The sequence below is a fragment of the Musa acuminata genome, chromosome BXJ1-11 (genome assembly GCF_036884655.1).
Source record: "Musa acuminata AAA Group cultivar baxijiao chromosome BXJ1-11, Cavendish_Baxijiao_AAA, whole genome shotgun sequence".
NCBI classification, from domain to species: Eukaryota; Viridiplantae; Streptophyta; class Magnoliopsida; order Zingiberales; family Musaceae; genus Musa; species Musa acuminata.
Genome location: NC_088337.1, coordinates 29,014,354 through 29,147,957, shown reverse-complemented (window position 1 = coordinate 29,147,957; position 133,604 = coordinate 29,014,354). Strand labels below are relative to the sequence as shown.

Sequence of the window (133,604 nt, the reverse complement as noted above, 5' to 3'; positions counted from 1 at the left end):
ATAAACTAATTCCAGTTCGACGAATTGTTTAGAGAGAAGAATCCCAACCAAGCAAATGAACGTACTGAAAAGTTGCTTTACTTTTTGACCATCAGGTCCACCGGCTTATTTTATACGTGATTAAAATGCAAATTTGACTTGTATTTAATCCCACCAATCGCACTTCGGAGGCAAACTTAGTAAAAGCGTACTGAGCCGATGGCAAATTTGACTTCACCCTTACACACACACACAAACACACCTTTCAATAAATCTAATATAGATTTCTTCCTCCAAATCCAACTCTCACAAGACACAGATAGCAATCGATAACCTTTTCATTGGAAGCTAAAAGTAATCCGATCCCCAATGATGCATCAGCTCTCTTCCCCATGGATCACTCCCAGCTTCCCTGCTGGCCCACGTTTATTTATTACCCCCCCTCCCTCATCAGCCCTCACCGCCCCAAGTCAAACGCAAAAGACTCCCATGTAAACCACTCACCAACTCCTCCATCCCCCCCAAGTAAAAAGGCACTCGAAAGGGGGCCATTTTCCTCGAACCTCACGGAGAGAGAGAGAGAGAGATCTTTTGGTGTGTTATGGAGAAGAGCGACCACAGAATCGAATCCAAGCGCCGATGTCCGAACTCCCCCGCCGTTATCTCCTTGTAGCAACCCTGTGTTTGAACAGAGCCCAAGGAGGTGCCCCGCAGGCTCTCCTCCTTCCCACCCATCTACTGCTATAATTACTGCTGGGGTTATTTCCATGCTTGCTGAACTCTTTCTCCTACTACTACTGCTGCTGCAGCAGCAGCTGCTACTCCTTCCCCGAGTCACTCCAGTGGCATGCCGAGAGCTGCTTCCCCTTGTTTTTTCTGATGGCCTCCACCTCTTTCCTCCTCTTCCCTCCCCCAGTTCATGACTCTTCCGCATCCTCCTCCGCTGATCATCCCAACTCCAACTCCAACTCCTCCTCCTCCTCCACCACATCATCATCGTCATCACTTATTTATACCAACTCCACCACGCTTCCTCCACCCCAACCACTACTGTTTTTGCCTCCCCAGTCGATTTATTATCAGCATCAGCAGGAGGAAGAGCTTCTGCAACTCATCTATCTCCACCAGCAGGAGGAACAAGATAAGATGGTGAAGAAGAGGCTGGCGTCGGAGCTCGACCTCCAGTCCGGTCCTTCTTCTTACAGCGCAGCTCGTCTACCTCGCCGCGGTGTTTCCACCGGCTCTTCCGCGACTCCTGCGTTCCCAGGGGACCTCTCCGGCCAGCCCTCTCTACTGTTCAATCCGTCTTCGACGCCGTCCGTTGACGTCGGTCAACACAACGCTGCGGCTTCGGTTTTGTTGCCTGTTACAACTAGTAGTACTCCGCCCGTTCCTCTGCCATCTTTGCCTGCTCCTCCGCTTCCCGCTCTTCCCTCTCCGGCTGTCTGTGGTTTCTCCGGCTTGCCGCCGTTTCCGCCCGAGTTTGATCGGATTGTTTTGCCCGCTTCGAGCGCGGAGGGCCTTCAGCTGGTTTCTTCCTCTGCCGGCGGCGTTGGTGGTGGTGGCTCCGATGATGATGGGGCGGGCACCGCTTGGGTGGACGGGATTATCCGCGATATAATTAGTAGTTCGGCCGGTGGCGAGGTTTCCATACCTCAGATAGTCAATAGTGTCCGCGAGATCGTCCACCCTTGCAACCCAGGCTTGGCGGCCCTCCTTGAGCTGCGACTCCGGTCGCTTATATCCGACCCGTCGCCGGTTCCAGTGGTGCCCTCCCTCCCCGGGAGCGCTGCATCGGATCTCTCCGACAAGCGGCGGAGAGACACCAGGATGGCCCCGCCGCTTCCGGAAGTAGGCCCGGCGCCCAAACGGGCGAATCCGCCGCCGCCATTCCCTTCCGCAGCGGTAGCTACTTGCGGTCGATGGGAAGAGCCGACGAGTCGCCTCCAGAGTGCGCAGCAGAGGCCGCAGCCACCATTGCAACCTCAAACTCATCCACAACGGAGCTCCAACTCCGTTTCCTCCGAGGAGGCAACTGCTGCGACTTCGGCTGCCGCAGCGGCAGCGGCAGCGAAGGAGAAGAGGGACGAACTGCAACTGAGGAAGCGGGACGAGGAGGGCCTCCACCTGCTGACGCTCCTGCTCCATTGCGCGGAAGCGGTAGCCGCGGACAACCTGGAGGAGGCTAACCGGCTGCTACTGGAGATATCGGAGTTGTCGACCCCCTTCGGCACGTCGGCCCAGCGCGTGGCGGCCTATTTCTCGGAGGCCATGTCGGCTCGTCTGGTGAGCTCGTGCCTGGGCCTCTACGCTCCGCTTCCGACGGTGCCCCACCGCCACCGTCTGGCCTCCGCCTTCCAGGTCTTCAACGGCATCAGCCCCTTCGTCAAGTTCTCCCACTTCACGGCCAACCAGGCCATCCAGGAGGCGTTCGAGCGCGAGGACCGTGTGCACATCATCGACTTCGACATCATGCAGGGCCTCCAGTGGCCGGGTCTCTTCCACATCCTGGCCTCCCGTCCCGGCGGCCCGCCACGGGTGCGCCTCACAGGCCTCGGATACTCGATGGAGGCACTCGAGGCTACCGGCAAGCGCCTCTCCGACTTCGCCGAAACGCTCGGCCTCCCCTTTGAGTTCATCCCCATTGCCGAGAAGGTCGGCAATCTGGACCCCGAGCGCCTTGGTGTCTCCCGCCGCGAGGCCCTCGCCGTTCACTGGCTGCAGCATTCTCTCTACGACGTTACCGGTTCCGATACCAACACTCTGTGGCTTCTCCAGAGGTACACCAGCTGCTCTTATCTTCCTCTTCTTCGGGTTTGCTTCTTTTCTTCGTCCATTCTGTGTTCTTTAGTGGAATAGTTACTACTAATCGTAGAACGAATTTGCCGAGGCATCTCTTCCAGTGCTCTTCCTCGCACTCCACATGGTATGGTTCTGCTTCTTCCCCACCCGTAAGAATTGGAGGTGCTTTTGATGGACTGATTGTTATTACTTTCTAGTCTTTTACTTCTATCATATTAGCTTCTCGACTTGATCCAAATTTCCCATTTGTGATATCCTCGTGTCCTCTTGTCTCACAAGGTTTGAAGGTTCTGTGTGAACACTGTTTGATGTTTCTAGCTTTGGCTTGCCTTAGAACATGTAAAGCAATAATTAGTGCACCCATACGCTTGGGAAGTGTGTCAAAAGAGATCGCTTTGGAGGCCGGATCATTGAGATTGCTCGAAGAAGATTCTTTTCTCCTCTTCATCTGGTTCCGCTAATAATTGATGTTGATGAAGACAGTCCAACCTTCATTAATCTGCAAGTGTTGGTGCTTGTGTAGGTTGGCACCCAAGGTGGTGACAATGGTGGAGCAGGACCTCAGCCAAGCAGGTTCCTTCTTGGCCCGGTTCGTGGAGGCAATCCACTACTACTCAGCCCTGTTCGACTCGCTCGGCGCCAGCTACAGCGAGGACAGCCAGGAGCGGCACATCGTGGAGCAGCAGCTGCTGTCTCGCGAGATCCGCAACGTGCTCGCGGTGGGCGGACCGGCGCGCACTGGCGAGGTCAAGTTCAGCAACTGGAGGGAGAAGCTCGGCCAGTCCGGGTTCCGCGGGGTCTCGCTCGCCGGCAATGCAGCGGCCCAGGCCACCCTCCTCCTCGGCATGTTCCCCTCCGACGGCTACACTTTGGTGGAGGAGAACGGCACTCTTAAGCTGGGATGGAAGGATCTTTGCTTGCTCACCGCTTCCGCTTGGAGGCCAATCAGCCACTCCCGGCCGCCGCCACCTCCACTCTAGTTTCTTCTAATGCTCCTCGTTACTTGTTAGTCACTGTTCCGTAGTCTCTCAAGAGTTACAAAAATCTCTCCTTTTTTTCCTGTCTTCCCTGTGTGCATGTCATAGATCCGTCTTTGCCATGAATGCGTTGAACGAGGTGAGTTAGCGTCGACACTGCTTTTTCTTGGATGGTCATTTCCAACGAGAGGTCCTTTTCCCTCTTACAGACTGACCGTACCATCCCAGAGACCGAGATAGGGAGCGGCAGTGTGGTCTCACTCGCGATCTCGAGAAAGAGAGGAAAGACACGGTGAGTTGGCCGTGGCCGTGGCCGTGGCCGTGTCCTTGTCCTCTCTCCCGGCTGACAGGCGCAGTCAGTGTGCAGTCAGTGTTTGGAGGAAGCCCAAGCATGGGAGAGATGTTTAGGATTTCTAATGGTGCTATGGTAACAGTTGATCTTTAGGGTTCGGCGCCACGGGGAATGCCAGAGTGTGGCAGACACCGCAGCTCGAAGTGTCATGTCAAAGATATGAGGAAATTTCTCCAGGCAGCAGTAAGATGGCGATGGAGTCGGAGATTGGTCGATGCGTTGGTTTGGTGGAGAGAAGCCATCCTCTTTCGGGTCCGTTCTATCAATGACGAGGCCTACTGTTGCCATAGATCAATCATTCATATGTTTTAATTAGTCACACGCCTACAGGATGGAGTCCATTGCAGAAGTATCAAGAGAAAAAGGACGTTCGTATTCCCTGTTCTCGGAAGCAACCTCTTCTCTACAAGCTACAGTGAAAAGGACTGCTAATTGCAGAATTATTGGTCTGTTGCAGTGGAGGAGATGTACGCGGACGCATTATTAGGCATCTTAGATCGAATCCGTGACTTGGATCGAGTGGAAGAGGCGGATCTGGGATGGAGTCGCGGGGGCATAATTGGAAATGCCTCTTCGGTGGCGTCCGAGGCTAATGAATTGGCATTTATCGCTGTACTCGATGCAAACGTTGCATGCAATGAGGCTAATAATGCATTGCATGGCTCGTTGATGCCGTGCCCACGTAATCCTCACTAATATCTTGCAGCTCTATGTAAAATATCATTAGGAAATTTAGAGGTACCTTTTGAGATTTAATCTAATAGTCTAATTAAATAGAATTTGTTTCTTTCTGAGTATTTGTTGATGGTGCTCAACTGATGCAACGCAAACGACTATTTTTTCTTATCCTGTCATCAACATTTTAAAAATATAAAAAAAATACTGATTGAAAAAAAAAAACCATTTTGGAAAAAAACAAACAAAATGAAAGGGTTTTCTAATAATTTTATCAATTTATTTATGACAAATGACAAAGTGATAATATCTTAAAATTAGAAATTTTTTCTGTCAATTCACCTTATATATAATCAATTATATTAGTTATTCTTTAATTTCGAGGGATATAAATATAAATGTAAATTTAGGTGCGGTGGAACACGTGCTGAGGGATACGTATGCAAATCTCAGTCGAGGTTCGTACGGTCCGTCACGTGCTACCAAATTCAAACCCAAGTCTATCCGTTACGGTGACATCCGACGGCTCTGGTGTCATCCTTCCCTCTCTCTCTCCTCATCTCGCACCGCAAGATCTCTGATCCGCTCCGCCGCATCATTCGCTTTCGCCGTCTTTAAAGTATGATATGTCCCACGAGAGACACCACGGCAGATATAAGGTCGATCGATTAGAAAACAGCGTGCGCCACGAGATCCGCCGTCCCCAACAAAGCTTCATCGTCGGTCTTCGCTCCCCTCCGCAAGTTCGGATCTCCCTTCTTCCATATCCTGTCTGTTCCATTCGCAATTCATCCACTTCTCAGTACTTGTTGCTCGATTTAATCCTCAAGAGATGAGCTCCGCCGTCCCCAACAAAGCTTCTTTGTCGGTCTTCGCTCCCCTCCGCAAGTTCGGCTCTCCCTTCTTCCATACCCTGCCTGTTCTCAGTACTTCTTTCTCGAATAATCCTCAAGAGCTGAGGCCTTCCTATTTGCCAGTCCGATCTTTCTTTCGTCAAACTATTGGTTTTCCTCTGATAAGTTCTTGATTCTAGAATGACCAAGTGTTGGGTATAGTTTGGTACTGCTGGATACTGGGTCGAATTTGCAGTTCGCGTGCAGGTTTTCGGAGTGATCGAAGGGGGAGGCAGTGATGGAGGGACATTGTGGTCGGACCGAGCAAGTTCTTTGGCTCATTTCAGTTTTCTCCGGCATCATTACGTGTAAATTTGTACGTAGAGATTAAATCCCCAGTTTGATTTCTTTTCCATTTAGAAGATTATGCTGTATGTAAGAAATTTTGATGAAGCCAACTTGCGTTTCTAAATCATTGTAATAGAAACACAATAAACTAATGCGGAAACGAAATAGCATACCTCCGGCCATTATCGTCAAGAATTTCTGCAGAGGTTTCTTCTTGAACTTTGGTTCTTCTCGGCTCAGAACTCTCACTTTAGATGGTGTAGGAAAGCCTTTCGCTTCAAAGAGATGATTGAGCCAAGGGACCAAAATCCTCATGTATATATAGATGTTCTCCCATCAAGAACATTTATCATCACCAACTCATAACGTTCAAGAATTAATTCAAATTTGTAACGTTTGGACCATAATGAAGAACTTAATGATATTAAATATTTAATTTAATAATAACGGTTTCATGCATAAAGAATAAGAAACTGAAATCATTTAAACCATAATAAATGAAGAAATTCATGATAATGAATTATGAATCTTAATAAGAACGGTTACGTTATTATTAAATAAGATATTTAATAATAACCGTTACACTGTATTCTCGCATCAACTTGCAAATTTACTCGTGGCGCCAACTTGCGAGCAGTTTCTTTTACGGGCTTATATTTTTAAGTGGTGTGAAGTAGATTTCTGATGCAATTGGGTTATAGATAGATTCCCAGGACTTGGCGGAGTCTTGAGATGGCTGATGCTCTGTGCCAATTATTCGAAAGCCTCCGATAACATTTGCTGGCGTTATAGATGGAGAAAATCTTTCCTTTGTTATATTGAATGTAAAAGTGAAAAGGAGTAAGGACTGGACTAAATAATCATAAGTTGCATGTCATTTAGGTGAGGTTCTTCTTTTCGGCAAGTCGCTTGGATTTGGTCATTTCTATGTTCTTTGACACCTAGTCATTGTATGATATGTTGGTCATTCATCAGTTTCTTACTTCTTTTGGATAGCCCATTTTGTTTACTTCTACAAAGTACCTAGCCTTGATGCTTTATTGTGGACCAGTTTTCATTTATTTTCTTCAAATAATAGTCATCAAATCCTGACTGTGGTGCACAACATAATTCTCCGTTGATGCATAGCTAGTTGCTGCTTATCGTATACTTTTTGACAGAGGAAGCACAACTCCACCCGCATATATTCTTAGTTAAGCCTCTTTATCTGGTTCGGTCAAAACATAACATGTTAACTAGTGTCCTAAGTTTTATGACCTCATTGATGTGCTTATTCACAATCCTACTTGTATATGCATTGTCGGAATGCCAAAAATATAAAAGGGTAACATACCAAACCACATAATGCTCTTTTCATAATTATCTCCTTCTGAGTTGTTATTACTATTTTAGCTACTTTTTTATCTATTTAGGAGCCTCGCCAATCTAAACTTAACTTTTCAGCTTATTTCCACAGATTGAGAAAAATCTTACACGGGATGAAATGTTTATTTACTATGAAACTGCTCATGGTTTATACAGAACTGCCATGTAACTTTTAATTAATGGAGATTTTTCTTGGTGTTAGATAAATTATCTTAGTGATGATTGCTTTTTGTAAGAATGACTTTAAGCAATAAATTTCTGTAATGCAATACAAAAAGGCGAAAGAGATCCTTTTGGCATCTTGCTTTTTATCTATTCTAATTGAAATTATTTTTTTTTAATCATGCAGGTATATGAAGTTACACATAAAATCAGCTTGGTGTACATTAACGGATACAGCAAGCTAAGCAAATTAGAAAAGATTGTGTGGAACAATCCGTAAATGTGCAGCATTAATGCTTGTTGGGTTCCTGTTGGACAAGTCATCATCTTTAATGCACATGTGCAGGCATTAATGCTTGTTAGATTCCTAGTGGACAATTCATCAGCTTTAATCAGTTCAGGATTCCTTACCAACTTTTGCATTCAGGGGTTTCTCTACTTTCCATGCACTGGTAGCTGCAGCACTTTCATTTTATTTCATAGTGGTATCAGACCTTTTTAAAAATGGTACACAAGAAGAGATTTAGTAAATAGAAAATCACTTCTATCAGATCTTATTTTTGGGGTAGGTTGCTGGCTCATCTGATTTATCAGTTTTGTTTGAACAATCTATAATATGCCAACAGGAGGGTTTTTCCTTTTTCTTTTTCAAATGCTTATTTAACTAAAGAAATCCATTACTTCTGTTCGTTGGGTTAGCATTTTAATCCTTTACCAATATCCTACAGGTAATATTGAAAGAAAACGAACCATTCTGATTTGACAATCCACTCAAATTTATTCATTTGAATATAATGTTAATATGAAATTAGAAATCAGTATGTTTAAGAATGATCTTGGTTGGAGATTATGTGATCGTCAGTTTGTCTTGGATTATCTGTTCTCCTCTGTGAAATCTACTTGATTTTCCATGGGGGTGGATACAATTAAGTGAGCTGCAATATATCATCTTCCACTGACATACACAATTTGTCCAAAATCAATTTTTTTGCACATGACATCTGAACTAAAAGGAATATATTTTCAGTATTTATACTCTCCATCTTGTCATTAGCTTATGTTCAATGTCTTTTTTTGTACAGATATCACTTGGTTATTTTCTTTCAGACTTGGCAATGATTTTATGGCTTTTTCCGTCGTTAGGTGGCAAAGAATATGTAAGTTCTATTTGAATTATTTGGACTGAATGTAGGTTTCTTTAAGATGTTTTTGTGTACGCTAGAGATCGAGTGCATCATTTCAGGTCTCGCATCATGGACTATCCATGTGTTCAATTTTTCTCTGCCTGATTAGTGGTAAAGCACATCTATACATACTCATGGTTTTGTTTACTGAAGCCACAACTCCATTTGTGAACCTCAGATGGTATACTTTGGGGGAAAAAAAAAAGTCTTTTCAGCCTTCGATCTAAATTAGATGTTATCTCTAAGACAAGAATTTCTGCAGGTATTTGGACCTTTCTGGACAGAAGAGTTCAAATACGTGCATTTACAATGGTGTGGCTTTATTCCTTGGATGGCTGGTAGGACAACTCCTCTTTACATTCCATTTAATAGGATTAAGGAATTGGCAAAGTTCAAGCAATAGAAGTGTGAGGTTACAGCAATGGAACTTGTTACTAATGTATGGTTGCACATGTGTGTCTCCTTTTTTTACTTGGGTGCAGATTTCTTGTAGGTCAGTTGTAGTGTTAAGTGAAATAGACTGACCCATCACTCATTTGACCTTAAAACTAGCTATATTGCACCAAAAAAGAAAAAAATTTCCAAGTCTGTTATGCATCCACAACGGTGTAGTGTATGTCTTGAGCGTCGTTACTAAACATAACTGCAGTAATTGATCTCCTGGCTGAATCAAGTATTCTAACACTGTTAGGAGCAGATAAATTAATTATTAAGTTGATCCATGTTAAAATGAGCTAAGCCAGTTATAGCATGTGTCACTAGCATGACTTCTTTCTTCATTTACTCTTTTCTTTCTTTGACATGTTGAATAACTCTTCTTGCAGGTTGCGAGGATCCTTTTGTTCATCTATTTCTTCACCCACATGTATCTTCATTTTTACCAGGTATGCAGTAGGCAGCATAAACATGGAGACCTAGAAATATCACTTTCAAAATTTTGTTTGAAAATGGAGCTTGTGGAAATTTATACATTTATCACTTCTTTTTTGCCTAAATATAGGATATAAATGATGCAGGAACTTTGTTGATGCAACATATTTGACTGAAAATTAATTGTACAAACAATATTGAGCTGTCCATGCATCTCAGGACAGAAAAAGTAAAAGATTTAATATCTAAAGTGCATCAATATTATCGTCAGAAAATGATACAGTTTTCAGACAATATTTTGACTGTTAAAATTATAGATGAGTTTATTTATCCTCGCTCAGGGTAACAAGATGAATAGTTTCGTGGGACTAACACAGTTGTCACTATTGATCTTTTTGTTTTCAAGCCTTCATTTATCAAAAGGATTTTGTATGTATATACTTTCCATGATTTTCGAATGTTGTGATTTGATTGAAAATTTGCACAATTTTTCTTGATCTCTTAGTTTCATCAGACATTGTTTAACGATTGAAAGTATTCATTGTCAACCGATATGTGCTTCGAGATCATGAACGGTTTGAAGATTTCATGGGTCGAATGATTTTTTGCTCCTCGAAACAAAACAAGATGATCATATGACAACTTAACCTTCTCATCCTTTTGTCTTTAGGTGAAAACAATATTTCCCCTGAGGTTCTACAGTCTGCCGATGGTACCTCGGATGATGGCGGTGATGAATGTATTATGGTTTTGGAAAATATTCAAGGGCATGGTAAAGACTCTTTCCCAAAGACACATCAATGAAGCATTGCCTTGTGATCCTACTTGAATCTTGGTCTCTGTTCATTCTGCAATTTTCTTTTTTTTCTTTTTATTGTTGGAAGTATTATTATCTTCTCTGTTGGTTTGATGCTCCGGAAAATGTACGAAATTTGTCTTACAGTTTTCAATATGTGACTGATATATTATTTCAAGTTGTGAGACATCCTACTGCGTAAAAGGTTACTGTAGTTGGAACCTCTCATAATATATAAGAACATTTTTTTTTACAGAAAAAAATATGAACAGGTAAAAAATAATAATTAGTTACAATGATAAAAAAAAGATTATTGATGTTTCGTGTCACTACTTCCGTAATTAGATTTTAATATTCTAGTTAATAGTAACAGACGACGGTATCGTTGGGGTCGTGGGTGGGTGTTGTGGATGTGGAGAATGATGACGAGAGGTGAAAATCACTTTACATCTACGTCGATACCAACACAGATAGAGTATATTAATGATTCAATAACTATATTAGTTGTCTCTTTGGATAACGCTAGTCCTACTATCCAAAATCTTGTACAACTTAAATGTCTGAAATATTGGGTAAAAGCTAAATGTGATTGGATTAATGAGGTTAATGCTTTCATAATTTAAAAGCTTATAAAATAAGATGAAATTTCATTAGAGGCATCACTACCCGATCGCCATGCATACCAAAGATATTCTATTAACCCTTAATAATTACTAGATAATCTCTGGAGCTATCATTCTCCATATAGCAATACAACTTTTCTTGGCCTTCTTTTAATTATCTAGATTCAAGTATGCATTCTAGCCTGATTCCACCTTGTTTTAGTTATGTCTACGGGGTTGGGTAAGAGTCCATGAAGTTATGGATTTACTAAGGAGTTTTATAGACATTATTGAGATGTCAATCAATTCCATTTTGAATATTTATCCCTAACATTTATCAATAAATTCCATCCTATTATGTTATCAATAAATTCCATCCTATTCTTACAAATCAACTTAAACTATTCCTTAACCACCCTATTAGTGGTTATCAATCGATTTTTATTTTACGATAATATTTCATTTTATGTGTCTTAGAAAGATAAGAATGAATCCCTTGGTTATTATTAAAATTGATTTTAAAAAAAAAACTTTTGATGGACTTTCTTAAGCTACCATGTCATTAGTAAAGTGCTTCCTCTAATGAATTTCCCATCCCAATTTATAGAATGGATTTTTGCTTACATATACTTTTCAATGCCTTATAAATGGTATCTTTCTTCACATTTCAAAAGCTAATGCAATTATTATCTCCTTATCTATTTATATCCTAGTAGCTCAAACATCAACCCACCTTCTCAATAAAGCCACATCTCAATGGAAATTAACACCTTTTGCTTTGATCCTAATTGCCACCTTAGGAGTTGATATTTTAATTTACTTTTATGTAAATAAAATGTCTTGCCAAATTATCAATTACATCTTTTTCATTCATGAGATTTCATCCAAATAAAAAAAATATTTTCCTGAGTCAACTCCTAGGCATATCAATCTCTTCTAAACTTCAAGTTTCTCTTTAAATTTTATTGCTTCTTTAGATACTAATCATTTAGATTGTAATGATATATGGTGTAATATTTCAATTAGTTTCATGTCGAATAAGATTAAAATTAATTTATGAGAATCTACTTAATGTATTATTATTAATCTCAACTTAATTATTTTGATCAGTGATTTTAATTAAACAAAGTTAATAGGTCAACTAACCTATTAGATCTATATTTGATATCAAAGCCAATATTTAAGCATGACAAGAATGCTCGAGTAAGAAAAAACTGTGTATAGATGGAGTGAGGACTCATCACCACTGGCCTATGCCTTGGGTTAAATATCCCGATTGAAACTAATGCTTCCACTCTGACATCTTCACCGAGAAAGCCGACCCACAATGGAGATTGTCCAACAAATCAAAACGATCCTCCGCAGACTTACATTATTCACTTTCCGTATAGAGAATGTAATCAGATATTTGGGAGGGTAATTATCCTCCTGACTTTGTTTTTGTACCTATCAAATAATCAGATTAGTTATAAATTATTCTATGTAGTTAGTTATTTTTAGTATCCGGTCCTACACTTTTAAGAAATTATATTGATATTTCTATAATCATAAAAGTAAAATATTTATGTTTATTTATCCTAACGTCGTCAATTTTATCAGTCGAAACACAAAAACAAAAGGTAAATTATATTGACATCCATATAGTCATAAAAGAAAAATATCTATATCAATTTTATTAACAGAAACACGAAAATAAAGGATAAAAAAATAATTTTTACGTTTCAGTGGGTGATGACAAATAACGTTGGTGGTGACGAATGACAACACCGTTTGAGGCTACGAGTGACTGTTGTTCATAAAAAGAACGACGACGAGGGGTGATGATTGCTCTGCATATGCGTTGGCGTCGATGCAGGAACGACCATTACCTTTCATCATCACTCTTCTTATCCACAATAGTTACCCACGATCTTTAGTGGCACTATCGTCCGTCACCATTAATATCGTCTATCACCACTAATGAAATATTAAAAATTATTTTTTTTTTATTTTATATTTTTATTGATAAAATCGACGACGTTAAGATAAATAACTACATGGATATTAGTATAACTTTTAAAATATAAAGCCCGAACGTTATTTAAGTTCCTTTTTTTTGAAAAGAAAAAATAAAACCCTGACGTAACTTAGAATAGTATCTAATAGGTGGGAGACACACATCAACTCGGATTACAAACATGTTGGGAATTGTTCTGGCATCCCGGCAAAACCGGACCATACCAGTCCAACCACTTCTGTGGTTTAGCTAACCCATTACGAATTATGCCACCCTGGTCAATGGTACCAAAAAGAGGCTCACCTCCATCTACGGAATCACTCTCACACCACACCACCATCAAATCAAATTAACATAATTTGTATCAAAACAAAAGAATAATCTCTACAACCGTTTGGATCTTTAGATATTTTCTCTGAAGACACACCGTTCTCTCTTGCCATTACAAGGAATTATTCTCCGGACAGGAGTAGAAACAAATTCTTCGTAACTCCATCTAAGGCTTATTCTCACACACTCACTCACTCGGATCACGAAACTCTTTCCATAAAAGGGCACATCTTGACCTCTAATGTTCATTCCCAAAGTCTGCAAAGATGACCTTCAAAAAAAGAACTACGCTCCATTGCCCCATTCATCTAGTAGAAAAAGGAAGTCAAACGCAAGCCAAATATGGAAAATTTTATGAAATCTAGTGGTCTGTACACCTGGAAGATATGTACAGCGGCCACTATTTTCATTCATCCGACCAATTATACCAAATAATAAAAAGAAAGGAAATAGAAAAGGCCTAAGCAAAGATATAGTTATAGCGACAAGCACAATATGGAGGCTCCCTTCATCCACAGCAAAAACCTTGGGCATTAGCAGCATCGTGAAGCAATCCATGCTTTCAGCCTAGTTAGGTCCAATACAACTTTCTTTGTTCACTGGTATTCTTATCATGTCGGAACCCATGCTACCTGCCGCATTGAATATTATCAAAATTAATCTTATATCTCACTTCACAAACTCATAAAAGAACAACTTACTTTCTCGAGCTTGCTGTGAAATATTATGGCCACTTCTCTTCGAAGGTTTTCAATCTCATTAACAAAATCTCTGAGATCCTCTTCCAGCATCAATTTTTCAAGATCTTTCCTCGTGCTTTCTAGTATCCGGTCCAAGCTGCAGAAATCTCTGAGATCTGAAGCATCCGTGGAGGTAAGTTGAAGCAAACTTCTGACAGCCAACAAAGCCTACATAAAACACATCATATACAAGACGGAAAAACAAGTCAGACAAATAAATTGCAGGCAAAATTAGTAATCCAGTCAGATAAAACAACAATGCCAAATTGGTCCCCCTGCTTTCTTATGGCTAATGCAATCCAACATACTTGAACTTAAAATGAGAAGCATTTATCATGGTGCAACCTCGGAAACATTTACTTTAATCAAACCTTATAAAAGATATAAATGAGAGATTCAGATTTCTCTAGGTATGTCAAGTTGATGCTGCCCAACATGGGAGGAATATTCACCAATCAACAGCTATCCAGATCAAACTTCCAACAATAGGTTTTAAAGTTTAAACCAAATGGATAAATATTTTGAACAACGGTACCGGTACCTGTACTGGAATCTTATTAGACCAGTACAAACTAACGGGTCCATTACAATATACCTCTGTACGCCAAAAACAAACATACTAAAGTTTAGCTGGTAATGTGGATATTTATAAACAGTAGTAACAAAAAAATGTTAGGTGTATTAGACCATTATAGTTTATTCAGTATATCCACTATCTAGAACCATGGTCTCGAATCTGGATATCTTTAAGCGGTTAAAATATCAGGGATTAATTATAAGAAAAGATACAAAACATTTAACACATCAACTGCATTTAGACATCTGGCTGTTTCTTCCAAACAAAGAAGCAGTACACCATGACGAGAGTAAATTTAACTATATATTAATTTATTTTACTATTACCATATAGAATATTTCTTCTGATAAAACATTAACTATGAACATTATAGGAACATTTTCTAATCCTAGAAAGGGAAATTCAAAAAAATTTAAGGTGGTCATAAGTATACCTTCTCCTGTAGATCAAGGTCTGGGGTTAATATTAAATCCACCACAGCCTTCAAAAAGAAGCGATCACCTAAGAAATGGAGTTCTGAATTATCTGCATATTGCAATTGATAATCGGCTAAATCTGCTACCAGAAAAGCAGCTTTTTTGCGAAGTCGGATGTCAATACTAGAGTTGCCCATTATGTCCTGAAGAAATGGCATCTCATTAGTCTGACTAGAGGAGGATTGTATATCTTACACATTCGATTACCTACCTGAAGCATTATATATCCTTCCTCTGAATAGAACAACCTCTGACCAATTTCATTGTTACGGATCAAAGCTGAAATTGCATATAATGCCTTTACTGCTTCTTCAGTGAAGCTGGAGTTGACCATCTTCATTAATTTTGTTAGTGCTCCATGAGTAAGGATCTGATACAAAGTTCATAACATAAGAGGATTGCTCATAAGAACTGATAACAAGACAAATGTTTTAAGTTTAGACCTCTAGATCTCATCAGAGAAAAGATAACTCTATGATTTTGTTAACATTTGTTTTGATGATAGTAGCCACCTGCTAAGGTATTGCTTATATAGTGATTAAAAGTCACATATTTACAAGAATTTACTTGTATGTTTGTTATGTATAGATAATATATACATATATATCATGTGCTAACTTCATGTATTTTTATGTGTTTTTGTGTGTTTATGATATATGATTTATAATGTCTTTAAAACATAATATGGTTTATTGTTAAGAGAAAAAAAACAAAAATATGGTTTAATATGCATTTAATGGAATTGGTATCAACCAGTCTGTCCAATATTAGCTAATACAGATTAATACCTAATTGTACCAATGTACAGTAAGGTATTGGAAATGACTGATACCAGGCCATATAGGCACAAAATGTGTGATAGTGGTATCATATACCAGACCAAGATTTTAAACCTTCCAATGAAAATATTTCTTTTTTTGGGGCAAGAAACATCAGAAAAATGTCTAGTTTCTTAACTTAATAGTCTACTAGTGTCATATCCTCTTTATTGACTTATTTTCATTCTTTAATTGTTTTAAGTCATGATGAAGCAGAAACTTTAGACTCTTGCCCCCTCTCAAGTTAAAATACAAAATTTAAGGGCTTTTCCAAATGATGTCATGAGGATGCATGCAACCCAAATCAGACTGTAAATTTGTGCCAGTTCTCATGTGCAGTAATCCTCTGAGGACTTTTTCTAAACCCTTGGAAAGAGAGAAATTACCTGATTCTGAACAAGTGCATTGTTTTGACTGGCTTTCCCCAGAATCCATGCAGAGGTTGTTCGAATGTCTGTCTCAGTGTTATCAAGTTCTCTTATCACCACGACAAGCCCACCAAGTTTGTCAAGATCTAACAAAATATAAAGTTAGCTACCTACAAATTCATATTGAAAAGTACATTTTGCAAAAAGTGGATACACTATATGCTACAGAAATGCACATCAATACTTTTCAACCAAATTAAAGGACACTAAAAAGATAATCTTGTAGATAAATCAGTGCAAAACTTCATATTGCAAAATATTAGGTATTCATATACAAAAATAACACATGTATATAATTTGCAAGGTTTTTACACATAAGTCCCTCAAAAGTGAACATGTTCAAAACTTGTTATTTTGATTAATGTTACGAGGACACAAAAACATAACTTGGAAGTGGTATATACAATAAAAGAAGTGGAAAATTTTGTTTGCTTTCATATTTTCTTGAACCTTATATAATACAGATGAGTCCATTGTCAATATAGTCCATAAGCACATGGATATATCTCCTGGGCATGTATCTAAACTATTATTGTATCAATGAAGCTTTTCTTTCCCACTAATCCCTCTCCCTAATGTCTCGCTTATCTTTAATATTATACTGGGAGCTACTTTCCTCGAAGTAACCAAAATTGATTGGTATCAGAGTCTAGGTAGAATATAATGTTGGACCACCTAATATGAATCTGAATAATTTCTTTCTTTCCTTTATGATAAGATTAAGGACTCGTTGATTGATATTGCGGAGTTCGAAGCTGAAAAGCTTGTTGAATGGACACAGTGGTTTTGTAATCTTGCAGGTAGATTTCTAAGGAAACCACCTTCTTTGGATGTGACGAGATCTTCAGTTTATAAACTTTGGTCTCTTTCCTAGAGTCCTTTGGTTCTCGATATGGCAAGATAATGTCTCATTTTAGTTCAAAGGTGGATGCTATCCAAGTGCTCACTGAAGAACCGTGGATGATCAGAGAGCTCCAATTGATCCCATGACACCTAAATTTCCAGCTATTGTTGGAACACATCCAAACTTCTCCAGCTTGGATTCAAATGCCTGGGTGATCCTTTTGAATACGAACAAATAGATCTTTTAGGATCATGTAGTTGATCGGAAGACCCTTATGTATGGGCAATCGTTCCCTATCCTTTAGTGGGCAGATTCATTTAGTTGTGTGAAAATCAATTTGGATAAAACCCAAAAACATGGATTTGAATTGGTGGTCCTCACATGGGGATTTTCTTCTAGATTATTTCTTACAAGAATCTCCCATCTGTGTGCTTCAAATGGGGCTATTGTAATACTTAGCCTACCACGTGAGCTGATTAAAAACCTTGATGACTTGATGTCACTTGTCAACTGCTACAACTGGGGAATAAAGTGTGATTGAGATGGAGAATTCTTATGATGCAATTATTCTCAAAATCTGGATCATTTTCTTGATGTAATTATTCTCAAACCCTGGGTCATTTACATCAGCACATGGAAGGCCTAGATCAGCCTTGATGGGACTGGTCAAGGGAAGGGCTTGGACAGCGACACCAAAGATCCAAGTGAACCTGCTTCATAGGTTGAGTGAACCTTTGTGATTCAACGGGGTTTGGGGACTTTGGGCAACTAGGAGAAAGTTCGGCTTGCCGTATCATCATCCAAGAATGACTTGGATGCCTCTATGAATACCTACTACAGCTTATACAGGATTTTGAAAAAGTTAACTCAAGATCAACCAACCAATTGAACTGTTTCCAACTTCCATTGGATTTGGAGCTAGTTAGTTGGTCAACAAGCAGTATGAATTTCCCGTTTTGGATCAACAAGAATTCAAATCAAAGACAGCTAAGGAGACCCATTATCATAACATAGAAAATATATATAGAGAGAGATAACATGTGGTTTTGAAACTTCTTTGGTGGAAACTAGGGGTCATCCATCCTTAGTTGAAGTCCGCTAAAGGGATGACCAGCCCTCATTGGGGGCCCAGAGGTAGTCAGTAGCTTAGTCAACACATTGAGAGGTCATCATATTTCCTTGACTCCTAATAATGTTAACAAGTTTAGAGTCAATATAATCCATAAGCACATCGGTGTAGCCCCTTAGGAATGTATATATGTTATTATAACATAAAATTCTTTTGTCTCTAATCCCCCTCACTAATCTCACTTTCTCACCACTAATATTTTCTTAGAGGTTAATTCTTTCTTTTCTAGTAATAAAGTGATGAATCAGTGGCAATCACCCTATCAACAGAGTCGAATTCAACGAAGAACCTTGCACGTTAAAATGCAAACATAAATCTGTAAAAAAGAAAACCAGTTAAAACGAGCATGCTCAATCTATAATTTCTTGGTGAAATATCAGAGGTTTGAGGCAAGAGAAAATATCAGGGAATAATCCATTCAATCTTAGAGATCATATTAGAAATATTACTTAATTCAGAACAACAAAAGCAATGCTATTTTCCTGGTCTAAAGCAAATAGCTTGAGAAGGAAGGATGGCTTGGCTTAGTTGCAATTATGTCAGCTTTAATCTTCTTCGGACATGAATATAGTATCGATTCAAATGTGTTGAAAATTTGTGCAAGTCGAATAATAAGTTTAATAACATCACCTTAAAGACCAAACATAGCTTAGTAGGGCATGTTACAGTGTTTCAATGTAGTATCAGAATATCAGTTTAGTTAGGGATACCATTTGCATCATCAATTGGCTCAACAAGAAACAGGAGGTCATTCAAGGCATGTGACATGAATATAATATCTAGTCATAATTGTCGAAAAATTGTGCAAGTAGAATAATATCGCCACCTAAATAGAGGAAATAGAAGACCAAACATAGCTTATTAAGGCACATTGTTCAGCCTTCAATGTAGTATCAATTAACTAAAATTAGAGTTACCATTTGCATTATCAATTGGCTCAACGAGAAACAGGAGCTCATTCAATGCACGTTGTCGATCTTCCAATGTAATAGAAGAATTGTTCAAGTCAGCAATCGCTATTTTCATCAACTCTGCATCAGATGGCGTTTTAAGTTTCTCCATCAACTCCTATATCATGATAGAACAATCAGGAAGAATGTTAAGTATTAATTACTTTGCTCAAACCAAATATAGGCACGCAACATTCTGGCATTCTGCAATATTTGAGATAAGAAAGGATAATATGCAAAATATAACAATTATGTAAACTAACTGCTACAGCTGATGGGAAAATGCCCTTATTATCCATAAAATGTGACAAGGCACCAAGCAAGGTTCAAACACCGGTCAGATTGATAATGCACTGACCGGTATTTATCAATCCATCCAAGGACCAACAACATATTATACAGATCAATACCAGCTGCTATTTATTTGTTTATTACTTTTTCATTAACAATGGATGGTACAGGTCGGTGTCCTGCCCAATCTATTGCTACCATACTGATTTGACAAGGTATCAATAGGACCAAATTCTAAACCTTGGAACGAATTAAAACTTCAATATTTAAAGCCTTAGACAGTAATAGTCTATGAATACACAACAACAACAAAGCCATAAATCCAGACTATTTGGGGTCAACTACATTGATTTTTTTCGGAAATTGAGATTAATAAGTTAAGATCCAAGTTCATGAGATTTAACGTAGTTTTACACTAATTATCAGTGACCTAACGCAACTCTCTACCGTTTTCATCTGGTCTTGGGACCAACATCGGCGGTGTTAGTAATAGTCTATGAATGTTTACTAAAAAAAGATTCAATCGCTTTAATCTTTTCCACCAAGCAAAGCGATATTAGACTTGATTATGTTATCTATAATAATCTGAATATGCAGCATCTAAAAATTTGGAGTATAGTCTCAAAATTCGATCCTTCTAGAAAAACTAAGTTATTAATAGATTTTAATACCAAGTCAACATTATGATAAGATTTAATCCAATTTTTACATAAGAATTTCTTTTAATTTGTTTCACATTGCACTGCATAATTTTTTTCTAATTTTGGTCAATATGATTATTTGTTATGGAATCTATTTCCAATTTCCACTTTGAATAGTGTTATATTTTTATAATTTCCCATATATATATATATATATATATATATATATATATATATATGTATGTATGTATGTATGTATGTATGTATATATCATTTGAACTAGTTTCCTGTCTTGGCAATTATAGTTCAACTCCCCTCCCTCATCTGCTGACCAATGACCTAAGTCATCGACAAACAATGATTAATTGTAACTTATAGTAAAGCCTACAAGCTCTTCCTACAAGAAACCTTCACCTAAAAATTGAATTTTATGAGTGTTGAACATTTATAAATTTTAAATTGTAATGCATAGATAAAACAATATATAATATTTTAAATTTATAAGTTTCATACGAAAAGGTTGAACATTTATCTATAGTTTAAAATAGATAAATACATATCATGATTTATGATTTAAGTAACATTTAGCACCAGTAACTTATTCCTCATGGGAAATCATATCTGTTGTGACATAGGAGAATGTAGAGAGTCAAACAAGAACCTCTGATAAATGAAAATTAATCTATTGTTTTCAATATTCTTTGATATGCTTTTTGATTTCTTTAAAGCATAGCAGCATTTTATGAAGTTCACACTTGTGCAAAGTTCCAAGTCCTAAAGCAAATATTTGATCCTTAGACAATGCAAACATCAAGAAAAATCAGGATTTAACAAACATTATCCAACAGGAAATGTCGTCCACAATGTTAACAGATCTTTTAAATGAGTCTACAAAGTAGCATCATTGGTGATGGGTTGAAACTCCCCAATAAGATCCGGCAGAGAGATCTAAATAATAGAAACTAATTATGAAAGCAAAAAACATAAAAAAAGGAAAATACTAATAGAAAATTAGAATAGACACTTCCTCAGTTCATTTTCAGAAAATTTATGAAAATAATACATATCAGGATATTCTGACCTTTATTTCTAACCGCCTCCTTTTCAGTTCATCTTCAGATAATCTTTGAACATCCATAGCTTTTTCCTTCAATTTTTCTGGATCAGAATGGCCTGCTTTGTTGATGAATTAGATAAGGATGTAAAGGCCAAACTTTAATCAACCATACTAAAAAAATAATAGATAGTGTAAAATAAGCATATGCATGAGTGTAATAGCCAGAGAAAATGTTCATGCTCTATAACAATCATAAATTCCAGAAAAGGGATTTCTAATTTCTATCACTTTGTTCAATCCGTGTCTTATAGAGAGCTTTGCTTGCAAAGTTTCATTATATGTTAGAATAGTCGAGATACAAGGCACATAATAGCAGAGACCCTCTATAAGCACCATAACAGAGAATTAAACTGGGGCACAATAACTTTGCAGTGTTAACACCAATTTGAACTAGTCACCAAAGAAATAATTGCAAAACAAATGGTAGCATATGCATAAAGCATATTTATCTTGATGCCAACAAAAATTCATGGCTGAAAGTGGAAAAGAAAATAATGTACAAGTTTCCATCTACAGCTCCATTTTACTCTTCTAGGAGCAAAAAGATCATCTTGTTGACAGCAACAGATCCTGTGACCAAGATATCATCATAGTAAACGGATGAACAAACAATGGATTATATAAAAATGTTCAGCCTTTCCATTAAATAATTTTATTAACAAAAAGAAACCAGCACATAAATTAAAAGTTAATATGTCAAACTTTGAAAGACAAGAGTTCATCAATACAACAACAAGCAAATCTGTCCTAACATCATAACAAAATTCAGAGTCCATAACTCCATATCGTTAGAAATTTAGTAATATATTAAAATTAACTTGAGGCTGTGTTACCTCAAGCATTATATATGTATGTGTGTGTGTGTGTTAAAGATATATGACCAGGAAAAATTTTAGACATTTCTTATGCGTAAGCAACAAAAAGTTGATTGCATGCTAAGAACAAGAGCATCTAAATTTGTACAATCATTAGGATGTTTGTGAGTGATGCACCTTTGCAGAAAATGTTGAAGATTTCTCACGTGTGCCTGATATTTAAGTAAGGTGCCTGATGCATAAGATCTTAGTCATGGAACATTAAGGTTTATTATTTGGCAAATCACTCCATAAACAACAAGAAGAGAATGACGTGTATAATTGCAGAAATGAAAACCTTATTGTGTGGAGGTCCTTGATCATCAAATGCCAAATTGACGTTAGTAGTAAATGATGATTAGGTTTCCATGAATACAGTTTCACCAATTCATCTTATAAACAAATTGTGATAAAATTTATGGATACATGGTAAAACAATTGGTCTGGAAAAATTTTTGAAGTATATGTTACAGTCTTCTATTTGAATATTCATACATGTACATATTTTACATATATATTCAAAATTTATGTAGGCAAATTAAAGATTAACATAAGACAATTTTATTATATTATAGTGGTTATCAATGTATATCCTCCATCAAAAGTTCTTAATTAAGTTGAAGATCTTGGTTTTGTGATGCATAGGAGTGGCAAAGCAGATGATGTAACTGCCATAATTACATAATTGATTCTTGCTTACTCAAGTATTAATGTCGAGTTTATGATTTCTTCCGAATTAAGTTGATTAACAAATACTCCAGAGATTTTTAAAAATTCAACTACTCTTAGATTGTAATAATCTATATATAAGGATTTACAAGGCCTTGGACTTCTACCCCAATCAGCTTGCTAAATTGTGTTTGTAAGATGACTGCTAAGGTCTTTGCTTATAGACTCAGCACTTCTTCCTTGAGATAATACTAATCAGCTTTTCTCATTTGTATATTACAATATTGAGTATACTAAAGAAATCATTCACCACAATGAAGAACATCATGAGGATGGACCACTATGAAGAATATCATGAGAGTGGTTTTTTATCAGCTGAATTTCAACTTTGAGATTACAAAGGCTTTTAGAACCACGGTTCGTCGTACCGCGGTATACTGCCTGGTGGTACATACCAATCTATCAATATGTCCAACCGTATCATGTGTCGGTAGATTGGTACAATTTGGTACATACCATACCGACAGTCAATCGGTATACCGATACAGACAGGGAAGGTGAACCATGTTCAGAACAACTACATCTTTATATGAAGGCTTAAATTTTTTCCTCTAAACTTGTGTCCTGCTAAGGTCTAGGAATTGGCATAAACCAAGCGGGGACTTAAGAAAGCTACTTGTCATTTCAGCCTTCTTTTTGTGTTGGCTATAGAGATGTTCTCTTATATGTCTTCATAACCAAAGCCTCTAATCTCATTCTGAGCATTGGACCAGTGAAGTCTCATGCAATCCCCAATCTAAATCCCATCATCTAAAGTTATATCCAACATCTAAACAAATCTTCACTAGAGTATACAATCTTCCTGTCTAAGTACGGACACCGAACACAAACACCACACATACATAGACATGGCAACACATCGTTGTTTTTTTTAAAGGACATGGATACAACGAGGGCACATGCATTTTTTTAATATATATAATATTCAATTAACATAAGTTTTATAGTATTTATACTTAAATTTTATAAACTCAGCAATGTGAACAAATGAATATCATCATATAGGATGAAAAAAATTAAAATCATTAAATAATATTTAACAATCTCCAAATATAGTTGATATATGTTTCCTTGCGACGATCTCTATATTTCTTTTCTTGCGTAGCATATGGCCCTCACGTGAGGACCATATGAGCGCAGCACTGCATGCGAGTGTCCAACACATGTCGGACACAGACACATCCATGAGAAGCACGTGTCCGTGCTTCTTAGCTTCCTATAGATGATGATGACATGTGGTGCACTTAATTCAATTTTACTGTACTAGAAAAGTGATAGTGGAGATTGTTTGATGACATTAGGCTGAAGGATATTTTGTGGAATAGGCAACTAGTGTTCTCATACAGTTCCAACTCTGCAGGGAAACTCCTACTAAAAGAGTCACTCTTGGCATTTCAAAGTGGAAGGATTTCATTCGATTCTGGGTGCATTAGGCCCAACTAATGGACTAGCTTCCTAGACTCCACAACTTCACATCAAAACATAAGACCACAACCACCAAGTTCTAGAATGTGTGTCAGTAACACCAAAGGCTCCTAACAAAGAGATGGTATTAGTAGAATCCTTGGTCATAAATTATATCATGCAAACTTAACAACTGCTTCACCCCAATACTTCCCCAGTGACAAAAAATGTTAAGCATGCAGCCCAATAGGATCTTAGCATTACTTCCTACAATTTTTGGAACATTGTACGTTCCAATATCCTTCCACTCCCACCATACGGAAATTCCCTGCCTAATGAAAATTAAGATATTTATGTCTTCAAACCTAAATTACATTTCATAAAGAAGATTCTTATTGACAAGAGTAGCCAAAAACACCAACTGTATTTATACTCTAACATGTAGATCTTGACCATCTGCTTCTTTCCTGCTCCCTTATCCCCCCATTTGTGAGTTTTCACTTCAAAGTTACAATCAACAAAAAGAGGCCCGAACAACTTATGAACCATAGAACAAAGAAGAGGCTAAAATCTGGTGCTGTTATCATCTCCTTGTGTGTTTGGAAAAAGAAAAATATTAAAATCTTCCAATCTGTGACCCTATGAGTGCTCTCAAACCTTTTATTACTATGAAATCATAGGTCTCCTTATAGGCGTATATAAAACAAAGTTGTCTATTGTTCACATAGGATTAGCCTAGCCTTGTCTTACCTTCTTGTACTTGTCTCCTAATTTCTATTTATTACTTTCAACATTCCATGTTGAAATTTTTATTTCACTTTACAATTAACTCAAAGATGAATGACTTTTTCTCGTTTCTATTCTGAAATAGATAAAAGAAGGCTTGAAAGCTTAAAAAGACCTAATCGTGTGTTTTTCCAAGTGAGGGCTCAAAAAATAAGAACTATGTCAAGGAGAGTAAATCATCAAGCATCACGGGCTCGTAATCTGAACAAACAAGAACGAACGAACCTAACCAGATTCAAATTTAAATAATAATAATAAAGATGGAAGTGGCAGCTTTACCGATGGCCCACTGCAACATGCCGTCCAAGGAGGAGAAGCCTCCGGCGAACCCATCGATCTCGTCCTCCCGCGCAGATGGTTCCTCCTTGGACTCCACCATAGCCAGAAGTTCGCTCTCGTCCTTGCCGGTAGCCCAGAAGAGGCCTTCGAGGGACGACGACTTATTCGCCCTAGCCTCCGCAGCAGCAGCAGCCGCCGCTGCCAGCAGCGAGAAGAGGAAGGGGAGCAGCAGCAGGCCCTTGCCCATCACGGGAATCACGACAAGGAACGAGGGAAGAACGGAATCGGGATCGGGATGGTCGCGCAGTCGAGAGAACTCGAACGCAAAAAGAGAAGAAGAAACGGGTTCGGAGGCGTCTTCCGGAAAAGTCGGTTCACGCCGTGCGAAGCTCCGACCCGCTTGGTTTATACTGCCGTCGCCGTTCCTCTTATATAAATGCCAGTTGTGATTTGCTGTTTCGCCGATTTCTATTGGTCGCGACGCGGGATTCAACGTCAGTAAGCTACCGCCGCCTCAGGGGCATGTGGCATTCCCAAGTACACAGTGTGGTTTTTGCCGATCGTGACCGTCCAACGCTTATATCACAACCGTCCAGTTCTAAAGCGGTGAACGTGTCAATTATGCTCAGCATCGTAAGGATCCGTCTCTAATTGGGTGGAACACGTCATCTTGTCGCCGTGTTTTCGTTCTTTTATATTATTATTATTTTTATATATAATATATATTTATAATAATAATAATATAAATAAAAATATACATAATTTCAACATTCTAATATTAATCACTAAATCAATCTTTATTTATTTTTTAATCTATTTCGAAAATAAATTGAATATTTCATCAAAATTTTAAGATTGGTTATAGGATGAAATACACGGTATGAACTTTAATTTGAGTTCTATTTTTTATTTATTTCGTATTAAATTTTAATTATTCTCGTGTATTTAATAATAAATTTAAAACATTACTTCAAAGGATAAATATGATTATGAGGTAATTAATATATATATTAGTTTTAATAATATCATTTATTTTTAAGGTTATGTTACTTGACACTTTATGTAATATGATTATAAGGTTATTTTAGTTTTAATTTTATTTATGTAAGGTCCACTTTGCATGCATATGTGAGCATAAAAACTAGAAAAATAAAACTAATGAAGAATCCCTCTCACCACTTGAGGTAGGTCCTCTTTTGACCGCTGCTCTTCCTCGTTTTATGATTAATTCTTCTCTTTTATTGTTCCAATCTCATAAAGGTCGCTATCTCGATATGGAATCGGATTGAGATTATTTTTACTCTCTTAGTTCAGTATATATGGTATATCTGAAAAGAAAGTGATAGAAAATACAGTATCAGTTAATCATCATTCAACTTGTACGTTACGTGAAATTTAGGTTACCTTTCACTCGAATATTTTATAAAATATTTTATCCTCGTGAAATATTTTATAAAATATTTTATCATCTTAAAATATTTCATTCTTTATGATCATGTATAAAAACACATCCCTAATACAGATAATTTTTTTTATCTTAATCTTCATGTAGATGATACTTAAATGTTTTCACATTAAAAATACCTTATATTTAAATTTTGACTATATCAAATTGATCAACTAATTAAGATATTAATGATATTTTTCATAGTCACACCTACTAATAACAATTGGAGTGACGAAACTACAAAGCGGAAAAAGCAAACTTCTATCACTCTATTCAATGATACTTGGAAAGATGAAATTATTAAATTCCAAACAAATAACAAAAAAATCATTGACGGAACCGTGGTTTTTTTATTTATATTAACCGTAATATCATTAAGTGAAGTTGTTTTCTTATTTTTAGGATGTTTTTAAAAGAAAAATCGAATGCTTTCTCATAACATTATCTGATTCTTTCTCTAACAGCTCCTCTGTCGTTCCCTTCTCTGGTTTTCATCTTGCATTTGGTTCTTTCTTTTAATCTGTCACTATTTTCAGTTGGGCTTATATTGTTCTTGATTATTTTCAGACAGTTGGATTTAGATGAGTACTGAACTGATCTGACAAATGAACTGATCTAGATTAATTGATTTTTTACAAAAAAAAAACCTAACATTAATCGGTGGCTGTTAGTGAGAGCATTTTGCTCCTCAGGACACTATTTTGACAAGATCCATATAATCGATTTATCATATTTCATGAAAATATCTTGATAAGTCAGCAGTGACCCTCCATTTTAAGATAATGAATATAATTTCTTAGTTATAGTACTAAAATATTAATAGTTTATTTAAAAATTATATAAGATCTTTATTCTTATTGTTATTATTGAATCTCAGATTTTGATAATGAAGTCAATTGTTATTTGTTTGATCTAATCTATATGTCGAAAAAAGTGTGCATGATTAACTACGATGACAGTAAGATATAAAGCAAGTGTTATGCCGGAGTCATGATCAAGATCTCATTGGGACTTCGAGAGATCAACGGAAGTCCGGACGTTCGTCGAAAGCTCTACAAGAACTAACTGAGAAGTCCAGGAGCTTGCCATAGAAGCTTGTCGGAATTCGTCAAGAAGATCGTCACAAAGTCCAGGAGCTTGCCGAGAGTCCGTCGGAGCATTACCGAGAGTTCGTCGGATGTTCGTCGAAAGTACGCCGGAAGAGCAATTGACGCATCGGAACAAGAAGTGCAGTAAACATTTCTTAATTGTCGTAGTTAGAGTATAAATTAAGTTAGGATTTTGAGGTAATCCCACTAACTTAATTAGGGGCCAATTGGGCCCTTAACATGATTGAATTGGGCTGAATTGAGCACCCAATTCAGCCCCTAAATTATTGGCCGACGGTGGCACCTCCTGGAAAGCAGTGCCCTAGGAAATCTGGGCGGTGGTATTGCCGACAATTATTGTTGCCAGCGGTGGTACCGCCAGAGCTCGATCTCCGAGCTCTGTTAGGCAGTGGTACCACCCAGTGTCAGGTATCCCCGGAAATCCGGGATTAGATACTTTTTGGCTCCATTTTTGAAGCCATTGAGGCTTATAAAAACGTCACCCTTTTTTGCATGAAAGGGCATGAAACCTATTAGCATAATCTTGAGTTCTTGAGTCTTAAAGTGTTGTAAAAGTTAGAGTTCTCCTCCTTTCATCTCTTAGCATTGTAACCATCCAAGAAAGAGGAGTGAGACTTGTAAGGGTTCATCTCCTAAACCCGAGAAAAGGAGAATGTGCTGTAAAGAGGTGTTCGGTCTTCACTTAAAAGAAGGCCTTTAGTGGATGCCAGAGACCTCATCGGAGGAGGAATCTGAAAGTGGATATAGGTCACATTGACCGAACCACTCTAAATTCTGGTTTACTTTTCATTAGTGCAATTTACTTAAACTGCAATTCATTTCATTACAAACTACTTCTCCTCCTCGTCTTGCTTACGCTCTTATACGTTTCAAGTTGCTATCCTTCCGATTCGATTTTCATCGAATGTACAAAATATTTTATACGAGAATCGAAGAATTTTACACTGTACTAATTCACCCCCCTCTTAGTGTCGTTCTTGATCCTAACTGTACTTATTCCCAAACTAAAAATGATAATATCATATTTTTTATATAAATTATTTTTATTAAATTTTGAGTTAATTTATTTTATTTTTAAATCATTTTATGATATTTTTATGAAGATATAAAAAATATTATTTAAGTCCGTTCAAAGACATCATTACTGACAATACAAATCTTATATCAAGTCACTCTATCGATCGGTCCAGACAATATAAATATTAATTCTCTAACAGTCTTATCGTACTATTTTGATGAATAAAAATATTTTTAATATATTAAAAAATATTTTTCGAAAATTCGCCATATATCTTAAAACTATGAATATATTTTTCGGATTTTTAATTGCATATGAATGTAACTACGGTCAACCTAAAGTTGACAATACCCGCAGCTGACGACGATCCGGTCCCGGTTGCTACCTGATCGGTGCGGGAGAGCCTCGTCCTACACCTCCACCTCGTTCCACCTCGCATCTCCGGAGAGGGGGTTTGATGATGGTTTCTCCGGTACTCCGTTGTCTCTCCTCTCCCCCTTTCCTTTTCTTCTGTTGCCTTCTCCTCCTCCAACTCCCAATTTGCCGTTCTATCTACTGCGATGAGGACGACTGCTACGATCTCCTCGGGTGAATGAACGAATACCCTTCCCCTTTTCTCTTCATTTCCTTAGATCCCTCTTTTGATCTCCTCCTCTCTTTCGTTCGCTAGGGTTTCTCAGAGCTCCAACGCGTCGGAGATCAAGAAAGCTTACTACAAGCTCTCCCTTAAATAGTACGGTGACGAATTGAGTTCACTTTATAACTCACATCTGTTGATTTCTTTGTGATAACTCCGTTTGCTGATAGATGCCTCTGTCATTGTATTTTTCAGTCATCCTGATAAGAACCCTGACCCCGAGTCAAGAAAGCTTTTCGTGAAAATTGCGAATGCGTATGAGGTGAGATACCACTGATCTTTCCGTCATTGGGAATCACTCTCGTTCTTGTTCCTTGGTACGAAGTTTATGTTTGAATTTAGACGATCTATTTTGATTTTTCATGTCCAGAATAAAAAAAAAAACTAGCTAGGCAGTGTTCTTTAGCGAGGGTTATTGATATGGTTCTTGCTCGAATTTCTTACGACTAGAAATCCAAAAAGAAAATGGACTCATAAACATCCTGCTTCATCTAGCAAAGTTTTCTCTGCGCGGTGGATGTGTATACATCTTGTATTGTTTTGGTTTAGATGGCCAACATTTCTTTATGCCATGGTGCTCATCCCATTGGTTGCTAAAGGAAACCTTCGCTAAGGTCTATATCTTTCTCCCTGCTTTTTCCCTTATAGTTCCAGTTGGTATTTAATAGTATATTTAGCCACCTGAATATTCCACTTGTGTGGTATGTCGTACAGCACATATCTGGTTTTCTTAAAGTTCATTTTCCCTTCAATCGGTAGATTTTTTATTAAGATAAATACTGAATGTAAAAGCATTGCAAATTATAGTTTACTGGTGAAGTTAATGACCAAAATGCGGCTTGTTTAGCTTATGCTTTAGTATCATAGATGCACTATTCTAAGAAGGAAAATTTAATTTACTAAATTTACAAGTGTGTTAGTGTCTGTAAGCTAAACTAAGAAATGATTGTACTGTAAAGTGACCTTCAAATAGTTTTACAACTTTTGACTTTCTAGGTTTGAGAAACCAATTTTAATCCTTTTGAAACTAGAGTTGATTCTAGGATTTGAATTCCTACCAGATCAAATCATGAGGATTATATGGATCAGTTTCTTTAATTCTTTTCTCCTTTTTTCCCCTTGAACTTTCCATGTCCGATATGAAAAATTTTGAGATCACTGAAGAATAAGTAGAACTCAATAGTGTAGGCCGGAACTTAATAGACTGCCGAGATTGGTTGGACATCAGGTGAGCTGAGTTTCAGCTTTTAGTTGGTTCTGTTCTGGTCAATGTCCCAAAAGATCATGACTGATTTTTTATACATAATGTTTGATGAATGTTTTTTTTTTAATTCCTGCATAATTTTTTCGTTTTGCTAAATGGATCAAATTGTTTCACAAATACATTTTCACTAGCTATGGTTTGTGAAGCGAGATGCTTTTCTTCTAGTCTTGAGTTGTTGTAATCAATAGCTGTCACTTACAAAGTTGCACAAGAATTTCAAGTTCTTTTATTGATCTACAAATGCTAAATTTGTTGATATATAATTCATATACTATTCCAGATTTTAAAAGATGAAGCTACAAGGGAGCAATATGATTATGCAATTGCACATCCTGAAGAGGTAATATTGATTACTTGTACCAGTTACTTTTCTTTTATCTTAGTGATGTTAGTATCATTGTTACATATTCTTTCCTGCTGTTTATTTATTCATTCTTTTTTCATGCTGTTTATTTGTTCATTTTTCTTTTGCGCATACAAGATAATACAAAAATGAAACACTCCCGGACAATGACATTTTTTAAAAGTTTTAGTTTATATTCAGATAGGTTTCTCCAAGTTAGAATTGGGTTTCCTTTTATATTTATTCTCTCTCTCTCTCTCTCTCTCTCTCTCTCTCTAAACTTGTTTCTCAATCTTGACTTGTATTTTTTATCTAGTCCCATATTTTGACGGAAATGTTTTGATAAGTTTGTTAATCAGATATTTGAATGACAAATGTTTTACTGTTGTTAGATTGTATGGGATCTATGTAACATTGTCTTGAAATTTTCTTTCCTTTTTTAATACTGGAACCTCTCTTAGGAGATGCTGTCGCATGATCATGTTAATGGCTAGCCCTTTATTATGTATCTTTTAATTGTTAGTTAGTCCCTTTTGTGGTAATTATGTGGCACAATCTTAGAGACTAATATGTTTTATGGTTAGTTCAGGTTGATGATTTTGTTATTGTTAGATTTGAGAGTGAAGAGAACATTATAATTACCCTGTTCCTCATTTGATATTTTATCTCCCACACCTTGCTAATTGATGAGTTGTCAACTTTGTTCTCTTTTGTGATCCTTTCTTTTGAATTGTTTCCTTCAATATCTGAATGCATTTCTGTTACATGATGACCCATAATGTTACATGACCATTCTATGTTTAATGATATTGTTAAATCCATATAAACAAATCTATTATCAACAATTTGATATTATATATGCATAAAAAATGGTGAAATACCTTACAAGGTGCTTAAGAGTTGGGGACTAGGCACATCTCTTTTGCTTTTATGAAAAGGTTTTTATATTCTATAGAAAGATGAAATGCCAAAGCGGTAATTTAGTTTTGTCTTCTCTATTCTATGACATGAAGACAAAAAGATAATCCTGTATAAGAATCTTATTTGTTGTTTTCTTCCTTAGTCACCAACACGTGAATCGTGACTATATCATCTAGGTACCATGTAACACATAATGATTAATTTCTGCATAGAATTTGTTTTTCTTCTATCAATATTTGATTTAAGGTTTAAAATCTCGATTTGGTACCAGTTTCAACATCTTGTCCAGCCAATATGATATTGGTATGTATACGAAATGATATATCAACCATGCCCTGTATCATTGAAAATCAAAATAAAAATTGAAATTGATGGATGCCTAGCCATATGCTCCTGTACATATCCTTGGTCGGATTGGTATATACTGGTTGTACATATCAGTCCAACTGGTATATGAAAATGTTGAATGTTATACTTTGCCTTCGAAGTTTAATCTTGATGACTTCTTTGAAGTTCAGAAATGAAAGTAAACCTTTCTAGTCTTAGCGTCTCATGTTGCATATTCCAAAGCTGTTGGAGGCTTTCTTTGTTTCGTTTGTCAAATAACATGTTAGAATTGAATTCTTTCAATTATCATATAATTTTTTTCTCACCTGGTATTTTATTTTGTAACAATGCTTGAATTATTTCCCTTTTTTCATGTTCCTCAAATGCGGGCATTAGGTAATTGTTTAATTCATTGCTTGGTCCTTAGTTCCTTTTGAAATTGGTAGACCCATCTCTGTTGGTTCCATATTAGTTTGACTACCTTGAGAATTGACAATTACTAGTCCTAATGTTCAAGGTTTGCAATACCATCTGATACGGTTTATGTCTATGGTAGTCACCCTTTCAGAAACTTGTAAGATTTAATTTTTTGGAGGCAATTGATTGTCAAAATTGGAATTAAGTTGTAATTGAAATAAGTTGGATTAAGCATAGAAATAGCCAAACCCTTGACATGCATGGTTCATGGACTCTAAGACAATGATCAAGATATAAGTTTCTGTATAATATAGTTGCATTGTATATATCATGGTCTGCAGTACCGGACCGTACCGCCCGGTACGGGCGGTATGTACCGGTCCGACAGGCTTCCGGTACGCGGACCATCTGTTACCGTTCCGACACTGTAGCACTGTAGCACTGCTACAGTGTTACAGTGCTCGGCACGCCTAAATATACCGAGCGGTACACCTGGGTGTACCGCTCAGTATACCGTACCGTACCGATACCGTGCCCAGGTCGAAACTCCGGTACGGTACAGTATTGCGGACCTTGGTATATATAGTTACATTTATTTTGATATAGGAATAAACTGGACATGTATCAGATGTGAAGTAAAGGTGATGATGTTTGGGAAGTTCTTGTCTTGCTTTCCTTCATTTTTCGTTTTAGTGAGGAGGTTCTTGCACAAATGTATTGTTTTTCTCTTTCTGTTCTTTTGATAAATGGCTTTGTGGGGTTGATTGATGAGACACTATACATGTTTATTTTAAGCTGATGCAGGTCCCATTGTTGAAGTTTAAACATATATGTGCAACTTATTTGATTTAACACTTACAACGCTGGCAATATTTTTGCTATCTTTTCTTTTAATTTGCATGCATTACTAAGTATTCTTTTCTATACAGGTCTTCTATAATACTGCTCGGTACTACCATGCATATTATGGTCATAAAACAGTAAGGATATTTCAAATTCGCCCAAACTTATTCAATATTTTGTCAACTTGATATTTCTTTTACAATGATCTGATAGTGGAGTCAGGTTATCAATCATTCTACATTTTCAATAAATGATAGGATCCTCGAGCAGTCTTGGTGGGTCTTCTTCTGGTTGTTTCAGCTTTGCAATATCTAAATCAATGGACCAGGTATACACAGGTATCGTGAGGATTTTGTAGCTCTTCATGAGAAAGATGCAAGCAATATGCCCAGTTGCTAACCATCCTGCTCCTTTTTGCTCGGGCCACTTACTTTTATAGTTTATTCTCTTTATTTCGTGCACAATTGATAATTTTTTTTTTCCTGCTATTGTTCAAAGTATAAACTATAATACTATCTTATTACATTGTGCCTTGTACTGTGATTGTAAATCAAGAAAAACATGCATCAAGATGACATGTATCTGTTACTCCGCTTGGATATCAATGTTCTTTCTCCTGTGTTTAAATGATGGAAATATCCTGATGCATGCCAACCTAGGAGTGAAAGTTTGTAGAGCCCTTATTTTTTAAGAAGTTAGGTAAGGTTGAGCAGATATAATATAAGATAAAATCCTTATATTATTTTAGTAGTAAAATTGTTATCGTACCATACCAGTGTTTCGAGGTTGGCTCGGTACGGTACGGTACCGGCATGCCGAGCAGTACACCAGGGCATACCGAACGGTACACCAGGGCTTACCGAGCGATTTTCTTTCACTGTAGCACTGTAGCAATGCTACAGTGTAATGCTGTAGCACTGCCCGTCCGGTAGCGGGCGGTCCGCGTACCGATATGCCGTCGAACCGGTATGTACCGCTCGTACCGGGCGGTACTATTCGAAATTGCATACCATGACCTAAAGAAGATGCCTCAAATGGCTACCTGTCTGAGAAAGATGTGACTTCTTACTATTAAAAATGTTGAGTTTTTTGACTGCTGTATTTTTACCATAGTTTTTGCCCCTTGCCTTTCACTCTTTTATGGTTTAGTAACTATAGTTATCCTGTGTTTTGCAAAAAGATTCTCTTGTCATCTGGCCACTATCTTTTTACCAGTCTTCATGTGGTCCCTTCATTACCTTCAGAATATAATCAGGGTCCTACCATACATGCATCAATCTGATATTGAAGCGGGGCACCATCATGTTAAACCATGATGTGCTGTCTTGCAATGTTGACTTATGTGTTTAAGCTCTTGGGGAGATATTTCATTAATCAAGCGAACCTGATGGTGCTCAGTAGAAGTACTTGTGCTCAATAAACATTTGTTTGTGTCCTTTATTTTGGAGTTCCTCCATGTTGAAAGACAAAGAGGAAATAGTCACCAATTTTCACTTATACTAGTTAATGTTGGCTCTGTATCAATTGTTTACTGTGTGCTTTCTGGATAATCATTGTCCTTAATGTTAATGCAGGCAGTTACAATGGTCAAGAAAACACCAGCTTACAAAAATAGGTTGAAGGCACTTGAACTTGAGCGATCTGGAGGTGTAACAAATAAGAAGAAGGGTCTAAAACAAATTGATAAGTAAGAGTATATTTATCAAGGTTTTCTCTGTTCTTACAGTTAAGATAATGCTATTAATTGTAAGGTAGTTTGGATGGACTTCTTTGATGTAGGTTTGCAACTATTACATCTTATCATTACTGTTTCCAAAATAAAGTCCTTTTAATTTGTTTTAGATATCAGGTTATGGCTTCTGTCTCCAATAGAAAACAGGAATTCTAATATGCACTCCTGTAACCTGCATTATATTTTGCTGGCAGGATCATGAGATTTATATTGTCTACAACTTGTGATTTTGTGCACACTAAATTTTCACTAAAACCTAGCATTGATAAGAAAATTATAGAGAAAATGTCTTTGTTGTTGCTACATCCTATGGTAGATAGCAAAATGTTGTGCAAGATAGTTAAAACTTCTATACGGTCCCTTTTCTTTTTTAAGTGGAAGCGTGATCAAAATATTCTCTTATTACTATTTTCTCGTTTGACTTATTTTGGCAATAATTTTTCGACATTCTTCATTAGTTAGGCAGCTGCATTAGCATTACAAATTGAACTTAGATAGTTAAAACTTCTATATGGTCCCTTTTCTTTTTTAAGTGGAAGCGTGATCAAAATGTTCTCTTATTACTATTTTCTCGTTTGACTTATTTTGGCAATAATTTTTCGACATTCTTCATTAGTTAGGCAGCTGCATTAGCATTACAAATTGAACTTAGTTTTGAATTTGAACAATGTACCTTTAGCTCTCAATCTATTACATCAACATATTAATCACACAAATGGCCATTGTCATTGCCCTAAAGCACTTAATCAAGTGCTTGCTTACAAGGTCTTTTCCAAGCAAAGGCTTTGGTTTGAATCACTATGCATGGTCTTCTTTTTCTCTATTACTATAACTAGATTTGAACTGTCCATTATATAAGAAATTGGATTGTACAAATTTAATCTGTTCTCACTTTAGAAATACCAGTCAAGAATACACATGTTTTGGTATAATATCATCTAATGTTAGGTGATCATTAGCTAAGGTTGTGCCTTTTGGTATTAAGGATAGGAGCCTGGTCCATGTTTAGATTGCATCGATATAATAGCACATATGATGATCTGAAAGTGGATTTTACTACAAAAGCTTTGAAATTTATAACCTTATTAGGATTTTTCAATCAGAACTAGGAATTTTGTTCACTAGAATTTGGTGTATTGCTGCCTTGGGGTTATGAAGATAGAGCATATTGTCAACAACTAACTTTGGATGCATGATTGAATAAAGAAAGATGTCTGGTTATTGCTTAGTGTAACTAAAAACGAAAATTTGAGAGAGATGACGGGGAGAATGGCAGTAAGAAGGATGAGAGAGAAGGATCAGTGTACGTCTAGAGAGAGAGATTTTATCGAATCAGTTCTGTATTTTTCTGTCAAGTTGGTTAGTTCAGAAGTTTTTTTTTGTAAATGTTGTCTATATTATTGGCTGTGTTAGATCGAATTCTATCTTATCTTGGTAAAAAGCCTTTCAAGTTACCATAAATCTCGTTAGAAAAATGTTTTACTCTGAGAATGTGTTTAGGTTCATTATATCTAGAATCTTGGAGAGCAACTAAATTAAAATAGGAGATCTAATGATGCATTAAGTAAAGATCCAACGGGATCCTACACTATAGGTTTGTTTGTTTTTCCTTTCCACGAGAATTATTTCTTTGAGTAAAATGCTGGCAGTCTATATACTTAAATATGTCTTGTCTTGAATCTATCATAAGATATAATAATTGTCTGATAAAAATGGTGTTTCTTTAAGTTGAGTGGCCTTTTTCTTCTTTCTATTCAGTGTTTCTTTTAGTTTCTAATCTATTCCTTCCTTTCCATGGCTTCTACATATATACGTGTATGAGTATGTTAATCTTTTTATTTTACCACTAACTACAATTTTAACTTTGTAATTCAATCATGCCAGGACGGTGGAAGAGAAGCTTAGCAATGAACTTGAATTGCATATTCAGGGAGCTGAGAAACCTTCGTTATGGAATCTCATCGGTGTCCAATTTGTACTTCTGCCTTACACATTAGGCAAGGTTTGTAGGTCTATTTTGGAAAGTACATACACATAAATGTTTTTTTTGAACTTCTTTAACTTCATTACTTCTTCGCTTTTCAATATATTCTTGTGGAACCTGATTACCATGAATATGAGATTTTTTTCTGAATAATTTTCAGTTGTTGATTTGGCGATCCTGTTGGTTTTGGAGATATCAGATCAAGAAACTACCATACTCATGGGATGATGCTTGTTATTTGACACAAAGTTGCCTCAAAATAACTTCTGATGCATGGAGAAATATTGGTAATATTTTAGCTAGCTCTTTACTAAAATATTACTTATCGCATTAGGTCCAGTGTACTTTTAGCATATCCAACTTTTCTAGTGTTTCTAAGGTCTGCATTGTTCACCAATGCGATTTTTGCTTGTTCTAAAGTCACACCTAGGAAAAGGACAGTATGTGTATTTGGAAGAATAACAAGCTAATCAACTAAAATATGAGAAGTAAATAATTGGATAGGACTATAGGAAATTATATCAATAGAAGCTAATTAGGTTTAGTTTGTGTAAAATCCATTAGTATCATGCATTGGGAGAAGTCTTGTGCATTAGTTCACCTCTCTTTATTCGTGGACAACTAGGTATCGTTTCGATAGAGGATAATATGAGATAAAATCATTTAAGATGATATTGACATGCGCTTAAGAGACATACAAAGACGATAGTTAGAAGAGTTGAAATGATTAATGTTAATGGTATCGAGAGAGATAGAGGAAGAACTAAAAAGACTTTAATTGAAACTATAAATAAATATCTAAATATTTTAAATTTAACTAAACATATGATTTTTTACGGATCTCAATGGTGACAAAAGATCTATTTAACTGATCCCAAATAGTTAAGACTTACGACTTTGTTGTTGTTATTGTATTAGTGTGACTGTCTTCTATGCTTTAGATCATCGGCTTGAGCTATTTATTTGATTAGAAATTAGCACTGAGCTATATTTAGAAGCAATTGATGATCTTGCATAAAAAGGATCTCAATGTATCCTCTAGTCTAAAGCAAGGGTCGTCATATCGATCCATATTGGTGTACTGACCAACCATTCGTACAGTACGTACCGAGGTGTATTGACGTACCATATGTTAGTACATCGGGGCATGCCGATAGCACGATAAAATTACCAAAAATAGCTCTAAAATTCCTGAAAAATAAAAAAAGATTAGATTATGGTTTTTAAGTTGAAAATAATTATAAATTTAGTAAAAATAATTTAACTTAGGAAAGAACAGTAACATATATCTTTTTCAAATTTTGAGGAGTAGCTTTGTGGTATGTTTCAGACCGTTCTTCCGTTAATATTAAATTATCTACAAAGAAATAATTTGAATTGTTAGATTATTTTTAAACAATTTGAATTTTAAGATTCAAATGAATCAAATAATCAATCGATAGATATATTTGGTTCTACCATAAATAAGAATGATGGGACTCCATGGGCAATGGATCAGGGTCCTCGATCCTATATATATGTATATCAATTTGATATATTTGTCGGATCCAATTCTGAAATTGATATCACGACATAGTATATTGAAATACCGTATTGACACGAACTTAGCTGGTTTTGCCTAAGTCGTGCGGCACCCTTGCGCGTCCGTCCGCAAAGGTCAGCCTCCCCGAAGCCTCCCATTGTCCCTTAGGACCAACAAAAGAGAGAACGGGTTAAAGAGAACGCCTCAAACGGGATCCACAAGCAAACATGTCCGAAAAACACTTCATAGACAAAGCAAATTACAAACAGACTTTACAAGCTCTGAACAGTGGCACAACAAAGGGTAAAATGGTCCATTACAGACCGAAAAGCTCTCGAACGTGTCCACATGACACAACCTTTATTTACAAGCCTAAAGAGGCCACCAACCCAACTAACATGGGACTATTAAGCCTTCGGCCGCCTCTCTACCCGCTGTACAAGGCATGAACATGCCAAACGACACGGACATACATAAGCATTACATCAAACACCCTGTTTCAAAGTTTGTCCGTGACATTCTCCCCCACTTATCCCTTCGACGTCCTCATCGAAGCCTTTGTGAACACTGCAACTCTTCGCCTTTGCTGAGTCTTCAATCTTCTGCTCCAGCTGCAATGCGCCTCCTGGCTCCCAACTGCTCTCCACTGCTGTTTCTGAGTAGTCGAACCTTTGATCCGCCATGCTGCTTCAACTCGCCAATGACTCTGACTCTGGTGTGGGATTGGCTGAGTTGTGTTGATCCTCGTTGATTCCTGCGGATCCACCAAAATGAAGGAAAAGACCATCCTTACTGCGCCAGTCTCTCAAAATTCCACATGCTGCTTGAACTGGGTGGATGCTTGTTGGAGCTTTAACGAGCATCGTCTCGCAAACTTCTGAAGTTTTGGGTCCTTCCTCCACAACATCTGCTCATTGACTCTTCTTTCAGTTAGTTGTCACATCCAAGTAGGTTCGCATCACTTCCGCTTTCGATTGGCATTTCGTTGGGAAATGAGGCGGACAATCTACTCTCAGTAGCACTGATCACCGTTGGTGAGGATTTGACAACTATTGTCTTCCATTATCTTCGAAGGGTCTTTGAACTTGTGCAGAGCTCCTCTGCTAGATAGATAAGAGAACTGGGGTACTCGGTTTCGCCCATTCTCTTAAGAGTTGAGAAGGCAAAGGTTACTTGACTTCGCCCGCCTCCTCGAGGTTGTACTTCATGCATCGAGCTGGTTACTGGCCTTCGCCTGCTCTTTGCTCACACTTCTGAAGCACTTGAAGTGTTTGCACTCCTTGCGTTGAGTTAGCTACTGTGATTCACCTTCTCAATGCCATTGAACTTCTGGAATGCAGGAAGTTTTCACCCCAACTTGGAGTAATTCTCTGATAGATGAGGTCGCCTCTGGGATTGTACCGTCTTCTCCATCAACCCTGCCGCCTACTCCACTGAGTAGCAAAGGTACAGCACCGCGTACTGCTTGCTTCGTTCCTTGGTCGTGCACTCTTGCATGACCCGAAGTCCTTTACTTACGGCTATCTTGATGAGAAACTTGTTGACACCGGTCTTACGAAGTTCCTCGGCCTCTGCCCTTCAGCCTTGTCTCGGTACTTGGAGATTGCCTCTGCATGCTCCACCTCCTCGGCCCCTTTCACGACCAAGTGCTCTCCCTCCGTGAGAGCAAGGGATCAATGACTTTCACGGAAGTCCCGCCTCTGCGGTACCATGGCGCTGCCATGCCCATGGCACTACTATCCGTCGCCTCGCATCTCCATCCCTTTTCTTCACAATCAGTAGATATGCCTCCGTGACACTCCTCCGAGTCCACCTCCATTCTAACTGATTGCTTGATTTTGGGTAGCTAAGTCCCTCTGGATTCGTCATCGCTTCCTCGCCCCTTTCGACCCCCTGCTTTAACACCTCTGTGTTCTCTAAGCAGTCTGTTTGGTCGATGGAAAGACAGACTGCAACTCCCATGCCTGGCCTCTGCCATCACGTTGTAGAGTTTGCACCGATTCTGTTCTCCTTAGCTTCCTTGGTAGCAACGTTCGCTTACTCGACCTTGTCCTCTGACTTGTCGGGCTCCCTTAAGCGAATATTAGCTCTGAAGCAGTCCAACTCTCCAGCTGCTTCGATCATACCTCCGCATGATCAAGTTCCTCCCATGGAACTCACTGGTACTTGCATTCGAACTTTTCCCTTGGTGGAACCCAGCCCCCATATGCTGATGACCAAGGTTTTCATCCGATGCAAAATTCGATGCACGCACGGAAGACCCGCCTCTGCGGTACCATGGCCTTCACTCCTTGAATCCATAGCCCTTCTTGCCGTCGTGTTGTTCACCGAAGTGGAGCTCCCAGTAGCTCCCGATCATACCTCCATATGATCCAGTCCCTCCCGGGACTATGTCGTGTGTGTCGCATTGCCACGAACTGTTCCACCACGATCCGCTGCACCATGTCGCCTCCTGGTGACATCTCAATTGCATTCTGATCCTTGTGGAATAAACTCGAATTGTGAACCCTCCATGTGTGGCCTCTGCCAATACATCGTAGGGTCTCCTCCACCTTCGATTTTGTTCGCTCCTTTGGCAATCGACCTTCATCCACCCACTCTTGGGTCACACCTAGATGAAGCACCGCTCTAGGACAGTCCGTCGCCTAGTAGCTCCCGAAGTCCACCGACTTCGCTGTAATTTGTGCACCATTGCCTGGATCCTGGGCCTTTGCCCCTACCAGCACAATCTCCGCTGCGCACCGCTTCCTTCACGGCAACTTTGAATGGCAACACTGTGGCATATTCTTCAAGAGTACCCGCCTCTGCGTCCTCTTGCCCCGTGCTAAGGCCTTCTGAACCCAACTTCGCCTCCGCAAATTGAGTCGCCTTAGTTCCTCCATCAAATGCTCCTCCGAGATAAGGTGCATGTGCCCAGAAGCTCCCTTCGTCTTTGGCACCATGCAAGATGAGTCCGCTCCGTCAGAACGAAGGACCCATGGAACAACATGATCCTACTCTTGCCTCTACAAGAGTTCATGTCTTTGACCTCTGTCTAAGGAAAGCACTGTGCTTCTGCTCCATGTTCCAACTTCTCTGCTGGCTCCCTTCATGCGGCTTGGGTACTTCGCCAAGTTACACCCAAGTTGCTCCGCTCCTCGTTTTTGCATTGAGTCGATGGTGGCCCTCGCGCCCACCATTCCACGGGTCAGCCCTCCCTTGAGTCTGATCTCCATATCGACTCTAAGTGTGCCTTCATTTAAGTTGCTTCAGGTCGCTCCCCCACTTGATCTCGCAATGCATCCACCCATGCATTCTCTCGAGCGAGATCATGTGACAACTCCTCGCTGCTTGCTCGGTCCATTGAGCTTCGTGGAGTTGTTGTTTGTGAGGTACTCCTCCTCAACATGTGAAGTCCGTCTCACATGATTCTCCCTCTGGAGAGCCGAGACTTATCCCTCCTGGATAACTGTCCCGTTGGAGCAACATCTCTCTTCGTTTCGGAGACCACCATCCCCTTAGACTACTCCGATCTGCTGAACAAACTGTGCATTGTTCTGCCTCTTGCAAACGCACTTGCTAGATTGCGCCTCCACGTCAATACAGCCACCGCTGCACCCCTCAAGGCCTAGCAACATGCTGAACTCGTTGCACACTTCAGCCTCCTCTGGACGTATCCTTCGCATGCCGAAGAGAAAGTTTCAATGCTCCATGGCGTCGAGTCTCGACCGCCTTGGGATGGCCACGAACTATCCATCGTCCGTATACAAGCCCATGCATGAGTACCGAATTCTTCGAGTTAGCAATTCCCCTCACCTCTGTGAGCTTTGCACAACTCTTTCGGTCGCTGAGCAACTCATTCCACTTTGCATGGTCTCGTCCTTTGCCAAACTCCTCGCTTGCCTTGAGCACCATCAAGTAAAGTTGTCAACGTTGAGCCGTAGCTCAAACTCAGCCATCCCAACCTTTGTGCGCTCCACATTCTTCCAAGCTTGCCTGTTCTCGTGGTGCCTCTTGCGCGAAGGGTTGGCCATTCCTCTGAATGCCAATGTTAGATGCCCGCTCCTCTGAGCGACTCTTTTCCCTACATCTCCATGCCCGTTTTCCCTCAAACGGTCGCGCGTGTGCTGACTGCCCTCAATGCAGCCCCGCTAGGTCCCCCACGTTTGCATGTCAAGTGTTTCTATGAGTGCTTGTCCCGCTCTGATACCATATGACACGAACTTAGCTGGTTTTGCCTAAGTCGTGCGGCACCCTTGCGCGTCCGTCCGCAAAGGTCAGCCTCCCCGAAGCCTCCCATTGTCCCTTAGGACCAACAAAAGAGAGAACGGGTTAAAGAGAACGCCTCAAACGGGATCCACAAGCAAACATGTCCGAAAAACACTTCATAGACAAAGCAAATTACAAACAGACTTTACAAGCTCTGAACAGTGGCACAACAAAGGGTAAAATGGTCCATTACAGACCAAAAAGCTCTCGAACGTGTCCACATGACACAACCTTTATTTACAAGCCTAAAGAGGCCACCAACCCAACTAACATGGGACTATTAAGCCTTCGGCCGCCCCTCTACCTGCTGTACAAGGCATGAACATGCCAAACGACACGGACATACATAAGCATTACATCAAACACCCTGTTTCAAAGTTTGTCCGTGACAGTATGTCATTAGTGCATCAATGTGGTGATGGTCGTAGTGTGATCATTCTGAACCACATGTGTTCGAGACGGCTCCTGAGGCAAGGACGATTGTGGCTTGTATTCGTGCAAAGCATGGAGAATGTCAAAACTTCTACTCTTGCCACTGATCTGTTGCTCCATATCATAAAATCGATAATTGTACTATTGCTCGAAGAAGTATGACCAACTATCACCGTACTACTGTTGGCCGTAAGATTCTTCATAATATGACGATTGTGAATACAATGAGCTTCGTACTGTGTCTACGTCGTGTAGGCTCCACTGCCTTCCCCTTCCCTTTCCGTGTATAAACTTGACTAGTAACATGTTGAGCTCCATGATTTGAATCTTGGGTGACGTGTAAAATACTGCTTCTCGGTCCATGCACCACTCTTAAATTGTGTAGATGGGACCATCAACTCCCCAGCGTCGTCGCCTTCATCGGTCAAGGCATTGCTATCCACGTTGCTGCCATATCTTTGGACCGAACAGGTTGTTGAATGTGATTGAGAAAGTGTCCTGTCACCCGACTCGATTCTTTCCAATAGTGCGACTGATGCTACTGCCTTCCCTTAGCCTTTGCCTTTCCACGTTAGGCGGAACACTGTGGTGGTTGGGTATCTCTAGTTCCTCGAGCAGTCTGACTTGATGTTTTCCGACTCCAACTGCCACATTCTGACCGGGGGGGGATCTTCCTCTTGCTTGGGATATGTTTCATTTTCTTCTATTGTCTCGGTGATAAAACGCGAAGGATGTGGAGGATCTCCCGCCTCATCAAGTAAAGGATCCTCTTGGATGAGAGAGAGGTGTGAGTAAGAAAGAGTTAAGAGAGTTGAAAAATTAGAAGAGTGAAATGGGTTGAAAAAGAGGAGAGGAAAGGGTTTAAACGGTTTCCTATGGTTCTAACAGTCAAATTGACCATTTGAAATAGTGCAATCTCAACCCTTGATCGGTAACGATCGAATTTCGATCATTACCAATCGATACAAACCCCGTATCACCCGATATGGGGTCATGTAATAGGTACCGCCCAGTATAGGGTAGTCCTCATATCGGTACCCTTTTGGACTAGTACATACCACCCATACCGAGCGGTACAGCTCTGTACGGTGAACCTTGGTCTAAAGGTTCAATAATATTTTCGTAATCAAATGCTGTATTTCACAAGGAACTTATTGGGGGAAGGAATTTATCCTAACATCGCTACCCATTACTGTAGCCATCTTTCTATATGTCTAGGCCATAGGATGGTAAAAGTCCTACTATGAGCATGGATATGATTGTTGGCTAACCAAATCCAATATTGCCATAATCTTCCCATGTAAATTATTTCAATTTTGCTTTCCTTTTTGCTTCTTCTTTTGTTCTCCACTTTTTCAGAAAGACACTAGATTTATTGTTAGTCTCCACCGCTTTCAGTTGAGCACTTGTGGACATTCACCTTGTCATATGGCTTTTGATATAATAAATAGCTTTCTCAAGAAGTATATGGTTACTCAAGTTAAATATTCCTATCATATGTGTGAAAAATGAGCTGAGTTCTGGATAAAAGTCTTTTAGTTGATTCTCAAATCATTCTTTCATTGCATTATCGAAGTTAAGTGGGCTCTTACTATGTGTTTTAGAAGCTGCTGTTGAGACTTATCTTTGTTGCCATCAATTGATGTCAAAGCAGTGAGCTCACAGCTTTGTTTGCAGACATTGCTACAGATTGCCCCTAAAGGGTCAGATTGAAAGATGCATGCAACTATAATCACATGTATTTTATTTTCAGTACTAATTTCAAGTCTCGGACTAAATTCTAAAACTGTGGAGGATCAAAGAAATATGTTATTGATCTATAAATATGTACAAACTTTTGGCAAATTGCTTTAGATTATTCATGATTTGGACAAGTGAACTTGATCTAGTATTATGCCCGAAAGGCATTCTTCCCCTAAATTCACATAGTTCACTGCAAAATCAATCTTTTTCATCGCCACTAACACATCTTAACTGCTGTTACTTGTCTAGATGAATCTACGATGAGTAACCTTGTCCAGAAACGTTTGTGGGTTAAAGGAAACATGGAGAGCTATGTGGCAGAGATGAGAAAAGAGTCAAAACGTCGAAGATAAGAGGTGGTGTTTCATGAGCATCTGTCCTTGTCTTGTTATGATTACATATTTCTTTAAAAAAGAACTATGGGATTTTTTTCTCGTATACCAATTTTTATATTAAAGAAAAGGAAACAAGAGAGAGAGAGAGAGAGAGAGAGAGATGACTCCCATGAAGAAAGATCGTACGGGAGTTTGACCTTAACTTTTAACTGTATTACCCATCGTGAGGTTTTTAAACCAAATATGTTATTGATTGCTTGGTTTATCCATTAAACATACTTTGTTTCACAACCTTTGTGTAATCTTCTACTGATGTTTGTCTCATAAGTTGGCAAAATTGTTTGCGGGCATTATTATATTTTAGCTCCTTGATGGAGACAAATATTTCCATGCAATTTTTGGCAATAATTTGTCGTTCATTACATATTTCAGTTCTTGTGCTTTTAAATTTGCTTTTTATTAGATTCTTTGGATGATGCCATTTAATGTTAATTCTCAAACTTTATTTCGCTCTACATCTAAAAGATCATTCGCTCATTTTGATTCGCACAATAGATTTAGACTTGCTGACTGTTGAACTGGGATCAACTCAACTAATTCTTTGTTGAGGCAAGGGCAAATACTTTTGTTCATAATTCACAGGAATTGTGGCTGAAAAATGATATGTTGATAGCTCGAGTTTTGTATACAGATCAATACACAGCAAGCATTGTGGGTGTCTGCTGGGTAAGCAATCTAACCATTTACCGATCCATGTATATAGATAATGGTGGACACTATTATTTTCTTTTTGCTTCTTATGTCTGTCACACAAACACAAGCTAAACAAGAAAGTAATTATGTTGCTGGGGTAAATATCTTAGCAAATAATTATTGATTGCAGTAATTATTTCCAGACTGGAAAAATGGTTTTTAGCTGGATTGAATCAAACTAGAAAAGCTTCTACGGAAAGAGATGATGACTTAATCATGAGTTTAGCTTATGCTGTTACTATTAGTATTCTCTGAGAATAATTAAATATTAAAGATGACTCTCTCTTTAGGAATAGGGTCACAACACCTTTGTACACTAATAGAGAAACATCATGAGTACTAAAAGTGTTTTTTCTTTATGCCTCCTCCTACAAATATGCTGAGATATATAAGTTATTTATTGAGCAATTAAACCCTAGTCCGATACCGGCCACCTGGTAAAACCCCAGTGAGAAAAAGAGGAGAAGAAAAAGCAACGTAAGAACAAGACAAGTTGACACTGATCTAAACCTTGTGAGGATTTGTCCACAAATTTAAGGGAGGATAAAGTGCAATCCGTAACACCACCTTCAATTTCATCTGTGCATCCCCCTCTGTAAGATCTTGAGATACATGCAACTTTTTAATTCTTATAAAAAAAAGTTGCCTGGTAAATGGCCTATATAAGCAGACGATCCCTCGCACTTCACTGTACTGTTTGTTACAGTTGGAGACTCCTCTCGTTATAGTCCGATCGATCGCATACCAGTCGAGTGTGTCGCTGGGTGTTGATCATCATGTTGGGAGTGTTCAGTGGAGATGTGGTGGACGTTCCGGGGGAACTAATGGCGGTCGGCAGCAGCACGCCCTGCCCCAAGACCCCGGCGTCGGAGCTGGTGAACCGATTCCTCGAGTGCACACCTCCGGTGATGTTGCTCAGGGTCGGTGGCTTCGGCCACCTCGCTTTTCGCCCCATCTCCAAATCCTCCATTCATACCAGGTTCTCTCTCTCTCTCTCTCTCTCTCTCTCTCTACTGGCTGATACATCCTAATAGGCATATATCGTGTCCACCTGAGCTATGAGATGCGTGCATGTACAAGTCCGACATGCGTCACACGACTGATCAAAGCTCTTGTCCAGGTTTGCAGCGGAGGATGCGATACAGTGCCTCTTCAAGGGAGTGCTGACCAACCTGGGGAGCTTGAGGCATCAGTACGACCTCCGTAACAGCGACGACGAGGCGGTGACGGTGATCAAGGCCTACAAGGTCATCCGCGACCGATCACCATACCCTCCCAACTTGTTGCTCTCACACCTCGCCGGCAGTTTCGCCCTCGTGCTCTTCGACATGAATTCCTCCTCCATCCTCGTCGCATCGGTACGTACGCCCTTCTTCCTGCATGCATGCACGTACCGATATACGTCGGCAACTCTTACATATACTTGAGACTTAACAGGACGTAGATGGGAGGGTTCCCTTGTTCTGGGGGATCACATCTGATGGATGCCTCGCCTTCTCTGACGATCTGGAGGTGCTGAAAGGATCATGTGGGAAATCTCTCGCACCATTCCCCCCAGGTAAGTGCGGCAGCCAGTTTCAATCCTCTCTCGTGTGACTCACTTCCTGCTGCTGTAATTGAATGACCGAACACCAATTTCAGCTAACTCTGCTTTAGCTGATGCTACCAAGGAAATTAATGCACGTCCTACCAAGAGCTCGATGAAGAAGAAAATTATCTATTCTTTTCTCTTCTCTTCTTCATTTTCCTCAATCTAAGGTCTCACCATTATTTGATCAATGGATTGCAGGATGTTTCTATTCGAATACATTGGGAGGACTGAAGAGCTATCACAGCCCCGGGGACAGGGTGATTGCTGTTCTAGGGAGTGAGGAAGAAGTATTTGGTGTCACTTTCAAGGTACTGCTGATTCCTACTTTGTGAGATATAGTTTACATTTAGTCTATATATTCCAGCATTACATTAGGTTTGCTGTCATAGACAAAGCAACATGTACTTTTTTTCTTGGTTCCATGGGACCTTGAGGAAGTGATGAACAGAAGACACAATAAGAATCTAAGAAATAATTCTAAATTAAATGATTTAATTCAGAATCCAGATATGTCACAAAGTTAATCACATGAATGACTCTATTATGTTTGGCCAATAAAATTGCTAACAAATAAATTAGGTGTCTACTAACTCTAATTAAATTATTTAACCTACTAAATTAACTCTCCTCTATCTATGGAGTGTAGGTGGAAAGATCTGCGGACAGGAAATGAAGTCCCACTTCATGTCAGGGTTGAGGCAGAGGGCCATTTCCTTCCAGAATAACAAGTCATGGATGTGTAGCATTGTGTTGATATCTGTTTCTTTCTTGGTGTGATGGCTTCGTCGGAAGACTTGAAGGCAAAAATATAAGCTTGTATCTATGTTAAGCTGATATAAACTTTCTTTTATTTATTTTTTAGGTTTAAAATCATCAATTAAAATTCTATTAATGGAATCACTGTTAAAAGCTATGTATGATAGGATGGAATTCAGTGCTGGAAAGAGATGAGATGAGATGACATGAGGCGGAATGGAGAACATGTTACGTTAAATAGATGGTGGAAAGCAAGACAATGGATGTGCACCGCCTCGTATCACTCACACCGCCCACCTCTGCTGCAAAAGAAGAAGCTCTCTTTCCGAAGAACAGACTCGGCCTCGGGAAAGCTGTAGCACGCTCACCACAAATGACGAACCCACCGCTTGCACTCCAACCAAACCATAAGCACTTAATATTATGTATTGTTCTGCATCCTCTAAGACAACCAACCATAAGACAAAGAGATATATTACTAAAGCTGCACTTCTAACCTCATCTATAGACCTGTAAACTATTCCCCAAGCTCAAGCAAATAAAGAAGAAGAAGAAGGATCGACACGCTGTCACACAAAACACCATGGAGGAACAGAGCAAGATACGCAGAACCAAGTTGGCGTCGTCTCCTTCCTTCCGTCACACTATCGAGCAACCATTGGGGTTCTCATCACTGAACATGGTGTAGGGTTCGCCGTGGGGATGCGGTGGCGCCATGTACGCCGGCCGTCCATAACCATAGCCCAGTGCTGGGCGGTCTGGACCATTCATCATCATCCTCTGGTGCAGCTGCTGGTAGGGGTTCGCACCGGCCATCATCTCCGGCGGCGGCATCGTCCCACCCTGGAAGTAGCCGGGAAAGGTCCCCGTGAGGCCCATGGGCGTTTGCATGTTGCTCAACGGAAGGCCCCCTCCTACACCGTCGTTTCTGTTGCCCCCATGGAATGGATTGCTATGATTAGCATGACCGCCACCACTGCCACCGCCTCTCTTACCTCCCCCACTATTGTTGCCACCCACAACCTTGTTGTGCAGCTGACCTCCTCCTCCTCCCTTGCTACCAGCAGTAGCAGGACCTTTCTTTTCTTTGGCCAAACCCTTAACATTAGATTGGAAATTCATGAGCTTGGTCATCTTGGGATCACGACGGACGGTCTCATGAATCCCATCCATGTCATCCAAGTCCTCGTCGAATTCATCATCCTCGTCGTCGGAGTCGCTCCCGTCGTCCCTCTCATCCTCGGGGTGAAGGTTAAATTTGACTTCTTTGGTGTTCTTCTTGAAAGGAAACTTGAGGTTCTTCAGATTGGGAAACTTCAGATCTTTGTACCCTTTTGCCTGCTGCGGAAACTGTTGCAGCTGTGGCTGCTGGCCCTTCTGATGCTTGCCTCCTCCTCCTCCTTCTCCTCCTCCTACTTTACTACTAACACCGCCGCCCTTTTGGGTCTGCTGTTGTTTGACATGCTGAAGCTGGAGCTTTTGCAGCTGGTTGGCGACATTCTGCGGGTTTCCACCCTTGACGGACCACAGCTCTGCATGTTTGCCAGCCTTGCGGAGTTTTCTGATGAGGATGGCAGGATCCACATTCCCTGTGACAGTCACCTTCCTGTTCTCCACATCTATGGTGGTAGTGTATACCCCTGTACTCACCATTACAGACCCAACTTCATATACCATTTGAAATCGAAGAAAAGCGAAGCTAAACCACTGAATCACCACAAGAAACTAGCACAAAAAGCTAGATCTGGAAACACCAGTCATAGCAGAAAGAAGAAATTGACATACCATCAATCTTATGAAGCACTTTCTTCACTTTCTTCTGGCATCCATCACAGCATATGTTCACTTTCACAACGCATGTCTGCGAGTGCAGCAACATTCCGAAGCATAAAAAATTCCAGACAAACATCACAATCCAAACAAGACACAGACCGCCTATCGACTAAGATCGCGTCAGAAGAGAGAAAAAGTAGAAGAAGATGGGTTAGTTTACCTGTAGTTTCAGGAACTTGCTGTCGTCTTCTTTGCTCATCCTTTACAGGGCGACCACCACACCAATTCCTCTAAGGCGAGCAGGTAGATCTCTTCCAAGTCCTTCTCAGACAAGTGAAGCCAGGAGAAGACAGGCTTGTACTCTGTATTCTGCACAGCTAGAGTGAAGTCGGTGTCTTCCAAACCCGAGGCAATAAGGCCTAAAATCTTGCCGCTTTCTTTTCTCCTTTTTCTTTTTCTCGCCTACTTTTACTTTTACTAATTCTTTTCCACTTTCCTATCTCATTTGTCCTCCGCATCCTTTGCTAGCAGGTAAACTCATTCTCTCTCTACAGAGCTGGCTGCGCCTGCTGCCATGATTTCAGCAGCAAAGCTCGGCGGTGCGTGAGTTGCTGAACTCAAATTCCTGCTTCCTTGGACAAAATTTACAGGGAGAAACAGCTCCAGAACATAAAATATTCTTGTAGAGATGCCTTCACATGTTGGGTTCGGCTTTTCGTTCATCTGTTCATGAGAATCTAGTAGTGTTTTCCCGGGATAAGTGGGGAACTCTTTGCACGTCGTGTATCAAGCAGGAACAGTGACGGTGTTCGGCTGTTAGCCCACATACGGATCGCGACATTAATGGTCCCTTCTGCAGTCTGGGATCGCTTGCCACGGCCGGTGGTACCATCAGGCTTCCATGGAAAGACTCGCTCGCTGAAGTATTTGATGCAGCACATCGCGTGAAGAGGTCGAAGCTGCCATTGCAGAAAAGCCACTCCATGATTGGATTAGTCTGATGTAGAGAGTGCAATACATTAGCGGAACCATCTTGCTTGGAGTGAGTGAGCCGAGTTGATGCTCTGGCAATTATGCTCGAGTATGGCAATCATTTGAAGCAACCAACTTGAGATCTATCGTCGAGCTCTCCGCGGATAGCTCTGTTTTATTCGAGTCTCTCTACTTTAATATATATACATACGTATTCTTCGTTACATAATTATGTTAATTACTTGGGATCAATTAATTGGAAAGACTATACTTGATAGTGTAGTGGTGGCTCCACCGTCGAGCTAAAAAGGCTATGGATAATTATTTTTTATTCGAATCTCTTATCTTGGATATTAATTATTATTATCTAGTTTGACGTGATAATTATTCTATTAAATTTAAAATTAAATGGATAACTATCATATTTGCTTTCGCTCAAGCAGAATACTTCGCGGATGAAGACCTTTCATCTCTGTACATCTCGTATATAGATGATGAATTATGTCATCGTAAAACAAATGTGGTCTTGCACCACTCGCACTTAAGGTGAAAAAAAAAATTATTTCGTTCATCCATTGATTTGTATTATAATATTTTTATTCTTTTTAAGGTCAAGTACAAGAAAAGAAAAGAAAAAAATAAAAGTAGAAAATTTATAATTGAATCAAATCAAAATAAATATATGATTTGATCTTCCCTTTCAAAAAGATAATATTCTTGATTAATATGCTTCCATCCTCGTAAAGATTAATTTTCATAAAATCCTTCATGAAAATTTAAAATTTTTAATAATAATTATAATTTGATTTTTTTAAAATCTTTTTACATTTGCTTCTTGAGTAAAATAGGAAATTAGATCGGAATTATTCGGTATGGCCATATGATATATAAAATAATCCCTAAACTAATCAAATTTATTTGAATATGAGAGATAAAATTGGTTTTGCATCATTTGCTTTTGCTGTGTAGAAACTTGCCCGAAGTTTTTACAATTGAGATATGAATCAGCTTTAATGATATACCATCTTCGTTAAATAAAGAGCTATGATACCAAATCTAATGTAGGACAAGTAGCAACGGATTTCTTTTGATGATAGACGGACTAAAATGAGAGAAATTGAAGAAAGTCATTGAAAGATAATAAAAAAAATAAAAGAATAACTACTAAACTCACTTTAGGAGCAACTCGAGGCCTCCAACTTTCATACGTCTTGCATGTGAATGATGAAATTATATTATCAGAAAATAAATATGGCCTCACACCATTCTCACTCAAGGTTGGAAAAGAACACATTTCATTTATCCATTTTAGATTAATTTTCATTATAATGTTCTTGCTCTTTTTTATAGGTGAAGTAATATATATATATATATATAAGTAAAAAATTATAATTAAATTATATCAAATATATAATTTGATCTGATAATATTTTTTATTGATACGCTTCCATCCTCGTAAAGATCATTTTTTACAAAATCTTCCATCAGGAATCTACGATCACAATCATAATTTTTTTTTAATTATATTTTCTTCTTCTTTGAGTAAATTAGAAAAATAGATCAAAATTATTCAGCATGTTGCTATGTGATAACTTATGATATAAAAAATAATATTTAAACTAATTAAATTTATTTAAATAAGAGATAGATAAGATTGATTCTGCACTATTCTTTTCTATAGAAGATTTCATCATACATTATTTCATATCCATTATGAAACCATTTATTATGACTCAAAATCCTTAATTGTGAGACTAACTTATCGTATCATAAACTCGTAAGGTCGTTAGTGATTCTCTAATGCTATATCTCATAATTATGTCTAATGAGATAATTCATGCGATGTTTGTGAGGTGTACATAAATCTTCATAAACCCTCAAAATCTTTGTAATATCTATATGATTATCTCAATTTTCGTTTATCAAATTACCATCTTTTTCTATAACCTAAGAATTCTAATGATTTTAGGAAAGCAATTGATTATTCTAATTGTAATATATAATGAAAACTAATCATAATTATGTAAAAGATAAAGCTTCTAAGAGTCATTATTTCTTAATTATTTTTGAAAGATTATTTTGAATTCTTAGAGCCATATGAAATCCATTAAGTAGTGTAGTATAGATGTGTTAGGTTCCTCAAACAATGGTAGGACACCACATGATATGGAGCTATGCAAGTTGGCTCACAACGCATGGAGCGTACAAGTCGATCGCCCACGACGTCAGCGATCATTAACAAACCGCATACACCCAATCCTCGACTATAGGTATAAAAGTTGACCCCCTGGCTAGCGCTAAGGGATCAGACCTCAAACACTCACAACACCTTCAACTCCTCGTACTGACATAAGTTTCAGAGGGATCGAGTCGGAAATCTCCCTCCCGACTTTGGCCTGTGTGTGCAGGAACCCGACATGGAAGAGCTAACCTTTTGCTCTACCTCAGCTTTAACAGTTAGTAGTCACCCTAGAGCTGATGTGACACCTCGGAGTCGACGTGGCTCCTTAAACCCGAGACGATGGACCATCCCCATGATTCTCGAGGTCGTTCGAGACGACGTCACATAGGATGAAACCACTTGTGGTGGTACGAGATGGCACCACACGATGTGGAGCCATGCAGGTCGGCCTGCACCGCATGGAGCGTATAGGTCGATCGCCCACGACGTCGACATTCATTAACAAACCGTATACAATCGACCCTCGACTGTAGATATAAAAGTCAATCCTTTGGCTAGCGCTAAGGGATCGAACCTCAAACACTCACAACACCCTCAACTCCTCGCTGACATAAGCTTCAGATGTATCGAGTCGAGAATCTCCCTTCCGACTTTGGTCTATGTGCAAGAACCCGATGTGAAAAAGTTGACCCTTTGCTTTACCTCGGGTCGACTCGACCTAATGCCGACCCTCTCCCCTCAAGAAATCATATGGATAATTTTATATTCTCGAGAACAAATCAAGCCGTGCTGACTCTTCTAAGTTGCACAATAATACTGTATATCTTTTCCTCTCACATGAAGCACGTCTCTATCGTTCGCAGGAGCGAGCAGCTTTAATCACGTCATCAAAGTTGGCATACGTGTGAGGTTCTAGTAAAGATGGGAATTTGTCGAGCAATTGGGACCTGCCCTCAATTATTACAACACCACTTTGTGTCTCTCGTGGGTTAAATCGATGCAATTGGATCAAAGGAAAAGATGCCTTGACGTGTGCAACCATCACACACAAATCGAGTGCATCTTACGACCAACAAAACAAGCCTCGTAAAAGGGTAAAAGAACATGTCTGTTTTGAGATGGGATGATAACGGGTCGAATGTATTATTTGATAGTCGGATCTATTCGACCCGTTTACTCTTTTATCGGATCTTATTAGCTTCGGATATATACATAAACGATCCAGTGGAGTTTGTATTTAGATGCTAAGATAGTTTAACCGAGTATGAATCCGGACTATCCAACATGATAAGTGATGAAAGTGAGATTTTATCGTAAGAAGCATATCAAGATAAATATTATTTGTATAGCGAACAATAACAACAATAACAACAACAAAAATTACTTCTCTCGGTGGCTGGCAGAAACAATTGAATGAAATTAGCCACGAAAGGCACATTAATTCAACTACGAAAAGATTGTGTTATTTCTTTTCTCAAGTAGTTGAGCATATTCGAGGGCATGCAGTAACGTTGTGGTTACTACATGAGCAAGAACACTGGCAGCAGCCCCTCAATATCCATGACTCTAATCAAACATCCACAAACACCTTGAAGGATGTTTGTGTTCTTAGATGCTAGCCTACTAACTGCATATCACATGGCATATGCATGAGGAAAGAAAACTAACTAGCAAAATGCGAAAATAACTCTCAGACAGGATTGGTGTTATCATCTTCAGACAAAAGAATGAAGGGGGATTGATTAAGCAAGCTTTCAGACGCAGGATTATCCTTCTGGCGTGACATCTTCTTCAGGCGTTGCCATGGTACTGGCGTGCCACTTTATGAATCCATCAAGAAGGGCATCCCGCATCCATGGGTGTCTACATTGCTCCGCAGCTTCCGGTATGGTGACCCATGTCCTGTGGCGGGTGCTCTGTTCTGGCCACAGCTCAAGCTCCTCCCTCACATGCATGGCAAAGACAGCGGCTTTGCACAAACCTTCTGGGCTGAATTCATCTTGAAGAGTTTTGCTTTTGAAGATATAGTCTCCCAAGAATGACTGTCATAAAAACATGAGTTGGTTCACTTAATAAATAGAGACACACCAAACAGCATGTACACCTTGAGGGCCAGTAATTCTAACATCTATGTTCTTTAATCTCCTGCAGAAAAAAAAGATTCGTCATCTATAGTCGACCTACTCCTACCATTTTGTTTCTCCATCTCCGTAATTGAATATTTCATCCAGCTTGTATCTAGCTTTGATAATGTAGCTATCAGCAAATGTACCTGAGTTCAATGGTATGATACAGTGGCAAGAAATCAAAGTGTGAACCAATAAGACATTTGACTTCATGACTCTCGGGTACTACAGTGCCGAGCAATCAAAGTATTGGTTATTTGCTTGTTAGATCTTCATTAATGAGCACACTATTTCAGATCAATGTTATCAGGCAGTCTAACCTAGTATACACATTATGATTAGAGCAATCTCGTATAAGAGTCACATCATCCAAAAATACTTTCATGTATCATCCACCCTAAAGATGAAAGCTTCTTCTAAAGTTGAGGTTCCAAAATCTCTAACCAACTTGAGCAAATTAACAGAGAACACCACCTTGTTAGTTGACATAGTATCCTTCAAATTGAAACAACACGCAACGGCATTTTGAGAGCCTTTTGACCTATTATGGCAAAAAATAAGTAACATTCTCAACTTGCACTAAATCAGCTTGAAAGATGGTGTTCATCTCCATTATGTAATACATGTGCATATGGTACAAATTTCCATGCTGTGGAATAAGATACCAAGTTTTGACAGGTTTGGATGACTCCAGAGTAGAATTTTACATTAATTGAGATCCAAGTAAGATGTTCCTACAATGACGGGGAAATGTTCTTAGTTCCTTGATAAAAAGAATCACAACATTCAACATTCAATTTAGCTACTGAAAAGGGTATCATATACAAATTTTCAATTGTGCGCCATTTATATGATAAGCATCATTTCAACGTTCAATTTAGCTATCGAAAAGGGTATCATATACAATTTTTTAATTATGAGCCATTTATATGATGAGCATCATTTCAAGATCATTAAATGTAGTCCAGCCAGAAAAATTCAGAGTTCATAGGCTTTTAACCACAAGAGATAACATCATAAAGAATCAAAAAAGTCAGAAAACATACTACTATATCCCCACGAACTCCTGCTTCTTCCAGAGCTTCTCGTACAGCTGCCTCTTCAACTGTTTCATCATTTTCCCATCCTCCCTGTGAAGAAACAATGACTGAAGTCACAAAACAATGTACAATGCCTGTTGAAATAGCTCATGAGAAGAATAGAGCTGGTAATCAAGTACACCACATATGTAAATGACATTTGACAGTAAGAACAAAAATAGAAAGTGTGGTACACAAGACAGAATATGATATAGGAGACTTTCTATAGCATGAATTTGCAAACTGCTACAAATTGATTGTGATAGAAACACAAACTTAAGTTTAGCAGACTCTGTAAAGTCCAAATATATCTCCCTCTTAGGCTGTCATTGATCTTCTCAATGAACCTATGCTTCATGCAACATTTGAGACTTGGTTATAGAAACCTACCATCTAATAATCAATCAAGATAAGATTTAGCCCAAAATTTGATTCTTCGGTCCACAACAGACCATTAGCAGCATTATTTATCATATACTCAGAGCAGGAATACTTGATCTAAACTGACATCTACAATTTTGATTTAATGTAATGCCTACTAGCTTGGTTAAATTGATAAGATACAGCAACTGGGAATTTAAAATGCAAAGCTTCAGCAGTTCAAAAAATTATAAACAGCGGGGAAGAAAACAGCAAAACAGAAGACCAGCAGCAAAAACTGAGGTGCCCATCTTCACTCAGCCAAACAACCCTAATTTAATAGCTGTATTTCAAAAATAGGACCTAGGACTTGCAAAATCGAAAAAGATTGAAGTTTTATACAAACATTTATGTCTACAAAAAATGTGCTGGTTGTTTATTTAAATCCTTCCTAGTCACAATGATCATTCATCAAACAGCCTAAGTAATCAGAATCAGAACCTTAGTGCTTGGGAAATTACCTAGGTAGTAAACTTAGTAGGCAGTTGCATAACATGGGAGGTTTAGCATATAAAGCCCTCAAAATACTGGCACTGGCAAGTACACATTGAAAATTGTACATTTGTATTGGTCTGTCCACTCCGATTGTCATTCACAGTTGTTACATTTTTATCATCTAAAAGTCAGAAAAATATATATCCATGTATACTTTTGCCTAAATGTTTTTCAATGGTTGGCCTCATATGATTGGCTTATGCTTTCTTCATATGTAATCAGCTACATGGAATCAGCAGCAGCTTTACGATCTCAGCATGAATTTCAGATAATCCTCTTTGTAATAACTAGGGTTAAAGCAATAACAAGATCTAGAGCAGTAAGAACTTGCAGCAATTTGACAGCAGCCGAAAAAATCAAGAAAAGTATACAAAGATAAAAGAATAAAGAATAGAATAGGAGTCATTAGAAGTCAGAAAAAAGGAAAGTCATGGCAAAACGTTACAGACATAAGTATGCTGGATAGCTGTCTTAATTCTTCCAAATGGACTGAGTGCAATTAGAACTCTAAAGGTTCTAATTTAGTCCAACTAACTCCTAGAGTTATTCATAACTGACCAATTAATTATCCAAAACAGTGATAAAAGCTAGAGGGAACAAAGTTCGTGGGAGACTGAAGGTTCTACTGGCTCACCAATATTGAAGTTACATTTTTCACTATTATACTTTTCACACTGGTCTCATGACATGATATAGTCCAATCGTTGTTGCATAAGTTGAGTGCGCTGGATTAGGTCCAAAGAGTTGATGTCTGCAGGATGGTGTATGTTAAGCAAGGCAAAGAATCCCTCCCGATCAATAATTTGGGTCTGAGACTGCTTAGCAGAAATAGGGTACTAACTTATATTGGCCCATACAGAACCTATACCAACTTGTACTGGATCGACACTTGGGAAAACCAAAATTTGTCTGTGCCATTTAATATGCCATGGGGACCTCAGCTCAATACATACCACTATTATCAGGTGTTCACGTCTTAGTACTTCTATTCCTACTAGCCTTTTGACCCTTTCTTAGGTTATGAATTTAAATTAAAAAAAAGGTTGTGGAAAGGCAACAAAAAATATCATAAAATAAATTCTCATATAGGATATTATTTTCGTTGCCAAATTTCCCTTTTGTATGGATGCTCATCTTAACAAGAGGCTATTGTTATTGTAAGTAATCAACAAAAATGCTGTAACTTCCATGTGAGAGGTACCATGGAGTTGCCAAATCAATTTGTTTGACCTTTGCCAAAGACAAAAGGAAATGTGCACAACATAAGGGTGATCTACAAGGAAACAATTTTGACAAGCATGATGAAATACTTATATGAAACTTCAGTAGCTTATAAATTTATGATGAACAAATTAAAATTCACTAGATTCTTAAACAAGTCATTGTCGTTATGGCAAGATTTTTAATTCAGAGTAATGGATCCACACTAGTCCTGGCTTGGACCGATATGGGTCCTAGTTGTACTGACATACTATCTCTTTGAAATGCTAGTATGCGCTGAATTTTGAAAAAAAAATTTAAAAATGAAAAATAAAAGAAAATTGCCCAGTACAAGCCCTCTACCGGACGCTACAAGACCTATGCCAGGTGTATTGGATAAAACAAGCCATGCACTAGATGGTAAAAGCCGATAGACTATCAAACCAGTAAATACTGCCTCTACTGAACTATTCCAAACAATATTGCAAATGTTGCTTTATGGTAATGGAGATGTCACATAATGCCAGTATCACATTAGTGCTAATTACAAATTGTTGGAGTTTTTAAATAATCCAAAGAACAAGGCAGTATAATCTAACAGGCAAAAAGTTCAGATATTTTTAGGTTTAGTCAACTAGGTAAAATCTGGATCATATCAAACCTAAGATATGGTTAGTTGTCATCCCCCATGTGTGTAACTGATTGAGGACTTCAGAACGCTAAGTAATTCAGTTGACCTGACTGCTGAATTTGTAAGATCTTTGTGATACTATCTAATCACAAAATGTAGATCATTCTAATTGTAATAAGGCCCTCACTGGAGAGATGGTATGTTTGATTTTCTAATAGGAGCCTCACGTCAGCATCTGTACATGGTCAGTGTAGGGAAATTATCCATACACAACAAAATGAGATTACAGGAGAATTCATCCATCCAAGACAGCAGTTGAACAGCAACAATCCACTTCATTTCTTCTCTGTCCCTAACCTTGTCCTCTCTTATTTCTGCAGCAATAACAATATGAATCTTAAAATATCATACCTTTGGAAACAAAAGACCTGGTCCACTAGGTGAATTTATCATAAGTACTTCAACCTCCTTCTCAGGATCAGGCTTGGCATCAGAAGTGTCATCACAGTTTCTGTATCTAAATGGGATACACCTGCAGAAATGCAACATGTTAGTTTATCTGTTAGCCAAATCAGATATCAAACAGCTACTCAACAAATAAATATATGAAATGATGTATTCATCCAATAGTTACACCAATCGTAGTACTTCATTTATCATTTTATAAATATAATATCACCCACTTGTTTTGTCCCTAACAATTCTTAAAAGGCAAAGTATGTTGCCAAAATTCATTTTACAGTTTACTGCACATATCCACAGTTTTTCTGTACAAATGAAAATTCACCATACAAAAATCATGAGTTTAATAAAACAAAGCCTCTCAAACAGAGGAAACCATAACAAATATCAGGTACGCTATAGAGAAAACCATTAGTAAAATGCTTTTGGGTTAAAAATAACCAATAAAAAAGAAGTGAAGCACCAAATCACAAGGCGAAAAGCACATCCACACCTAACAAACCCAATACAGAGAATGGAATATTCCTTTCCCAGCAGCCTGTAATACTACTACCTAGGTGCCAGATTAAAAGAATTATTCTACTTTCTTACTGGGTGCAAAATCCTTCAAATAAACAACTATGAACTTCTACAATTTGCCGAAGGTTCCTCTTGAATCAATATATCTAACAACCTTCCAATAGAACATTAAGAGCAAATTAGTCAAGTGTGCACCCTTACTACCTTAATCTGAATAATTTATATGGTTTTTCTTGAGGTCCAACACCTATAGAGTGCTAACAGAGGAACATCTAAGATAAAGCATGCCTACTCTATTACTTTGGCCATATGATAAAATTTGAGCTTGCTACCAAGCAAGCTCTCTCAAAATAATTTCAAGAGAACCTCAGCTTACGTAACACAAACCCAATTAGAAATGCACAAGATGATGTCGTAGAGGAAACAACAAGTTTTACAAGGTACAAGGTTTATTTAGAAAAGAATAAATACATAGTATAACAAGTAATGTGCAAACATCAACTACAAAATGCAACCGAGGAAAATATCTTGGTGCCGATTACTTTCTTATATTCATGGAAAAATCTCCAGGATGGAGTTGCTGTGCCATGATGTGTTATAGAGTTAGAATGATGTAGTTATGCAGGACAAAATGGAGAACCGGGCTCTGTCTTTCAACATCACTGAGGTAATCGAACTAGTTGCATTCATTCCTACCATAAAAGTGAAGAACCTACATGCAAATCAAATCAAATCACATTCCACTCTCAAAAGATGGTCGTGGAATAAGTAAGCATCAAGCACGATCACGTATGACTTGTCCAAAGGATTAAACATTGCATGTGAGTAAACGCCATCCTCATCCTAGAGGAGACACGGCAACATAACTTGAACCCTTCGGTTCTCTTAATCGGGAAGAAGACGGAATTTTTCTTGTGTAAAACCACAAGGAAACCCGATCGATTCATCGAAACCCTCCCCACCCCTGTCAAAGCAGTCTCCAATATGGTATAGACAAAAAACTTGATGGGGCATATCGTCCCACAACCAAGGTAAGGGATGATATGTCGCTCAAAAGGACAGAAGAAAGTGCCTCAACCCTCCCAACTATACAAACAAGCACCACAATCATGCAAATCCAGGCCCCGCAGCACTCCGTTGCAACAAAATTCCATCTTGTTGCACATTCTGTTGATTCAGGATAAAAAATAGGGTCAGCAAGAAGGCCCTGACTAGGAAAAGACCAACAGCAACCCTTTTGGTCCAGTCGGTACTATGGGATTCAGTACAACATCACGAGACAGAGAAAGGGGACAAGAGGCATCAATCAACGAATCCAATCATCGGACCCAAAGAGAGGAAATCGAACCGCAATACCAATCAGATCATTCATCAAAAAGGAAAATGCAACGACTGCACACTGATGGTGACCGGAAGTAGAATAACAAAAAGGAAAGTTAGAAGACGAAGAAGAAGAAGAAGACGAAGACGAAGAAGAAGAAGAAGAAGAAGAAGAATAACGAATAAAGAAAAAGCATTTCATCCATTGCTGACGGAGGAAACACGAGGAGGTGGAAGGTGAGGAAGGGACCCGGAAACTAGGCGACAACCGGCCTCGTATCGCTGCTGATGTCGACCGGTGCGGGCCACCAAATCGCTCATACCTTCTTCCCCTTCCGTATCCCTTATCTCTATCTCTCTTTCGCTTCTTGTTTTCTTCGTCTTGTACTCTATTCGATGATGGCGATGGCTATCGTCGCCCTCGTTCCAACCAAAGCGGCAGGAAAACGCTACGGCGACGGCGAAACAGCGACCGCGGAGGGAGGAGCTCTCTCTCTCTATAACAAATAAAAAGATGGCAAGAAGGGAGGAAACGAAGGGGACAAATAAAACAAAAACATTATAAGTGAGGGGGAGAAAACAAAAACAAAAACCAAACCCCACAACACGATTAATTATGTGTCGCTATTGCCCGTATCCCAAAAATAAGAAGAAAACGGTGCGTGTCTTTTGTGTGGTGCGGACGCGTTCCGTCTTCTGCCGTGCGAGGAGTTGCGGGTTTCTGCTTTGAAGCGGTCAGCGAGGGACGTGCGTGTATGGCTGCCCGACATCCTCTCTCTCTCTCTCTCTCTCTCTCTAAATTAATGTATTATGTTACTGAATAAGAATATGTTTAACGTGAATCCAAAGGAGGCTAATAAATTTTACGGTCCTAATTTGAATTTTGATTGTTTTCCTCTAATTATGCATGGGGTGTTCATTAATCCTTGCTATCCATATCAGAATAATAAACGAATAATATGGTGCTTTTAATAGTGAATTTTGAGATTTTTTTCTTTTTCTTTTTTTGAATGTATCCGAAGAAAATTGATGCAATTATATATTTTTTTATTTTTTTTCTTCTTTTTAATATATATATATATATATATATATATATATATATATATATATATATATATGTGTGCGCGCGCGCTAAAATAGCTTTTTAGAATAATTATTAATTATTCCTTCTACATGAAGGATTCAGTATAAGATCGAATAAGAAGTTTCATCGTACTCTCAAAATCTCATTTTGATGTTGTTTCGTTTGTCATTGAAGTTTTCGTTAGTCTTTTTTAATGTTAGGTTATCATTCAAAGTCACTAACGATTTAACTTCAATTTAAGTGTAGAAAACAAAATAATTTAGAGAGTCAATCGTAAGATAGTTATGTAAAATAATTTATTATTATTTAACTATAGTGACATGTGTTGAATTGTTTGAGCGTTACGATGATTTATGTCGATTCGAAGATCTCTCGTGACATAGGGTCGACATCATTATGGAATAGTTTTAGACTTACATAGCTAATTCACTCGATGCTAAATATGATGTCCTTCGTATGTTTATTTTTTTATTATTATTTTTAAATTATATATTTAAATATAAAAAAAAAATTTATGTGAAAAAATATATAAATTAAGATTTAATTAATTATATAAATTAAGTGTGTATGTCGAATTATCTTTTCTTAATTTAGATTCATGCAAAACCTTTTTAGAATTTTTCTTCCCATCTATCTCATGTCATGAATTCACATCAAAGCTTCCTTATAAAGTTCGATGAGAAGTTTCATGCTCTCAAAATCTCAATGATTTTTTAATCACTGTATGACGACAAACTTAGTTAATCCGTATTCGAACATAAATATTAGATTAGTGAGTTTCGTTCTCTCAAAACTCAATTATCAAAAATCATTTAACTTCCAAAAAGTAATAACACCTCTAGGAAAAAAAAGAGAGAGAAGAGAGTGAAATATAAACTAATGTTTTATACATCAACTCACCTATTGTTTGATTAGGGGTTTGCATTCATTTCTCACCTCTTATTAAATTCTTAATAGCATTCTTGCTATTGTTTAATCATATATATATATATATATATTTAAATTTATTTATTATATCAAACAACATATAAGATATTTTTAAGTAGATTTTGTGCAACGGAGCATTAAATATCATAGACTATTATTTAATTAGGAGTTTGTGTTCATTTCTCAAATTTTATCTTCTAAGTTTTCTAGATATTTTATTTCGTCTTCTTTCAACCTCTTTAATGGTGATGCACCGACAATGTTTATACCAATGAGATCATTAAATCTCATCGAGGTGAAATAGAAACAAAAGGAAAGATATATATTTTCACACTTGGCTAGCTTCAAAGCATATTAGACTTGTCTAAATAAAAAAAATAGATTAATAAATAAAAAAAATAACTATATATATATTTAAATAGAGTAGTAGACTTATGTAGATTTTTTTATTTATTTTCAATATGGACTAAGTGTTGGGCTTTAATACACGATATAGTTACACCTACGAATAATAGTCTTTTATTATTTGAGTTATTTACTATATCTAATATTAGGTTGATTCTAATATCATTTATTATGATTTAAATTGATAAAATAATTAACGTATTATTATTAAAAAAATATTTAAACTTAAAATAATAATAAAAATATCCTTATGAGTATATTAGATTCTCTCCTCTCCATGTGAGAGTAAATAAGGATATCATAATATTATTACAAAATTGGGTTGCATTGATATGCATTAAGATTAGGATGTAAAAGAAGAAAATAAAGATTGAGAATTGGACCCATAGAATTGTTATATGATTCAAATAATGATAAGACATTTGATGGTGAAATATTTGCCAAACTACCATGACATATCGATTACATGACAATAAGTTTCAAGCATCCGGTTCAAGTTGGTTTAGGGTCAGGTAAACCGGGTTTGGTAAACCGGCTTTACTGGGTTCATTTGCAATCCATCATATCTACCGTCCGTCCACGCGCTATCCAACTGAGCGGCTTGGATCTTATATGTTTCGATCCTACGGTCCGCGTTCTGTAGCAGACTCCTCTATATAAACCTCTCGTTAGGGCTTTCCTCCACCCTCGACCGCCCTTTCGGCCGCTGCTTCCGTCGGTTTCCGAGAGCTCCTCACGCTTCCGTCACGATGGTAAACCCTCATCTCCGTATTTATTTCACATTAGCCGATTAATAGTTCAGTTCAATCGATCGGCTATTTCCTGAATCCGATAATTTGTTCAAAGATTGATAATTTGTCCATTTTCTTGTTGTTGATCCTTATTCTTTTGTACGTGTGCGAGAACAGGTGCTGCCGAATGACGTCGATTTGTTGAATCCACCGGCTGAGCTCGAGAAGAGGAGGCATAAGCTGAAGCGCCTCGTCCAGTCGCCCAATTCCTTCTTCATGGTAACCCCACGAAGATCCTCTCCGGTGTTAGGTCGTAATCGTTATTTCTTGATTCCTTCTGTTTTCTGACTTGTGCTTGGTGTTCGTAGGATGTGAAATGCCAAGGTTGTTTCAACATGTAAGTATCTTTTATGTCATGGCTTTGAATTATTCGGGGATCTGGTGTTCTTTGTAAATGTTCGAGTGTTGATTGTTCTGATGGCCTTGAGCAGAACTACGGTCTTCAGCCACTCACAAACTGTGGTGGTCTGCGGGAACTGCCAGACTGTTCTCTGCCAGCCAACAGGAGGCCGTGCCAGGCTCACCGAGGGTTGCTCTTTCAGGCGGAAAGGTGACTGATCTTGTTTGCTAGTATGAGTTGATCCAAAAGGGATACGAGTCTTGTGGATCGAGATGCTGTTACATCAACTCCATTTTAGTTAAAGGGACATGTTTTGTTTTTGTTGGCTATCCTTTCTTGTTATTGAATTATGTTTCTTCTTTTATGACACTTGATTCTAGTTTCATCGTGATTTCTGCATGTTACTTGGATCATGGTTTGGCAGGATTGGCTATTGATGTTTTGTTGATCGAGTAGGTTTTCCACCTAATCTTGTTGCCAATTTTAATTGGTATCTCAAGTATGTTTGGCCTAATTCTTTTGATTGTATGTATTTTTTGGCTCTTTTTTGGGCATTCTGTTTTCTTGGCTTAGTTTGTTTAGTATGGAATAGTTAGAGTAAGGCATTTATCCGGCATAGTATGAGTTAGAGCAATAAGCATAAGTGGAGAAGTCGGATTAACATTACTAGATCAGACATAATTAAAGATGAGTTTAGTTTACCTAATTGAAGTCATATTTGGTTATTGTTTCATTGGTTTTGATTTTGTATGTATAATCTCTATCCACCATGATTATATAATCATTATTCTGTCCTCAGAATTCCCATCTTCTTTTCAACAATTTGATCTTATATGAGTAGATGGAGTTAGCTATCTTCCCAACCTTCGTCTGGCATCTTCTTGATGCTCTAAATCCTAAACAGTGATGTTGAAGTCTTTGTGAATGAGACATGATTCAGTAAGGGTAGAGAAGAGCTTTGTTACACGTTAGAGTGCTTTACTCTTAAGTAGTATGAAAACAGGTTCATTTTTGTGTTGTTTGATCTGCCAAGCTCATGGAAATTTGGTTTCTAGTTGCAGTTCCTCTGTGATTACGGACATTATTTAATGTGTCCCCAAGGAGTCTGAATGATTCTATCGTTGTATTTTGGATGTGAAGCAAGCACGAGGCTTATGGGTTTATCGACACCAACTCAGAGATGACCAGCATATGACAAAAAATTATTCTCATTCTGTCTCCCCAATCACCATAAGGTAGCCCTGATCTTTGAGCTCCCAATCCAACAAATCCAACACGATATCCAGCTTCCTGTCATAGACCTCACCGGTCAAGAACTTCGCCGAGCCACCTTCCACATCCACCAAACTCCACCCCGGCGGCTTCCTCGTCCCTCTGCTCCTCATCAGTGCCCGTACCTGCGCTACGCCCTCCCACCTCCCAGCTTTCGCATATATGTTGGAGAGCAGCACGTAGTTCCCTGCGTTTTCAGGCTCCAATTCCATCAGACACCTCGCCGCCGCCTCCCCCACGGTGACGTTGGAATGAGTCCTGCACGCGCTCAAAAGTGCCCCCCACACGCCGGCATGCAGCGGAACACCCGGAGGCACGTCGACGGTCATCAATCTGTACGCCTCGTCGATGCATCCTGCACGGCCAAGCAAGTCCACGATGCACATGTAATGGTCTGCTGTTGGAGCGATGCAGTGCTCGTCTCTCATCAACCGCAAGTATCGGCGCCCCTCGTCCACCAACCCGGCGTGACTGCAGGCCGTCAAGACCGAGACGAAGCATATGGAATCCGGCTTCACTCCCACCTCTCTTAGCTCTTCGAACAGTTCCATGCCGTCTTTGGCGCGCCCATGAATTCCCAGGCCACCTATCATCGAACTATAGCAGATCAAGTCCTTGTGCTTCCACCCCCGGAACAACTCCCACGCCTTGTCCAAATCCCCGCATTTCGAATGGAGGTCGATGAGTGCTGCTACGGTGTGGCTGTTCAACAACCTGCGGCCGCAATGGTCGATGTAGTCCTGAATCCAAATTGCCAAGCTGGGTGATCCGTAACTGGCACAGACGGAAACGATGGTGGCGATGGTGGCAAAGTTCGGTTCCACTTTGCATCGTCCGGTGGTGCTCAACATGACCTTAAAAAGATCCAATGCCTCGTCGTTGAGGTTGGCTTGCGAGTAAGCTGAGATCATGGCGTTCCACGAAGCAACATCCCGTTCCCGCATCTCGTCGAAGATTGATCGAGCGGCTACGATATCCCCGCATTTGGCATAGCCGGTGATCATGGCTGTGTGCACGACCGCGTCCTCCTCTCCGTTAGCTGGTCTCAGTTGCAAAAGTTGGTGAGCAGAATCCATCTGATTCACCGATGCATATCCACCGATCATGCTGATCCACGTGACGGTGTTCCTTCCCGGCATGATCTCAAACAGGGCACGGGCGGTGTCCATGTCGCCGGCTTCCGCATAACCAGCGATCATCGTGTTCCAGGCCTGGACATCCTTCGCTCCTGCTCGAACGATCCAGTCGAAGGCCGTTCGCGCCTCCGTCAATTGCTTACACTTGCTGTAGAAGTCGATGAGCGTCGTCTGAACACGAGAATCGAGCTGGAACCCCTGCTTAAGCGCATGAGCGTGAATCTGCTTTCCTTCCTGGAAAGCCAACAGTCGACCACAAGCCTTCAAGACCGACGATATGGTGAAGGTGAGGGGCTTGATTTCTGGGTCTCGGCACATCCGTGTGTAGAGCAGCAAAGCCTCTCCGCAACCACCGGTAACAAAAGACTGAGAGTAGCCTCGGATGAGAGCTGTCCACACGAAGACATTGGGGGTGTGGAGAGCATCAGCAGTTGCTCTTGCATGATATAGATCGCCAAACTCTGCGAAACTTCGTACGAGCTTCGTGATGACGAAGTTGTTTTGGCACTGGCCGCCGGCAACGACGTGGGCATGGACCTGCTTCAAATGGCCAATGGTCGTGCACAGCTTCACCAGCTCCGCCACGCGGTTCTCCTCCATCCGACTCCAAGGGCGCGCCATTACATGGTACTACTCTTCCCACATGCACTGCGCTTGACTCTCCTCTTAGGAATTTCCTCAAGCAGGTAGCAGGCGAAACAGGTAGACGCCAAATCGATCCCAAAGCCGCACTGTGACTTGACGAAGCAACACGACTACAGATCCCTTTAGAGTCTTGACTGTGTCTTCTTCTCTTGTTCTGTTTCCATCCCTCTCTCCCGAGGCATTCTACCCTTAAAACACGGTTGTCGAACTGTTCCCTCTTTTGAAAGGATCAAATAGACTCATTACTCGATTCAAACGGAGTCCCTCTCGTCGGACCATTTCGTCAATCACATACGTATTATGGACGCCGACATGAGTATAATATGTCCTATGGCGTCTAATCTCCTCGGTTTCCCCACAATTTTACCTAATCCTGATTGGATAAGTTGCCCGGGCCCCAACGGAGCCATGAGTTTTCGGAGTAGGGTCGCAATAAGCCGGGCTCGAGCTCGAGCTCGACTCGGCTTCTTGTCTTTAGGTAGCCGGAGCTCCAATTAAAACAGGAATCGAGCTGGAGCCCAACTCAAGTTCTTCATTTTGTTCAGTGAATCGATGTTTAGATTGACACATAGTTTATTACAATTTCTATTTAAAATAAACTATTTATTTTTATCAAAGATTCAAATATTTTATATAAAATATAAATTAATAACAATAACAAATACGTTCTTCTCAATTAATAAAAGGGCATATTTTACTTTTGAGTTTATTTAATTATTAAGAACGACATATTTGGCTCCATGATTTATTAATGAATGAATATGCAAATTTGGCTTCTTTAAAGATATAATTTCAGAAATCAGAATCAAACTTTATTCATTTTGACCAACGAATTCAACGTTTGACCAGATTAGAACCGTGTGGCTATTTGGCTCGTCCCCAATCGTCCATCTTCCTCGCGCCGGCGCGAACCAGCTCACTTATAGGCCACCTGTCCAACTCCCACTCGTGAGCCGCCGTGAGAAGACGACACCGGTGGCGGGTCAACTCTTCCCAACCCTCTCTCTCCCCCTCTTATTCCTCGCACCGGAGGCGAGGCATGGACGGATGTTAGGGTTTCGGTCAAGCTGCTCCTCTTCATCTCCGAACCAAGATGATACGATCGAGCTCCATCACCTTCGTCCGCCTAATTATCGCTTCGCTCCTCCTCGGACGATCGGAATCGTCCTGCCAAACAGGCTGCAATCTCGCCCTGGGATCCTACTACCTCACCTCCAATGACAACCTCACCTACATCTCCAACCTCTTCAGTGCCGGTGGCGCCAACAATCTCCTCCCTTACAATCCCAACATCACGAACGTCAACAGCATCAAGACCGGAGGCCGCGTCAATGTCTTCTTCTCTTGCGACTGCCTCAATGGCGATTTCCTCGGCCACAATTTCTCCTACGTCGTCGTTCAAGGCGACACCTACACTTCGATCGCCCAAACTGTGTATAAAAATTTGACAACGGTTGACATGCTGTCTACGTTCAATAGCTTTCCGGCGGCCAACGTGCCGACTGGAGCGACCATCGGTGTGGTGGTGAATTGTTCATGCGGTGATTCGTCGGTGTCAAAGGACTACGGGCTGTTCCTGACTTACCCTCTCCAGCCAGGGGAGACCCTGTCGTCGGTGGCTGCCGCTAATGGGTTCGCTACGCAGGAGGATTTGCTGCAGAGGTATAACCCCCAGGCAAATTTCAGCTCTGGGACAGGGATCGTGTTTATCCCTGCGAAAGGTAAGCCCTCTTGATGCCGGTGATTAGGAATTTTAGTTAAATGAAGTCTGCAAGTAAGTAGAGATTTCTTGTCTTGTGTTTTGACAAATCTAGTTAGATCTGATAATAAATATGGTTTTCTCAATTTTCCTCTTGTTCCGTAGGAGGAGAGGTTTCCAAAATAAGACCTATAGCCAGGGCCTGCCACATATATTTGAACATCAAAAATCATGAAAAATGAATTCTATGCATCCTTCCGAGAAATTTCAATGGTGGATGCCTTAAGAGCATAAAGGTGCTATGTCAATTTTGTGCAAAGTTCCTCGATTCTGTTAAGTATGATGAGACCTCCAGTGACCCAACGAACAGCATCAGACTGTATGATGTTCACTGTCTTTTACCACCCATGTATTTGAGCTGGCTAAGCCCATGCATATAAGGTTTTTCTTTCTTTAAGTGTCTCTAGTTCTTCCGGGGCAGCTGGTCCGAGCATAGTTGTTTTACACTACTGAAGACTCGTTATGTTGAGTTATCCATGTCGACAGATAATCCATAGAACAACAGAACCTGCATAAGATCTCACCATAGTTGCTATTTTAAAAACTTCAAGCTGGCATCTCAAGCATGAGTTATGATTTAATTCTGTTGCTAACCACCATTTCTTTAAGCATAATCTTTTGAACTAAACCTAAACATAGCTAAGTGGATTTTCTTGCAAAAAACATTTTTATTTATATACTAATATCACTCAGGTACTGTATTCGATTCCACAATGCTCTTGTTAGATTTGTATTTTTCCTCATCTGACTTATGGGAGGTACATATTTCAGTTTCACAAAAAGTCAAATCGCATTTGAGTTGTCCTTGCCACCACTGGAATACTATTTATCAGGTGGTGTGACATATAGAAAAGAGTTACTGAAGACAAACCTTCATGCACAAATCCCTACCAAAGTCGGGCTAGTATGTATGAGTTAGCACTTTGTGACACAAAGCTCGTGTCAGTTGGTTTAAGCAAGCCACATTGCCAAGAGTGTATCAGTATGCTTGACATAGTATGAGATGCATACTGACACTCGGGTAGACTATAATAATTCATTAGGTATGGTTGATATGCTTATGACAATTCAATCTTGGAACTAGTAATTGATCATTTATTTAATTTTTAAATTAGAAAAAAAATTCATTACATTAAATGACGTATATGACACTCACACGTGGACTCAAATCTGAGACCTAGTGCAACAATATACTAATCAAACCGGATGTATCAACAAAGACTAGTAATTGACTAATTACTTCATCTGTTTTGCACATTCTTTAAAATACAATTTTATATTTCCTGCTTTCTATTCAACTTGTTGTTTTGACCTGTTTACCGAATGATATTTCTTCCTAGGTCATTTTTGTGTCCATAAAAGATTAGTTAAAATACAGAAATCTGTAAGTTATAACATGTGCTAAGTTTATTAGATCTATATTAGTCCTGCATTTATGTGTTTTGTGAGTAAAACTGTTACAACCAAGATTGGTTTTGTGATATTCAATTGACTAAACTTATGTGGCATTTAAATACATGACTTCTATGTGCTAAAATTTATGTGGTCGGTTCTGGATGATCAAATTCTTTCAATCAATATTTATGAGAAGTTCAGATATCTTGTTAAGTGGCTCCACTGACTTTAATGGATGGAACTTTGTTTGATCTCTAACATAAACTTCTCATTGAAGTAGTCAGTAAACTGGAACTATGATTGATCTCAAGTTTATGACTGCTAAAATGATTTACCATGGTTTTGCAGATACTAGTGGAAGTTATCGTCCCCTTTCCTCAAGGTAAATATTGATAGTTGGCTACTACTTTAACTTATATTTTTATCTTCTAATTTGTTCTAATATGAATGTTTTATTACTGTACTATTTCAGTGCAGGTAATTGGCCGTTTTAGCTCTTGTCCACTAAAGATGCTTGTCTTTATCACAGAAGAGTACAAGTTTGATACATGATGTACATCTCATAGTCTTTCCAACTAACATGAGTAGCTTATAATTTCTGATGTGAAAAACAACAGGACTGTCTGGGGGAGCTATTGCTGGAATTTCTATAGCTGGAGTAGTTCTACTAATATTGGCTATATATTTATATATTCATTTTCAAAGGAGAAAGAAGTTGAAGAAAGCCTCATTGCTTTCATCACCACCTGAAGGTATCTCTGTGCTGAACAGTCATGGTATTTGTAATTACTTTCTGTCAGTTTTTCTAATTTATGAGGCAGAAATCATAAAAAGGTTCTGCTTTCTCCAATCTATAACTTTTACAGTCTGCGTTAGACTCAGTCTGATCTGAAATCATAAATGGTTTAATCGGTTTGGAAGATGGGATAAAGAGAACTTGTTGTGTCTTGAAACTTGTGCAATTAGCTTCGGCTGGATAAGGACAACGATTAGCTTGATTTGATAAAAGATAAAGAAAGATAATGGCTTGAACAAGGAATTCATTCGATACTAGGAAAGGAAGAGTAGCAGTCCCATCCTGTTTGGAAAATCAAAGAAGGTTGGATTGGATGAGGGTATGACCTGGTATATTCATAAAATAGGTGCTGAAAAGCCACTCTTTGGTGTTAAGGAGGTTTTCTTTGATGAGGATCTAACTTGATAGATAAAGATTGTATGAACATCACATGAGTACAATACATTATGGACCATGGGTGTACTATTATGTGTCTGGTACATACGTCATACTGATACATGATATATTGGTGCACTGGTAAGCACGGGTCCGACTGGTAAAGATCAGCTAGATTAAAAAAAAACTGTTTTAGGATTTTTCGATGATTTTAGCAAAAAGTCATTAGATATACATGGGTTTGGTCCACAAAACAATGAATAATGAATTGAAATATGTGTCGTATGTCTGATATGATTTGATATTTATGCTAATATTTTGGAGGGCAACGCAATGGACAAAGCACCCACTTATGCTAGTTATAGGAGGATCAAATGTTCTTGGTCTTACCTCCTTATATGGTGAGACTGTTTGCATTAACTTGTAATAAGGTTAAGACATTCCTCCATTCTTGAGAACAATCTAGATTGACTGCTTTGTGGTTAAGACATCAGATACCTATGCTTTAGCTTTTTCAGATCTGTTCTCTACATCTGCTTCTGATATGTTCTGGACACTCAAGGTATGGTAAATACTTGTTGGCTGACTGTTGGCACCTTCTTTCTTCTTGGAGCAACAGCTTCCATGTACAAGCCAGGAGTGGTTACATCTCCAGCAGATGGTAGTTCCCCATTTGCAGGTATTACTGTTGATAAATCAGTGGAGTTCTCTTATGCGGAGCTTGCTGCGGCTACAGATGATTTTAGCCTGGCTTACAAAATCGGAGGAGGTGGCTTTGGAGTTGTTTATTATGCCGAGCTTAGAGGAGAGGTTAGCCACCCAATATCATTTTAATATTTTTTAAAATTTACTTTGTACTGATTCCATGCTTGGCTACTTCTACTGTTGTTAGATGACATCCACCAAATGCACTTCTATGTTGTACCTTCTAAGATTCACGCGTTTCTGTAACATGAGGTCTAGAAATTCTATTAATAGAAAAGAATGAGGTTTTGGACACTTTTAACTTTTTAAATCTGTTGTGATTTGTTGCTGCAAGTTAAATTGCCTCACTTACATGTTTTGAAATCTTTCTTTTATTGTTGATTTTTGAAGTGCTAGATCAACTTCCACTGACTTGCAAGTTTAGGCATCTTGATTGTGAACAGAAAACCTACACAGGAGCATAAATAACTGTCAAATCTCTTCCATTCTTTGATGTACTTGATTTCAATTGTATCAGTAAAATGTTGGCTTTTCCTTTCTTCTATATCTACTCTTCTCTTAATTGTTTTTAGGTTTCCTCTACTTTTCTCAAGTTTCTTGATGTTCTGCAGAAAGCTGCTATCAAGAAAATGGATATGCAGGCAACTAATGAATTTCTTGCTGAACTGAAAGTCTTAACAAATGTTCATCACTTGAATTTGGTAAGTTTCAGTTCAATCACTTGTAATGTGGATGTGATGGGACCAGTAGTTTTATATTGACTATTTTTGTCTTCAATCTACTAATTTTGGTGGTCTCATCACTTAAGATATCAATTGTTATCAAATTCTATGGTGATATCTTGTTAATTTCTCAAGTCAATTTCTTCTGTCAAATTCATTTTAAAGTAGAAATTATTAAGGTAAATTCTCTGCTTGCTAGTTGACTTGCACATTCTACCCATCTAATGACGTTCTTTAATTTAGTTTAGACCATGGGATTGCAACACAATTCTCATGTTACACTAATTCTAATTTATCTAACAACCTTAATTACTTGCAGTTGCCTTTGCTTAAACTTAGAAGGCTTTGGAAGCATTCATGAAAGCCTTTGGAGACCTTATCTTCAATTTAAAAGAGTACCATATACATGATAATTCATGGATATGCAATTTTTTATTAATAAACATGTATCAGTAGCATAGCTATGGTCCAAAAGAAATTATTCTTTATCTATGAAAACTAGTTAGGTACGATAATGACTACGACATGATTTGTACAAGTAGCAAGTTTAAAATCCATATATATTGGCCAATCAACTTAAAATTGTCAAGCTTTTTGGCTGTAATGGTGAATGATTTCACATATTCCTTTCAACTAGGCTCTTGGATTCTTAGCATTTAAATCTCAACCAAAATTTAAAGATTCCTTAGCCTCTAAAGATCTTTTTAGCTGGATATCTATCTATCTATCAATTTACTTCCTATGACATGCTGCCATAGGACGAATCTGATTAATGTGATTTTTGATTACAAAAAAGATTAAATACTGGAAATGTAAGCATTTGCTGGACTGCTTCAAATGTTTAAATTCTACAGCGCTGGAACATACTTGTTCAATTACAAGCTTTCTGCATGTGCTATGCCGATTTGTATTGCTGGTGAAATTGAAAAAGAGCCTAAATATTCTGTGGAAAATCTAGCAGCAAATAAGAAACCCCAAATCTCTACAGAGTTCTCGAAAACTTCACTGTCTACTATAGAAGTCTATTTGTAATGCTTAAATATTGTGACCTTTTATGCAGGTGCGCTTGATAGGATATTGTACTGAGGTTTCCTTATTCCTTGTTTATGAATTCATTGAAAATGGCAACTTAAGTGAGCATATGCGAGGGTTAGGTAAGAGGACTGTGCAAAAGTAGGCATTCTGAATTTGCTACCTATCAATAAAAAATCTTGTATTATTAAGTACCGTGATGCCAGGAATTTCTATTTGCTTATAGGTAGAGATCCTCTGCCATGGGCCATGAGGGTGCAGATTGCCCTTGATTCAGCCAGGGGTCTGGAGTATGTCCATGAGCATACTGTTCCAGTGTATATACATCGTGATATTAAATCAGCAAATATATTGATAGACAAGAACTACCGTGCAAAGGTTATCATTATCATTTTAACTGAAAAGCCAAACCTTTGTGTTCAGTGCTGACTATTTGGTTGTCTTGCAGGTTGCAGATTTTGGATTAGCAAAACTCACTGAAGTAGGTGCATCTTTGCAAACACGGCTTGTTGGCACATTTGGCTACATGCCTCCAGAGTGAGAAAAATATGAAGCCTCTCTTATCTCAAACACATATATATGTTCCTCATGGTTTCTATTTATGCTCTGTACATATTAATGCCATATACCTGCTTGTTATCTTGTAATTGACTAGTGTCCTGAACATCACATGGTCATATATGATAAAATATCCATGTCAAAACTTTTATGGATGAACAAAGAGGAAAACCAATGGAAATATTTTGAATCATCTAAAAGGCATTTTGATTGAGGGTGACAATGAATGAATGTAGATAAGAATTGACCTGAATTAACGTCATTTTCCCAACCCACTTTTATCCCCTTGTTTCCTTTAACTAAGGCTTTCCACCTAAAATATCTTGTTGAAATGACTTTTAAATTAAGGGTATTTTTGTGCTTAAACATTTTGTTTTTGCTCAAACTATACATGCAATTCAGCTAGGGTAAGAGCCCAAGGTAGCGACACCCAACCGGTTAGCTTGGTGGTGTGTATCTGGGTTCTATTACCATAGACCGAGGGTTAAATCCTCACTGGCTACGTCATGCTACTGTTATTACTTTTGTCCTTGATGATGAGCTCTTGTGCTAGGTGGGGGAAGACCTGGTATAGGGACAGTTATAAAGCATAAATTGATATGAATATTTCACTGTTAGAATAATAAGACCTCCAAAATATAGTCAACAAAGCAGAGGAAAAGACACCATCATTCATCATTCATCATATTGCATTTAAGCCAGTAATATGAACCATCATGAGATAACACTAAAGTTGTAGAATATTTATTATACAACATTAAGCGATTTAGTTAAATTTTCATGTCTCTGTAGAAATAGCAAGAATCAGAAAGCAACAAGCTCTGTAAAGGTCCATGCATGTTGTGCCTAGTAATTTGTCTAATTTATCATGCAGGTATGCACAGTATGGTGAGATTTCTCCTAAGGTGGACGTCTATGCATTTGGAGTTGTTCTGTATGAACTTATTTCAGCCAAAGATGCAATTGTAAAAACAGGCGGTTCTGTCACGGAATCGAAGGGATTGATTGCTTTGGTTATTTTCTGATCCTTTACTCATTATAAGCTTAAATTGTCCAGCATTATAAACAAAAATCTGGTTGAGGTTTACCAAATGACATCTACCATCCTGTTATTGTAATTGCATCATCCATTTCTCAGACATTGACTAGTTGTAAATCTGGTGATACCAATGTGGAATCACTTGTCTCTTTTGGAAGTCGAGGCTTTTGTTTGCATTTTACAAAACTTTCTTACGTCTGATTCAACAATGATTAGTTTTTTTTTCCTCCTGCATGCTACAGTTTGAGGAGGCTTTCAGTAAACCTGATCCCAAGGAAGATCTGAGGAATTTAGTTGATCCAAGGCTCGGTCAGGACTATCCAATCGACTCGGTTCTTGCGGTGAGAAAGTAGCCAATCACATAATTGCTTTGTGATGGCAAACCTTATATTGCTGAACTATGCATCTTGTTTATTTGTTCTAGATGGCATGGCTTGGAAAGAGCTGCACTCAAGAGAATCCTCAGCAGAGGCCAACCATGAGGCAAATTGTAGTTTCCCTGATGACACTATCTTCAGCTACCGAAGACTGGGACATCGGCTCCTTCTTTGACAACCAAGCTCTTGCCAGTCTCATGTCTGGAAGATAATACACGCCGTCTCTCCCTAAACTGCAGTCGTCATTTGTGAATCTGTAAGCATGGGACCTTTTGTATCATTTACCAATAATAAGTAACTTTATTTTTTGTGGTTCTTGTTATTATTCATCAAATCAGCTGCATGTGTTCTTGAAACAGGAATAGTGATGTAAAATATGTATCTTTTTGAGAGTAGTGATTTTTCATAATTAATTACAATTGAATCAAAAAGCAGAGTTTGAGCAGAATCAAGTTCTTCACCTGCAACAATGACTTAGCACTTTAAGAATCTGATGCTTGCACAAGAATACGTTATCCTTTGCTCTCAAGGTAGACCATCTTGAGCTATAGATTCTCTCTCTCTCTCTCTCTCTGTCTCAGTGTCTCCCTTTGTTTTAACTTCAGGCCTTGGCTTTTCTCTAGAAAAACATATTGCTTAATATATCATGACCATGTACTCTGATTGAAAGAAAATGGGAAATCCATCTATCAGTAAATTTTTACTTGCCCATCATACTTCTCTGAAGTGTAGTTTAATGGCAGAGTTCAGTCCCCAAAGGGGGAAATTGAAAGATACATCTGCTACATCATATCTTTGTTCAGTTAATTGTATGCAAAGAACCTCCCAAAAAGAAGCTTTTATGTGCGTGTGTTTATTTTTTGTTGTCATAGCTTTTACGTGTTGCAAGTAACACTTTTATAGGACACAAAATTGGGGGCATCTTTGCAACCTTAGCTCCCAAGACAAAGCCTTGAGAAGCATCTCTGCCTTCCGTCCTTTACAGCAAAGGCCAGACTCATCGTGCAATTTAGGAACTTCCACTGGCTTTAGCAGCCGTATAAGCTACCCTATCGTCCAAGGCAGGAGACTTCCGGTTCCAAGTGACGAATGCCCCGAGCATATGGAGTATAGTGGCCAGTTTGCCTCCTCAAGAAGGCCATGGCTGTGCTGTTGGCTCTTCGTCATCCCCATCCTGTCGTCCGCCATGGTTGCACGAGGTGAACCTGCGGAGGCACCGGACGACGGATCGCTGTGCATCGGCGAGTGCAGCACGTGTCCGGTCACATGCGCGCCGCCGTCGCCTCCGCCTCCGCCGCCGCCGGACGATAGGTCGTTGCTGTGCATCAGCAAATGTGACACGTGTCCGGTGATATGCACGCCGCCGCCGCCGCCATCATCATCATCACCGCCTCCGCCTTCCCGGGCGACTCCGTCACCATCGAAACCGGCACCACCGGCTCCCGAGGAAGGGCCGAAAGGAGGGCTGTCATATCCATACTACTACTTCTACACGTCGGAAGGCACGAGGTGTCGCGTGGTTCACGGAATCCTCGAGTTGCTGCCGCTGCTGCTCACTTCTCTTTCGCTGTTCCTCCGATGAACGATCTTGATGAGCTGCATGTTGTGTGTCGTGTTGTTTCCTTTTGTGTTGTGATTGAGGTAAATGAGTTGCTCGAGAATTATGACATTTTTCTTAGAGAAATTGAGTTATCTAAACAAATTAAACAAGGAGGAGACAACCAAATAATTGTTTATACATGCAAATTATTACAGAAAATCCCAAAAATACTAGGCATAGTAAACAAACTATAAATTAGCCATTCACAAGAAATAATCGATAAACAATGATTTTAAGATAAATGTGCCATGCAACTTGTGCTTCATCTCCACATGCCAAATTTGCATTTTAAGTGTAAGCATATCATAATATCTTTTCTTTACGATGTAATTTAAAGGCATGTAAATCACATTAAGAAAAAATATCATTAATATCTTTATCAATTTGACGTGGCCCGGACCCATATGCATAGAATTGTTTGAGATATCTTCCAGATGGAAACATGTGCTCACCCATATGCATAGAATTGTTTGAGATATCTTCCAGATGGAAACATGTGCTCTCGAGGTATCACCTACACGAAGATCAAGGTCAAGTAATTCGATGTCTCCAAATATAGGTTTGGATAGTTCAAAATGAGCCATTTGCATTAGATTTAAGATATATTTGAGAAGAGAGCTTGTGATTATTTTCCTCGTCACAATGGATGAGAAGAAAACTTGTGATTAAATTCTTTATCATAATGGATGAGAAAGAAGTTTATAATTGTCTTTCTTGTCATAATGAATGAGAAGAAAACTTGTGTTTGCCTAAATCTTCTTCCATGTAGACAGATGGATAGAGGGTGACTCAAATCCTACGTGGCAATCACGTGTTAATTGACATTGTATTCCCTATTATTTCCCCCTCCAAAGGTGTGCTTCAAGGTCCTTGTGAGAGGGGCTCGAAGAGCGCCGTTTAGTTTATTTATCATAAGAGTGTTTAAGATCTGTTTTTGTGGGTCGAGCTTTTTTTACTCATACATCTTGGATATATTTCGTCATGTGTTTTCATTATGGCATATTTCTACTAATGTAGGTTAAGTTTTTTCGGACCCATACGGCTCAAGCATATTTTGTCATATACTTCTATCATAGTGTATTTCTTTATACGGGTCAAGTACTTTTGACTCATGTATCTCAAACACATTGACCTTATGCATCTATCGTGGTGGATTTTTGTTGGTATAGGTTGGGTTTTTTTGACTCACATGCCTTGACATATTTTACCTTATGTATCCGTTATAGCAAATTTCTTTATGTAGATCGGGTTTTCCTAACTCATACGTCTTGGGCACATTAGTCTTGTGCCTCTACCATAGCAGATTTTTTTTCACGTGGGTTAGGTTTTCTCGACTCATGCATCTTATACACATTTGGTCTTGTGCTTCCGTCATGACATTTTTTTTTTTTCACATGGGTTAAGTTTTCTTAACTTGTACATTTCGAGCACATTTGGCCTTGTGCCTCTACCGTGGTAGATTTTTCCTCACACGGATTGAGTTTTTCCTACTTATGTGTCTTAGGTGCATTTGGCCTCACCTCTATTATAGCAAAATTTTCTTTATATGAGTTGGGTTTTCTTGACTTATACGTCTTATGTGCATTTGGCCTTGTGCCTCCATCGTTGTGGATTTCTCTTAGTGTGGGTCGGGTTTTCCGACTTACACGCATCAAGCATATCTTGCCATATGTCTATGTTATGATGGATTTCTCCTAGCGTAGATTAAGTTTTCCCAATTTACGCATCTCGAGCTCATTTAGCTTGCACCTCCATTATAACGGATTTCTCTTTATGCAAGTCGGGTTTTCCTAATTCACACATCTTGAGTGCATTTGGCCTTGCGCCTCTACTATAATAGTTTTACCTTGGTGCGAGTTGGGTTTTTCTAACTCATGTGTCTCAGGCATATTTGGCCCTTCATTTCCGTTGTGGTGGATTTACCTTGGTGAGGGTCAGATTTTTCTTAACTTATGCATCTTGGGCATTTTTGGCCTTGTGCCTCTACTGTAGTGGATTTCTCTTCATGCGAGTTGGGTTTTCCCGAATTATGTATTTCAGGTGCTTTTGGCTTTGCACATTTGCCATAGTGGATTTTGAGTCCTCCCGCCATAGTGGGCTTTGAGTCATCCCTCCATCGTGATAGATTTTGGGTTCTCCCATTATGGCGGGCTTTAAGTCCTCCATTCATCTTAGTGGATTTGGGGTCCTCTCGCTATGATGGATTTCATGTCCTCCCGCCCTAGTAGGCTTCAAGTTCTCTCTACACCATAGTGGATTTCAGGTCCTCATATTATGGTGGGCTTCAAGTCCTCCCTCCATTGTGATAGATTTTGAGTCCTCTTGCCATGATGAGCTTCAAGTCCTCTCTCCAGTATGGTGATTTTCTGGTTCTCTCTTTATGATAAGCTTCAAGTCCTCCCTCCATCGTGATGGATTTTATGTCCCCTGTCATGGTGCGCTTCAAGTTCTCCCTCTATCATAGCGGATTTTTGAGTCCTCTCGTCATAGTAGACTTCAAGTCCTCCCTCTATCATCGCGGATTTCAGGTCCTCCCATTGTGGTGGGCTTCAAGTCCTCCCTCCACCATAGTAGATCTCACCATGATGGGCCACAAGTCTTCCCTTTATCGTGATAGATTTTGGATCCTCCCACCTTCATAGGTTTTAAGTCCTCCCCTTTATTATGGATGATGTTGATTCTGATCGACACATAGTGACGCCCTTCGTCGGAGATGTCGTGATGGATCTCATCGCCAATGATGGTCTCGGTGGTGGACCAAAGTCTGAGCTAATCGATGGGTGCTTATACCTAGCTCTTCTTGTTTAAGGCAGATAGTGATTGCAATAGCTGAAACTCCATAGAGAATATCAAGGTCTCTTCCATGGTGAACATTGGGTACATAAGGTTATCCTACATGATATAAGTGATGATCACCTTAAGGAGCTATCTCTCAAGCTTCTCATCATTGAGGGTCATAGAACCCTGTAAGCTCTCCCACATGATGCGGTTCGTGAGGGCGTCACTCAGGGTGGACTTGTCGGAGCCACTCACCCCCAACATCGTGAAGATCTCCCTGAGGAGCTCATCCTACATTACATAAGTGGAAATCACCTTGAGGAGCTAACCCTTGAGCTTCTAGCCATTGAGGGTGATGGAACCTTGTAGGCTCTCTCACATGATGCAATTCATGAGGGCATCGATCAGGGTGGACCTGCTAGAACCACTCGCCTCGCCAAAGATGGAATTCAATAGCGTCTTCGTCTTAGAGATCGCTTCTGGTGGCGGAGTTGATAGTAAGGTTATTCTTGCATAAGAGTGACAACTTCTAGTGCTTCTTCATACTCTATAAGAGATCAGCGAAGACGAGGATGAAAGGGATGGGGTGGGAGGCTAAGTGGTCACTAGCGCTACCGCCAAGGGCGAAGCCATTGCTCTCGGCATCGCCATCACTATGCGTGTCATCGATGCACTTAAAGAGCTAATCGAGGGTGATAGACTTGCCACTACTGTCACCTCTAGAGTCTTAGTTATCGTTAGCTTGGGGGTTATGGTATGAAGAGTTGGTCGAGAGTGATGGAATTACCACCGCCACCTCTAAAATCCTAGTTATTGTTAGCTTGGGGGTTGTGGTGGTTGAGTAAGTCATCACGGTTAATGTCCTCGGCCTTTGCCATTTGGGAGGATCGTCAGTCGAATAAGAATATATTATCCATGAACCGGGTCATAGTATCATTTTGCTATGTCCTTTTATCTTGTTGGGGTTTCTTATTGGACATTGGTGATGGTGGCGCTAGTGTCGGTAGCGATTGAGCTACTGATCGTGGCTCAGACAGTGGCATCGCTTGTTGGGTTAGTTAGGGTAAGAGTGGAATTACAGCTTGCATTAGGAACACCTTAGTGGGAATTAACATATGGCTTGGGGTAGCCCCCGGGGGTGAGAGGCCTGGGTCATTGAACAAATGCACATATCGCATCGATATTTATATCAAGTTAGAGACATCAACATATTGAAAGGGTGGATATTCTCTCCTTGAGCGAAAATACTATAGGTCTGGATAGCGCATCCTCGCTCAAGCATTTGTTGAGAGGGTTAGTAGGTGAACGTTCTTGTGACATTGGATCGTTCTTCTAATACCAAAATATAAGGAAAAAATATGATTGACATTTTGATCAGCTCGATGTGATCTGAACCTATATGCACAGGATTATTTGAAATTGTTTAAAATAATAATAGTTAGTTTGGTGGGTCAGCGACTCAAGGTTGCCAGTTACCTTATTCCCTATCAAATATAAAATCATTTAATAAACTAAAAAGAACAAGTGTATATTTATCTATTGATAAAAAAAAATCTCTTAGATAAATTCTCAATAAAGAAAGAAACATCATCGATAAAAATCATCAATTAGTGAGGACTTGTGAATAAATTGTTCACACCCGAAATATGTCGGACATAATTATTTCTCTCTTTCCAAATAGAATAATTTATAAGATTATACCACAAGTCAACAAAATCCTTTCAAGAATAAGGTGGCAGTCCCGTCTCTTTCCGATGAGCAATATATAATTTTCCCCAATAATATTTATTCTTCAGATTGGCGGCCACATTTGTCCAAATCATATTCACACGATTAATTATACGAGGCAGCTAATCATAAAAACACGGTGGCTTTATGGAACCAACGTTCCTCTCTCCGTTGATGCCCGCACGACCTTCACGTCGCACGTCGTCTCTCTCTACCTATGTATTCATTTCATTTCTCATATATTTATGTATATCATCATCAATGCTTTCTTCGATAATGTTGAGCTTGAACTTAGAACATCAATTCTTCTTTTTTTTTTGTTTTGGTACGTCCTGATGTAGATATCAAATATGGCAATCTAAGTTCGTGCACACATTTCATGGCATGATGGCTATTCCATGTGGACTATTTTTATGGGTTAATTACATATAATCTCTTATAATCAGTCTCATTTAGTATTTTAGTCCTTATATTTATAAAAATTATATTATAATTTTTATATTTATAAAAGTAAAATATCAAAATCTATATATAGGATTAAAAAGATAATTTTATAAGGATAAAAATCAAGAAAAAAAGGTTTTATTAGAACAATGAGATTAAATATTTCACTTTCGTAAGTATAAAAATCTAAATATAATTTTTAAAAATATAAAGATTAAAATACTAAATATAATTAATTATAAGAGGTAATATGTAATTAGTTCTCTTTTTATTCATCTTCATCAACAATATTGATCAGTACAAATATGTCATATAAAAACGAAGACAAACTCAATAATCATTATCGAAGGTCAAAGTATTTATCCATACTTCATTTCTTACTGATAAAATAGATAAAGTATCAAAGAGATATCGTCGAGTGGAGTGTATCGACGTAATCTTTTGTATGATATTTTATTGAAATCATTTATTTTCCAATACCAAGTTTATGAGAAACTCGAATTATTAGATCATAATCCTCTAACAATCGCATTGTGATTTAGTAACAAGAGGCATGGATTAAATTAATCCTTAATCAGGAGAATGGTTATAAGATTAGGTAGGATTCAGACACAAAGTTCTTTCAATTAAGCTACCAAAACCAAAGTGGTGATGCCAGTAAACCACCCCAACAACAATGAAGGAGGCCAACCAAAGCAAACCATTACAACCTCATCTGCGCCAAACTAAACCGCTTAATATGCTTGAAACCATTAATTTAGGCTACAATAATTTAGACTTGGATTCATCAAATAAATAATTGGCGTTGGGATGTTCGACAACTTTTCTCTCTCTCTCTTCTCTCTATCTCTCTCTCTCCCCGCGACAAATCCGGCCGTAATTGGACATCCATGGCGCCTTTGTGCAGTCTGTCAACAAACGCACAAACAACGCGTTCCACAAATTAACACGCAGCTTCTCTTTCTTTATCTCTCTCCTTCTTATCCTTTTTTTTTCTTTCTTTCTTTAGGAAGAGAGATGAGGGGGGACGACGTTAGAAGCAGCTGCAGGATGTGATCTCGACACCGGCAGGAAGAGTTAGAGGGACTCTCGTCCGTATCTTCTCCCCATCTTTGTCTCCGAGATCTCTCCCTCTCTCTCCTCTCTCTCTCGGCGAAGGACCCCCACGACCAAAGCGTTCTTGGGACCGTACCAAAGGCATGGCAACGCCGCCGCAGCAATCGAAGCCCTTGAGGCTGTACCAAGCTTGGAAGGGGAACAACGTAAGCCATCTCCCCGAGTCTGCTTTGGTTTCAGATATCTCCGTGTCTGCATCGTCTGTTTTGGATCATGAAATGAATGAATCATATAGCATGTTTTATGGCCGATGATCATCTGACATTTCTCGGATTCCTTTTGCTCTGTTCATTGGAATTGCACCGTCAGAAAATAAATTAACGATTGCAAAGGGAGATCGTATGTATACGGGAAAACAAAATCCAAGCGGATGGCATCTATTAGATATCAATCATCACCCTTTCCCAATTGTGTGCATAATTATATGTCGGTATAACGTATGCTTTCATTACAGCTTATCGTAAGATTCTACGCTCGAATAAAAATATTTATTTGTATAGAACATCATAGATTATGTATGATGCGACGAGCCTTTTTTTTATGATGATTCTTCTTGTGAATCTATCTCAGAGATTCTTCTGTGGCGGAAGATTTATATTTGGTCCTGATGTATCCTCGTTATTTCTATCAACGTTTCTGATAGCGGGTCCTTCGATTACGTTCTGCTGCCAAATAATCATCAAAATCCTCAAGTATGAGAAGCTGGACATGTCAGAACACGTAGTTCACCACCCCATACTTGGCCTTCCGGTTCTCATCGTGACATTGGTGATCACGATATCGGTAAGTCGATTCGTGGCAGGCTGCTTCTCTTGATGGTTTCATCTTTCACGATTCTGATCTATGATGGATGATGCAGGATTTGATGTTCCTGTTCATGACATCCAGTAGGGATCCAGGCATAGTGCCCAGAAACACGAGGCCACCGGAAGTAGACGAGGGATTCAGTGTGACCACCCCGTCCGTGGAGTGGATCAGTGGCCGAACCCCGCACCTGAGGATACCCAGAACCAAGGACGTCATCGTCAATGGTTTCTCCGTCAAGGTGAAGTACTGCGACACGTGCATGCTGTATCGCCCACCCCGTGCTTCCCATTGCTCCGTCTGCAACAACTGCGTCCAAAAGTTCGATCACCATTGCCCGTGGGTCGGTCAGTGCATCGGACTGGTGAGCTCCGATCCTCCTTGCATGCTTCCATCGGTGACCGGTGGTCATCATCCATCTCTTTCATTTGCTGCAGCGCAACTACCGGTTCTTCTGCTTGTTCATATCGACGTCGACGTTTCTCTGCATATACGTCTTCACCTTCTCGTGGCTGAACATAATTACCGAAAGGAATCACTACCATAACTCCGTTTGGAAATCGATGAAGGGCGAGGTTCTGTCTCTCGTCCTCATAGTCTACACCTTCATCATAGTGTGGTTCGTCGGCGGCCTCACTGTCTTCCACTTCTATCTGATGAGCACCAATCAGGTACACATTTCCACCACCCGAATGCACATTATATCCACGATGACTCAAAATCATTTTCCTACTGATACTACAGACGACGTATGAGAACTTCCGATACCGATACGATAAGAAAGAGAATCCCTACAACAAAGGTTTCTGGGGAAACTTCAAAGACGTGTTCTTCTCAAAAACCCCACCTTCCATGCATGATTTCCGATCGCTGGTGATTGAAGAAATAGTAGAAGCTGGGTCTGGATCTTACACTCCAAACATTGGCATGGATGTGATGAGGCCAAAGGAGAAGATTGACATAGAGTTGGGGAGTAAGCTTTCGATGGATGGCAATCTGTCCATTCCAAGCATACTGCAGAACTTGGATTACAGTAGCATCGAGGATAGTGCAAATGTGAAGGGTAGGCGAGAGGATGATGGATTGGATCCATTTGCCTTTCCTGTTGCTCAAAAGCCTGCTTCTCATGCACCAAAGCATTCCATGCAAAAAAGCTACGATGAATATGGATTTTCCGGAGATGAAAGGGCGAGTGAGGGATCTGATGGAAGTGTCAAAGATGACCAGGTCTTGCAATCAACATGAGGTGACACTTCTTTACGTGTGCATCTCTTTTTCTATGTGGACTTCCCAAATAATGTTTCCTCAAGTTGTGCATTGTCATATGCAGGTTTAGCTCAAGTTGTGATTTAGAAGCTCATATTTGGTTGCCGAAGACCAACTTTTTTGTTCTTATGGTCGTGGATCCGCGCGAGATGAGAGTTCGACGAATCGTCTACGGATTTTCTCATATATACAGAAAAAAAAAAGAAGAAGAGAATGAAAAGAAATCATCACTGCACTCTAAAGTAAAGGAAAAAAAAAAGATCAAAAAATTCCAAAATACATTTCTTCAAGTGTGAAATAGTAAGGATTGCATGCTGGAGTAAATCAAAGGGAGAGAGAGTAGATTCTCACCAAAATGTTGTGGTTTGTGCATAATTATGAACCGTTGTTTCTATTACATTCCATTGCTGAATTAGTGGTTTACTGTTTATATATAGAGAGAACAATATAATATGGAGAAGTATTTTTACTAGAGTTCAAATTCTATCGAGCATATTTCTCAAGATCTTTTCAAATAATCTCAATTCAATGTGTACCTCTGATGGCATCTTTTCTCCACCTTTTATTCAATGTATGCAACATCTCATATATATATATATATATATTGTTCATCTATTGCCGAATATAAATGGAATATACTCTCGTTCTCGTTTTGTCGGTCCGACGTCGACTTCTATTGCACTCTTCTCCACCCACAAATTTTGTAGCAGTCAAATTGTTTCAGGGATGAATTGGATCCGCATGTCATGGTTTGGTGAAAGTGATTGGCAAATATGATCTGACTAATTGGCCCATCGGTTTGCACATGAGGATAAAGCAAATATCTCCATACCACATCGAAAAATGACAAAAAGTAGCTACAAACAAAGCTGAGTAGGCTAACAATTGGAAGTTATCCGTTCGCGAGGAATTTGGAGACCATATCAGTGCAAGACTACCCCACTGCAAATAGGCTGTTTGATTGATTGAGAGATGAGTCACACAAGAGTCGGAGCTTATCTTATAATTAGGCCATAGTGAGCAAGATGTTATCGGCAAGTAAAACCAGAGAGAGAGTCAATGTAATGGTTTGTCATTCCGGATTATTATGATGTTGTCGAGTGTCATTGTGCGCGGAGATGACCACTCTCCCCGCTTGGAGATCCTACGATCGTCAGAGGAGCAGTTCGTTCGTGTCTTAAATGAGATGAATACTACCCAAGCGCGGAGGAGAGACGCAAGCCATGTGATGTGGATGGTGGTGTTTTGGACGGGGATTTCTCTGCGTCATGGCGTTGACGGCCGGCAGTGAAAAATGGAGTGAAGGACATGCAAGCACGAAGTTTACAGTGGCCACGAGGAAGAAAGACGTTTGGCAGTTTGCATGTGAAAAGGAAACGGAGGCTTACTAGGGATTGGATGCCCACCACATCCTTGTCCTCCTCCTCGGCCACTGCTTCTGCTGATTACTGTTTCCATTGATGGCCACCTACTGTTTTTGTACCACATGCCGCCATCGGTTTCCTCCCTGTTCTACTTCTGCCTCATCATTTTGCCCTGCAGAGTTCCCAAAACGCATCACGCTGGCTGTGCTGGTTGTGGAGTTTCTTTCCCCGGTTCTACATTTCTGGATAATCAAGGAGGTCTGTTCCCCTTCCCTTGTCTCGATCTGCCTCTGTTCGTGTTGGATGCCTATGGGAGTCGTTTTAGGTAGTCATCCTTGATCTCAATTTTCTTCTCTCTTTGACACGGTTGGGTAGGGTTGATGTGGTTCTATCTGATAAGAGGAGGAAATCCTTTTTCTAATCATGTGTTGTTTTTTATTATTTTTATGGGGCTTTTGTTATTTTATGGCTGCTTAATCTGTTAATTATGCTTTTCAATTTGAAATGTCTTCTCTTTGTTCTGAAACTAAACTGGATTGTCTCCGTCCATCATCTTTTGTTTTTCTTTCTTTTTAGTCTTAGTTTCTCCTTCATGATAGATTTTTGTAATATACTATTTTTTGGGCTTCTGTTATTTGCGGGCTATTCGATCTGTTGATTAGTTCTTGTTTTCTCATCTCGTGCTCTTGTTTTGATTCTAATCTGGTTTGTCCTTCTCCATCTTCTTTATCCTATTCCTTCTAGTTTTGGTTTCTCATTTACTGCAAGGAGAGTTACTGGTCTATAGATGCATATCGATCTTCTGGTATGAAATTGAACTTACTGACATATCAGTTGCTTTTATTAGGGCTCTTGTGGCATTCCAATCCTTGAGTAAAGCTTTCTATTAGGCAAGCCTTTTGCTTCTCTGCTATTAGTAATTATTTTTAATGCATTTATTACCATGAGGACATTTCTAGAAGAAAGAAGAATATTTAGATTTCCACTTAGAGGCCCTTTTGATTTAGTGAGACATTTCCAGCATCTGACATTGATTTCAATTGACATCAGGTATTAACAGAGACTGGTGAAAGGATACCATATATCCTCAGAGCACCTTTAAAGTAAAGAATGAATACAACTAAGGTGAAGCGTCGAGTGGGCAAATATGAGCTAGGACGTACTATCGGGGAAGGAACCTTTGCAAAGGTTAAATTTGCAAGGAACATTGAGACTGGGGAACCTGTTGCCATCAAGATTCTTGACAAGGAGAAGGTGCTCAAGCACAAGCTAGTAGAACAGGTCTTTGCTGGATTCCTGCAAGAATTTATACTCTGAATGTTGCTTCTCTCATTTGTTACGTTTGCTTAATTTCTTTTTATATATGGCTCAGAATATTTTCATTATCCTAAATCAAATGCAGCTGCAATTTTTATTGAGGCATAGCAAGTCTTATTGTTTAATCTCTGTGTAGTTGAAACTTGAATCAATGTTATGTCTTTCTGATATTGAATATTTGTGTTTCTTGACACTCGTAGAATCTTCACTAAGTTCTCTGAGCTTTTGCAGACATATTAAATCATTTATCGCATAAATCAACTTTTACTAATGCCAAATTTGTTATGCAGATCAAGCGGGAGATTGCCACTATGAAGTTAATAAAGCATCCCCATGTTGTTCGCATCTATGAGGTTGTCTTCAAATTCTTTTACATGAGATCCAAATTTTCTTCAGTACCAACACTGTTATGGTATCGTGTTATGCGAAAACAAAGTAGCTTATAACAAGTCCAACAAATTGATATGTTCACATATATTGCTATAGTTGAGAAAGTGCTTCAGTCAGAAATAACATTTTACTCAACTTATGTCATGAATAAACAGAGTAGCTTATAACAAGGCCAACTAAGTAATATGTTCACACATACTGTTATAGTTGAGAAAATAGCCACTGTCAGAGATAACATGTTGATTATATTGGGGGTCTGGTTATTTTTCTCCTCCATTTCATGGTTTTTTGATTCATTCACACCATTTCCTTCATCACATTAATTGACATCTCATTGAATTTTTTACAACCAAAAGTCAAAGGTCTATGAGGCTCAACCCCACATTTCCTTTCTCAAATACAAAAATTGCACCACAATAAAGAAGTAATTACTTTAAGAAGTCAATTTTCTATTTATGTATATTTGGGATCTTGTCACTGCATTCATTTTGTTTTCTTTCTTGATTCAGATTTATGATTGAGTTGATTCATCAAAAATTGATCCTTGTATATTTGTTCTATGGTATCTATGTTTGCTATGGCACTGAAACTTTTTCTTCAAGTTTGGATATATATTATAGCTACGAGAAGCATGCACTAGATCTTAAATTTTGAAGAAAGTGTGGACTTGAACTTTCTGTTAACATCTGTTTTTTAAAATGATTTTAGTGTTCACTTTTCTTAGCTAATAATTGCTTGTATAATTTCAGGTGATGGGTAGCAAAACAAAGATCTTCATTGTACTTGAATTTGTCACAGGGGGAGAGCTCTTAGACAAAATAGTAAGATGGAATTTTGATGCACATGTTTCTTCTAAGTAAAGGTTGAAATTTTTTAATAGAATAAAGTTTTCTCTAGAAAATATGACATGTATTATCATCTCCTACTGATTTGTATTTTTTCCAACCTAGTCTCTGTTTATGTTTACCATCATTTTCTTCTCCACTAATATTTCTAAAATCGAATCATTAAGGTAAACCATGGCCGGATGAGGGAGGATGAAGCACGAAGATATTTCCAACAACTAATTAATGCTGTGGACTATTGCCATAGCAGGGGAGTTTACCACCGTGATCTGAAGGTATACTGTTTGATGCTGGATGTTCCTATGATGATGAACTGTTCATTGATTTCGACAGTACTGACTTCGCTTCCTCCATGCATTTTGATAGCCAGAAAACTTACTCCTTGATGCTTACGGGAACCTGAAAGTTTCTGATTTTGGCTTAAGTGCTCTATCTCGGCAAGTCAGGGTAATCCTTGTTATTCAGATTGGAGATTATCAAAGTTTTTCACCTGTTTATCCATAGTTCTTTTTTCTATTCCAAAGAAATGAAAGTGTATATTATATTTTGGAAATACATTCATATGTATCTTTGGAAACTTTTCACAAGGAAATATATAAGAAGATTATGTAAGTATGCAGACTTTTCAATGGCAACAATGTGTGTATGTATGGAGAATTGAACCGGTATAGTGTAAAATACGATTGCTCCTGCTAATTCAAAATCAAATATGGTTTTTGAAAAATGAAGGTTGACTCCATTGTAAACTCCACAATAGTTAAACAAAAACCAAGAGATAAATTGTTTTAAAGGTCTCTTATTTGTGTACTTAGTAGATACATTAATGAGCAGTTTTACTGAATTTAACTACATTATGTTTACAACCTATAAGATTTCGATACTAGTTGTTTGTAGGTTCATTTATCTTATGGCTAATTGTTAGTCCTCAAGATTGATATCTGAACTTCAAATCTCAATGATATTTTTTCCAGGATGATGGCTTGCTTCATACTGCCTGTGGTACTCCAAATTATGTTGCTCCAGAGGTGCAGATGACTATCCTATGGCTGCAATGCTTGACACTACTTCTGAGGTTAAAAACTGTATTTGACTAAGATAGATTTCTTCTCATTAGGTTCTCAATGATAGAGGTTATGATGGAGCAACTGCAGATTTATGGTCATGTGGAGTCATCCTATTTGTACTGTTAGCAGGATACTTGCCTTTTGAGGATTCTAATCTTATGACCTTGTACAACAAAGTGAGCATTACACTGTACATAGGATTTCTGCATCACACTGCATTTCTACATGTGTTTGCGGAAATTGAGAATACTTCTTTTACATGCAGATTTCAGCTGCTGAGTTTACATGCCCATCTTGGCTTTCTTTTGATGCCATGAAATTATTGTCCAGAATACTGGATCCAAATCCAGTGACAGTAAGTACTCTTTGGCAACTTAAAATGAGAATGTGATGCAGTATAAAATGGCTTGTCATTTAATAAGCATATAAACGTAAGAAGTTAGATATGACCGATTACCGTGGATTCTCATTCGAATTCACCAAATTATGGACACATCCATACAAGGTTTTATCTATTTATTTGGTTATCTTAACTATGTTGTGCTTTTAACCTGAATTTGTTCTTAACAGAACAAATGTCTTTGCTTTGTTAAGCTGGACAAGAGTGCTTCATTTGCCTAAGCATTATAGCTGACCAGCTTCTTATGAAATAATGGCAGCGTATAACTATTCCAGAGATATTGAAGGATGACTGGTTCAAGAAAGGCTACAAGCCCCCTGTGTTTGAGGAAAAATATGATGCAAATTTGGATGATGTGGATGCCGTTTTCAAAGACTCAGAAGTGAGTCGAAGATGATCTTCACTGACTTGTTCTAAAAATCTTATTATTACTTTCGTCAAAGCCTACTAAAATATTTTCTTTCATAAGTCATCTGTGACATTTATGACTTATGGTCGTATAAAGAAAATGTGCATTTCTATTACAGGAACATCATGTGAAGGAGAATGAAGAACAACCAACATCAATGAATGCCTTTGAACTGATATCGATGTCAAAGGGCCTTGATCTTGGCAATTTGTTTGACGTAGAACAGGTTCAGATGTTTGACTTTATTTCATTTGTGTTGCATAACTTGCATTCAAGCAAGATGAAGATTCCACTCCGGATCTCCATCAAACAATTGATACTGTGACATGTTCTGGTGCTATGCAGCTTAGTTGTCAAGCTCTTTTTCTCTTTATCGTCTAACAGCATATCAAGAATACCTGTATTCTGATTCTTCCCTGGGGATAGTTGCTCAAACTTGGTAGTGGCGATGTTTTTGATTCATTTGCACTTCCTTTTTGTTACAGGAATTCAAAAGGGAAACAAGATTTACAGCAACATGTCCAGCCAATGAAATTATCAGCAAGATTGAAGAAGCTGCAAAACCACTTGGATTTGATGTTCAGAAAAAGAATTACAAGGTGTCATGTCCATTTCATATGAAGTATCTCTTAACAAATACCACTTTGCAGTACTTCATTGTCTACCCTTTTTGCCATTCAGATGAAGCTGGAAAACATAAAAGCTGGGAGGAAAGGGAATCTCAAAGTCGCAACTGAGGTACTGTGAAAGGTGCAGAACTTATGTTGAGGGATTAATCCTTTTTGCTGATGCTTCTTCCATCAATTCTCAGATTTTTCAAGTGGCACCCTCTCTTCATATGGTAGAGGTGCGAAAAGCAAAAGGAGACACTTTGGAATTCCATAAGGTACTAAAACAAACTTGAACTAACTATTTGATGGGCCATGCAACCATTAGGTATTACTCGAGTCTTCTAGATGACAAAAGAATCTTTATGTTCATCCCAGCTTGACTTTTGCACTTAAAGCTAATGAGTTGAACATACTGATGCTACAGAATCATTACATACTATCTTAGCTCAATTATTGCTTCCTCTTTATGTTCACTACCAGCCTGTCTCTTGAAAAGCAAATCCATGCACTTGTCTATAATGGTGCAATTATCTTCTCACTTTTTTTTAAGCAATTCTTCAAGGAAGCGTAAATCTTCATCCTTCTTCAACATTATGTCTTCATATCCTGTATTTTGTATGGGTCTTTACATTTCTCATTAGAGCATATAAAATTGTGTGATACGACATTTCACTCACTAGACGGCGAAGATATTTAGGTAAGATAATTAGAAAACAAGTTTTCTCATTTGGGGATGAAAAGAAGCCCACTGATGAGAGTATTATGAGTTCTAAACAAAACCAAGTTTTCTTCACTATTATGAGTTGGAAACAGCATGAAACTTATCCAGCCCAAAAGTTACTTCTCCCCTGATCCTGAGGCTGAATATACTAAAAAGTTCAGGCAACTGTTGCCAAAATCTGAATTGAGCAATTTTATGTTGTTCTTTTGAGCAGTTTTGCTGATCCTAATCATTTTTCTATCTGCAGTTCTATAAGAATCTCTCTAACAGCCTCAAGGAAGTTGTTTGGACATCCGAGGAGGAAGCGCAAGACCAAGCTGCTTAGAAACAGAAACTGCATTAAAACACCAGTATATTCTGTTCACCGCCCTTCTCTCTCTCTCTCTCTCTCTCTCTCTCTCTCTCTCTCTCTCTTCAGGTGGTTTACAACCTAATCCTGAATGTTAGCATGTTTTCCCTCTGTAATTCTTTCATTGCCTTAAGTCTACTGTGATTGTCAATGTTGAGGATGGACTCCGTTTCTTCATTTCTTTGGAAGGTGTGTTGTCCTGCTTATTGTCAGAGGAAAGCAAGGACTTCTGCTGTTGGTATTGTACTCTATATATCTCATATAAAAACCAAAGCACTTCTTTCTACAACCATTTCGAGAAGCATAGATTAAACTGAGTTGAATTTATTTCAGTGATAATGAGGTGATGAACTGATGTACAATTGCATTTTTGGTCTGCAAAGGCCATGCGTGACAGATCATGTGTACCACAGGCACGTTTGTTCTTCCGAAGAAGTTATAAGTTAATATATGGGAGCCAATGTTTCGACAATGCTCACTGATCTGAAGAACTGTGAAGATTGAGGTCACCACCTGTTTGAACTCGAACTATAAATCTACTCGCAGATGGTTTCTCCATCGAGAAACTTCCTTCCTTTGAGCTCCTTCTCCAGTATCTCCAGTTTCTCAATTGCTGATGCGTAAGCTTCCGGCGACAAGAACACGCCAAATCGGAGGCGACTCTTTCTAAGACCACTTGAAACCAGAAGAAGAAATCAAAGCAGGAAGACGACGACCCTTATCTTCTCCAAATTGGTTCCAGGTCAGCGACCCTTTCCTGTCTTGTATGCGTTGGGTTCGCCTGACCTCGAACCAAAGCGGTTCGATTGAGTTCAGGTTGCTTGTGCTCTAGATCTGGTTTTAGGTAATCCTTGGTCGAAGTTACGCGGCCGACTCCGTGACAGAACCGCGAAGGGGCACTTCGACCGGACCGGACCGGTTTCCTCCGAAGTCTTCTCTCACACGCACTCTCTTCGTTCTTTGTAATCCCTCTGACCTCCTTGCGATTTCTTCCGATCGGGTTCCCGCTTGCCGACCCAAATCGCGGATCTTCTCCATCAAGAGCCCGAGAATTCCTCTTCGGATCTTCTAATTTGAACTTCTATTTTGGTCCAATCGGTCCGTTCCTCTTTCTTGGGATTTCGTCGGCTTGGTCAACATTCTTGCCCTCTCCCTGGGCGATCTTATGGTGGCAAAACTGCGGTAAGGTAAGCGCTTGCAGTTTGATGCTCGTTTGTGATTCTGTTGTGATAGTTCATCTTGTTTATCGCGTAGTATGACGTTTAATGTATCATTTGGCTTTTGAGGTTCGACTTCCTCGATCTCGTTGATCCTGAATATATTGGTTGTTGTTTTGTTGTTATTTCCTAATATAATAAATTCAAGGGCATATTTTGATCGGAGTCATTATCTTAATTTTGTTGGACATATTGTCTGCTAGGGTTAGAAGTTTTCAAACTCGGCGATCTTTGTCAGCCCTAGTTTTGAGCGCAAAAGGGGAAAGAAAATAAAGGGATGATAGAACTACGTTGCGGGATTTTTTGGAGAAATTATATAGGTTTTTGGGGGTGGGGCATTGGAGAAATTATGTTTCACTAGGGGAAAGAAAATAAAGGGATGATAGAACTACTCATTGTAGCAAATGTCTGCAATCACTTCATCTTGTGCAATCTTTCTAGCACAAATTAGAAAAGTATTGAGTTTTACTTTTATGGTTTCATAATGTATGTTTTTAATGGTAAATTAAAGTTAACATTCCCACACGTGGTGGAATTGTCTCTGTGATACATATTTCCAAGCTGACTGATATTAGACGATTTGGATTTCACACCGCATGACAGTCTTCAGATGGGCTTCCTGATGATTCAAAATTTTAAAAATAAGATGCAAATTTATGATGTATTTTTTGGTTATGTATATCCACACATCTTGCTAGAGATAATTGTGATGCTTCTGTTGCAATCTTAGCTTTAGCAGTGTCATGGGACCTATGTTGGAGACTGAAGGTCCCATAAGAAAATTAATGGTTGGTTCTTGCAATGCATAAAACATGCATTCCCAAGTTTTAACTCATTTTGCTGAATTTTAAGTTATAGAACTTTTGCATTGTCGTGTTAGTAGAAATGATATGTAAATGAAGTCAATGATTGCTTCTCATATATGCTTGTAAACATTTATTTTATAGTTGATATTCTATAAAAATAAGAATTGTCTGTCATGCCCCGTTGTCATGATGGATTAAGAAATGAGAAGCTTGACCATGCACTTGCATCCCTTCGATATTCAGGAAAGGGAGATTGTGCTTCTGTCATGGAGTTTTTATTTGTTATGCCCAACTCACAGCATTATGATCTGATTCAATCCTATCTTTGTCTGATTGCAAATTTTTATATTGAGAAAAAACAACTCCAGTCTAATGCATTAAAAAATAATTAGCACTTAAGACTGTATGCTTTAGAACTCTTACTTCATGACCATAAATTATAGTCAAAACTAGAAGTTGGCTAGCTTTCTAATCAATTGTTCAATGCTGATAGTTTAAAATGTATTAATAATCATGCGGCTTTCCTCGACCATTATCTTTTTATTATTGATGGATATAAGTAGAGCATTCAAGACTTTGTGGGTCAAAGACAACTATCGCAGAAGATGGTTCCCTTGACCACGATGGAGAGAAACTCTCATCATTAAGCTAAATTGCGAGGTGTATGTCTAATAATGTTATATTTCTACTTTGTGGGTCAAAGACAACTATCGCAGAAGATGGTTCCCTTGACCACGATGGAGAGAAACTCTCATCATTAAGCTAAATTGCGAGGTGTATGTCTAATAATGTTATATTTCTACTTTGCTGAGTTCTCGACTTTAAAGTATTTGAACACATGGGAGTGTTGAACCTATTTTATTGTACTGTTGCAACCGTGATTCACATCTGTGAACTTTATATCTAAATCTTCTTGTTGAAGATAAGTTGAATAGGTAACTATAGTGTTTCATAAAGCCACCAACTGTTAATCTTATATGTTTCTGTTTTCATTTAAATAAGATTAGCTCAAATTTTGCATTTTTCTATTTATTATCTGCTGCCATAAGTTGTGAAGCATGGGACTCTGCTCTTCTTTTTTCCTTTTCTCTTAGTTAACCGTGTGGTACGTGGGTTAGGTTGGAACCTAGTGTGCATATTGGTGAATCTCCAAACATATATGGCATCAATGGCAGGTGGACCATAGTACCTTGGGACTATAGATCATCTGTGGATGCCTGGATTATTAGTCCCATATCTGGCACACCCAGTGACTTTGATTAGTATTTGAGTTGCTACCTGCTCTCCAAAGCATCTCTGGGTACTCCTTGGGGCTTGATGAACGTGGTTGTCAGGTTCAGGTCATGACACGTTTTTCTTCAAAGTTTGTTTTCTTGATCTTGTAAAGATATCATTCTCTTCATAACTTTTAAAAGGAGAAGATTAGAGTGGCCAACATGTAAATAATAATAATGATGATGATGATGATGATGATGATGCTAGTGCAGTAGGTTTTGGCAACTTTTTTTTCAGTCAGTTTTGTCAATTACACAAATGGGGGTTTATGAATATTCAAGCGATTTGTGGTTGTTCGACAATTCATTTTGTTTAACAGAACTTTGTATTTATAACTCCGATGGTACTTTAGGTCCGTGTAAGATGTTTCTTATAGTTAACAATAGAAGCCCAAGTTTCCCTTCTTATATACTGCCTGCTTGACAAGTTTTGTTAGTGCTTGATCCTTCAGCTTACTTTCTACAAATGTAGAATCACTTGCATCAAAAATCATTTGATTTGGCTTGGCCTTATTGTCTTTTTATTCATTTGTATTGACTTTTATCAAATGTCATATATCAGTCCAGAATCTCCAGATGGATAGAGAATCCCATTATTCTTCTCTTCAGTCGTCTGATCATTTACCACAAGATAACAGTTCATTTCATCATTCCAACCAACCAAGTGTACAATGCTTATTATGCAGAAGAGTTTTCTCTTTGGAGGCAGAGCTGAATGATGGTTTTGAAGCAATACACATTTGTAGGGAGTGCAAAATCATGGTTCTTGATGATAATCATACAAATTTAAACGTTAGAGATATCCGTCGAATAAGGAGACAAAGGAGAGATTGGTTCAGGAGCTCAGAGCCAATTGAGGATTTATTCTCTCATAGATTTTCCCGACTGATTAATTTGGCTAACCACAATAATGAAACACAATCTGGAGGTGATACTCCTGTTACTGTTCGGCGGCATGCCAGCTATTATGCATCCCGGAGCAGGTCCTGGAGACGGCAAAGTGCATTATCTGATAATGACAGTGATGCTCTTGATCAATCGGAATCCGCGCTCGGTGAAACCGACTCAAATGTTAGTTTTGGTGGTTATGGAGGAGACTCAGATGCCTCCCTGGATAGACTTAGCTTGATTGACAGACAAGTGTTGTTGCAACATGAGAATGAGAGCTATGTATCCACCGACACAGATATTGACCCGATGCATGCAGGACTTGATCAGTGGAACTCAGATGGGGAAGATGATGAAGATGGAGAGTGGGTAGAGGCCTCTTGGGTTGAATTAAGTATGTTTGCGGACCCACAACAGCAGTTCCAGGATGCTAATGGTAGTCCAAGTAGTAATGGTATGGGAAGAGCTCAAGATGGTGCCTGGTTTCAGTTGAGGATAGGAGAAACTCCAGCAGAGTATTCTGATGTTTTTGCTGACTTTGAGGAATCAGACATTAGACCAACTTATGTTGGGAATCCAGGAGATTATGTTGATGCAAGGGGATTCGAGGAGCTGCTTGAGCAGCTTGCAGAGACTGACAGCTCAAGAAGGGGGGCACCTCCTGCAGCAGCATCCTTCGTGAGGACTCTCCCATCCGTAGTTGTTTCAAAAGACCATCGAAGAAAGGGTACCCAGATTTGTGCGGTCTGCAAGGACCCATTACTTGTTGATACCGAAGCAAAGCAGCTTCCCTGTAGGCACCTTTATCATCCTTCCTGCATCTTGCCATGGTTGAATGTAAGGAACTCATGCCCGGTTTGCAGATACGAGCTCCCCACTGATGATCCAGAGTACGAAGAGGCAAAAAGGAACCTGAACCAAACCGAAAGGCATGTGTCTCAGCCCACAGACACGGCTGTGGAGACCTATGATACATCTTCTGAATTGGAGAACGAAGAAGCGTCTGATATCGGTATTGCAAATGCTGAGCATCGCAGTTTAGATCACGCGGTGAATAGAAGTGGAGAGGTCAGCAGAGGTGGATGGCTATTCCTCGCTGCCGCCCCAATTGTCAGTATTGTTGGTATTGTTCTCATTTTCTGGTTAAGAAAACCGTCCGGTGATGTGAGAATTCAGGGCGGCGCCAGGGAACAGCCTCTGCACAGATCTCAGAGCAACTCATCTCCAGCGGACAGAAACAGGAGATGGTGGTCTATCTTTTAGCTGCACTTCCTTCTGCATGTTCTGACTCTTGTTTATAATGGTTGTTTTCCTTGTTCTAGCTGTGTGTGTTTTACCAATAATTTTCAGACTAGTTTGTTTCAGTGTAATCAAATTATGTTGAGATGATGAGATGAGAATGCTATCTCCTATCAGTGTCATGCCTTTATAGGTCATTTGCCACGGAGGAAGTGGGCCGCGCCTTATCCCCTTCCCGCCACAAACCGCACCACTGGAATCCCAAGCCACAGGAATTACTGCGTTATCTTAAAAGAAAAATGAAGCAAACGCACTACACAACGACAGCAAAACTAGCCCTTTACGGTCGGCTGGAGAGGCAGAGCACGTCCTCGTCGGAAGGGGGATGTCGTCGTCCGCCACCGCGTTCCACCTGACGGCGCCACTCACATCGGCCACAGGCGGCAGGCGAAGCAGAAGGGCGGCGGTGGGGGGCGTGAGGTGTGGACTTGCGGACCTGATCGGGGGCGACCTGGTCCGCCCCGACCTGGGCCGGTGGCTGCAAGACGTTGAGAAGCACAAGGCCCTGGCCGTGTACTCGCCGCACGAGGGCGGGTACGAGGGCCGCTACCTCAACCGCCTCCGCTACCAGGGCTACCGCTTCCTCGACCTCACCGCCCGCGGCCTCGGCGATCCCGAGTCCACCCTCACCAAGATCCACCCCGTTTGCCCCGTCCGTCCCTTCTTCTTCTGCTTCTTTGTTGACTACCGAGCATTACACGTGGTCACTGAAGGATCCGGAGTCATTCTAAATCGAATCTACGATAGATTTACAAGCTAATGATGCGAGCTAGCTTTGAGTGCAGCCTCATCTGGGGAAGCAACCCATAGCAAGATGGTACTTCCCACCTGAAGTGGACTACAGGCTCTCCTTATTGCCTCCTGATGCCAAAGGCCTTATTCTCTGGGTCATAGAAGCCAAGGTTAACCCTTCTTCAAGTATCAGATACGTCACCACCTTAAGCAATTTAACATGCATCTTATTTCGTGGTTCTCCATAGGTTCTCTCCAAGGCCGAACTGCAATTCCTTGCATTGCTTCCTACCCTTCGTCCTAAAGTGAAGGTCATTGCAGAATGTGGAAACTGGTACAAGATGCTTCATTTAGTTACTAATCCTCGGAGCTTGCTCGAGTAGTTCTTTGTTGTTCCCTCGACTTAATATTACTTGCTGAGGTTCTTGCTGAGTGCAGGAGAAAGTTCGTGTGGAGGCCACTTAGAGAAATAGCAGGCCTTCCATCTGCTGAAGGATCAACAGCGAGTGTGCAGCCAGAATGAGGAGGTCACTGCAACTAGTAGAAACAATGTCTCCGCTATCCATAGCCTCTACAATGTTCAGACTAATGGACGTTTTCTTCGGTTTCTAAGCATTTCTAGATATTGTGTATCGTGTTCTACGGAGTTGATAGGACAAAGATCTCAATTCTCCCAAATGAGATTGTAACTGTAATTAGAATATGCTTTTGACCCAAATTACAATTGTCAAAAGCTGCGTTGACTGTGCCACCCATTTCGTTGACTTAATATTCCCTCTCGAGATTTCTGTGGACCTATGTGGTCTCTCACAAAGATGACAGGTAGATGTGAAGCTCAACTATGAGCCTGACATCTAAGACTTTTAAGAGGGACGAAGGATGAGAATGTTTTTGACGTAGCTTAACATGCAAGTTTCTCTCTACTCTCCCTCTCCCTTCATGATGGTTTCAGCACGAGACGAGGAAGACAATGCATTTATCATAAACAATGGATTTCATATATGTAACCATGTATGACATAATCGGATTCCATTGACGTACAGTGCCACATTACTTTGGTTTAGTTACTATTCATCAGTGGGCTGTAATTAATACTCGAGTTGTGTGTTTTCGCAAGACGGATGGAAGTTGGAAGGAGAATGGGACTCATGGAAGAAGGGTTGTGTGCATGAACGGGACTCGAGAGGCATCCCTTAATCATAGCATCGTCCATGTACCAATTGGATATTGAAAGCCAGATTTAATGGCATCCGAAGATGGACTTAAGTTGGAATCTTGTGTTATTGCCCTTTGCTGGTAAAGGGTTATATAATCTATTCTGTTTATCTCATAATTGTTTGTTCGCTGGTGATTATAGAAGGTTTCTTGCTCACATGGGTGGAATCATGGATGAAAGGTTTGCCTGATCTTGGTCGACGGGCTGCTCGATAGTTTACTATTGACGACGACATTATAAAGGCTAGTGGTGTACCTGAGTCACGAGACTCATTGTAGGTCACGGTTGTGTATCGACTACATAGGACACAACGAAGCTACATGTGATGGCATAGGAAGGCGATGATGTTGAAGGTTCCACGATATATGGTCATTGGTGAGCGATCAATTGTGTCGATAGACGATTTGTTGTCCATGATGGCACAACATAAGGAGATAGTCTACTTTGTCGCTAACCCTATTGTGGGCAACAAACTATTGTCGAAGGCATCATAGGGAGTCATAGTGATAGGACTCCAGTCGCTAGTTCTAATGTGGCGCTAGTTCTAACGGTGGCCAAGAGTGATGGTGGTGTCATAACATTGGGCGCTATGATGAGGAGTCTTACGATCGTTGCAAGGCTACACTGCTAATGGAGACCTAGATAATGGTAGTAGTGCGATAGCTTCATTGAGGGTGACAGTCGCACAAGGTCGTGGTACGTTACGGTGCAAGGATCGCCATCGAGTGTCATCACTATGATGGGCTTTGGCGATTGAAGCATCACCGAAGGCCACTGGATGTCACGGTGAGATAGGAGGCATCAACAACAAGAAAATGTCACCGTGGATGACACATCGTGACGACGATCATCAACACCGACTTGATGGTATCACGTATGGAGTGCGCAGTGGGATGGTTTCTTGTAGATATGTGCTTGTCCACGAAAGAGTTGTCGGAGGCCACAAGGCCCGGCGGTGGTTTGGGTGCTGCTCGCAAACAACAAGCTACCGTTTTGGTGAAAGACCAAGGGTCGCATGGCTGCTGTGTGGCGCACAACAACATATAATCAATGATAAAGGCAGAGAGGATATCACAATTTGTGCCACGAAGAAGCCGTAGGGAAGAACCAATTACAGGGAATGGGGCTGCTAGGGGATTGTGGTCAAAATCAACTTTGATCAAATCTTGCCGTAAATTTGATTTTGACCCAACTTTAATTTTGACCTCAAATCAATCCTATGGATTTTGACCCAATCAACCTCGATTTTAACTTTATTGGGGAAAGTTCAATTTTGACCTTGGTTAATACCAATTTATGACCCGATTTGATTTTTTACTATAACTTGATTAGATTTTGATCGTATCCTAATTTAGACATAATTTGATTATAATTTAAGTTTTTGACTTATTTTGACCTTCGGTAGCCTTCATTTTGATTAATTTTAATCTTGATTATCTCTAATTTTGATTGGCCTAATTGAGCCACCGAGTCCAATTTACATAGCCCAACTCTGAGCTTACCCAATTAAATATGGTTAATTATCTTTATTTAAGGTTCTATATAGTATTAAAAAATTATAAATTATGAATTTCTTTTATAGTTTTCTCATTTAAAATATTAAAGTTTTTTATTTGATCATTCACATACATATTAAAATTATTATAAAATAATATTTACTTTTCACATAAATACATTTTTATTATTTTATCATTATTATAATTATCATATAAGTTTTTTTTATGCTAATTAATGGTCAATAATTATTATGATTATTATTTTAATATTATTAAATTATTTTTGCATGAATTATATTAAACAAAATTAGTGAATATTATTTGTAATTTATATTCTTAAGTAGTTTAGACTAGTAAATTTATAAATTTATATTATAGAATTAGTATTAATTGGTATTAAGAAAAATAATGTTCACACACATTGTTGATTTAGATAATCCCAAATAAATATCGATTTCGAATAATTATGTGATAATTTAAGATGATATTATTTTGGATAACTTTAAATTTTAAGGATTGTATATCTAAATATAACAACAAAATTTTATATGAATGATATCAGTCCTACATACTTATAAAATATTATGTGAATACTAAATATATCAATATTTCACCCAAAGATGAAATAAAGATTATATCAATAGTTCCCATTATATTATTTTATTAAAAAACTGATAGTATTGATATTATATTATTTGTACTATTACAATGGTACTTCCCATTATTTTTGTTATGCTTCTAGTATCCATATTTTTTGGATTAAATTATTATATAATTTTTAAGTATATACAATTAATACTAGGTTTGTGAAACCTTATCTAGACTTGTTGGAAGGATAACATACTTAGTTGTTAAAAAAATTATGAAATAAATAATTAAGATAAATAATTATAAAAGGTTTATTTAGGCTTAGCTTTACGATGATTGCTAAAAATATTTAGATTTCATTACAATATACAACTTGCATATTTAAATTTGTTAACAAGTTATTGATTGATACCTTAACGAAAGAATTGACTATATCTTTATATTACAACATTTGATAAATTCTATGACATATTATAAGGTTGTAAGGCTCAAGAACATTAAACATGGTAAGCATTTATTATGTAATTCATTTTTAGTTCTCTCATCTTAATATCGCTTATTTAAATTTTATTATAACTTGAATAAAGGATAAATGAAACTCAAATATATTTAGAAAGAATTAAAATTAAAATGAAAAACGTCTTGTGATATTTTAATTATTAGTTGAGAAGTGGGTAATAATAAAAAATAAAGCATAATTTACCAAATAAATCAATTGAGTTTATAAATGTTAGACAAACTTTTAAAAAAAATTATAGTACAATATTACTTTTGTGGCAATAAAAATGTGTGAAGGACTATAAAATTTGCTTCAAATGAGAAAGGCATAAGCTGACATTTGTTTTGTATTAGAAGTTTTTTCTAATATTCGATGGATTGTACTTGATGTTCAAGCTCATGTTATTAATAATGAGTAGAATTTTGTTTTAACTCAATAAAACCATAGGAGAACAAAAGATTCATCGTTACATGGAATAATCTTAGGAGATAGTTATAGTTAATTATTATATATATTTAAAGATGATTTATTTGATGGGTCTTAAAGATGCATGCTATGTTTCCACGATTTTAAAATTTTAATCTTTTATCTATAATTATTAGGATATTATCTTTTTTTTATATGATGACAAACTTAGTGTGTGCAATTCAATAAAAATTGGTTATGAAATTATGTAAGATAGTTTGTATAAAATTAACATGAATTTTGAATTTACAATGACCCTATAATCATATGTTTGAAATGAAATATAATTTCATGAACAAATATGATGCAGTTGATATATGACTTTGGATTTAATAATGATGACGACATGAGAAATCAACTTAAAGTCGAGAAAGAAAAATGAGATTTTTGTTTTTATTTTTATCTCACGAACAATAATTGGTTGAGCTAAAAAAATATTGCCCAAAAAGGATACATGACCCTTGAAATATGTGATAATATACTTTTATCTCCCAAAAAAATATAGAAAACATAAATTAAATTTTATATTTTTTATTAGGAAGTGACACCATGATGAAAAGATACACGAGCCTTGAAATATGTGTATGATGTTGTCTTCTAATCCTCATAAAAATATAAATTGATCGTGGTCTATGGTACTAAGAATAGGCAAAGAAAATTGTAATCACCTTAGGACTTTTTTTTGTTTATGTCGTCCATTAAAATCCCACCATAATGATTGAGAGCATGGAGAAAATTATAATTATGCGAGGACTTTGTTGAATCTCGTATTTTGATGATGAAACCACTTGAAATGTGTTTATAATTTAAACTGCATTTTGAGTGATGCAGGTCTACTCGATCAGGATTAGACAGTTGACGCAGGAGGAATTGACGTTGCGCCGGAGGATATCACGTCAGGATATTGGACGGCAGAAGGCTTCGGACGTCGGGCATCGGGCCAAGGAGAGTGGAATTGCGCCAAGGATATCGGGGTTGCGGAGGTCAACCGCCGATTGGGCAACAAGCTGCAAGAGAGGACGATGCGATGAAGAATCGGACGAAGTGCCAACCAATGACGTGCCGGGCAACAGAATGTCAATTCGCGTTGTAATAATTGTCTAGATCGGAGTAGAGTTTTGGCTTGTGTGTGCAGGATTAACTACGATAACGATGAAGACATAAAGCGAAACAAAGTGCCGGAGTCAAGCATGAAGGATTCATTGGGAGTTCGAGAGTTCGATGGAAGTCCGAAGGTTCGTCGGGAATGCTGCCAGAACTAGCCGAGAATGAGTAGGGAGCTTGCCGAAGGGTTTTTCGGAAGCTCGCCAAAAGGTTCGTTGGAAGTTCGTGGAGCTCATCGAGAAAGATCGGAGCTTACCAAAGAAGCTCGTTGGAACTCGTCAAGATCAAATCGTGAAGTCTAGGAGCTTGCTGGGAGTCCGCAGAATGGTTTTCGAGAGTTTATCGGAAGACCGTCGGAAGTTCGTCGGAAGCTCGCCTAAAGAAGTCTTGACTTACGGACTTTGTAATAGCCTAGAAAATGTCTTTAAATTCGTAGTTAGCACGTTAATTAGGGTTAGGATTAGGTGTTAATCCTATAACCCAAGTAGGGGCCAATTGGGCCCGAGTTCGGACTGGTTTGGGCCAAATTTTTGGAGCCCAACCAGTCAACCAAAGAGTCTGGCGGTGGCGCTGCCAGACTGGGCGGTGGCACCGCCCAGTGCCCGAGAGCCAGGCGGTGGAACCGCCACTAACAGGCGGTAGCACCGCCAGCATCGGGAACTCGACGAGAATTTAAATTTGGAGCCCAAATTTGAATCCTCTTGAGGCCTATAAATACCCCTCAAATCTCAGCTGAGATTACAACTTTTGAGAAGCAATTTGATTGAGAAAAAAAAAGTCTTAGAAAGACTTAGCAAGTCTTGTTTTCATTTTGTTAGAGAGTTCTCCTCATTCTTTCTTGCTGAAATTTTGTAAGAGGTTGAACTGCTTGTAAAAGGTTGTAAGAGGGGTATTTACCCTTCCATTTCAAGAGATTTGCTAGTGGAAGGTGGGAGCCTCATCGAAGAGGGGCCTCGCAAGTAGAGTAGGTCATTTGACCGAACCACTCTAAAATCGGCGTCATCCTTGGTTTGCATTTCATTATTGTCATTTACATTATTGCAAACCTTCTTACATGCTTTAGTTCCTTATTACCTTTGCTGCGCAACTTTAAGAATACGCTTTCAAGTTAAGCTTTTCAAGTTCCGTTCTTATTGTACGAAAGATTTGTCGAAACCAACGTTTTAATCCGCTGCACTAATTCACCCCCCCTCTTAGTGCCGCTCCGATCCTAACAGACTTAACTCGAAAGTTTATGTTTAATACTCCACCAATCTTTTCCCCTTTTTTTTTCTTATCTGAAATATTCAAACTCAACCTTCTTGTTTTGTAAAAATAATGATATATATATATATATATATATATATATATATATATATATATATATATATATATACATTCATATGTATATGTATATATATGTATAAATATATATATATACATATATATACATATATATATAAAAACTAACACAAAAATGTTATGAAACTTTTAGACAAATGTTTAATTGTGTCGAGGAGAGAGAAGACTTTCAAAAACCAAAAAAATCAAATCAACAATAAAAGATGGACTAAAAAATTGGTATGATATTTAACGTGGTTAAGTAACTCCTTCGTTAAATGAACAAAGAAGAAAGATAAGGCATGAGATCATTTTAAGCGACAGTTTATGATGTTTTTGTCGTAAACTAAATCTGCTTAGAGAAATACTCATGCTTTAATTTTTAACCACTATATCTAAATTTGCAATGCCCATTTTTGTCGAAACATAAATGTTTCTTCGTTTAGGATTTTTACATACCATAAGGAGGGTTTTGATAACAGATAAGATTTCTTCAACTATACGAGAAAATCTCTTTACTGAAGGAAATCATTCACCCTAATCTATATAAATAAAAGAGAGACATGTTAATATATTCAATCTAAAGTTTCTTTAATAAAACTTCTTTAATAATTTTTTTAATAATTTTTTTTAACTTTTATTCTTTGCAACATGTTTTTGTTGTTGGTCAAAAATTTGGTAGAGCCTCTTGTCATAAAAAATCTACATATCAGAAGTGATGTTTTATTGGAATGAAACTCTATACACTCTGTTCTTCTTGCCTTGTGTTAGTTTGCGATCTAAGAAAAGGCCTCAAAAAAAGGGGGAAAAGAACAAGAAAAAGAACTTGAAATGGCACGCATCCAATCATGCAAGCCAGGAAGGGAGAAGAGAGGGGTCCGTCCGAACTCGAGATCTCAGCCGTCGATCAGAGACACTCTTGATCCGAACATCTGATCCAGGACGATGAGGATGGCCATCGCCAGACACGTGTCGACGTCTGCATGGACCACGAGGCGGAAGACGTCGCCGCCGAAGGCCACGCCTCCTACGGCCTCCTTCCGCCGGATCTCCGCCACACTCCGCCGCATCTTGTCGTAGACGGTGCAGCTCCGCCGCGAGTACGACCCCTCGACCTCGTATCCAGCGCCGCAGCCACCCCGGTGGCGGCGGCGGCGGCGGCACGGGGAGGTCACGTGAGCGAGGACCTTGGAGTGGAGGAGGTTCGAGTGCTTCTTGACGGAGAAGAGAGGGTCGACGACATCCTCTCCGTCATATATCACCCAGGTCGCCCCGAAACTCAGCTTCTGCACTCAAAAAACCAGGGCGAGCGACTCAGTAACCCGTGCTATCTTCCGATGCTTATCTTACAGCAAGCTCATCGGCCCATTTCTACGCACCTTTCGGCGGATGGTGAGTAATGGCTTCCCGGCGGCATCCATGAGGACGATCTCCCCCGTGCTCCCCGAGCCATAGTTATCGACTCGGAAGACCAAGTTCCCCTCGGCGTCAAAGACCGTGAACCCGCTGCAACTGAAGACTAGGGACTTCCGCCACACCGTCAAGACCACAGTGTTCGAATCCTTCCGCCGGGTGCCGGCGGGTTCCGGGAACTCGAGATCCGGGACTGTGTTGCTCGGGTGGACCTTCGTCATTATCCCGCGGTGTTCACAGAGAGAGAGAGAGACAGAGACAGAGAGAGAGAGAGGATATAGCTATGGTGGAAGGAAGACCTCATACATATATATATATGACGCATGGACGAAAACGCCCCCGGGAAGGATAGTGTCCAATTACCGCCGCGGGTAATATTGGTTGGGAGAATGATCATTAACTCGAGCTATGATTAGAAGTGTATAATATACTAATTCGATTTAATATCATGTAATTTATATAGTTTTGTTGGGCACTTGCGGGGTTGAAAGTGACTCAATATATATCGATCTTTTGGGCGGCATTAGGGAATTGTAGTTGGTAGGATATATATATATATATATATATATATATATATATATATATATATATATATATATATATGATAATAATTGGATCTATCTCTAGATTTGAGCGAATCCTACCCTTAGATTTTATACTTTGGTTGCATAAGTTTCTATTTTTTTATTTGTGAATATTAACATTATATCTCTAGAAATTTAAGTAAAAATATTTATTAATCTATAATTAATTATATTAAATACTTAGATTTTGTTTTAGGAGAGTTTTATTGCTTATAGGTATAAGACGCTCGTATATAATATACTAACCATTCAAATGTTTCGATGAGACTAATATAAATCTTCTTTGTGGATTATTATAAATGATTGGGTACCAATATGTTTTTCTAATAACATATGATAAGTTTCACAAAATTTTCAACATAAGAAGAATCATCAAATCGTCAAAGTTGTATGATGATATCTTTCTAATTATAAGTGATATAAGAAAAAATTACATGTGTACATTTGGTGTCATGTCATATCACTAACCGCTTAACTCCAAGTTAAATACTCAATCAACATGATGTGTCTATAGTGGAGCTTCGTCACCCGTATTGTCATTCACAACATCACGATGGTTTGATGGTTTGAATGACTCTTCACATCTAATAACTCAATAAAATTATCGAGTATGAAATAACTATCCATTAAATGCCAACGATTATCCAAACTATCTATGAAAAAGGCTCTAGATATGTTTCCCAAGAGGTACTTTTCTTTTTTCCCTTTCCAATAATATCTTGATCCGATATTCTAGTTGAAGTATCATAAATATTTTTATCATATGAAATATCGATCTTACGATGGGATATGTTTTTTTCTTATGAGCAAAATAAAATTCTTAGATTAGTCAAATCCAATAAAAGTCATTATCAAATATTTATGAGAAAAGTCGAGTGCAAGGCTTCCTCCAGTGACAGAATTATTAGGTAATTGACCACTGCTAAGACAAAAGATGACAACTTGAGCTTCTAATAAATGTACAGTTAAGCAAGCACTTGATGTTTCTGGTGAACAACCAATACAGCTTCAACAATTAGGTTCCTTAGAAGAGTAGAGAGAGGTAATGAATGCCAAGTACACTAAATTTTGCAGTGGCTTGGCAACAAGAACATAGCACATTGGAGATCTCCCATGGAGGGGACAGAAGTACATGACAAACAATGTGGTTTCCAACCACTTGGCAGTGCCAATGATGCTTTGGCACATCCTTGAAGAAAGGTCCTCATCAAACACAGATTTGGTTCTCTAACAAGAAGGCAAGGTAGGGGCATGGAGATGACTACAGCTCACAAGCTTGGCCCTGCACCAGATGGGCACACCACCTCCTCAGGAGACACTCACATGGCAAGCCAACGCAAGCTGACAAGATGACACTATCATGGATGTGTCTTCCTTTAGCTGCAGGTTTAAACACACTTTGTTCATTTCTCAACCCTAGAAGATGAGAGACAGTGCAAAGGAGGAAGAAGAAAAAGAAAATATTATGATTACTAGGGAGACTGACTTGCATGTGAGAAAGGATGTAAGAGTCAATATAGATTGAGCTTTCGTATTAGGACTTGAGTTTTCGAGATTACCAGCAATCTCCAATACCAAAATAATTGTCACAAATAGTGTTCTTACTCATAGATTGAGACAATCGTGTAATTCTCTTCCCTATGCTCTCCCCTCGTATATTGGATGCCAGAATTAATTTGGTTTGCTGCATGGGATCAGCAGTTCTTTCCTATCTTCTCTGAAATCGTATGGGAAGTAATGCCACCACTTGTAAGCTGTGTGGAGACCATCAAAAGAGAAGAAGGTGGAGCAAAAGGAGACGGGATTCCCAGTGACAGAAGCAACAATTACGGGGGACCTCGAGAGAGACTGCCCCCTATAAAAACCATGCGATATTAGAGCCATCAGCGTAGAGAGTGGGGCTTTCGGAGTGTGACTTTGCACCACCCCGACATGGTTTTGGCAACGCCGTGAGACTGTGTGATGCCATTCATTGACAGGTCATTGGAACTACCAGAAGAAAGGAAAAATCATGTGTGATGCGCAGGAAAAGAATGACAATGAGACTATTTTTAGTTTTTTTTAGCATAAAATAAAATTTGAAGTATTAAATGAGTTTGCGTATAACTCAATTCTTTGTATCGATCGATGGATCATATCTTATTTATTATCTTGAATTTTTAGATTGCAAAGGCATTAGTCAAAGATTTATCCGAGCCACATATCCTGGGATCATTTCAAGTTGCACGTGTTGAGTTTGAACTAGTCTGCCGGCCACATGAGGATAGTGTTAAGAAGAATATATATCAAATCATATCATTGCTTCCTATTAATGTGTAAATGAGCAAACAAACATGGTAAATGTGTAAACACGCTATATTAGCTACTTATTTATTGTTGGTGAACCTCTACGCTGTGGTCGGGGAGTCAGCATGGCTCGGTCCGACTATTGATATCCAGGATCCTCCTAGTAATCATGCCTTCGTCGGGAATTGGTTGAGCCCGTGGTCGGTTCCAGATGAGCCTCTTCGGTGGGCGCGCTCTGTTTCGTCCTTTGTCGGGTTCTTGCACGTTGGCCTAAGTTGGGAGGGGAGGGGTTTCCCGACTTAGGCCCCTCCAACGATCAAGTCAGTGGACTTTTGTAGAAAGCTCACATCGCTCCTTGCAAGATGCTAGCTAAGGGCTTTTATTATGGTGCTTGAGGGTCAGTCGTACACAATCTGCGTGCGGCGATTGACTTCCCGGGTGACGAGTTTGTACCTTCGGGATGACCGTCACTCGGTATGTGTAGAACGACATTGCGCGGCATCGTCCCGAGCTTTCCAGAGTAGCCCTCGCCAGGACGGTGCTAACTCGTGCGACTCTAGATAGCGTGGAAGAGGAGTGACCATCGTCTTGAGTCCGTGGTGGCACATCCGACGTGGCATCCCATCTTCGTCCCGAGATTCCATGTTTGCGTTGACGTGATTGCCGGGCATCCCATCTTCGTCTCGAGGTTCCATAATCATGTGTCGAGATCTATAATATCTTCTATCATTTATGATCTCGATCAATAGATTGTACCATGTCTAAAGAATTCAAATAAAAAATTTCAGAAAAAAATGACTATAAAAAAAAGGGTAATAATGAGCATAGTTATCAAGGTCTGACACTTTCTTCTTTATAAACATACAGCTGAACTCGGAGGTACCACAAGGGGTTCCCCTCCCTGCGACACTTGATTTTGGCGTAGGAAAAGATGTCTCGAACTTAGACACCACATCGAGCGATCAAGAGTTCCGGTGGGACCAGAGTTCCTCATGCAGATCAGACTTGAGATAGTGTCGGCTGATCAACTCACGTGCAAATGATCACCGAACATCGAACAACAACAGAGAAATCAATTTTTGATGATGTGATTTAACTAACTTGTTCAAAGAGTCAAAGATTTTTATTATTGATAGCAAGATTTTAGAGTCAATCCTCTATCTTCAAATCAAATAAGAGAAACATTACTCAATTATCTTTAATGATATGAAGACTAATTACATATTAACTTCTATAATTAATATTTATATATTCAAAAATTATATTAAGATCCATATACTTATAAAAGTAAAATATTTAACTTCATTTCTCCTCGGACTAAAATAGAATTAACACGTGTTCAGTAAAATATTTAATTTCATTTCTCCTCGTGATCGACTAGAATAGAGTTAACACGTGTTCAGTGATAAATCTTATAAAATTTCTATCAATAAAATCGACGATATGAGAAATAACATAAAAAAATATTTCTTAATGTAATTTTTGAAAGTATAAGAATGAGAATACTAAAGATAATTAATTACAAAAAATAATCTATAATTAACCCCTTCATAATATCTGAAAACTTTTATGATTATATCAACAAACAACAAGAAAAATCACCATATATATAAATATAAATAAGAAAATGGTTCTTAATCAATCAAAATTACTTTTTTTCATATTATGATTGTTCATATTATGCTTCATCCATCCAAAAACGCCTCAACAACTGAAAAGAAAATGGACAACATGACAAAATGCTGCTTCTGCTCAAGCTAAGGAAAACAGAAATATATATATATAATCTAAAAAAAATCTCAATTACAAAACAACTGGAACTCAAATTACAGGGTGCAACAACAAGAAAAAATTAGACAAGTTGAATAAAACAAGAAAATTTGATAGACTGTCACTGGATGCTAGTCGTATAACCAGCAAACTTCCAGCCTATCATCTGAAAAAATACAATGCCAATGAAGACCTGAACTAATTATCGTTGGCTCAAATATTTAAACCAGCACTCGCTGCAGGAGTTAGAAATGTGAGGATTCATGAAATAATAGTTCCTGTTGACTTCCCGGGAATCAATCTCCAGACACGTAGGTTTTGGTCTCATAATACCTCTTTTCACTGGCTTCCTTCTTCTCATTTCGTTTCTGCATAATGCAAAGCTGCCACCATTTAATCACTCGAATGATAAAGAAGGGATTCTCACATAATATCCATAAAATTAAAGTAGGGTCAGAAGACCATTTAAAACAACGAGCCTTAGTTTGATCTTGGGAATGTGACATAAATGCTTGAACCGTAATGTTTACCGTCTAAATGACGTTGGGTTGCATTTTATGAATCAAAAGTAAAACTTTATCTGGTCTCAATCCACTTGATACTAAGTATCAGCACTTAAGCACCAAAATCGAGCATCAGCAGTAGCCACCACTTATAGAATAAATTATCTATTGTCCATGCCATGTTTTTGTAACTAGTCAAATTTATATATTGAATGATGTGCCAAAGGCAAACTATTTAACTACTAAAAAATAAATAAATATGGATCTCACTTCACAAAGATTGATGTTAAATGATACAAGGTAATGAACACAATAAACATAACCGTCATTAATAGTGTAAAAAATTGAAAGCAACAATTTAAATTTTGAATAAAGTCTAAACAAGTTTTGATAACCTACAGGTTCTGTACTTGTATGGCTGACATATTGGCCTATACTGCCTGGTATCATTTAATTAAATAATTAAATAATAATAATAATTAATCATATTCTACTGGTATCCAAGCTGTGTTATAATGTTGGTACTTGAACGAAGGTAAATATTCAAGATCTGAAACCTTGTCTGAAATTACCTGATATGCTTCATGATTTGAAACGATCCTCTTGATGATTGTACTAGTCGTGATGTCCAGCGGACTATTCAACTGCTTATAAATTCCCATAGCCATTGGAACAGCATATGGGTTCGACTCTTCCTGTAAAGTTAGTCAGGCAGTAATATACTTAATCTGGTTATTCACATTTTTGCGATATTATATGATCCAAAAATCAGCAAGGTACCTTTGAAAAATCCATATATTCAGCTACTGTACCGTGAACAACCAAGGAGATGTTAAAGGTAGTAATCTGTAAACTCATAAAAGTGGAAATACCAAAGTTAGTCTAACAGGCAAATAAGAAATGTCACCTTATGTAGGAGAAATACCAATGGTAAGCATATGGATGGATCCAATAAATAGCTCATTCACAAATTCAAATATTCATGTAATCAAAAGCAAGTGGCTCAAACAAACTTAAACGAAGAAGAAAGTGCTTTTTGGAAGTTAAGAAACCTGCCCTTAAGTCAACACTCAACACAAATTGAAATTAAAATTACTTCTAGACCCGAGGTTTTCAATACCAATCAAGACTGGTTTCAACAACCTGTACGACTGACTGATATGGTATTGAGATACTGAGTCATAAGAAGACTGTACTACTTGGTACCGTTGGAAAAATAAATAAATTTGATATGTTGAGTGAAACCAAACAGTATGGTCCATTTAGCTGTGCTTGGTCAGAATGGCAAGCGAGTCAGTATTTATCTGTTTGATCAGTATTTTAAACCATGTCTAGAGCACAGAACATCTTATTAAAAGCTTCAAGATGTAAGAATGGTTAACCAGAACAAAAACCTGAACTTATCAATTACAATCGGATTGGAAATCCAAATCTCAAAGAGAACCCTTTTACAAAGAAACCTTAAAAAAAGTTGCTATTGCACAAACTAAGACTAGTAGACATCCCCTCTGTTACAAAGTGTGCAGTGAGATGGGAGTCACAGTAGCCTTGCACAAAAAATAAAAAACATAGTTGATAGTGAGATAGCTCCTAAACAAAATGGTCTAACAGAAGACTAAAATGCCAACAGGTACAACCATGATTTCAAAATTGAAAAACTAAAATAAACATTCCAGCATCATGGGTATTCGAATAAAGATCAAGACATGATTATGCTTTAGCACATTAGTACAGGTACAAGAATATTCTTGGCGTTCTAAAGGACAAATTTTGATTTATGATTGAACAAAAATATTTCCAAAAAGATATCAACATCCATTAAACATAAGGCTTCATCAAAGCTCAGAATAAACAGGCAGCGCTCACCCCTGACAACCAAGTGCAAGTTAATTTGTTTATGAAGTGGATTGCCAAAGAAACCAAGCACTTCAAATTCCTCGACATCAATGAACATTTTAATAAGGTAAACAACACAAATTAGAATATTTATTCAGGAAAAAATTTGCAAGTATATTTTTTTCCAAGAAACCACGCAACTTCTGAGAACTATGTCAGTTACTAATGGAAGATAAAATGCTAAGAAACACAACTACCCTATCAAGATGCACTTAGCCAAAAACTTGCAGCCTCTTTTAAGCTACTAAGATTACTGAGATTTGAAATTCATTCAAGAAAAGTGAAACTCATGGTGATTTATGCTAAGACTTCACTTCATCATATCTTTTAACATGAGCATGCAACAATTGTTTTCCTCTTCTAAGAAATTAAGATCATAAAATATAAATGCATGTTTTACCTACCATATCTTTTGAAACTTCCCAAGGGGCACCAATAATCACTTCATCTGCATAACGACAGGCCAAGACACTCAAGCTTCTCTCATGGAGATTCATGATTGGACGATGGGGTCCTTGAGTAGCACTGCACATGGTAACAAAATATGAATTATCTATTCTCTGAAAAAAAGAGGATTAGTGAACTAACAATTTAGAATGAGAGATATATAGGAATAACAATTTAGAAAAAAAAAAACGAAGAAATTGATAAAGATAGGAATCGAAAAGTGAGAAAGAAACCTAATTGTCTGATCAGTATGAATTCCGACAAGTAGAAAATCTCCAAGTTCTCTAGCAAGCCGTAGTACCTGTACACAAAATTGACATTAATCATTGGTAGGAAAGCAATGAGAGCAATGACAAAAACTTTATAAAGCACAAATAGAAAGTTCATCTCAAAACCAAGGCCAGGAAAAACTATCAATAAATTTGCAAACAATAATTTAGAAGAAAAATATGACTGAAAACTTCATGGTGCTACAACTGGATAAATGATACAGCAGATGGGGAATATTAAAAGTTAATTCAGAAAACACAATGCCCAAGTAACCTGGAAGCAAGAGCAAAGTATTTTTCAGTGCAACAAGATTTACTATGAAGCACTCAAACTACAGGACACCTTTAAGAGAGAGTATTTCAGCAAAGTCATAATTCACAATATTAACTTGTTAATTTCTACCACTGGTTTCTCAGTGACTTTATTACATAACAATATGTTTTGACAGAACTTTTCAACTTCAAGTATTGAGTATTTTAACTTGAACTAGAGTTAAACATCAGACGGTTAAGATTGCCAATATGGTAGTATGATGAAGCAGTGTAATCAGATATATTAGAAAGACTTAACAAGGTTTAGAATTTGACCCATGAATAATCAAGACTTACAGGCATGACAAAACTGCACAGCTTTTGAGCTTTCTCAGAAGTAATTAGTGTCTACACAGCAAGACTTATTAGTTATTACTAACTATTGATTCTAAGTGGTGCACCTATTCAGCGCAAATCTGCTTATGAAAGATGTTAAGAATTCCATTGATTGAGAACCAAAACAAGGCAAAATGATATATGAGATGGTTTCCTGCTATTGGAAGCAGAAAAGGATCTGCGAGTTGGTGATCAAAAGGTACACACCAATCAGATTCTTTTTACCTCACTCTCTTAGTCTGTTGTACTGTTCTTCTTACCTCTTTTTTATTTGTCTACCTTCTTCATTTGTTACTTCTGCCACCCTCCACAAAAGAATGAGTTCCTAAAAAATTAGTTCAGGGATAAGAATGGCCTTAAGTAAGCTTGAAGCAAGAGTAGTAGCTTTGCAGCCAAATGAAAATTTTCACTGTTATATAATCCTAGACATATATATGATCACTAGCAATCAAAGTAGCCTTTGCTAGAAGCCAGACACACCTAAATTTAGTCATTGGTCACGGTTTTGTTAAAGCATATAGGTTTTACTGAGGTACAGACTGTAGGGCTAAGCATCACTAGCACCTTTTTGAAAGTCCCGATCACCTACAGAGAATACATATATTATGCCATACATTTTTTTTACACAACTCCATATTTATCACTAATTAAATTATATGTCATGCAATTATTTAGATTTAGACTTTTGTTAAAAGAATTAGAAGTCTCAGTTATTCTTTTTAAAGTTTTATTTGTTAAAAAATGGAAAGAATGGAAGATGCTTTACGAAGATTTCCCTAAAGAGAAAAGGGGATAAAGATCTGATGGCCAGGTTTCACATCATCAGGTTCTTCTTTCTACACTCTCTTGCTTAATTGTAATATCTCATTCTCTTTTTCTATCTCTCCTCCTGCAGCCAAATTCCCCTTTTGCTTCCTCTCTTCGCTTTTTTCCTACATAAATATATTCTCTGATCTTGTAGATGCTACCTCTAATGTTTTCTTTTTCCATCATCTTAGGCTTCTTCCTTTTCTACCAATAACACTCCCTTTGTTTCCGAGGAACTTCATAATCTACCTACCTAGAATCATTTTTGTCTTCTGTTATTTAAATATTAACAACCCAATTGGAATTCTTAGACCAAATATTCAAACAGCAAGAAGCTAAAAAAATTGCAATTGTTGTCAATACCAAAAATCTGTTTTTTGTTTGCTACCCTCCTCTTTACTGGTGCTGCCTTTGCTGCTGCCTCCTTTCCATCTTTGAAAACATTTTTCATTTATTTTTAACATTGAAGTCCCTTGCTCAACTAAGCTAAACATCTGAACCAGTATCTAGGCTTAGACTCCAGGAGAACTTGGATCTAGTAAATCCTGAGCTTGTAAGGACTATGGTAACAAGAACCAAAGTACAAATATGAAGGAAAATCAAGCTCAATTAGCTGAAAATTGGAAAAAGAGTGGCAAGAAAATTGATGAAACATAGGTAATTAAGACCAAGACAATAAAATCTTCAATCTAATCTATTTTCACATGTAAGAAGTTAGCAGCCATAAGCTAGAGCAAAATCTATATGCAAAAGCCAAGAAGCAGCCAAAAATATATAAAACTGATGGAGAGGCATATTCCAGAAGTGGGCATGACAAAGGGTTAGATCATAAAAAGGAGAATCATTTATGAGGAGTAAATAACCGACTGAAGCAAGGAAAACCAGAGCAACTGATATAAAAATCCATTTTCCCAATGAATTCTGGTTTTGTCATATAATCCAAATGTATTTTTCAGAGAGAAGAGAACAGGGAGAAAATAAAGCTATAGTATACCTCCACGTGCCCAGCATGGAACAAATCAAATGCACCATCTATATACACTATCCGAGCATTAGGGCCTGGACCCTGTATGAAAATAGTGGCAGTGAATTAGATAAGAATGACAACATGTTCGAACTGTAAAACAAACAAAAGCCTACAAATTAATAAGCCAGTAGCACAAACCATGCACAAAGAAAACATGGGTAGTCAAGATTTTTTTTGTGCAATTATATCAATTATAAAATAATATAATTAAAAAGTGCTTAGACCTTACAATGATTATATGGAAAAATACAATTTTTTGAACTTTAAAACACCACCACAAGAATACATTACTCCTCCATGAGTTCAAAACAATGCTTTTAACTGACAATTATCCATCTACAACAGAACACTTATCCCTGAAATTTCTCTGAGCTCAACTTTTCTACTGCTTAATGAATGGTCAGACACAAATACATGATCATGATACTGAGTGATGAACACAAAATGGCCAAAACAAGTTCTATGTGAAAGACATGATATTGATGTATAAACACATTGCTGCTCAACATGCAGCAACAGAGTTACTTTGAAAATTTCAGCAGATGTGTGGACAAGATTAAATGAAGTAATGCACGCATGCTCATTGAACAATTAATTTAATAAAACACAAAAAATCAAAGGAGAAGTAATTATCAGTTCGAAAAACAGAGAATGATCAGGAAATAAGGAAATAGAAAACATATAGACTTTCCACCATATACACAGAATGTCATAGGAAAGGCAAGGGCAAAGGTGCTAAAAGAAGGCCTTAACGAAAGTTTCAAGTATCAGGTTCGAGATATTTTCCTTGTTGCTCATATACAAAAAAATCACATATGCTTGCCCTTGGATACAATTTTCATACTTAGAAGTTGATCCTTCTCCCATATTGGATTTGTCAAAGTAGCTGCTGGACTCATTATTATCAGTAGTTTAGTCATCTCAGAAAGGTATGATGAATGCAAGAAAATGACCTTGTTTGACCTTCAAACAAAGAAAAACAAAATGACAAGGACGACTTTGTAATATGACACTATGAATTGTTATATCAAATGTACTGTGCTACATGAATTTTAACAACTGCATTAAGTATTATTACTTTATTAGGACTGCAAATACATGCTTCCAAGAGATCATAACCAAATCTCAAACTGTAGAAGTCTATTTATTGCCTTCAACAAAAAAGAACGTCAAGAAAATGAACTTTACATCAATCAGGAAAAATACACTAAACAAATAATATAAATTAGTATGATTAATTATGTAATTGTAACTTCAAAAGTCCTCAATGAATTTACCTTGCCATTTGAAAATTGCACTATTCGCCTAGATGTAGGCAAGAAATGGGATATCCGAGTTCCAGTGCCAAACCCCACATCATTGACTTTCTGGCTGTGCCCATGGCTGAACTGCCTTTGCAAAGAAGCATGATTATGACTACCACCAAGTGATCTCTCCCTTACACAAAGAAGCATGCGACCTGTTTATCCCAACTGCATGAGTTAAAGTATATAATACTCCAAAGCAGACCAAACACTAAATTAAATAATAGAATAATGTTAATAAGTTTCCAAATTTTGATTAAGAATTTGACCAACATGACAAAAGAAAAATAAGCTGTGGTCCAGATACTTACCAAGTTATGAAAGTGAGGTATGCAAATGTTATTTGTTACCAAATAGGTGCATTTACTTTTAGGAAGAGGTCTTTCACGTGGATTAAATTGACATATCATATACACTATTTAGAGTGAAACTTGTCATATCATGAAATTTGAATCCTTCATGCTAATACCACAACTGAATCATCCCAAGTACTAAACAGATTGTATTTTCAATTTTGATATGCCTGATTGCAGATTAAGGATGAACATAGACAGAAAAGCAAGAGCTAGAGCAGGATGACTACCAACAATATCAGTGCTTGACACTCCTTCGGTTCTTTTTATTTGCTTATAGCGACCAGCTTTCTTGGCCAGGGCATATGCATCAGTACCATCTGGCAGCAGACAAGGATCATCCCCATGGATTATGTAATCTATGTTGTATTCGGTGAATAGCTTATTCATGAATTCTTCAGTGATTGCATAAGGAGCATCTGGAATGACCTCATCAACCCACTTCACTGCACCTACCATTAACATCCTACCAAAAGGATGAAACATAAAATAATTACATGGAGAATAATATAGTTAGCTGAGGCCATTAAATGTCATTTTTAAAACTAAAGTCATAATTTGAGTTATGAAAAATATAAAGAAATAAGCGACAAGCTTGTTACTGTTTTGTGCTCAATTAATTACGAGGCCAAAACATTAAAGAAGAAGACAATTGCTACTTATCATATCCAATTCAAATTACCAATTATATAATTGGATGTTATGCGGTGTCTAACTCAAAGCAACATACTTATAGATTATGCAGTGTTGTATAGATAAGAAGATGCATTGATTTTTTGAAAATCTTAAGTGAAGAAAGAATTCTATACAAGGCCGACTAGTTAAGAGCTGAACGTAGAAACAAGTCTTGTGTCCACATGTACATTATCATCTATGCATTTACAGAGATTTCACTAGGGGTGAGACTACACTCATGACTTAATAATGATCATTATGAAATATAATTTCAGGGGAAAAATGTCAATGATATCTCACACAATATTCATGAAAAAGTGCCCAATTGCATTCAACTTTCAGGCTCACAAAAAGATTGATCATTTCATTCGATTGTCAGGAGAAAACCACAATGATGTTGTTCCCAACTATTTGGTGGCAGCTACATGCATCCTTCCATGTCATTAAACTCTATTTAGGTAAAATCACTAGTTAATTTGAAATCCAACTATCAGGGATCAGTGACCACTGCTTCTCTGTTTAGTACCAAGTGCCATAAAAGGAGGATTGCATTAGGCAGTCAACAACTAACAAAAAAAAAAATTCTCAGATCTTATGAGCACAACTCTATCATGACTTTATTGCAGGGCTAGGTCCTCATCGGAAAATGGCATGAAGCATCTTCACTATCTGAGTGCCTTCAAATGTAAAGGGTCGGCTAAGAGATCAATTGAAAGTAATCAATTACATCAGCACCCATATGTTATACAAAAGATACAATGGTTCCAGTACTGAGTTAAGACCAGTGTGAGTACAGAAATTATCCTCGAGTCATACCATTAGAAAAACAACTTGGAATATGGAATTACTTTCAAAGAATGGGTTAAAATAAATGAAGATGATGAATAGAAGGTGAATCAACATAGCTTATTTATATGAAATTAAGTTGATGGGTAAATATATAGGGAGATTGATAGCCCTAGATAAGGACATTGTTGTAAAGGTGAAGAAAGTTGGATAAAATTTTAGCATTAAAATATGTATTAGAAGATGTGACAAGATGATCAGACCAAAAGTGAGTTCTAGAAAATATTAAAATTATGCAAGAAGTATGTGAGTGAAAAACTCAGGTAAGAGAGGTATGGAACTGGAATGCCAAAAACTAGAGAAAGAATAAAAGTTTCTATCAATAGTTTGCAATGTCAGGAACATCAGTCAATATCAGGAGCAGTAATGTAAAGATTCATAAAGTTGGTCTCATCTCACAAGTTTCAAAGGGCAGCGTGGTAGGGATTCTGGCATATTAATATTAACAGAGAATGGTAGCAACATATATAAACTGGTCATCCATATCAGGTGCTCAAAAGGTGATGACACGCATTCAAGAATATCCAAATTAAATACTAAAGAATTTTAGAGGTGAGTATCATGCAAAACCAATCAGCGAACGAAAATTTAGCATATCGTAACTAATTGCAAAAGTAAAAAAAGCCAGTGAACAATCAAAGAATCCCCAAAAAAAAAAATCAGGCATTGTATATTTAAAAAGAAAATAGATGTGCTTAAGATTGAGTTTATGACATCAAAGACTTTTTTCTTAATGAGAGAACATATGAGCAATTAGATTGCGTTGACCAGTGACCAAAGGACTCCGTCAAACTCAAGTTAGAGATTGTCATTAATTGTATGTAGTTCACAATGAGATGTGGGAAAAAAAAAACAATATGAAAGCGCATAGCTAACCAAAAAAATTAAAGTTTTTATGATTAACAAAATTAATGGCAGGAAGAATAAGTGATGACAATTCATTGAATAATGGAAACCATAGAAATAAATAACTACTACAAACCTACCAAAGTTGGAAAGAAAGATTAAAAGAACAAAAGGCAACGAAACCTAAAAGGAACTTCTCAAGAAATCCATAAGAAGATCTACATACCTCTCGTGGAGAGGAATGACGGGAGGCCCCTTGTTAGCCGTGATCTCGTGGTCACTGACAACCCCGACAACAAGCTGGTCTCCGAGCGCCTGAGCCTGCCGCAGGGCGTTGCAGTGTCCATAGTGCATCATGTCGAAGCAGCCGTCCATGTAGACCCGGACGGGCTTCCTCCGCCTCCGCCGGATCCCAGGCAGCCGCGCCCCGGAGAGCGGCGGCGAGAGGAGGGAGAGCGCGAGGAGCAGCCCGCCGAGGAGGCACGCCACGACGCAGCTGGCGCTTCCGAGGACGTCCATGGCGCAGCCTCGGGATCCCATCGGGCGCCACATCCCACGGAGTGGTGGGAGATGGATCTGATCTGGGGCTTAACGTCTCTGGTCTCTTAGGGTTCCTGTGGGAACGGCGGAGCTGCTGCCATCGGAAGCCTGTCTCTCGATCGGAGATGGGGGAGGGGGAGGGAAGGCGAGGTGGTGCTTATTTATTTATCGGGGAGAGCAAGCGGGTGCGGATTTGCTCCTTATGAGAGAGAGACACACACACAGTCGTGATGATGGATCGATAAGAGCCGTCCGATCAAATGGATCGGGCAGCCACCGTTCAATGTGCGAGGGCGGTTATCGAGGACGAATGCCATCGGGTGAGAACGGGTTTAATGTTTCCCTAAATTTTCATAACAATTTTAAGTACTTATTTATTTAGAAATATATATATATAGATATATGGAAATCATGGAATTTTACCAATATAAAAAATATTAACTTGACTTCATATACTTTTAATACTACTGGTATACAAATCTTTTTCTCTTTATATTTTGTTAATTATGTTAATAAAGAAATAATTTGTACAACTGATCTTCCCTAAATACTGTTTATATATATATATATATATATATATATATATATATATATATATATATATATATATATATGTTTCTTATTCTTATAAAATCAATAAAAGAAAACTCTTATTCCAGTGAGATGGATACATTATCAGCTGTGAAGCACATGAAGAAAGTGTAAGTGTTAGGATCTACCTCTATTTGATATAATATATATGGGTCATAAACTATGATTGTTTGTTGGTAGGATTATTAATTTTGAGTGCCATGAAGATGACATCAGCTACAAAATATTTTTGCTATGTTCATAGTGGTATTTTGTGAGGCTAAATATTCTATCCTGAAGCATCACAGCAACAGATGGGATGGTGCAGTGGTGCTAAGAGCTTTCTGGAAGAATTGGTATACTCCATGTGGTGTCAAATGGCAGAGATCATGTCTCCTCCTATTGCTTGCATGTGAATCATGCATTGGACTGCAAAGTTGCTTTAAGACTACATGAGATTAAACAAATCTGACGTGGTCCACATATTCAATATGATTCTCTTGAAATATTATAATGTTTCGTTGCTTGAAATATTATACATGTGGATTTTAATATTTTAAAAGAAAATGACATCCATGCTAATGTGTTTTTTATGTAATATATAAAGCCGATAGATAATAAGCACAAGATGCTAAACATGTGTCATGCTTGACAAATGGGGTAGTTAGATTTCATCATCAATATTTAAGTTAATTTAATATGGTTCAAATATGAATATGCAGGAGTGTCCGAAATGACTTTAAGATAACTCTAAGGTGTCACATACATTAAAGACCGATGTTACAAGAAAATTTTCGATCTAATCTTTTCGATGCTCAAGTTAGTCATAAAAACCTAACGAGTATGAGTTTTTTTCGAGAAAAGGATCGTTCGATGTAGCACTGAGATTACTTTTTATATTGGACCTTGGGAGAGATGATGTGTAATTATCTTCTCTCTCTTAACGTTTAGTCCACATGAGTGACAGAATAGAGACAATCCCGAATAGTATGTTGGACTTTTGAGGATGGCTTAGGTTTTTTCTTTTTACGATAATTTCTGCATGACACTTATCTGTCGGATGATGATTGATCATTAATATATTCTCTTTTCGTTCATGATATTTTAATTAAAATTTTATAATATTTTTTATAATTAATATTATACTTTTATTGTTTACATCACTTTATATAGAAATATGTCTAATATTCATAAAATTTGTATGTTTAAATTAACTAACATATATATATATATATTCAAAAAACATTAGTTCTCTAAAAAAAAAGCATAATACCCTTAAAACTAAAAAAAAAAATTAATTTTCCAAAATTTAAATTAAACACATATATTCTCCATCGAGCGCCTGATTTGTTAACGATGAAATACATATATTATTTTCCCTTCCGTACTATAAGCATTATTTGACTGCAAAGTTATACGTGGACAAAGGGGGGTGGGCCCGTTTGCCCCCTTTGGCTGATTCATCACGGGAGTTTCTAGCGCAAGTAACTGTATCCTTTGAAACTGAGTCTTCTATGTTTTGGAGCTTTTCAACTTCATCTAATTTTCTTTTCAATGAATGTTCCCATGATAAATTGGATGCAATCATTTTTTTTTAAATTAGAAACACCCACCGTCATATATAATATTTTTTTTTTTTACTTCGATCGATTATAATTTGAGATCCGAGAAGATCGTAGCACTAGCTAATAAGGTTTTCGGAACATGAAAAAAATAGTTATTATGAATAATTTATTTAATGATCAGATTGAATCATACTCGACACGTCTTGTTAATCATTATTATGTTAGAATTGATAAGTACTTTAAGATTTTTATAGTCAATCGACGATGAATCCTAACATAATAAGAGTTCTCGTAAAAGAAGAATTTTTTTTTAATTAGGATTTAGTTATTTTATAAATATCTCATGTATTTTTAGGTCATAGATTATAGAGACTAAGATAGAGGAATATTTTGGTGCTTCTTAATATAGAAGATATTTGATTCTTCTATGTTATTAAAAAATATTAACTTTAAAAATTCAAAAATACTTATCGACCAATACTACTGAACTCTCGTGGAGCGACGAGAAAAGAAAAAGAAAAGAAGGAGGAAGAAAAGAATAAAGAGTTTAAATTGATTTTTAGATAAATGTATATCGTAAGCCTTTGATTAGAGGCATTAAAAGTGGTCATGTTTTTTTTTTTTTTTTGTTAGTTGAAGCACTATTGAAGTAGTGTCCAATGATTTTTATGATGTCGAAGTAATGGCCATTATGTTTCTAACTTAGTTAAGACATTAAGTACAGAGTGTTTAGTATTACTTCCATCATAATTTTAGTTATAATTCATTTAATGAGATTTGTCAAAAATTTATTTTCTTTCGCATTAAAACTGCTTAAGTATTTATGTTGGTAGCATTCATTCCCCTTCAAATCACTTTAGTAGTAGTCTTCACCTGATAACCTTTTTGTGTTATAACCAAGATCGATTTGAATTTAATATAAATCTCACAAACAATTTTGGATCCCTTATGCTTATGTTCTTAAGTATTAAGATGAAAACTGTATGCAAGTCTTAATATTTTTAGGCAAATGATTATAATAATCTAACGACGAAATCAAACGAAAGTATAAAAGAGCCTTTTTTTTTTTTGAAGAATCAAAATTACAAGTGGATAGGTTTTGTTTAGATGTTGCAAGTTTATCAAATTTTTTACCATTTGAGATCAATTACTTAATCTTAAATTTTTTTATATAAATATATTTTTTACATATCTTAAATTATCTTAATTTTTTTTTCTTACATATTTTAATATAAATTTTAATAATTTATAGACTTTTCTCTTACTCATTAGAAATCTTAGAAAGTATCATTTCTAAATACTTTAGAGAGGAACCCAAAAATACTATAAGTATTTCTTACATTGTATTCTTTCTCTTTCAAAACGTAGAGATACATGAGATATTTATAAAAATACCTAAATCCTAATTATTATGGATTTTTTTTTCTTTTATTGGAATTCCTTATCCTATTGGAATATTGATTCCAGAAATCTCAAAATATTTGTCAAACTCAATAATCTTTTTCTTGGCAAGTAATTTATTCACTTGTGTCTCTCGAAGAAAAAAATATTTTTTATTTTTTATTTCAAACTTTGTTGCTCATCTTTATTGAATCTTTGACCATCAAATCTTTTTGGCTCCAATACCACTTATTAGGGAGAGAAAAAATAATTCCAAAACTAAAAAGATAAATAATCAAAGAAAAAACTGCTCAAAAGTCGACATAAAATTTAATTTAACGTATTTCAATAAATCCCGCCTACATCCATCGAGAAAAATCAAACTTTTTATAATATAAGATCAATTACAAAACCTTAAGTTATCTCCACTCAAGCATGATTTCCTTGCACACCCATTCACATAAATTTCAAAGAATTTATATCATTTTCTCTTATCCTCTCTAGAAAGTCTAGAAAATACCCCCTTTAGACACCCTGGAGAGAAACATAGGAGCATCAAAAATATTATTCATATCTTTTTTTCCTCTTATTAAAATCTAGAGATACATGAAATATTTATAGAAGAACCAAATCATAATTATTATGATTTTTTTTCTTATCCCACTAAGGCACTAACTCTAGAAATCCTAAAATATATGTTAATCCCAATAGTGCCGAGAGCTACCTTTTAAGCAATTTGGTCATGTTGGTCATGTTTGTGTCAAGAGGCATCTCTTTAAATAGTTTAATCATGTTAATGTCGAAAGCCACCATGATTCGATCATATTGTTACTACTTAATTATGCCAAACTACATCTTAATCCCACTAAATGGTGGTGTCATTTTACTACAGGCCTTTATGTTGCTATTCAACTCAATTGTTATTCTTGTGCTAAGGTAGTTTGTAATATTTTTCTGGGCTCTCCTTCTAGCATCATTCTATTAAATTAAAATTTAATTATATGATATTGAGGATTTGAATCCAACCTTGATTTGATATTAGTTTATCAAATCAAGGACATACTCAACCAGGCCTATTCGATGCTTAAGTCGATAAGAAGTCCATATGATTTGGTCAAAGTGTCAAACAAACCTAAGGGCATTTTTTAGAGTCTTGAAAAAATTCATGTCACGAGAACAAATTTGAGATGCCATTTTATAATGAAATCCAAGACTATATATTCAAGATCATGTTTAAATACTCAGAACAGTTATATATTTTCTCCAACCATAAATGCAATCATATAATACCAAAATAAAAAGAAAAGGTAGGAGAATGATTAACCGAGTGACGTATGTAGGAGAATGATTAACCGAGTGACGTAATTGACTTTGTAGGATTGAATTGATTGTCACATCATTCAAATTATGATAAGGTGTCAATCATATGGATTGAATTATCGATCACATAACGATGAAATGTCAACTACGACTACATAACGGTGAGATTCATATAGTGATCAGGTATCAATAGTCCTCTCATATCATTATCTTTGTATTACTTGGCGGTAAATCATTCCTATATCACTTAGCCATAAGGCCAAAGAAACAGAAACTTTGAAAGATGAGGAAGAGGGAGCTCCCTTCAGTCCAAGCATGGAATGGAAGAGAAAGAATAGTCTCCCGCATCATTCACTCATTCACATAGTAGCCATAATCCGAAAGCTTTCATTTGCTGCACGAACTGTAGAGAACCGAGCACACTTCATATCTACTGTGTGTTTGAATGAATGAGTCGGCAGCTGATTCAACCCCCTTAAACATCCATGGGTGGACCGAAGGAAGCTCTCTCAAACACACATTTCAAGTTCCTTCGAAGACCTCATGATATATCCACATAGGAACACAGTTCAAGGCAAAGAATATACACTAACATGTTTCCATATATAATTTACTCAAGAGATGTTATTTTGATAAGCAAACATTGATCAGAAAAAAAATTTATAGCACTTTTACCTGAAATTGAAAAGAAAAAAAAAACAAGAATTTGATTGATTTTTTTTATGAAATATGAAATGAATCCTATAGGACAAGTTTCAATTATCACAAAAAATAAAATTCTGGAAATAAGTATAGGATCTATTGCTGGCTAATTCTTGAAGTAAAGGGTTGAGAAGGCTGTATGCACCTTAATTTTCTTGAGAAGAAGAAGAAGAAGAAGAATAAGATAGATTCATCCTTTTTCTTTATTGGGAATATAGAGATGATTGCAAAAGCAATATTGATTTATGAGAAATAATAAAGATCGGAGTACTGTGAGAACCCAATCCCTAAACAAATATAGTATCTGAAGCAATTAATAATCAAAGAGAGATTAAACCTTTTGATTTGAGGAACCAACAATTAGCAACCCACGATTGTCTGTAGGTAAAAGCTCTTGTGATTCTTGAAACAATGCATGTTTACATGCAGGAAAAAAAATGCACAATCTGATACTAAATACTTAAAATTTCCTACAAATTTATGACCAATACTGACTTGTTACCCCATCTAGCGGAAAGATAACTTGCGTCAACTCCATGCATCAACATGCAGTATATACGTTTTGCAAGAAGGCCAAATAGGACAATAGATGGAAGGAAAATGGAAGAAAGTAGATCCCAATATTTGCTAGTCCAAAACTTAAAAGAGGAAAACAAGAGTAACACAAATCATGGTGAAGCAGAAGAGAGCAAAGTAGTTTGAACTCACAGGTCAATCCATGTCGAAGCTGCACAAATATGGTATTGTCTTCGAAGGAGAGAGAGAGAGAGAGATAAAAGCAGCGAAAGATATATAGAAGAGATGAGTTCCAGGCGATGGAGGAATGTGGAACACGATTAAAGATGAAAAGTCTTGAGGGGCTAAAGGGAGAAGAAGATAGATAGCCGTCTCTTTACCTTCATGGGAGTTGCAGAAATCGATCGAAAGCGACGCCAGGCAGGTGGTGGCAAGGGGGAAACACATGTGAAGTGTATTCATCTGAGGGACATCTTCGAGTTGTGTAACCTCTGGAGATGAGATCTAAAGAAGAAGCGTCCAAAAGTCTAAAGGAGAGGCATTGACAACAGGCGCAGGGCAGAGTTCAGTGTGTGGTGTACTGGCACTTTGACCGTCTTTTCATCTCTCGGATAGGAGGAGCTTAAACAGTACTAAGAAATGGAGCTCCCCATGAGGGTTTGCCCATGTATTCCACACTGTGAGAGAGAGAGAGAGAGAGAGAGAGCTAGGTGTGGTCTTTTGGACGAGAAGGTGGGTGTACCATTTGATGGTTGTGCAAGAGAAGGTGGTGTTGCCGTGCGTGCATGGACTTTGCACTGATGAAGGAGCAAGAAGTATTGATGCTTCAATCAAATTCGAGTGCAATATGTTGATTCAGATAGCAATCGACCATTACAACAGTAAAAGGGCACTTCTAATATTTTTGCTAATCTTTTCTTCTCTCTAATGTTCTTTATATCTGTAAATACTTTAAGATGTCTTTAATTTGCTATTGCTAAAAAATCTAAGACTTATACATCTTGAATTTTAGATTGGATAAGATTTTTAATGATAGCAGACCCATCTAATATAAGACTAAGACTAATGTTACCTATCATCCCTCATGATGCATAATTTGTTAAGATTAATTCAAATAGTTAGGATAGATGAAATAAAAAGATAAAAAAATATATTTAAATAAATAAATTAGGATGAAAAGATTTATTAGGATATGGTAGTTTTTTATTATTTTAAAAAAACTTGTACTCGATTTTTTCATTCAATATAAATATGTGCTCTTAAGATACTTCTACTCCTAGTTTGCTCTACTATTCTCTTACCCTTCTCTTAGAAATATCATTAAAAAACCAACATAATTAACTATTTTCATTAACGATGTCTAATGTAAGGATGGCTTTGATATCACTTCACGTATGATCTAATAAGATAATTGAACTATTTGTTAGAATTTTAAGGGTCTATAATTAAATGTGTTAGGCTATTATTTTAATTAGTCAAAATTAAAGTCATCTAATTAAAATAAATTTATTTGGCTAAGGGGCATGATTATTATAAAAATTAATTATGTGGATACAATCAGTTACATTTCTAACTTGATGATGAGACAAGTTAGAAATATGAAATATCTTGGGGCATTTTTATAAATAGAGTTATAGTCCTGTAGTATCAATTTTCATATTTCTCTTCACCCGTCAAAGAGAAACAAAAGGGTTTTTAGAGATACTCTATAATTGGAAGGTTAATTCACCAATTAAACTAAAATACTTGATGGATTCATCAAGAATGCTTCCATGTTAATATGTTTTATAATTGTTATAGAATTTCATGTATCTTATTATAGATTTAATAAGTTTTTATGAAAACATTCTAAAATTTGATTTTGGTTCTATAAAACATATTTGATCCGATGTGTTAAATAATCAACACATCGTATCAAAGCCATCCTATAATGATTATTGAACATCTAAGCTTATTTTTCATGCATTTTAATAGTGTTTTTCATCAGTATTTTAGTGTGATTCGGTTATATGTAATCATGCTGCAACATAGTTTGCATTTTGATATACCTTTCTATTCATGCTGTAACGCATAAACCTCCTCGCTGCAATGCATCTTCCCGTTTATTTTTTTAATCCCTTTAGATTTTATCTAATTAATTAAATTCATGTAAATTTAATTAATAATAGTTGGTTTAAACATAATATTGGTTCCATAAAGCTAATTATTGACATAAATCGAATAACTTACATGTAGTAAATATTTGAATTAACAAATTTGATTCAATTAAACCAATTTGATTAATATGATTCAAATTTAATTAGTGATTATATAGTTATTTAATGTTAGATTAAGTAATTTGATGCATAAAGTTACCAAAGTGACCTCTCATGTGTGACATTTCTTATGAAAATATTAAATGTAGTGTGTATTTACTTCAATGCATAAATTACATAGTTCAAAAGAAGGTTAATAACTAGTAGGATTTTATACACACATATAATGGTAAATATGTGATAATTATAAAGTTGTACATGTGAATAATAAATTAATAGCGATCTAAGGGGTATAAATTTTATAATCTCAAATCAAGAAATATTTTTTAGATAGGTATTGCTACATTGGGGATATTGAGTTTGGAGAGAGAAATAATGTTAAAGAATTTACCTTCGAGGAAGAATTGATTCAATCTAATCCAATTCATACAGTTGTTATTGATATGTTAAATTTAGTACATCAAAAGGATATAGTCATTTCAACTCTCATACAGTTTGAGAAAATTGTTTATAAAGAACAAACTCAACATCCACAAAAACCTGTCACAAGAGCCAGCACCTTTGCAACAATTCACTAGGGTAACGAGGAGTGTCATTTCAAATGATTATATGGTATTTCTCCAGGAACATAAAGAAAGTAATAGTATGATGGAAGATGATCGAATCAGCTTTCATCTAGCCATAGAGGATTCCAGTTCGGATAAGTGGATTGAAGGAATGAATCAAGAGTATAAGTCCATGTAAGACAATAAAGTTTGAGAACTTATCCTATTACTAGAAGGCTTGAAACTCATTGGTTATAAATAGATTTTTAAAACCAAAAGAGATTCTAATGGTAATATGGAGAGGTATAAGGCACGCACATCTTGTGACAAAGAGATGTACTCAAAAAGAAGGGATTGACTTTAAAAAAACATTCTCTCCGGTTTCAACAAATAACTCTTTTAGGATAATTATGGCTCTTTCTAGCCACACATTTTGATTTGGAGCTTCACGATGTCAAAACAATGTTTCTCGATGGAAATATTGATGAAATAATTTATATGGTACAACTAGAATACTTTATATCAAGAGACCCAAAGAAAATGGTATATAAATTGATAAAATCCATCTATATGCTAAAACAAGTATCTCGTTAGTAGTATCATAAATTTTATCAAGTAATTGTCTCATTCGGTTTTAAGATGAATATTGTTGATGATTGCGTGTATTATAAGTTCAATGGGAACAAATTCATTTTCATAATATTGTATGTGGATGACATTCTATTTACTACAATGATATAGGCATATTGTACGAAACCAAGAGATTTCTATCTAGAAATTTTGAGATGAAAGATCTTGGTGATGCCTCTTTTGTATTATGAATCCAGATATATCGAGATAGATCTCGAGGTATTCTAGGATTATAAAAAATGAGTTATATCGATAAAGTACTCAAAAGGTTTGGTATGTAGGATTGCAAACCAGGAGACACCCTTGTCGTAAAGGAAGACTAGTTCAATCTCAATTAGTGCCCTAAAGAAAATCTGAAAACTCAAGAAATATAGAAGATTCCCTATGCATCAGTTGTAGGGAGTCTAATGTATGCATAGGTCTGTACGTGTCTAGATATAGCGTATATTATTAGAGTATGAGACATATAAAGTAATTCTGGAATGGATCATTAGAATGTAGCTA

General features: G+C 37.9%; 17 protein-coding genes across 32 annotated transcripts; 11 read left to right on the top strand and 6 right to left on the bottom strand.

Moving 5' to 3' along the window:
• The first annotated feature begins 534 nt into the window (after positions 1–534).
• On the top strand, positions 535–4,901 carry LOC103971922 (protein SCARECROW 2). Of its 2 annotated transcripts, XM_065090645.1 has the most exons (3): positions 535–2,759; positions 3,305–3,786; positions 3,968–4,901. In XM_065090645.1, the coding sequence occupies exons 1-2, from the start codon at positions 859–861 to the stop codon at positions 3,759–3,761; spliced, it is 2,358 nt and encodes a 785-aa protein (XP_064946717.1). In that variant the 5' UTR covers positions 535–858; the 3' UTR covers positions 3,762–3,786; positions 3,968–4,901. The 2 variants fall into 2 exon arrangements, with proteins under 2 accessions (XP_064946717.1, XP_009384356.2); XM_009386081.3 differs by lacking the exon at positions 3,968–4,901 and having other exon boundaries at positions 3,305–3,841.
• Positions 4,902–5,428: 527 nt separating this feature from the next.
• Positions 5,429–10,547, top strand: LOC135597549 (uncharacterized). Of its 8 annotated transcripts, none has more exons than XM_065090644.1 (5): positions 5,429–5,994; positions 7,681–8,650; positions 8,940–9,015; positions 9,502–9,561; positions 10,218–10,547. In XM_065090644.1, exons 2-5 carry the CDS (start codon positions 8,558–8,560, stop codon positions 10,349–10,351), a joined length of 363 nt encoding a protein of 120 aa, XP_064946716.1. In that variant the 5' UTR covers positions 5,429–5,994; positions 7,681–8,557; the 3' UTR covers positions 10,352–10,547. The 8 variants fall into 8 exon arrangements, 2 of the variants coding, with proteins under 2 accessions (XP_064946716.1, XP_064946713.1); XR_010481306.1 differs by lacking the exon at positions 10,218–10,547 and having other exon boundaries at positions 5,431–5,994; positions 7,681–8,058; positions 8,576–8,650; positions 9,502–9,563; XR_010481308.1 differs by lacking the exon at positions 8,940–9,015 and having other exon boundaries at positions 5,432–5,994; positions 7,681–7,888; positions 8,576–8,650; positions 10,218–10,368.
• A 3,049-nt stretch (positions 10,548–13,596) lies between these two features.
• Positions 13,597–25,728, bottom strand: LOC103971921 (hsp70 nucleotide exchange factor FES1). Its single transcript, XM_009386080.3, has 8 exons — positions 25,335–25,728; positions 21,247–21,338; positions 19,201–19,351; positions 16,269–16,396; positions 15,276–15,434; positions 15,022–15,207; positions 13,973–14,179; positions 13,597–13,903 (listed from the first exon to the last, which is right to left on the bottom strand). Exons 1-8 carry the CDS (start codon positions 25,579–25,581, stop codon positions 13,883–13,885), a joined length of 1,191 nt encoding a protein of 396 aa, XP_009384355.1. The 5' UTR covers positions 25,582–25,728; the 3' UTR covers positions 13,597–13,882.
• A 3,514-nt stretch (positions 25,729–29,242) lies between these two features.
• Positions 29,243–45,947, top strand: LOC103971920 (dnaJ protein ERDJ7). The gene is made up of 10 exons (XM_009386079.3): positions 29,243–29,496; positions 29,579–29,641; positions 29,741–29,807; positions 31,090–31,149; positions 33,747–33,797; positions 33,918–33,998; positions 35,235–35,347; positions 37,277–37,394; positions 37,537–37,663; positions 45,571–45,947. The coding sequence occupies exons 1-10, from the start codon at positions 29,366–29,368 to the stop codon at positions 45,672–45,674; spliced, it is 915 nt and encodes a 304-aa protein (XP_009384354.1). The 5' UTR covers positions 29,243–29,365; the 3' UTR covers positions 45,675–45,947.
• Positions 45,948–47,043: 1,096 nt separating this feature from the next.
• On the top strand, positions 47,044–48,897 carry LOC103972589 (uncharacterized). The gene is made up of 5 exons (XM_009386942.3): positions 47,044–47,388; positions 47,530–47,767; positions 47,847–47,967; positions 48,199–48,308; positions 48,647–48,897. The coding sequence occupies exons 1-5, from the start codon at positions 47,186–47,188 to the stop codon at positions 48,671–48,673; spliced, it is 699 nt and encodes a 232-aa protein (XP_009385217.3). The 5' UTR covers positions 47,044–47,185; the 3' UTR covers positions 48,674–48,897.
• A 248-nt stretch (positions 48,898–49,145) lies between these two features.
• Positions 49,146–51,171, bottom strand: LOC103971919 (heavy metal-associated isoprenylated plant protein 32). Its single transcript, XM_009386078.3, has 3 exons — positions 50,750–51,171; positions 50,542–50,617; positions 49,146–50,396 (listed from the first exon to the last, which is right to left on the bottom strand). The coding sequence occupies exons 1-3, from the start codon at positions 50,786–50,788 to the stop codon at positions 49,396–49,398; spliced, it is 1,116 nt and encodes a 371-aa protein (XP_009384353.2). The 5' UTR covers positions 50,789–51,171; the 3' UTR covers positions 49,146–49,395.
• A 3,953-nt stretch (positions 51,172–55,124) lies between these two features.
• Positions 55,125–62,574, bottom strand: LOC103971918 (nudix hydrolase 16, mitochondrial). Its single transcript, XM_009386077.3, has 4 exons — positions 62,186–62,574; positions 60,046–60,166; positions 56,856–56,939; positions 55,125–55,725 (listed from the first exon to the last, which is right to left on the bottom strand). The coding sequence occupies exons 1-4, from the start codon at positions 62,254–62,256 to the stop codon at positions 55,450–55,452; spliced, it is 552 nt and encodes a 183-aa protein (XP_009384352.1). The 5' UTR covers positions 62,257–62,574; the 3' UTR covers positions 55,125–55,449.
• A 2,440-nt stretch (positions 62,575–65,014) lies between these two features.
• Positions 65,015–65,881, top strand: LOC103971917 (small ribosomal subunit protein eS27y). Its single transcript, XM_009386075.3, has 4 exons — positions 65,015–65,103; positions 65,260–65,361; positions 65,451–65,479; positions 65,574–65,881. The coding sequence occupies exons 1-4, from the start codon at positions 65,101–65,103 to the stop codon at positions 65,698–65,700; spliced, it is 261 nt and encodes an 86-aa protein (XP_009384350.1). The 5' UTR covers positions 65,015–65,100; the 3' UTR covers positions 65,701–65,881.
• Positions 65,882–66,690: 809 nt separating this feature from the next.
• Positions 66,691–68,490, bottom strand: LOC135596483 (putative pentatricopeptide repeat-containing protein At5g37570). The gene has a single exon (XM_065088531.1). It carries the CDS (start codon positions 68,488–68,490, stop codon positions 66,691–66,693), a length of 1,800 nt encoding a protein of 599 aa, XP_064944603.1.
• Positions 68,491–70,023: 1,533 nt separating this feature from the next.
• Positions 70,024–77,601, top strand: LOC103971915 (chitin elicitor receptor kinase 1). The gene is made up of 11 exons (XM_065090639.1): positions 70,024–70,256; positions 72,038–72,071; positions 72,307–72,441; positions 73,480–73,670; positions 74,177–74,266; positions 75,348–75,441; positions 75,546–75,697; positions 75,768–75,856; positions 76,752–76,890; positions 77,159–77,257; positions 77,341–77,601. Exons 1-11 carry the CDS (start codon positions 70,164–70,166, stop codon positions 77,503–77,505), a joined length of 1,281 nt encoding a protein of 426 aa, XP_064946711.1. The 5' UTR covers positions 70,024–70,163; the 3' UTR covers positions 77,506–77,601.
• Positions 77,602–78,395: 794 nt separating this feature from the next.
• Positions 78,396–78,875, top strand: LOC103971913 (mulatexin). The gene has a single exon (XM_009386072.3). It carries the CDS (start codon positions 78,396–78,398, stop codon positions 78,873–78,875), a length of 480 nt encoding a protein of 159 aa, XP_009384347.2.
• Positions 78,876–84,684: 5,809 nt separating this feature from the next.
• Positions 84,685–87,588, top strand: LOC135597548 (probable protein S-acyltransferase 4). Of its 2 annotated transcripts, none has more exons than XM_065090638.1 (6): positions 84,685–85,105; positions 85,603–85,742; positions 85,819–86,127; positions 86,201–86,434; positions 86,508–87,009; positions 87,094–87,588. In XM_065090638.1, the coding sequence occupies exons 2-5, from the start codon at positions 85,668–85,670 to the stop codon at positions 87,006–87,008; spliced, it is 1,119 nt and encodes a 372-aa protein (XP_064946710.1). In that variant the 5' UTR covers positions 84,685–85,105; positions 85,603–85,667; the 3' UTR covers position 87,009; positions 87,094–87,588. The 2 variants fall into 2 exon arrangements, with proteins under 2 accessions (XP_064946710.1, XP_064946709.1); XM_065090637.1 differs by having other exon boundaries at positions 84,686–85,105; positions 85,530–85,742; positions 87,094–87,585.
• A 618-nt stretch (positions 87,589–88,206) lies between these two features.
• LOC103971911 (CBL-interacting protein kinase 32) lies at positions 88,207–94,791 on the top strand. Of its 4 annotated transcripts, none has more exons than XM_009386070.3 (16): positions 88,207–88,651; positions 89,241–89,283; positions 89,444–89,674; positions 90,001–90,063; positions 90,850–90,921; positions 91,113–91,220; positions 91,312–91,392; positions 91,917–91,970; positions 92,060–92,185; positions 92,275–92,364; positions 92,669–92,791; positions 92,937–93,044; positions 93,304–93,417; positions 93,500–93,556; positions 93,630–93,704; positions 94,398–94,791. In XM_009386070.3, the coding sequence occupies exons 3-16, from the start codon at positions 89,504–89,506 to the stop codon at positions 94,473–94,475; spliced, it is 1,320 nt and encodes a 439-aa protein (XP_009384345.2). In that variant the 5' UTR covers positions 88,207–88,651; positions 89,241–89,283; positions 89,444–89,503; the 3' UTR covers positions 94,476–94,791. The 4 variants fall into 4 exon arrangements, with proteins under 4 accessions (XP_009384345.2, XP_018676267.2, XP_018676265.2 ...); XM_065090635.1 differs by lacking the exon at positions 88,207–88,651 and adding an exon at positions 88,697–88,718; XM_018820722.2 differs by lacking the exon at positions 89,241–89,283 and having other exon boundaries at positions 88,207–88,718.
• Positions 94,792–94,925: 134 nt separating this feature from the next.
• On the top strand, positions 94,926–100,099 carry LOC103971910 (uncharacterized). Of its 4 annotated transcripts, none has more exons than XM_009386068.3 (2): positions 94,926–95,681; positions 98,483–100,099. In XM_009386068.3, exons 1-2 carry the CDS (start codon positions 95,665–95,667, stop codon positions 99,945–99,947), a joined length of 1,482 nt encoding a protein of 493 aa, XP_009384343.2. In that variant the 5' UTR covers positions 94,926–95,664; the 3' UTR covers positions 99,948–100,099. The 4 variants fall into 4 exon arrangements, with proteins under 4 accessions (XP_009384343.2, XP_009384342.2, XP_009384344.2 ...); XM_009386067.3 differs by having other exon boundaries at positions 98,359–100,099; XM_009386069.3 differs by having other exon boundaries at positions 94,926–95,686.
• A 101-nt stretch (positions 100,100–100,200) lies between these two features.
• LOC135597546 (NAD(P)H-quinone oxidoreductase subunit N, chloroplastic-like) lies at positions 100,201–101,511 on the top strand. Its single transcript, XM_065090636.1, has 4 exons — positions 100,201–100,635; positions 100,769–100,885; positions 100,964–101,049; positions 101,154–101,511. Exons 1-4 carry the CDS (start codon positions 100,309–100,311, stop codon positions 101,236–101,238), a joined length of 615 nt encoding a protein of 204 aa, XP_064946708.1. The 5' UTR covers positions 100,201–100,308; the 3' UTR covers positions 101,239–101,511.
• A 6,586-nt stretch (positions 101,512–108,097) lies between these two features.
• On the bottom strand, positions 108,098–109,097 carry LOC135596646 (protein LURP-one-related 8-like). The gene is made up of 2 exons (XM_065088708.1): positions 108,783–109,097; positions 108,098–108,689 (listed from the first exon to the last, which is right to left on the bottom strand). The coding sequence occupies exons 1-2, from the start codon at positions 109,035–109,037 to the stop codon at positions 108,300–108,302; spliced, it is 645 nt and encodes a 214-aa protein (XP_064944780.1). The 5' UTR covers positions 109,038–109,097; the 3' UTR covers positions 108,098–108,299.
• A 4,347-nt stretch (positions 109,098–113,444) lies between these two features.
• LOC135597545 (ethanolamine-phosphate cytidylyltransferase-like) lies at positions 113,445–123,795 on the bottom strand. Its single transcript, XM_065090633.1, has 9 exons — positions 123,304–123,795; positions 120,941–121,176; positions 120,331–120,512; positions 119,021–119,092; positions 116,536–116,603; positions 116,260–116,380; positions 114,740–114,805; positions 114,532–114,654; positions 113,445–113,824 (listed from the first exon to the last, which is right to left on the bottom strand). The coding sequence occupies exons 1-9, from the start codon at positions 123,627–123,629 to the stop codon at positions 113,753–113,755; spliced, it is 1,266 nt and encodes a 421-aa protein (XP_064946705.1). The 5' UTR covers positions 123,630–123,795; the 3' UTR covers positions 113,445–113,752.
• Between the last annotated feature and the right edge of the window lie 9,809 nt (positions 123,796–133,604).

Excerpts from the sequence above, each read along its gene's own strand:
- LOC135596646 (XM_065088708.1), bottom strand. The coding sequence starts at position 109,037 with ATGACGAAGGTCCACCCGAGCAACACAGTCCCGGATCTCGAGTTCCCG. Across the intron at positions 108,690-108,782 it reads TACTCACCATCCGCCGAAAG|AAGCTGAGTTTCGGGGCGAC; the intron begins GTGCGTAGAAAT and ends TTTTGAGTGCAG.
- LOC103971910 (XM_009386067.3), top strand. The coding sequence starts at position 98,373 with ATGGATAGAGAATCCCATTATTCTTCTCTTCAGTCGTCTGATCATTTA.
- LOC135597549 (XM_065090641.1), top strand. The coding sequence starts at position 8,758 with ATGTGTTCAATTTTTCTCTGCCTGATTAGTGGTAAAGCACATCTATAC. Across the intron at positions 9,016-9,501 it reads CTTTATTCCTTGGATGGCTG|GTTGCGAGGATCCTTTTGTT; the intron begins GTAGGACAACTC and ends CTCTTCTTGCAG. Across the intron at positions 9,562-10,217 it reads TGTATCTTCATTTTTACCAG|GTGAAAACAATATTTCCCCT; the intron begins GTATGCAGTAGG and ends TTTTGTCTTTAG.
- LOC103971921 (XM_009386080.3), bottom strand. The coding sequence starts at position 25,581 with ATGGGCAAGGGCCTGCTGCTGCTCCCCTTCCTCTTCTCGCTGCTGGCA. Across the intron at positions 19,352-21,246 it reads GGAGGCGGTTAGAAATAAAG|GAGTTGATGGAGAAACTTAA; the intron begins GTCAGAATATCC and ends ATCATGATATAG. Across the intron at positions 13,904-13,972 it reads TTCACAGCAAGCTCGAGAAA|GTAGCATGGGTTCCGACATG; the intron begins GTAAGTTGTTCT and ends TCAATGCGGCAG.
- LOC135597546 (XM_065090636.1), top strand. The coding sequence starts at position 100,309 with ATGTCGTCGTCCGCCACCGCGTTCCACCTGACGGCGCCACTCACATCG. Across the intron at positions 100,636-100,768 it reads AGATCCACCCCGTTTGCCCC|CCTCATCTGGGGAAGCAACC; the intron begins GTCCGTCCCTTC and ends CTTTGAGTGCAG. Across the intron at positions 100,886-100,963 it reads TCTGGGTCATAGAAGCCAAG|GTTCTCTCCAAGGCCGAACT; the intron begins GTTAACCCTTCT and ends GGTTCTCCATAG.
- LOC103971920 (XM_009386079.3), top strand. The coding sequence starts at position 29,366 with ATGATGGTTTCTCCGGTACTCCGTTGTCTCTCCTCTCCCCCTTTCCTT. Across the intron at positions 33,999-35,234 it reads AATGGACCAGGTATACACAG|GCAGTTACAATGGTCAAGAA; the intron begins GTATCGTGAGGA and ends ATGTTAATGCAG. Across the intron at positions 37,395-37,536 it reads TGCCTTACACATTAGGCAAG|TTGTTGATTTGGCGATCCTG; the intron begins GTTTGTAGGTCT and ends AATAATTTTCAG.
- LOC103971919 (XM_009386078.3), bottom strand. The coding sequence starts at position 50,788 with ATGAGCAAAGAAGACGACAGCAAGTTCCTGAAACTACAG. Across the intron at positions 50,618-50,749 it reads GCAAGTTCCTGAAACTACAG|ACATGCGTTGTGAAAGTGAA; the intron begins GTAAACTAACCC and ends CTGCACTCGCAG. Across the intron at positions 50,397-50,541 it reads AGTGCTTCATAAGATTGATG|GGGTATACACTACCACCATA; the intron begins GTATGTCAATTT and ends TGGTGAGTACAG.
- LOC135596483 (XM_065088531.1), bottom strand. The coding sequence starts at position 68,490 with ATGGAGGAGAACCGCGTGGCGGAGCTGGTGAAGCTGTGCACGACCATT.
- LOC135597548 (XM_065090637.1), top strand. The coding sequence starts at position 85,043 with ATGGCAACGCCGCCGCAGCAATCGAAGCCCTTGAGGCTGTACCAAGCT. Across the intron at positions 85,106-85,529 it reads AAGCTTGGAAGGGGAACAAC|AGATTCTTCTGTGGCGGAAG; the intron begins GTAAGCCATCTC and ends AATCTATCTCAG. Across the intron at positions 86,128-86,200 it reads TCGGTCAGTGCATCGGACTG|CGCAACTACCGGTTCTTCTG; the intron begins GTGAGCTCCGAT and ends CATTTGCTGCAG.
- LOC103971918 (XM_009386077.3), bottom strand. The coding sequence starts at position 62,256 with ATGAGCGATTTGGTGGCCCGCACCGGTCGACATCAGCAGCGATACGAG. Across the intron at positions 60,167-62,185 it reads GGTTGTCGCCTAGTTTCCGG|GTGTATCCCATTTAGATACA; the intron begins GTCCCTTCCTCA and ends GCATTTCTGCAG. Across the intron at positions 56,940-60,045 it reads CAGGTCTTTTGTTTCCAAAG|GGAGGATGGGAAAATGATGA; the intron begins GTATGATATTTT and ends GTTTCTTCACAG.
- LOC103971911 (XM_009386070.3), top strand. The coding sequence starts at position 89,504 with ATGAATACAACTAAGGTGAAGCGTCGAGTGGGCAAATATGAGCTAGGA. Across the intron at positions 90,064-90,849 it reads ATGTTGTTCGCATCTATGAG|GTGATGGGTAGCAAAACAAA; the intron begins GTTGTCTTCAAA and ends GTATAATTTCAG. Across the intron at positions 92,365-92,668 it reads TGGATCCAAATCCAGTGACA|CGTATAACTATTCCAGAGAT; the intron begins GTAAGTACTCTT and ends AAATAATGGCAG.
- LOC103972589 (XM_009386942.3), top strand. The coding sequence starts at position 47,186 with ATGTTGGGAGTGTTCAGTGGAGATGTGGTGGACGTTCCGGGGGAACTA. Across the intron at positions 47,768-47,846 it reads CCTCCATCCTCGTCGCATCG|GACGTAGATGGGAGGGTTCC; the intron begins GTACGTACGCCC and ends GAGACTTAACAG. Across the intron at positions 48,309-48,646 it reads TATTTGGTGTCACTTTCAAG|GTGGAAAGATCTGCGGACAG; the intron begins GTACTGCTGATT and ends TATGGAGTGTAG.
- LOC135597545 (XM_065090633.1), bottom strand. The coding sequence starts at position 123,629 with ATGTGGCGCCCGATGGGATCCCGAGGCTGCGCCATGGACGTCCTCGGA. Across the intron at positions 120,513-120,940 it reads GTCAAGCACTGATATTGTTG|GTCGCATGCTTCTTTGTGTA; the intron begins GTAGTCATCCTG and ends TGGGATAAACAG. Across the intron at positions 119,093-120,330 it reads TGCAATTTTCAAATGGCAAG|GGTCCAGGCCCTAATGCTCG; the intron begins GTAAATTCATTG and ends ATTTTCATACAG.
- LOC103971913 (XM_009386072.3), top strand. The coding sequence starts at position 78,396 with ATGGAGTATAGTGGCCAGTTTGCCTCCTCAAGAAGGCCATGGCTGTGC.
- LOC103971915 (XM_065090639.1), top strand. The coding sequence starts at position 70,164 with ATGGGTTCGCTACGCAGGAGGATTTGCTGCAGAGGTATAACCCCCAGG. Across the intron at positions 70,257-72,037 it reads CGTGTTTATCCCTGCGAAAG|ATACTAGTGGAAGTTATCGT; the intron begins GTAAGCCCTCTT and ends ATGGTTTTGCAG. Across the intron at positions 75,442-75,545 it reads TGAGCATATGCGAGGGTTAG|GTAGAGATCCTCTGCCATGG; the intron begins GTAAGAGGACTG and ends ATTTGCTTATAG.
- LOC103971922 (XM_065090645.1), top strand. The coding sequence starts at position 859 with ATGGCCTCCACCTCTTTCCTCCTCTTCCCTCCCCCAGTTCATGACTCT. Across the intron at positions 2,760-3,304 it reads ACTCTGTGGCTTCTCCAGAG|GTTGGCACCCAAGGTGGTGA; the intron begins GTACACCAGCTG and ends GTGCTTGTGTAG.
- LOC103971917 (XM_009386075.3), top strand. Across the intron at positions 65,362-65,450 it reads CGCCCAATTCCTTCTTCATG|GATGTGAAATGCCAAGGTTG; the intron begins GTAACCCCACGA and ends TGGTGTTCGTAG. Across the intron at positions 65,480-65,573 it reads TGCCAAGGTTGTTTCAACAT|AACTACGGTCTTCAGCCACT; the intron begins GTAAGTATCTTT and ends GGCCTTGAGCAG.